Source organism: Cibotium barometz, chromosome 4 (genome assembly GCF_041138505.1).
Source record: "Cibotium barometz isolate CiBa-2024 chromosome 4, ASM4113850v1, whole genome shotgun sequence".
Taxonomy (NCBI): domain Eukaryota; kingdom Viridiplantae; phylum Streptophyta; class Polypodiopsida; order Cyatheales; family Cibotiaceae; genus Cibotium; species Cibotium barometz.
Window position 1 is genome coordinate 41,088,081 of NC_141049.1, and position 144,179 is coordinate 41,232,259.

At 44.0% G+C, this 144,179-nt stretch overlaps 2 protein-coding genes across 5 annotated transcripts; one reads left to right on the forward strand and one right to left on the reverse strand.

Annotated features, from left to right (window-relative positions):
• Positions 1-688: 688 nt before the first annotated feature.
• LOC147639264 (WD repeat-containing protein slp1-like) lies at positions 689-24,923 on the reverse strand. 4 transcript variants are annotated; one of them, XM_086789075.1, is made up of 11 exons: positions 24,793-24,923; positions 24,602-24,672; positions 24,287-24,419; positions 24,030-24,169; positions 13,614-13,666; positions 13,372-13,477; positions 13,115-13,246; positions 12,945-13,013; positions 2,886-2,996; positions 1,436-1,466; positions 689-1,227 (listed from the first exon to the last, which is right to left on the reverse strand). In XM_086789075.1, the coding sequence occupies exons 2-11, from the start codon at positions 24,668-24,670 to the stop codon at positions 1,115-1,117; spliced, it is 957 nt and encodes a 318-aa protein (XP_086645201.1). In that variant the 5' UTR covers positions 24,671-24,672; positions 24,793-24,923; the 3' UTR covers positions 689-1,114. The 4 variants fall into 4 exon arrangements, with proteins under 4 accessions (XP_086645201.1, XP_086645186.1, XP_086645193.1 ...); XM_086789060.1 differs by having other exon boundaries at positions 690-1,227; positions 24,591-24,672; XM_086789067.1 differs by lacking the exon at positions 1,436-1,466 and having other exon boundaries at positions 690-1,227; positions 24,591-24,672.
• Positions 24,924-39,097: 14,174 nt separating this feature from the next.
• Positions 39,098-118,661, forward strand: LOC147639265 (FAD/NAD(P)-binding oxidoreductase). Its single transcript, XM_086789090.1, has 13 exons — positions 39,098-39,419; positions 53,590-53,638; positions 53,785-53,860; positions 54,049-54,108; positions 54,382-54,432; positions 79,194-79,248; positions 79,831-79,901; positions 80,011-80,062; positions 80,176-80,253; positions 80,350-80,439; positions 89,601-89,714; positions 95,443-95,511; positions 118,295-118,661. The coding sequence occupies exons 1-13, from the start codon at positions 39,210-39,212 to the stop codon at positions 118,349-118,351; spliced, it is 1,032 nt and encodes a 343-aa protein (XP_086645216.1). The 5' UTR covers positions 39,098-39,209; the 3' UTR covers positions 118,352-118,661.
• The last annotated feature ends 25,518 nt before the right edge of the window (positions 118,662-144,179 follow it).

Here is a 144,179-nt window from a genome sequence, read left to right on the forward strand (position 1 = left end):
TGAGAAGGTTTACAATCAAGCTCAATAAAATGTATTAGACTCGAGCAAGAGAGATGACTTAGGTCGGTTACACACGTGCCCTTGCCCACACCAATTTTCCAACTCACAGTCTTGTAAAAGGGGGGAGATCTCCCCCGCCCATGCCTTATGGATGGGGAGTCTCACTTGTCCCATCTCTTGCCCACCCTCAAAAGTCTCCCTTATCCCATCTCTACCCACCCTCATTTTCAGTTGACACACACTATGGGCCTATGAGCACCGTATATGATATTTTTTTAAAAAGTTTTTGGAGTCAAAGTCTAGCTTGGCTTTAGAGTGCAGCACTGCGACCCATAGACCAAGGTTTGGGAAAAGATAGGTTCGAGAACTTGTTCAAATTTGTGGACGGGGAGAAGATTCCTCTTCAAAATTTTCAATTTTTAGTTTTATTATGCAAAATTTATAGAGAAATGCATGCTCAAAACGGTCAATTTCCTCTTCAAATTACAATGAGAAGGTTTACAATCAAGCTCAATAAAATGTATTAGACTCGAGCAAGAGAGACTCTTTTGCCATTCTTGGTTTTAGGTTAAGGAACCTTAGTAAAAAACATTGTCTTCTGGGTTAGCCATTGCGAAGTCACTGGATGAATTGGCGACCAATTTAGTTCTTGCACGAACACTCACACACACACTCTCTCTCTCTCTCTTTTCCTTTTAAAGAGAAAATAATCTCTTGTTTGCTTAGAAAGTTTCGAAAGGAATTAAATGGCACTATCAATCTGTGTAGCATTGGCATGGCTCCAAATAACAACCACTAAAACATCCTTGATCTAGACAGGTTACTGAATCAAAACAGTCCTTTCATAAACATACAACAATAATAGCTTTGTTTAGCCCTGGCAAGGCTGCAAAATTTAGGAACCAGCATCATAAATGTAAGCAATCCATGTCTTAAGTGTAGGAATACCTCAAAACAACAAGAATTGCCCCATTTTAATTAGGAGTTAAGGCTGTTTTTTTGGAACGGAAAACAAGTAGCTTGAGAGTATGGTGAATACACTGCATATTGCTATCCTCTTTGGTTTTTCAATGACAGATTTTGAACTCACACACATGAAGGGAGACTGCATTCACTATCCTCTATACATATTTCTGATATTTTCTTGCATGTTGACCATGAATACTTGATTTGTGGTAACAATGCACATTTGTGAGCCAGCATGGTTGAATGATATGGACACAACGCCTACAAGCAAGCAGATGGGGAGTAAAAACTATGTGAGTTATGGTCTCTATATGATACCACCAAAGCATGTGCTTTATTTCTTAAACACAATGATTCCAAAATGTGATTTATTTTTTTGTTGTGTGTTATATTATAGGTGTTGGGGCTCATGCCCTCTTTTGGGTAGTGTGGTACAATGATAAACATGACAAATTAGATTGGAGCACACCTTTTCCTAGTTGGTGTAGGCCTCCTAAATACTTTAGAAAACATACAAAAAGGGCTAGGTTAGTGTCTTTGATAAGTTTGCCTTTCAACATTTTGCTTTCTAAAACATTAGGAGTATGAAAAGCACCTTCAAAGTGAAACTTTCCTAACCATTTAGATCATTGTAAGATTATGCCAAACACGAGTTATCTTTTCAAGTGCTTGTGTGTAAATTTATCTCTCTCTCACACACACACACTCATAATTATAATACTACATATAGGAACATGGGTTGGATGGCAGAGACTGCCTGTCTGCGTTTGACACCCCCACCCATCGTCCAATTTGTCAAAGGCTGATGGGCATGTGATGATGTCTTTACATGAAACCACAAAGCATGGCACAAAGATGATAATACTTCAATATACTCCGTAGGGAGAGGATGGAGGATGATCTTGCAGGAGTCCCCCTTCACACATAACATTCAGTCTATCTTGGAGACTTTGGATGTGTGCTGAATGCCCTATTGCAGATTTGCAATTGGATTCAGGTGACTGGGGACGACTCAATAATCAAAGACCTTTACAGAGCACCCCCTTTGTTGACTACACAGTCAAAACTGGTCAACACATAGAGCTTAATGCTTCCACTTGGATCCTTACAAGGAGACCCCATTGAGGAAATCACCATGGTCGATTCATGTAGGCTTTCTTTTGGAGGAGGCTTTGGAGTTCTGGTAGAAGGTGGAAGGTTACACTCTTTTTTTGGCTGGCAGCCGATGGTGGATTGCGTGTCAGCAGGGACCATTCAGCATTGTGCTTAGGGATGCATAGAGGCCCGAAGAGTATGGAAGAACCTAGAGAGCATTCACATTGTTCATTGATTCAAGACCTCAGCTGTACTACAAGGGCAACCTGGAATGTTGTGGCCTGTATGCTGTTCATGGAACAGTCCATCCCACAACCTTGGCAGAGATTTATAACTCTCCCCCCTATCGTGCCCATTTGGCATCTGGATCCACCTGTAGTGATTATATTTCTAGGAGTTTCTCTTATTCCTTTGTTGGCTCCTTCCTTTTGTATGTTCTGAAATAATAGGCCTCCTTTTTGAGCAGATTGATGATCTCCATTTATCTTTTTGACTTGGCTTTGGAGGACCTTTGTTGCATTTTATCCTCTTTTGGTCTTGTTTGCAGTTGCTCACATTGATGCTATGGGCGATTGGATTAAATCATCATTGCTGCATGTGGGTTGTGTCCAACGTCTCGTGACAGCAATCTCCCTCCCATTTGTCAGTGTACTAATGCATCCCGTTGTATACAGTCAATGTCCACAGTAGTTAGGTTGCCCATAGACTGGGCTGCAAACTATTTTCTTGTTTACGAATTAAGTGCAACTGGCCTTTCCATGTTATCTCCAAATGACACTTATGTTTGGCTAAAGAAGTACTCGACACAAATGCAAACTACATACTTGACCACTTTCAGTGTGGAAGAGAGATGCTTGATTTGAACCGCTTCCTCCTGCTGCTATTAAGTTCTGTGACATGTTTCTCCCATAGCATGCAGAATATATTTGGCATGGCTGCAGTCAAGTGCAAAATGTTAAAGAGTTGTACTACATTTTTATTTCAAATCCAACCCATATATTACTTAATAGAAGTCTCTTTTCTGAAAAAATAAATATAAAATCCAACCCATATACAACCGAGGTTTGAAGTCTATGCACCACCAGCTTCTCTGTTTCATACAACTATTTGGAATATTTGGCTCATTAATGAATCACAGAAAAAAATTTTTTTTGAAAACTAGAATATGTGACAAATCCAAGAGGTGCTAGCCAATGGTAATTATCATGCTTCAGCTGTCTTGGGACCATCAAGACACTTTCTAACAGAAGAAATGTATACAAATGTACTGGCTTGACAACACAAAAATGAGAGACTCAGTGATCTTATACACTACTATGGAGTGTATTGAGTTTTCAAAGCAAGGTCTGCAATTAAAATTTAAAAATTGCCTTTGTATGATTGTCCACAATTTGTAGGAGCACAAAAAGTTGAGGATTTTCTACGAGAATTCTAACAGAATTCATCTCTTGTTTTACATCTTCTCGTTTCATGCATTTGATTTTGAGTGCAAGTTATTACTGCTTTGAACTGCTGGGGATGGTGCCGGTCTAAAGAATAAATAGAACTTTTGTTTTATAAAACAAAGCAAATAATCTACTTACTTTTTTGGCAGGCATTCTTTCATGGGATGGTGCCGGTCTAAAGAATAAATAGAACTTTTGTTTTATAAAACAAAGCAAATAATCTACTTACTTTTTTGGCAGGCATTCTTTCATTAAGACTTGATGGACTTGGGACTATAATCGTAGCTGGGAGATTGAATAGATACTGAGAATCAAATAGATAGCCCCTAAGCCAAACTGTTTTTTTTGTGTGTGCACATGTGCGTGTGAGAGAGAGAGAGAGAGAGCCAACGGGTCCATGAAACCAAAAATTATTACTTATGTTCCATGTGAAAAAAAAAATGCTAACAGGGAAAGAGGCGAGCCTTACATGTTTACTGAAGCAGTGTCAAGAAAAAAAAACAATTTCACCACCTGTTATGTACCTAGACACTAATCTATGGATTAGGGACTAATCCGGTGGGGTTAGGGGAGGCCAGGATTAGGCATCATCAAGTTGATACTTGGCTAGGCTTCTTGGATTGATAAAACAAGCTTAATAGCCTTTTATAGCGAGTTAGCTATTTATGGCGTAGTTATCATTATATAAGTGAGGCTTGGGTTATTATTGAGACATAGTTGTGCGGATGCACCACTAACGGTCTAGCTTGGACCGAGAGAGAGAGAGAGAGAGAGAGAGAGAGAGAGAGAGAGAGAAATGAAATGATATATTAACGTCTTTAGAAGGCCAAAATGACCTATGAGACCAAAAAGGTTACAACAATTGGTGGATCTGATACAATGTCTGTGTAAGAAAAGCTAAAAACAACCAAAGCAGTGTCAAAAAAAAAACAATTTCACCACCTTTTAAGTACCTGGACACTAATCTATGGATTAGGGACTAACCCGGTGGGGTTAGGGGGGGTGGGGGGGGCAGGATTAGGGATCATCAGGTTGATACTTGGCTAGGGTTTTCCTGGATTGATAAAACAAGCTTAATGTCCTTTTATAGCGAGTTAGCTATTTATGGCGTAGTTATCACTATATAAGTGAGGCTTAGTTGTGCGGATGCACCCCTAATGGTCTAGCTTGGACTAGGAGAGCATACATGCTCATGCCACACACATGGCGAGTACGTAGGTTGGCATGTTGAAGGCCTATGGGTGGGCTTCGGTGGAGTTAGACACGGGCCTATGGGCTTGTGCCAAAGCCCTAACCTTGGCCCAGGGGTTGGTTTAAGACTGACCTTGGTTTTCAGCTGTGTTTAGGGATATTCAAGGAAGGACTTTACAGTTGGTATCATAGCCAGGTTAATGTAGAGGCTGAAGAGGTTATGCGTGTCTAGGCGGCGTTGATGTCGGATTTCCCAGGTATTCCTCTCATCGTTTCTCTTTCTATCAAATCGTTGCTCTACAGGAGTTGTACAAGGTTTTTTGTTGGCGTCAAGGTTGCAAACTTGCAAGTGTATTCGTGTGTCAAAAGGGATGCAAGGAGTAGATTTGCTGCTATTTGATATACGTGTGTATGGGCTGTAGCGGGTACCCAAGTTGGGCCTGAAGATAGCTAAAAGGCTTGTTGGCATGGGGTTGTGAAGCCAGCCTTAGGGCAGCCAAGTGCAGCTAACCTAGGCAGCGGCTGAGTGCAGCCAGCCAGCAATGCGGCCAAGAGCAGCCAGGCCAGGCTGCTCAGCCTGGGCAGCCTCTTATTGGTGCTTGCCATAGCAGAACATAGGCAGCAGAGGGGCAGCCGGCAGGCAGGTCACACAAGGGCAGGGCAGAAGTGTGCAGGCAGAAAAGCCAGGAAAAGCTGGCGCACACAAAAAAACAGCATCCTGGCAGTTCTAGCATAAAAAAGCAGCATCGTTTTTTTTTTTTTTGGAAAGAAAAAATAGTTCTCTTCTTATTTTTATAAGCAATGGCTTTTTTGCTAAAAAAGGGGGGATGATGTGACGGTCGATGATCTAGTCACTATGGTCGTGGACTCCGAGGTCAGGATAACCTTGTTAGAGCAGCAGATTACAAACCTGACTAACACCATGGTTGTTATGCAAGAAACTTTGGCAAGTCTGGTGACAGCAGGGGGGATCTAGAACAGCTTTCGTTGCACCTTCTTTTACTCTATAGCCCTACATGGGGGAAAAAAAACAGAGGACTCGGGAGATAGTTGACTCCTGGCTCCACAAGTGGGGTACACATTTTGAGTTCCACCCTTTCCCTGAGGATAAAAGGATACAGATGGTACAAGAATTCCTGACAAGAAAAGCCCTTACCTAGTGGAAAGAGTTGCGATAACATAGTTGTGCGGATGCACGGTGTGGCTTGGACCAGGAGAGCATACATGCTCATGCCATGCACATGGTGAGTACGTAGGTTGGCGTGTCGAAGGCCTACGGGTGGGCTTCAATGGTGGGCCTATGGGATTGTGCTGGAGCCCTCGGAGGTGGTTCAATGTACAGAACCTACAATTGGGAGGTGAGCTAGCCTATTACCTCATGATTTGGTTTAAGACTAACCTTGGTTTTCAACTGTGTTTAGGGAGATTCACGGAAGGACTCTACACCACCCAATCAAAATAAGGAGGGGTATTTACCTTTGCTGGTTTTTCTTTCAAAATTCTGCCAATCCATCAGTTTTTTAACTAAACTCAAAATCTTGGCCATAAATTTCAAGGCAAGCAAACAATTCAATCAGGTTTTCCCAATGGCAGGTAGATGCAACAAACACTTCTTTGCTATTCAGGGTCCATCTCATAGCAGAGAAAGGGTGAAGCAGTTGTAGGGAACTCTCGGTGTGATCCACTCACCACCTCCTCTCAGCAGAGGACCATTCCCGAGAGAGAGAGAGAAATGAAATGAAATGAAATGATTTATTAACATCTCTCATAGGCCATGATGGCCTATGAGACCAAAACTGAGAGTACACCGGAAGTTGGTGTCTCATCAAAGAGAACAATCAAATTGCAGAAGGTCCCTGCCTCGGTTGACGTCGGATGATGTGTGCCTCACTCGATGCCCCCTTTTCCATTGAGGAGAGTTCCAGCTAGCACTCTTGGCATAACCTCATGGTAAATGCCTAGATGATCTTTCCCCAACCTTCTTTCTGAGGTTTTGGAATGACTTCGGGGAAGAGATTACACTGACTTCACAGGAGATGTGGAGGACATTACTATGCCATCTTTCCGTACTGAGGGTCTTATCTACCTTATTCCTAAAGGTGGTGGTGATAAGATGAATATTGCACAATGGAGACCTATCGCATTGCTTGGGACAGCCTACAATAGGCAGTGCGCATGAGGTTGCAGCCTGTTTTGCAGACTGCGATTCATGTTACACAATGCGTTCGTTCAAGGATGAAGTATTTTTGATAACATCATATCTTTCTGGGAAGGCGGTTGAATGGTATAAGACAAGCAATCAGCCCCTCGCCATATTATAGCTAAATTTTGAGAATTTTTAAAATAGCTTCTCCTATCCTGTGAGAAGAGATTTCGTATTCAGAACTAGATTCTATTCCATTGCCCATATAAGTAACAATTGAATGTTGTCTATGTGAAGCTAATCCAATTGCATCACTACATACAATATTTTTCCTTTTGGAAGTACCGATTAATAACGGCTTAAGAGTGGATTGGGACTTCCTTGAAGGTACCCTTGCACACATGAGATTTTTGCAGGATTGGATGAGAGAGGTGTCATGCCTTTATCAGGATACCCACAATATTGTGCTTGCTTGTGGTGGTAGAGGTGAGCGATTACAAATTTCTCGTTCACTACGGCAAGGATGCCCCTTAGCCCCCCCTGCTATGTCTCGGAGTTTCTGGATTAAGGTTGCCTTTGTGTAGGGAGGAGGAGCTCTTAGACTCTGAGTTGGCTGATGATATTGCTAAGTTCCTAGAGGCCTCCTATTCATGTTTGTGCTCATTTTGGACTGCCTTGGATGAATTTTGTCTAGCAGCACAGGCCCTCATATTGCTATGTTCCTAGAGACCTCCTATTCATGTTTGTGCTCGTTTCAGACTGCCTTCGATGAATTTTGCCTAGCAGCATGGGCCCTCAAAAATTGGCTGATGATATTGCTATGTTCCTAGAGGCCTCCTATTCATGTTTGTGACTGCCTGGGATGAATTTTTTCTAGCAGCACGGGCCCTCATAAACTGGCACAAATCTATTGGAGTCTGGGTTAGTAATTCTCAAAGAGTTCATTGGAGGTGCAGAGGTTGGCTTTCCTTGGATTGAGAGAGGCTACCGTCCAGATATCTTGGATGCCAGGTCGGGATTGACATTTTGCCTATGCAACAATTTGCTCCTGTGCTCATGAGCATAAGGAAGAAGCTTCTTCATGGGAGTTTGAGGAAGCTGTGGATTTGGCCTCCAAGGCTTTGGTGGTAAACCAAGTGTTGCTTGTGAACAGCTTGGTTTATTGCTTCATGCTGGTGCTTCAACCGTGGATGTATTGAGCAGCTGTGAAGGTTGGTCTGCAACGTTTTACGGTTGGGATTGGATGGCAACTCTGACACTAGGGCCAAGTTGCTTGGGAGACTATTATTCTTCCCAAGCAAGAAGGGGGGCTGGATATTATAGACCCAGGGAAATCCAGTGCAAAGCATTGCTTTGCAAGTTGATTGTCAGAGGGTTCCTTCCTGGTACTGAGCCTTGGGAGGACTTCCTCATGTATCATATATCCATATGGGTTCTTGAGCATGGTGGAGACTGGATGCATAGCGCACACTTCAGCAGGGAACAACCTCTCATCCTCCCCACTGGCAGGAAGTTCCAGTGGATGAGGCTGAGACAGGCAGCCAATTATGTGGAATATGTTTATTTAAGATGACTTTGGCAAACCTTTGGGTGCAGCAGGATATATGCAGTGGCCGGTTTGGGAGAGACATGACACTTCTTGATTGGAAGTCTTTCAAAAGTCTCCCAGATGATCGGGGATTGACATCCCAGCTTCTCAGAGGGAGTCGTGGACCTATCCGGCAGATTGATGCAGCCATATCTAACCATTGGATCACCAGTATATTTTCTCGGTGAGCACCGTCATTCATGGCTGGGTGTCTTTTCTAGGACAGGTGTGCCCCTCCAGGTGCCTGGCTTGTTGGATCCAGAAGACAAAGGGGCTTGTGCTTTCTACTCTCTTCAGCTAGGGTGGCGACTGAATAGAGGTAACATGCAAGAGATTATACCTGGCTTTGTGCTTCATCTGGTCACTTAGGGAAGTACTCGTATATTGATCCCTCCCCCCCCACACGCGATGGTGATTCAAGCTCCTTGGTGTTTATGGTTGTATGATGGCTGTCCCATTAGGTATCTTCATTGGGACCCTGGTGAATGGGAGTGGATTGATGCTACCAACCCCATGAAGAGCTCGCCTTTTTTCAACTACACTGTGCCTAATACTCGGCTGCTCTTATGTAAGATCTTTCTAAGATCTCCCTAAACACAAGGGACAAGAATAGTACCAAAAAGAAGGGGTACAAGCTAGCTCATGGACTACAAACCACCCCCGAGCCAAAGGCTAAGGCTCACTCCCATCTACCAAGTCCATGTCGAGAGTCTATGGTCTAGGCTCAGACCCACCATCAACAAATGTTACCTATATCAATAATCAACCCACAAGTCACTTATATAGTGATTACTACTGCTATAAATAACCAACTAGTCATAAATAGCCAGTAACTAGAATCTTGGAGTGAGCATCATATTCATCAAGAAATCTCTAACTGCATAAATCGGAATACCTTGAAGTCCTACCATTACTAGGGACCTTAGGCAAACTCGACCATTGGGATGTACCTCTCCTAATCATATGGTTGCCTGAAGACCTATGCACGAAGCTTATCCTCCAAAACTTGATTCACACCCTCTTCTTGCCCATCAAACTAGACTGAGGATGATGAGTGAACTCCTTCCCTATCTAAGAATCATATAACTATCAGGTATCTCAACGCTCTCATCATGAGTAACATCACAAAATGCCCTTATCAAGACCATGTTCAAAAAAGAACACCTCACGAAACATATGAGGCCTGTGTCCTAGCATCCCATACCACTAGAATATACCCCATATACATCTTACAAATCTATCACTACTCAACTTGCAGTCTTCCAAAAGATTACCAGAGGTTGCTAGCAATCTCTTCCAACATACAAACCAAATCTTTTTGAGAGAATAAATCAATCCAAGAAACCTATTGTTCTCAGTATCATCAAAATCTGCTCTGAATCTGGATCTCAAAATATATATCCACAAGTGAAGATCCTCAAAACTCTCTCTCAAGCAAAGAAACTTCACCTAGCATCTAGCAAAGCATAACCGCTTTACCCAAAATATAGACCCAATCATAGTCGCAAATACCAAGCAACTACATGGTACTTTTTTTGATCACCTGCAATCCACAATCTCATTCTTTCTCCCTTACTATAATTGATTTCTCAAATCAACTATCGCTTGCCCTCAGTCCAGACATCCACCAAATGGGAATACAGATGTATCGAGAAATCTGTATGTAGCAGATCTTCGCATCCCATACCACCAAGATACACTCCATACAAGACCCCCTTTAGACATAAGATTAAGTTGGAGTAATAAGTCCCTTCCCAATCCCGCCTTGACACAACCAGCCTATCATCTGAAGGACACTGACTTTCAGGTTAGCAGACCACATCAATTTGTCCCGTATAATCTTCCTTGTTATTTCCTCCCATAATCTTGGGGCTACCCTAAGTGTAGAACACTCGTGCTCGGCAATCCAACCTCGCGCAAAACTATGACTGTAGCAACTCACTAGCGCAAATCACACTTGCATAAAGTTGACCAGATCCTAACTATAGCTACCACAGCTCAATCCTATGAGGAACCCCCGTTCAAATTCAGGAGGATAGTCTCAGGAAATGCTACGTTGACCTAGAATATACCATTTCTCGAAAGAAACAATGAATCCCATTCAGAGTTGCTCTCTCCAAAAAATCGACTATACACGCACTTCCACCTTGGTATATGTGCACTTCCACCTTTGTACCGTTTCTCGAAAGGAACAATAAATCCCATTCAAAGTTGCTATCTCTCGACTATACACACACTTCCACCTTTGTATATGTGCACTAGAAGTCAAACCCCATCCGACACATAAAATCCCCGAGTTCTATGAAGAAATCCATCTCACATACAATAAGTGATTGCATCTCTCATCTCAAAATCTGAGATGAAACAAAGATGCATCTGAAAGACGCCCCAAGGAAAACCTCTATATAGCATCACAACATGCAAAAAAACTCTACATCAAATGCCATCCAACATTTGCTATGATTCTGGGCTAGAAGACATAGATGAGCCAATGGCATATAGAAAATCAAGTATAGGTCATACCATTATGCTGTGTACATTACACATCCTAGGCTAGAGAACATAGATGAGCCAAAAACATAAGGAAAATCAAGTATAGGTCATACCATTATGCTATGTATATTACACATGTACATAACACATCCCCCTCGGTTAACATCTCTAGTACTACTAAAGCCTAGTACCCATCAAACTCTGTAAGATAAACCAAAACTTAGATCATCCTCTATCATCCAATCTCAGAAGGAGATACGTATTCTACATAATCAAAAATCTACACATTCTATAATTACCAGTATAATCACCACTAAACCTAGTGCACCTCAACAAAAAAACACCTAATACTACCGCCCATTCTCACCATGATGACAACAATACAATTATCCATGGTCACAGAGAACCCTCGTCAGTGTAATTTTCGACAAAAGTCAAGACATGCTTCCCTCATGGGTCATCAGAGTCTCTAAAAGAATAACTACCCACATGAAGCCATACTGAACTCCCAGCCTAAAACCGGAAACTCTCTGTGAGAAGATGATAATAAAACAACCCTCAAGATCTTGTGCACTAAATGTGCTGGATCAAATACATGATCTAAAGTTACTATAGGTAAACTCTAAATAGGCAAGATCAATGATCGTCCCGGAAAGTAATAAGCAACTACAAGTAATCACATATATAGTCACTAACACTCGGTTGTGACATACACAGACACATATTGCAATCGAGGCAATTGCCTTGACAAAATTCCTTCGTTGAGGCTTCCTAATTGGAATCTATCTGCCCCGGACTAACCAATGATATTCCTGGAAGCACGAAGAAACTAAATGAAACAAGGAAAGTTCACAGCTCTGTCCAAGTCATGCTATCGATCCTTCACATTAACTCCTGGTATATACCAGGTAACCTGTAATCACAAGGATCCACACAATAAAAATATGTGTCACCCCTCTTTACCATACACGTCACGGAATAAGTATCGAAAGATACATCCATGCTCAAATCTGCAAATATTGTCATCTGCAAATCTGGTCATTTGCAAGTCTAGCCATCACATCAAACTCATCGTCCCACTGAAGAAATTCAGCCCGGAACTAAGCCTCAAATTCAGCCCCTGAGATCGAGTAATCCATAATCTCCCTCCACCTAATCATGGCCTTCCCTCAGCCCTATGAGGAACCCTTGTATAATCTTTACTTTCTTGTTACTTGAGAAATGTGGACGTCAAAGCGGATAATTCCTCAGTTCAGCCAAGGATCCTTAAGCTCATGAGTTGCTCCCTCTTGTCACCCGCATAAAGCTCTAGCGTGAAAGAAGGGCCACTAAACTAGGTGGAAGTCCAAGCAGATAATCCCTCAGTTCAGCCAAGGATCCTTAAGCTCATGAGTTGCTCCCTCTTGTCACCTGCATAAAGCTCTAGCATGAAAGAATGGCCAATAAACTAGGTATCACGAAAAAACACGGGTTCAAATCTACTCTCGAAGTCCAAGTGGATAATCCCTCAGTTCAGCCAAGGATCCTTAAGCTCATCAGTTGCTCCCTCCTGTCACCTGCATAAAGCTCTACCATGAAAGAAGGGCCAATAAACTAGGTATCACGAAAGAACATGGGTTCAAAACTACTCGCTCTGCAAGAGAACCAACTGCTCATGTAAGCATCGTCTCCCGAAGTTTTGCCATCTCAATATCAAAGTATGTTATTTTCTCTACCTCCTATCTCCCCAGTCCCCTCAAACCCGGGTATAACCATACCGAGTTGCCCCTGGTGCTTCGCATGTTAATAAAGACCATCAAGGAAGGTAACCTTATGGCATGGCATGATGAGATGCCGTTGGGAATTGGGATCTGTTTTCTTTTTTGCAGTTTTCAAGACGTTTTGTGGGTTGATGTTTTCACTCTATTTGGACCTTTTGACCTGATGCATTTTTTAGAGTTGAACTGAGTGCAAGATTCTACCTATCATCATGTCTAAACAAGTCATAGCTAAAGTTAAAGGAAAGTGGAAAAGCAGGATTTACCTTCTCCAAGTTCATACTTTGGGGCCAGACAAACGTGCGAACAAGACTTCCACTTCCATAATCCCATTCCTTCATGAACAAAAAAGATGAGACATTTTTCTTCATCAGAAGCTACACAAGGCTTTAGCATATTTCAAAAACAGCTGACAAAATAGGCACTCTACTTCAACCTGTAACTGCTCAAAAGCTCGCCATGATCCTGTCAGGATTCTACTTGTACTATCATCAAAGTCAAGTGAGTCTCCACAAAGGTATGGTCCAAAAATACTTCTCACTGACTTCCCAACCCTCAAGTCCCATACCTATTGACAAAAATGCATGTTGAGCCATCTCAAAGTATACTTAAGAGTTCCAAAAGCATTGGAATTAATAAAGGACAGATATCAATGTGTTACATTCATTTCTTGAGAAACTATGGCGGCTTCACCTGAATAGTCTTGTCCCAGCCACCACTCAAAATGACATGGATATCTAATGGAGTCCATTTTATGGCAAAAATCCGGTTGGTGTGGCCTGTAGTAGAAGACCCATCACTGGCCTCACAGGAAACAGAAACTTACACTCAATGTTCAAGCTCCTAAGATCTGTCGTATGACTTTCTTAGTTGACTAAAGAAGCTGTAAAAAGTTATTAAAGAATCGAGAAAAAATAAATATTTTGGGTCCATACCCTTCTTCCAGAACCTTACACAGCTTCCTTGTTAGCCCATCATAGACCCGTACCTAAAATTATAAGATAAATTGTCGATTAAGAACCTGTTTAGAGTTTAAGTTTGATTATTTTTCGACAGAACAAGAAATTTTCCCGTACCTAAAATTATAAGATAAATTGTCGATTAAGAACCTGTTTAGAGTTTAAGTTTGATTATTTTTCGACAGAACAAGAAATTTTTTCTGATATTGCATTTGTACATAGCATTTAGCACTGAAGGGGGGGGGGGGGGGGGGGGAAGGAGAGAGCACTCAGAAAAATTCATGAAAAGAGTCTCCCTGTTCTGTTGGAAGGTACTAGGAAACAAGATGCTTCATTAAGAACTGACCAAAAGGGTACACATGGGCGTACTCAAAACACTGGATACAGGTTATTTTAAGACAGCAACTCTCTGGAAAGGATCCACCCATGAGTGGCTTATCAATCCAACCTCACTCACCCCGGATCCAATTACACATCTCTAGTTGAGTATCTATCAAACATTCAAAGTCGCCAAGATAGACTGCAGACCATGTGTGGAGCAGGGTATCCAAACCAATGTTTGCCTTGCTGTACTGAAACTGTGAAGAGGAGCTCTACATCTACCAGTTGCTCCTGTAAGGTCATCCTCTGCATTCTCCAGCTTTTCTTTATGCAGTGCAGTGAGTAATCTAAATCATCAAATCACTACCTTTTGGTTTGTGCTGCATGTGGTTTCAGCTTCAAGTGTATCCATTTAGCTTAACATTGGCGCCATTGAAGCGTGTAACATTGCCGAGTGACAATGGTGGGAGCTACAATAGCAAGCTTGCTGCAAAGTTGGAGAACCCCCCTTGGGAAGCTCTAAATGGGTCACAATTGTCATCCCCACGTCAAGGTATGCTACCATCAAAGAGACATGGATGCCTAGCCTTGCCCCTCTAGAGGTGAAGGGGATGGCTAAAATTTAATTTGTGCTATTCTTGTTGGTCCCAGTAGGGAGAGGGCAAGAGTTGATCCCAGTGCAGAGAGAACAAGAGTACGATTGATGGGGGAGAGAGAGACAGTAATGTTGACCAGCAAGATAATCAACACATTAAACAAGGGTTTAATTGGGGATTAAGGGTAAGCCACGAGTCGTGGAAAGCATATTTGTATTATGATATTTGGTTCTTTTTATAGGAGAGGCCCCTCTTTGCAAGGTGTGTGCATATGCATATGCTGCCACCACACATGCCACATGTCCAGGCATGATGCCAAGTGTAGAGGTGTCACCTTTATGCATCATTGCTTACATAAGATCCTTCTAAGAGGTTGCTCCCGCACACAAAAGAACCCACACACTAGCGGCTGTTCACACACACTAGAACCACTTTATTTAAACCTAGAATACTAAGTAAATAGGTGCCAGTTTACACAACCACCTAGCACATTTCATTCCCACATTAATCACTATTAATATTTAACATCCCCCCTCTATAGTGATAATGTGGCTCGAAAGCCCAATCATCATTGACTAAGTTTGCTTTTGCTTTTGGTTGCTACTTTTTGTCGTCAGAGGTAGAAGTAGCAGAGTTTGTAGAGTCTTCATCAACTTTCAGCTTTGCAAGTCTCTTTCCACATTCTTTGATGTAGTGCCCATGCTTGTGCCAGTAATGACACTTACCTTTCTTCTTCTTGGTGTCACCCTGACGAGTCCACTTTGCCTTTGTCTCTAGAGAAGAAGGCTTGATCTCCTCTACTTGCATCACCCACGGATCTATTCTTCCTTGTCTGCTCCTCACGGAAGTAATCCAAGCAGCTCCTCAAAGGATATAGGATTGCCGCCTCCTCTCATAGAGAGATTCAGAGAAGTATGAAAACTCTGATAAGACTCAGCTAAGGAATTAAGAATGGTGGTGACCAATTCCTTGTTATAAACTACATCACCTATAATCAACAACTGTTCGTTGAGATCTGCTACCTTGGTAAGTTGATATGCCATGGAATCACCCTCATTCATGTTCAAGTTTTCCAGCTCCCGCATCAAGTACATGACTCGTGCTTCATTACGGGATTGGAGCATGGTCTAGAGGACCAACCAACCAGCCCCTATAGAGCTGCACGATCGGATGTGAGGAAGGCCATTGCTTGATTACAGAGGCATCCCATCATCTTTGATCTTGAGTGGGTCTAGGTGGTGGTGCTAAAATGCCTAACACTGCTTGTGCCATGGTTTGAGTCCCCCTTGGTGTTGCAAGGGAGGTGCCAAGAGTTGGTGATGCAAGACGAGGCTCTTGTCTCGTGACAATCTCCCATAGCCCCTTGGCTATTAACTGACTCTTCATCATGAAGCTCCATAGTGAGTGGTTGGAACCATCAAGTTGATCTTCAGTTGTCATGAAACCACCAAACCTAGAAAGGTCAGTGGCAAGTGCTCTTTGCGACATCCTCACAAAACGGGATTTCCCAAAGCTGGACAAAGTGCAAGGAACACAAAAGCCCCCCCTGGATGTGAGCTCTTGGGAAAGTAAGAGAAGCTGGGAGATACGAGAGTGTGCACACAAGGCACCGGGATATAACGGGATGTGAGGTGCGATTGCCAAAGTATACGACGAGAAACATTGTGTATACTTGGAGTGAACAGAAAAAAAGCTCCGAGATATGTGCACAAGAACGGGAGTGCCTAGAGTTTGCAAAGGTTCAGGAGTGCCTATGGATGCTTCCACTACACTAATTCACCCCTCCTAGCACAAAAGACTTTGATTTTGCCCCAGAACTAATGTATGCAAAAAAAGCGCAAATCTGTTTACCTCTTGATAGGATGTTGAATTGGATTTGGTTCGATGGTAATGCCCCTTTCTCCTTTCTCCTAGTGAGCTGGTTGTGCCTTGCTAAGAAGCTGGGAGGCTCGGACGCCGGAAGACCAAGTGGAGGAGGCTGGTGGACTAACGGGCGGGGCTCAATGCTAGATGAGTAAGTGGAGGTGGTCCTCTCTGCACTACCGCCATCTTGACACGGGGTGGCGGTGGCGCTGGTTCACGACATTGGGCGATGACGGGCTCTCAATGGGAGGAGCAACAACGGCCCACACGTGGAGTGGGGCTCCTAGGCGGAGGAAGCAGGCAACGAAGCAGAGCCTAGAACAGGTGGCGAGAGCTCTAATACCAAAGTAATGTTGACCAAGAAAATGATCAGCACATTAAACAAGGGTTTAATTGGAGATTAAGGGTAATAACACAAGAGTCATGGATGGAAAGCATATTTGTGTTATGATATTTGGTCCTTTTTATAGAAGAGGTCCCCCTTTACAAGGTATGTGCATATGCTACCACCACACATGCCACATGCAAGGCATGATGCCAAGTGTCCCTACGAGGTGTCTCAAGGCATGATGCCGACTGTCCCTAAGATGTGTCACCTTTACGCATCAGTGCTTACATAAGATCCTTCTAAGAGGTTGTTCCCACACACTAGCGGCTGTTCACACACACTAGAACCGCTTTATTTAAAGCTAGAATACTAAGTAAATAGGTGTCACTTTACACAACCACCTAGAACCTGTTTATTTCCACATTAATCACTATTAATATTTAGCAATTCTCCTCTTGACCCCACATGCAGTCAATGCATAAAGCCTGATGTTGTGGTATTATCTAGATAAGAGGAAACAAGAAAGGGAGCAACCTTGTCTAGCCAAGACATCTGAAAACTTCCTTTTTGATCCACCACTCAAAAATTCCAAAATGCCTAAGAGTGCTTCCAATATATCGCAATGTGCTTTGGTCATTAGCCTTCCAAAAATCAAGCACTAGAATGACCAAGGGTCAGCCCATTTCACAGCCTCCCAAATAGTGCAGATGACTCCTTGTAGAGGCGCCGGTTGCCCATTGGTCATTAAATGTGAAAGGTGAGACAAGATAGTCTCATAAATTAAATATAACTGAAAGAATCCATGTCCCAAATAAATAGCGAGACTAAATCAGTCCCTATAATACCAATATCAAAATCATGTCCCAACTAAATGGACGAGACAAATAAATGCCATAAGTCTAGATATCATAACCATGGCCAAATAAATGGGTGAGACAAATCAGTCCCATAAGTCCAAATATCATAACCATGGCCCAAATAAATGGGCAAGATAAATCAGCCCCATAAGTCAAGATATCATAATCATGTCCAAAATAAATGGGTGACACAAAACACTCCCGTAACTCAAGATATCATAACCATGGCCCAAATAAATGGGCAAGACTAAAGAGTCTCCATAATACAAATATCCAAAGCATATCTCTTTATCCATACTCCAAGAGTATATCCAAACAACTAAGTGTTGGGTCGAATCCACCAACTCCAAGAAGTAGTCTCTCGTTCCCCAATCCCCAGTGTCACATCAAATGAAGTGTGTAACATAAGATAAGAATATAGGCATATCTTGGTGCTCCATAAACATTTTTGCTACATATAAATTATAGACATTTTAGTCACCAATAGCTTTACAGACATTTCGGCCCCGCCAAAACAAAAGTCCATATAAAAAATCCTCAATCCATGAGTTGTCGTGCGCTCCATGAATTAAATAGAAAGCCATAGATCCATATGATAATCATGTATACCATAGATACCACACTATTTCAACGATTGACAATGTTTCCCTGAAACAACTCAAGGCAAACAATCCACCCTTCTCCTTGTATACACATCATATTTGCTAAACACAAAACAAACAGCAATGAAAAAGTACTTATCTCTTGTTTGTCAAGTTCGTCCTTGAGTCCATAAGAAATTGCTATGGGTAACCCAAATACCAATAAACTGGTCCAAGAACAAAAGCAAAGTCTGTGCTTCCAAAATAGATTACACAAACTCATATATCCATAACAGCCTATCACATGCATCCCACACTTCGCTGCCACATGGACAATATCTGTTCAACAAGTGTAATTGGCCCTTTGTGAGCCCTTCTCCCCGAAAAGTTAGCCAGGGATCCACTATCGAGGGTCATGGTCAAGTAGGTGTGCATGTCTCGCACATGAAGTCAATGCATGTCCCGCACGTCTGTGTAACCCTCTGGAATGACGTAGTGGTCTACTAAGAATTAGGCCTCCAGCCGGATGCACGGGCACCAGTCCAGATAGGCTTTGAAGAAGTATGTCTCGTGGACAGCCATGTAGGGCTTGTCCAAGAGCCACCAAACAGCCCATGGCTATTGCGGCTAGCCATTGGCCAAGCCCTAGGCCATAGGTGTAACTATTTGGCTGTCCTAGCCCTATTTCACATGATGAAACCCATGCCCGGACATCAGATAGGTGGAAGAAGACATGGGGACAAGGTCCATAAGATTTGATTAAGAAAAAGCACCATTTTTGGTCAAAAAAGTAGGAAAAACCAAAAAGTCAAACAGGTTGACTGCGAGCCTAGGGCACCATTGGATAGAGGAGACTGAGCTGGACCAAAAAGCTAAAAGGCGCTTTCTCAAAAAGCATCTCTGAGGCCTTAAAGCCAGAAAAGCAAAGCATCAAAAGTTGAGTAATATTTTATTAATAAAAGTAAAAAGAGCAAAAGCAAAGGCAAAAAGGAAAAAGCTAAGCATAAAAAAAAAGGCAAAGCGAAAGCATGGACAAGCTTTTTGCAACAAGCAGAGCCCTTTTCAAGTATAAAAAGGCTTGAACCTCTCTTGTAGAATCATGAAGGAGATCGTGGAGTGTGTGTGGGCATCATTATGATCATAGAGAGCTTCGTCTTCGCCATCAACACCTTCTCCAACTTGCTTTTTAGATGTACGGTCAGCCCTAGACTTGTATGGGCATATGCATGGGCGATATGGACGCGTGTACAGAACTGTACAGACAGAAATCTCAAAAATCCTAAAAATTTCAAAAACCCTAAAATTGCTCCAAAAACCCTAAAAATTGCTTTTTGGATATTTTTATCGCCCAAAAAACCATTAAAACAAGTTTTATATCAGTTTTCTTGCCAAAAAGAGCTTTTCCATGGTTTTCTTCATCGACAAGGTTGAAGGAGCTGTGGAGATTACTCATGGGAACTTTGGACTAGTTGAACTTGGATTTGAACTTGGACATAGAGCTTGGATATGGAACATAGAGCTTGGACATGGTGCATAGACATGGAAAACTTGGACATAGACCTTGGGCATGGAACTTAGACATATAGCTTGGACATGGATCTGGACTTGGACTTGATCTGGACTTGGTTTTGGACTTGATCTGGACTTAGAACTTGGACTCGGATTCATTGGATTTGGATTTGGGAATTGGATTTGGTACTAGCCCGGTGAGAGATACTTGTGGGTCATCCCCATGGTGTGCACAGCATCAGAGATCTTGTGCCTCGACATCGACATTGACTTGGATATCCAATATCTGTCTGTTTTGTATTCGTTGATTGTATTGATCCTAGCCAGCATGCCCGTTGATTGTTTCTCAATAAATTCCTGAAAGGGGGCGGGGCCTATTCCCCCGTTCAATGTGGTGTACTGTGCAAGATCCCTATTCCCTTCTCTCTCTCCCCTCTCTCTCTATATCTTTATCTCTTGGACATGTGGTTGAGTCTATCATGCAGCTTTCTCAGGACAAGCTAGGGAAAGGAAAGCAAAGACACCAGAGAGATCTGAAGATCATCAGATTGGCATCATGCCAGGAAGTTCGACGGAGTGGTTTACAGTGGTGTTTAGCCCATTGCATATTTCAACAAATAAAGCCATGGAAGTGACCAGATGGCCTTGAGGATAGTTTGAGCAGTAAAAAGCAAGGCCTTAAAAGCCAGAAAAGCAAAGCACCAAAAGTTGAGTAATATTTTATTAATAAAAGTAAAAAGAGAAAAAGCAAAGGCAAAAAGAAAAAAGCAAGGCATAAATAGGCAAAGCAAAAGCATGGACAAGCTTTTGGCAAAAAGCAGAGCCCTTTTCAAGTATCAATAGGCTTGAACCTCCCTTGTAGAATCATGAAGGAGATCGTGGAGTGTATGTGGGCATCATTATGATCATGGAGAGCTTCTTCTTCGCCATCAACACCTTCTCCAACTTACTTTTCAAATGTATAGTCAACCCTAGACTTGTATGGGCATATGCATGGGCGATATGGACACGTGTACCTCCCTGTACGGACAAATTTCAAAAACCCTAAAAATTTCAAAAACCCTATAATTGCTCCAAAAACCCTAAAAATTGCTTTTTGGATATTTTTATCGCCCAAAAACCATTAAAACAAGTTTTATACCAATTTTCTTGCCAGAAATAGCTTTTCCATGGTTTTCTTCATCGACAAGGTTGAAGGAGTTGTGGAGATTACTCATGGGAACTTGGACTAGTTGAACTTGGATTTAAACTTGGACATAGAGCTTGGATATGGAACATAGAGCTTGGACATGGAGCAGAGACATGGAGAACTTGGACATAGACCTTGGGCATGGAACTTAGACATATAGCTTGGACATGGATCTAGACTTGGACTTGATCTGGACTTAGTTTTGGATTTGATTTGGACTTGGATTCATTGGATTTGGATATTGGATATTGGATTTGGTACTAGGCCGGTGAGAGATACTTGTGGGTCATCCCCGTGGTGTGCACGGCATCAAAGAGCCTCAACATCGACATCGACTTGGATATCCTACATCGGCATATCTATCTGTTTTGTATTCTTTGATTGTATTGATCCCGGCCAGCATGCCTATGGATTGTTCCTCAATAAATTCCTCAAAGGGGGCGGGGCCTGTTCCCCACTGAATGTGGTGTCCTGTGCAAGATCCCTATTCCCTTCTCTCTCTCCCCTCTCTCTCTATATCTTTATCTTTTGGACATGTGGTTGAGTCTATCACGGCACGCCCCGCGGCGCTTACAATAGGACAATCTTGTAAAGGCCATGGAACCCTATCGTACACCAAGGGATTCTGTCAGCCAGCAGCAAGGGCTGCCCAAGTTCACACGTGTGAAACAAAAGCATTATATGTTGTTTTCCCCCATCCAAAACACCAGTGAAATACGAAGTCAAACAGCTATAAAATCGGTGTAGAACAATCCAAACACCTTTCGGCACCATCCGAGGCACTATGAACAAGTCGGGCAGTAGCACCACGGGCAACCAAAAGAGGTCGGAGCAGTACCAATAGAGCTGGTACAGCAGGTACAAAATCTGGAGCCATCTCTCAGATTCTTGATCAAGCCCAAACACACATAAAAAACAGCACTTCTTTCCATCTCTTCCTTGACACATCACACATGCCTTGACATCACCAAATCCTTGTAAATACGAACTTCAATAGAGCAATTCCTTTTAGGGAAAGAGAAGCAATGAGAGATATACCTCGCCTAGACAAGCATACCTCTTCAGCCTCTGTGTAAGGGTGGCTTTGAAACCATTTGTAAAGTCCTTCCCAAGATCTGCCCTAATCATAGCTAAAACACCGGTTAGTACTAAACCAAATCATGAGGTGGCAAGCTAGTTCACCTCCTAATCACGACCGGCATCCATCGATCTCCCTGAGCCAAGGCCAGGGCTCCTGCACAATCCCATATGGCATAGGCCCATGTCTAACTCTGGCATCCCATACCACAGAGGCCTTCAACATGTCAACCTATGTACTCGCCATGTGTGCAGGGCATGAGCATGTTTGCTCTCCTGGTCCAAGCCATGCCTTTAGTGGTGCAAGCACACAACTGTGTCTCATAATAACCTAGGCTCTCACCTATGACTGATAACTATGCCATAAATAGCTAACCTCCTATAAACAGCCATTAAGCCAATTTTATCAATCTAGGAATCCTAGCCAAGTATCTGCCTGGTAATCCCTAATCCTAGGCCCCCCTAAACCCACTAGATTAGGTCCTCATCCGTAAATTAGCATCCACGTACATAACAGTCATGTCACTAAGAAATTGAAGTTCTACCAAGCAAGAGTCACATTTACTGGTTTCCACATTTTGGCACTCAGGGTACAAGGCTAAAGTTTCAATCCTGTCAAACAGAGCAGACTTGTTTAGGAACGAACTGCCTGGGTAACATCGATGTCCCCAATGGTGACAAAGCTCTTTTGGATTGATAAACAGAACTTCACACAAGGCACCCCAGCAGGAGCATTCTGGTCAGGGCTTCCTTTTCCCCTTATGACAGGGATTTCAACATGCAAAGCAGCACCCCTAAACCATTGTGAAGGGGTTCTGCTTTCTATCAAACAGGGTATACCCGATCATCACTTTAACATTTAGCACCAAGAACAGTTCCAAAGGCTTCTTTACATCCTGCTCTTCTCACGCGGTATCAGCACCTTCCTACAGGAGGAGGCTACTGCAGACAATTCAGAAGTGATTGAACCTTCCCCCTCCAAAGACAATGACTGCCATTTGATCAATTTCACACCTTGGGGGGAAGATAGAATCAACTAAATGGTGAGTGCCACAGCATTAACGACCAAGGTCAGCCCTATAAGGAGTTAGGGCCCTGTAGAATTCTGTTATGTACCTGATGCTAACCATAGGGTTAGTCGGCCTAATCTTGGGTTAAAGGACCCTAAAGATTAGTATTACATGGGCTAAGGTGTCAATTAGTGTTATAATAGCTATTTAGAGGTTTATAGTGGCTATATAAGTGGGGTGAGCCTATTGAGTGGAGTATTGTATTTTATCGTGATGTTGGATGACAGAGGCTTGTGCCTAGGCCTGGGACATGGTCCACTCGGAGCCTTAGCTATTGTGCTCGGGGTGGTCTATCCATGTAGACCTACGGTTGGGTGGTGAGCTAGCCTGCACCCGTTTAATTTGGTTGCTAATCATGCTTGTCCTATGTTTAGGTGATCTATGGGCGTAACAAGTTCTCCGGCATTGGCAAGGGTTGACATAACTACATCAATGGAGATTCGCAAACTCTGATGCAGGAACTATGAGTGCTATTTTGATGGATCAAATTTACATCTTGGGGGGAAAACTAAATGGTGAGTCCCACGGAATGAGGGACCAGGGCCCGCCCTAAAAGGAGTTACTGCCCAGTAAACTTTTCAGGCATTAGCAAGGATTGGCATAACTGCATCAATCGAGATTCACAGAAGAGTCTGATGCAGATGCCACCAACTGCCCAGTGCTGGTAGAAGAATTAATTTCCACAGTTATTGTACTGGCATGAGCACAAATGCATACTTGTATCTATTACTGTAACTATGTAAGTACGTATGTAAATATCTATGTATGTGTGTGTATGCATGGATGGATGTTATGTATGCACGAGGTGTAATTTGCACTTTTATGTATGTATCATCATTTACAGTTGTATACATTCATATCTCCAACCACATGTGTGTATGAGATTGTATGCATGCATAAAAGAGCACATTTGTTGGAGACATGCATACATGCATGTCTCCAACCACAAGTATGTACAAACTTGTATAAGATGAATTGCTGAATCGGTACTACAGACTCACCTTGGCATCTAGTCCGGCTGTTGCGAATAGTGCACCAGTTTCTTGGTGGGCCACATAAAAAATCTCGTTCCCGGGCTCTTTGATGGTGCTGATAAGTTTGCCAGTAGTGGCATGCCAGTGATGAACTTGCCCGCCCACATCTTCACAACAGAAGATAGTGTGAGTTGAACATGCAGAAGCTTGTAGGTTGGTTCAATGACATCATCATGTACACAACAGTAAATACGCAAGGGGAAAAGGATGTGAAGCTTTTGTACCGCCTGAGATTAGCACATTCCTTGTAGAGAAAAGGCCTTCCGTGGGTCTAAAACAGAGAGATAAACAAGGATACTTGTGGACACCACTTTTGTTCAAAGTGAAAGAAAGCCCTCCATCTTCTACTCTGTAAATCTGTGCTATTAGAAAACAAATGATTAGAAAATATGATCAATCAGATGTTGAGTTCTCACCTGCACATGGGTTGTATGTGATTAAACATAATGATCGATAATAGAACACAAAATAAAAGCAGGTTTTGTTTAGATCTGCAATATGGTCTTCAAGTGATTAAACATAATTGACCTCTATTATACCACTGGTGTAAGCAACTGCAAGCCAGCTTCCGTCTTCGGAAAAGCATGAGCAAGTAGCTTCTTTACCATCTCTGCCTCCCAAAAAAAAAAAAAAAAAAAAAAAGATAGGGCAAAATGCGGAGAGCTAGAAGTGAATTTCTTCATGTATGTATATCCAGGAAAAGAGAACACAGACAGCGGGAAAAGCTTACAAAGGGATGATAATATTGGGCTGGATGATTGCGCGAGCAGCATTCTCGTCGGAGGTGGCCATACTTCGATATCAAAGCCAAGATTTTCTTTTAACAACTAAAAGTCCATCTCTCTCTCTCTCTCTCTCTCTAGACTCAATACTAAGGACTTCTCTTGCGCAAGCCACGTGTACATATATACCACACCTTGATGATTCAATATCAAAGCCAAGATTTCTACATTAGGGGGTTTACACCAAGGTGACGTTTCCGGATTATCCTGAGCCCGCTCAACTTTTGAAAAATCTATCTCACCTTGAGAGGATGAAAAATCTATCTCACCTTGAGAGGAGAAGGAAAAATGCCTCCTCCAATTTTTCGAAAATGGTAATAATTGGATGAAATTATGAAGAAAATGTTGGTTCAAATTTTTCCTGGCTCATGGTGAGAAGGATTCATGTCAGGTTCACGCAAAATGTTTCCTGAACACTGCCCGAGTGGGCTAAAGGAAACTCCCAGTCCATGAGTAAGGGCAAGGGAGATCTCCCCCTTTTTTGGGATTGGATGTCCTTTCTACCGAAAAACATGAGTGTGGGGAAAGTATGTAGATCCCCTTTAAATTCTCTCTCTCTCTCTCTCTCTCTCTCTCTCTCTCTCTCTCTCTCTCTCTCTCTCTCTCTCTCTCCACTTCACACATGATGGAAAAACTTTGAGGACCAAAATTAAGGTGTTTACATTTGGATGCTCACCGCACCAATGCAACACTGCTCGCTAGTCCTCGTCGCCCACCCCAACATGTGATCGTATAACCTTGAGCCTACTACTATATGGCTCCCTAAGAAAAAGTCAGAAAGCAAGTTGTCAAAGAAAATGTTAATTGAGCAATATCATGTTGTATGGTTTGCAGGCCCATGGGGGAGAGAGAGAGAGAGAGAGAGAGAGAGAGAGAGAGAGAGATGAAATGATATATTAACATCTCTAAGAGGCCATAATGGCCTATGAGACCAAAACTGAGGGTACATCTGAAGTTGGTGTCTCATCAAAGAGAACAACTAAATGAGACTAAAAAGTACAATAAACTAATTGTCTTGCAGTTATAAGAACAGAATTATAAGACTCCGAGATGATACTGAGTAGAAAATACTGGAAAATGTAGATCAGGTAGATCCATGTATGCTGATGATCAGTTGAAGTGTTGCCCTCTCCTTAGATCAAGTATCTCCGCCATGGGGGGGCTGGGTTGCTGGTGCTGGTCCCAAAGAAATCTATCAGGCCTCTGTCTAGGTACATCATGGCTCGGTCTCCTGTCTGCCAAGAGGGTCTCTCTATGTCTCCTGAGCTCAAGTAGGAATAATCCCAGGCATCTCTGATCCTCAAACTCTATGACCCTGCGTAACGGCCCAAAACCCTCTCGAAAGAGGTAGTGATATCTCCCTCGGATCTCATAATAGATTGTACATCGGCAAATGTAGTGTTCCTCTGTCTCTGCCTCCTGGTAGCATAGCTAACAAATGCAATCATCCAAGATTTAAAGCACATATCTTCCTCTCTCAATCCGTAGCTGGTGTGATGAGGTCCGGATCTGTCCAATGTCACAGCGTATCCCATGCGATAGGTGTACATCCATGTACGTCGGGCAGGTGATAAAATCATCTGGTGAGAGGTGTAGAAAATGGCTCTTGTAATGAGCAATTTTCATGCCTAAGGGCTCAAGGGGGTTAGTCCATGTCCTCTCTGTGTCCACTCTGATGATATCCATCCTGATCATGCGATTTAGCGGGTGAGACCCAAAAATGGACAATCTGACTGTACTGAAAGGGTGGTAGTGCCTCTATCCGCAAACCATGTAGGTCAAACCATGATCTCATTTGAGCGTAACAGCAATGAGTATCTCCATCCTCTACCAACTGTATGGACGAGGTCGATGCCAATCGGGAGTACCTCTGCTGTGCTGAGGGAGCTCCCATAGCCGCTGTAAAAAGGTAACTGCCTGAAATAGGGCCTTGGTTACTACTAGTGCGGCACCCAGCTCAGCCCGAACAATCTCATGTGGTACTGATGATTTGCTCCAAATCATATGCGGGCAATCATCATAATCAGTGGTCTCTCCATTTGCCTCCATCCCTCATCTGTCCCTCTCTGAGATCTGTGATATATGTTGGGCCCCCAAATTGGAGCTCCGTACAGGAGGGTCGTGTGACAAGCATAAGAAATAGCCACAATTTAGTGCACGGCTCCTGAAATTGTATGTGTGCACACTGCCTCTCAAGTTCCCCCAAGGTTGCATGCCCTCGAGCTAATCTAGCTGTTGCTGCCTCCTTCAGGGAGAAACGTAGTCCTGTGAAAGTAACTCCCAAGTAGACATATGACCTGACGTACTCAACCGGCTCCCCTCGAAAAGTGAACTAAGGCTCTAATCTCGTCACGCATGCCTGTGTGGTGTTAAACACCATAACCTTGGTTTTCCCAAGGTTCACTTCTATCAGATCTCTATCCGCATAGAAAGCCTATAATGCATCCAGGTGTCTCTGTAATCCCTTCGGAGAGTCTGAGATTAGAACAATATCATCAGCATATAACAAGATGGCTATCAACACCCCTGCCGCCACCACAAGCATGCCCCTGGGCCTCCCAATCTGTCTACATAATCAGAGACCACATTAATGTACAGTCCAAAGAGGGTGGGCGACAGCGGGCATCCTTACTTCACCCCTATCGTGCTGGTCACCATATCATATATCCCCCACTGCATATCCTCGGGTACCTCAATGTCATGCAATCTGTGCATAAGCCTGGCACATGGTACGGTATCGAAGGCTTTGCGAAAGTCCACAAAGCAGCAGTATATCCTTCTCTTCTGTGCCCTACCCTCTTCAATAAGTGCTCAAAGTGTCAGTATGTGATCCAAGGTAGTAAATCCTTTCCTGAAACCGGCCCTGTCCATGTGCTTGATGACCATGCCTCTCTGCCCAACGGCTAGACTCTGACTCCAATATAGAGCCATATAGTTTGGCCAAGTAATGACCAATCATGATCGTCCTGTGGTTGCCTGGTACCATGGGGTCCCCACTCTTAAAGAGTGGTACAATGATATGCTCTGTCCATCTTACCGGGAAACCCTCACAAATGGCACGATTAAACACATGTACGATGAGTGGAGCCAAAGTGTCGTGCGCATATGAGAAGTGCCCTGTCTATCGCATCTAGCACCATCCACATAGTAAAAACGGTGCTGCTAGCCGGTCTAGCTCCCCGGTCTAGCTCCCAGTGGAGGCTGTCCTGGTGCATCATATAGCTCTCTAGCATAAGTATGCCATGCCTCAGGTGTAGTAATCGGAGTACCAGGCTGTCTCTCCTGAAACACTTCCATGCCCTCTTGCTATCCTTCCCCAGGAAGAGTTGGTAGATCTCCTCCTCTAGCTTAGCTAGATAGGCTCGTTTCTTCCTCCGCACAAGGCGCCGAAAGATCATCCTGGCCTGTCTGTGCGTGTGAGTCCCAATGGCAATCTCACGCTATAGCTGTGCTCATGTCTCACGACACTCATCATCATACCAACTGTTCTGTGGGGCAATGCTGCGGGGGGGGGTGGAAGGGATCATAGTGCAGGGAAACGCATATGAGGCGGATGCATGTAGTACACCAGTTAATCCTCTCGTGATCTCGTCCAGAGCACTGAAGCGAACAAGCCATCAGATACTGCATCTCGGTAAACCCCAACTGTCTCACGTGTAAACTGATATCTCGGGTACCTAGGTAGATGAGTGGCTGGCCCATCTCTCGGGGATCTACCTATGAAACTCAGGTATGCATGATCGGCTGCTATGCAAATGGGCCAACTGAAAATCGTGAAACCCCGCACATCAGGTATCAATAAGAGAGAGAGAGAGAGAGAGAGCATGCCCTTGGTGAGAGAGGAAGAAAGAGGGAGAGATCTTCCCTAGGCTAAGGGAGAACACGCCCTTAGTAAGAGAGAGGAAGAAAGAGGGAGAGGGAGAGAGCTTCCCTAGGCTAAGAACCTACCACGAGAGACAAGAGAGAAGGTGTTCAATATATTGCAGAGAGAGATGTAGTACTTGACGATCAAGAAGAAAGTAGGTAGAAGACACCGAGCATGACCGCATTAGTTTTACAAAGGTTCAACTTATATAAAAGATGTAACAGGTGCATTAATTATTTATTTTTCATGTGCATATTAGCCAAAAGGTGCAAAACAATGGATTTCCAAATTATGGGTTTTTGATGGTCAAAAGGTCCTTCACAACTAAATATTTTTTCACCTTGAGGGTAACGAATTTTGGGACTGCACAATCTCATCATACCACACCCATTCTAATTGTTAATGTTTACAAGCACATTTGAGTCAAGAGCATGAGCTTGCCTACCATGCAAGATCTTAGATCTCCTTCAGTTATGGAGTTAGAGGGTAATAACTAAAAATATCAAAAATTTATTATGGTAGCCTTATCTTCAAGGAGATTTATTATGGTAGCCTTATCTTCAAGGAGATTTGTGTAAAAAAGTGTGTATTTGGCTGATAGAAGATGCATGCCAATGGCCTAAATACATTTTTTTTGTATTGCATTTATAGTGTGCTTTAAAAAAAATATTTAATGTGTTTTAGAAAAGTGCATAAATGATGACCATAAAAGACTATGTTTTTGAAACCTACTTGGCACTTGTTTTTTTTTCTCTAGCTAATATCTTTAGCTGAATTATTTCTCTTGTATGAATTCCTTTAAAATAATTTACTTAAAAAGAAATGATTTTTTTTCAAAAGTCTTAAAAAGCCACAAAAGTGGTTTCTTTTTTACAAGACCGGTGTTAAAGCAATTTTCTTCGCTTTTTATTATATATCTTTAGTTTTTAAGCAATAATATGTTGTATATGTTGGATGTGAAAGGAGATGCTCTTCACATACTCACAGACAAGACATGGACACAAGCTCAAAGAGCAACACAATCGATGGCGATAGTTGAAATGTACTTGATCATAATGATCGTGTGGAGTACAACGTACCAATAGCCCTTAGAGGACTGATGTGATTGATAACACACTAAGGGTGTGTTCTCACGGGGGAAAAACCCCTGCCAGCACAGGGTAAAAAGTGTCAATTAGCTTTGCTCACACATGAACTTCCTAGAGGTAGAAGGCTAACAAACTCCCCTGAAGAAGTGAATGGTGTGAATTGATATAGGTTGTAGCAGACTACCCTAGTAGAGGTAATAAGTTTAGAGCTTGTCGGAAAGCTTCAAACTTCTCCCTAGAAAGGGGCTTGGTAAAACCATCTGCCACATTGGCATGTGTCAGCACGTAGGTCAAGGCTATCTCTCAAGCATGGAGCCGTTCCCTGACATAGTGATAATGCACCTCAATGTGCTATGTTTGGTGCATGGAATATTGGATTTCGTGCAACTGCTCTCATGCGCTCTCAATGTGCTATGTTTGGTGCATGGAATATTGGATTTCGTGCAACTGCTCTCATGCGCTCTCACTATCAATGTAAAGGGTAGTAGCAGACTGATGTTTGATACCAAGATGAGCCAAAAGACAACGGAGCCAAACACACTCCACAATAGCTATGAATGCTACGATGTACCTAGCTTCACAACCTAAAGTGGCTACTGTTGAAAATAGTTACCAATATTGTACACCTTAGTGTCCGAACATCATGCCCAATAGTTGTCTCAGTGGAGGTAATAAGTATAAATAAAATGCCCAATAGTTGTCTCAGTGGAGGTAATAAGTATAAATAAAATGCATTTCTGCTTCACTGTTTGCCAATGCCAAAGCTGGGGCAATGTTGAAATCTACCGAACTATGATACTGCATACTGAATTTCAAGATGGGTACTACATATGTAATAAGGCATCCGACAGTTCGTTAATAAACGGGCACCATCAAAAGCTTCATTGGAGCACGACACCCCCCCTCGATTGCTATGAACTAGATACTTAAATAGTACAGAAGCCCAATGTCCGAACATCAAATGCATGCTGTAATGTCACAAGCAAATCGTCAAGGCCGATTTCTGCTAAATCTACTAAACGCCAGCAGGGCAGCAAAAGGTTGAATGCATGAATGTAACCCAATAATCATCCTCCAATGCATCAAGAAGAGAAGGTGGCTCCTCATGTAATGTGAAAGCAACAAGGGCAGAATCAGTAAAATAAAATGCATGACGAGAGGTAGCGTGTGTCCGATTGTTGTCAACGGAGATCACAATGGCTTAATGTAAGCACTACGAACAACAGCAAGGGATAAGCTATCAATGTCCACCACTGAATGCCAATACATGTGAAAAATAACTTATGTCAATGAACAAGCCGACAAGTTGGAATCAGCAATAGAAGTGGACTGATATAACAATCTATCAAGGGGTAGCAAGGCTTACATCCACCCAGACCATGAGAGTATAAGGAAACCTCTAAACATGGCAAATGAAAGAAGATGTGTAATCCCACATAGATTGAGGTAGAGGAACCCTGAATTATACATAATGACAAGGCAACCAAGCTTAATAATGTAACAGTATGACTCCATTAGCATCCATGTCAATGAGCTACAAAGGTGAGGTGACTTCAAACAAGGAGTTGGTTTAGCATAAGTAATACATCTCAGGAAGTAAAACATCACTACATATAGGTATGTCTTCAAGACATAGCACAACTGAGGGGTCATATGCATACGTGACCACACACATCACCATCAGTAATACATATCATGTGTCCCCCCTCAAATCTAAAAGCCATAGAGACACTTTCGCTCACAACTACTAGAAAGCATAATCAGCTTGAAGACATATCATCACTAGGATCAATGGCACCAACTGACAATCCTGATTCAAAGTACGGATCATCTCCAGGATCAATGTCAGGCATAATAGCATCATGCAATTCTACATCAAATGAACCAACAACTGACAATCCTACATGTGACCAGTATTCCCTCCTTGATCAGTTTACAATGTCACGAGCTTGATCTAACACTATAACCGCATAAGAGAGGTGAAGTTAGGGTGACCAAAACGAGCGACACATAACCAAATCAAGAATCTACAAGTTGAAAGCTACATCGGCAGTCGCAAAATCTTCAGGTCAAAATCTACTGACGTGGAGTCAGCAGGTCGTCACAAGCTAACGTGGAGTTAGCAAGTTAGAAGCTAGCATGGCATCAACACGTCAAAGACTGACTTGGAATCAATAGGTCGGAAGCTAAAGGCAGAATCATCAGGTCAAAATCAACTAATTGATGAACACTGAACCATATGATGAATGAACCCTGAATCCGCTAACGGATGAAATCTAAATCAGCTATACGAAAGGTGAAGACCGAAGAGAAGAACGCTAAATGTCGTATGCCTGAATAAAAATGGTTGAATCAGGAAAGCCAAATGTTGAATGTCTTACTGGGCAAAGCTGACTGATACAACTGATGGACAAGGAAGTTTGATGCCGTGAGCTGAAAGCCGAAGATTCGCTTGGCTGACAAGGTAAAACCGACGGATGCAGTTGAATAGTTGATCAATGATCAAGTACAACTGAAGCTCAATGTTGAATTCTGAATGTGCAAGTGCTGATTTAGGAAAGCCAAGGCTGATCTAATAACCGGGCCAAGCTGATGGACATAGCTAAATGGTTGACCAGGTAGAATCGACAGACACATAAATCCAATGCCAAAAGGAGTGCTGAATGGATGATTGAGCTAAATTGATGGAGATAGAAGTCCAATGTCAAAAACTGAAAGCCACTACTCAAATAGTAGCAACAACCACAGAAACAACAAAAACTCGATAGATACTAAACTCCAATGCCGAAAGGTTCTGAAATCTTGAGCTGAGTGTAGTGCTAGTGTATGGGGTTGGGCAGAATGTACGACAGCATAGAGAAAAGCTAACCAATGTACATAGTAGGTAGAAACCCTAGATTTGTAGAAAGTGAGAAGTGCAAGAGCTTACCCAGGCTTGTAGGGGCAAAGATGAATGGATGTACAACGACATAGATGTAAAACACCAACAATGTACACCAAGCTTCACAGCTTCAGAGACTAATGGCAAAGAGCTAATGCCTCTGAAGCCAAGCTCTAAAACCAGCTCTAAGAGCACAAGTGGCTATGCCAACGAGGAGAGCATCAAGGCCAATGGTGGCAAGACGTCAAGGCAGGGGAGGCGCGAATGTCGATGTGTCAGGTGCCAATAGTCAAATGCACGGAGGCTCCAAAACCAAAACACTAAAACCGAGGCTATAAACCTTAGCTCTTATACCAATGCTGGATGTGAAAGGAGATGCTCTGTACAGACTCACAGACAAGACATGTACACAAGCTCAGAGAGGAACAGAGTTGATGGCGATAGTTAGAATGTACTCAAGGAATCTTCAAAGGAGGAGGAAGAGAATGCCATGGGGGAATGGGGCATCGGGTGTTAGAGCTAAAAATAAACGAACATCATAAGAGAATCTGGGTGAACACAAAAGGGTCAAATCGACACCTTGTAATCATAAACAAACTCCATATTAGGCTCCTTAATTATGATTAACTGTATTTAGATTCATATCTAATACATATTGCATAGAGTCTAGAGAGAGTCCCAAAATATAAATATTTAAAAAATCTCATATTTACACATTGGAATAATTAAATTAGGAATATTTTTTCCTTTTTTTAATTTGCAAGCATATTAATAAACCAATTAGTCTCGTATTTCTATTCAGACAAAAAACAAACATGTACAATAGAAATACAAGACTAATAGGCCCATGTTTTTTCAAGGTCAATACTATTGGAGTTGAGACTAAGGCAGCAAGCAACACACACACACAAATGCAATAAGCAACGAGAGATGGAGAGAAGCATAACACTAAAAGCAGATTGATGAGAATGAGTGAAGTACAAGTGAAGTGATATGATAAGATTACTTACACGCACTTGGGGGAAAAAACCTCCTAAAGAGGGAAAAAGTGTCAAGGCCCATTGTTAGCCTACTCCCACACATCACTACCATATATTGGTTGCAAATCTCCCCGTGAAGTAATGATGTGAACATGTACAGGAAAACATGTTGATAAATTGATGTATCAAATGGTTCACCTACATCCTGGAGACTATGCCTAGCACTTGTCTCTACTGGTGTAGCAACAGACTTATAAATGATTCACCTGCATACTAGAGATTGAACCTAGCACCTATCTCTATTGGTGCAGCAATAGCCTTAAAGTCTTCAAGACTAAACTGTGTAAAGAGTCTCTGTATGTACTTTGATTATACCATCATCACACTGTATAAACTGTATGCCCATCATCATGTTGCATAAACTGTATGATCAAATAATAATGCAATGAGCCTAAATCTATTATCTTAAGTGACATGTAATTCCAACTTGAAGGCTAAAATCTTCTCCTCCTTAGGGCTTGTTTAGGGCTTGTGTAATGAGTAGCATGTTATCAACGTATAAAACGATGACTAAAAAACAATCTTTAATCCTCTTTACATAGAGATTACTCTCAGTTGGACTGTTACAAAAACCATTTGTAACCAAGTATGTATTTATCTTCTCATACCATGCTTTGGGAGCCTATTTAAGACTATATAAAGCTTTTTTGAACGTGTATACTTAAGACTCCTATCCCTTCTCAACAAAACCATGAGGGTAGGATATATAAACCTTCTCATACAAATCAGTGTTTAAAAAGGTAGTCTTGATATCTAATTGATGTACATTCCAACCATGATGCACTACTAAAGCAATAATACACCTGATTGTAGTCATACGAGAAGTGGATGCAAAGGTCTCATTATAATCTATGCCCTTCTCTTGAGCATAATTCTTTACAACAAGCCTTGCTGCCTTGTAGCAATGCTACCACCACCTTTATGCTTAAGCTTATAAACCCACTTTACCAATGGCCTTTTTACCATAAGGTAAATCTGCCAAATACCAAGTATCATTTTTTCGGATTGAGTCTACTCTTATCTTGCATGGTTTCATCCCAATGATCACTCTTATGTGCATCCTTAAAGGAAACATGTTCCTTTGCATTGCATATAATGAGGGCATAAACACACTTCATACCAATGGTCTTTTTACCATAAGGCAAATCTGCCAAATACAACATTTTTGAGGATTGAGTCGTACTCATCCTACCTAATGATCATTTTCCTATGCTTCCTCAAAGGAAACAGGTTCCTCTTCATTACATATACTGGTAATGAGAGCATGATTTACAAAAGAATAAGATGCATGGTGTCTTACTAGGCAAAGAAGTAGCTAATTTGCTATCCCATAATGTTTGCACAAGCCATTCTTGGCATACACTTGGATGCTTATATGGTTTCCCTTTCCTCATCCACAATTGCCTCATCAATAGGCTGATCAAGCTGATTTTCAACCAATATGCATTGATTTTGAAGCACATCTTCTAAGCATTCATTTGCTCCACATATGGTTGCTCAACACTATACATAGGTAGGAGTTTATCAAAGATGTTGCTATTTTTTGCATAAAAGCATGGGCTAAGCTGAGTTCTTAACAAACATAACATCTCTACTCACCAAATTCACTTTGTGGCTAGATGGTAGAGTCTATACCCTTGCTTTCTGAGCTGGATTGAACTGTGTTCTCAACAAAGATAACATCTCTACTCACCAAAATCCACTTTGTGTCTAGATGGTAGAGTTTATACCCTTTGCTTTCTGAGATGTATTCCACAATTGCATTTTACCGCCTTATCATCCAGCTTATTGCGCTGTTGCTCAGGAACAAAAGCGTAAGTAAGACAATCCAAAACACACAAATGAGCCACATAGGGATTCTTACCATTCCAAGGGATAATTACTTGCAAAGCCTTGGTGGGGCATCTGTTTAGCACATGAGTTGCACACATAACTGCCTCCAATTAAAAAACACATACATCACTATGTATATAAGCTATATTTTCTAGACATCCCTAATTGATTCATCTTTTGGGAATGATGCATATGGCATCTTGCCCAAAATACACCCCTCACATATATGTTTTATAGGGGCATCAAGCTTTGGCAAATTTGACACTAACTCTTGCCTTTTAAGTCACAATAAACTACCAAAATTCAAGTGACCAAAGTAGGCATGCCATAGCTTCTTGTCACTCATAGCATGTGTGGTAGTATAACTGAACAAGCATTATGTGCTAATCTCTGGGACTATGCCTCGTCAAGGAGTAGACTCAAGGGAGGAAAATAAATCATGGAGAAGTAATTTGCTCGCTCTAGCACCATTATTAAAATACCAAGCATGTTGATCTATCATTGACACTCACACATACATCATAGATAGAAGGGTCATAAGTGTAGTGCGCATGACGAACACCCAATCATCATGTGCATAGGTCGCTAACTCCTTCTTTTGAATTATATAGAAACATAATGGGGTAGTTGGTCTTGTTAAGCTTATCCTCAGTGTGGCGGGTGGAAAGCATCCCAAATACATCATTGCTGCCTGCTGTTTCAACCTATAATGGGGTAGTTGGTCTTGTTAAGCTTATCCTCAGTGTGGCGGGTGGAAAGCATCCCAAATACATCATTGCTGCCTGCTGTTTCAACCTATAAATAAAAAATCTCTAACATAAAATGTAAATATCCCAACTACCTGCAGGTAGTGTCAATGCTCACTAAATGCAACCGAGATGGCCACTAGATCACAGATGACTAAGGAAACCTGCAAAGTGTATGAAAATTGGCAGTGTAGTGGAGAGAAGCACAACACTCAAAGTAAAATGATGAGAATGAGTGAAGTGACATGATAAGGTCACTTACACACACTCATAAGAGTGTGTACACATGCTTGAAGGAAAAAACCTCATAAAGAGAGAAAAAGTACCCCAACCCATTATTAGCCTACGTCCACACATCACTACCATATAATACAAATATAATTTTAAAAAATAACCAAAAAAATACAAATTTAAAAGCTTCACCAAACTTCTCCAAAAAAACTAAGCACTAGAACATGTAAGGAAAAACACAATTTAAATGTTTAAAAAAATCAAATTCAAAGCCTCACCAAAATTTTCTTAAAATTTTGAATCATGCAACGTGTAAGGGAAAACATTATAATATGGAAACTAGACTGTATTTACTAACATAAGCTATCAACATCACTCTCACACATATAAGATGTAGTAAGCAACTCACTATCTCGACTACTTGTTATAGGTGTGAGAGAGAGAGAGAGAGAGAGAGAGAGAGAGAGAGAGAGATACAAAAGACCAAAGGGTTTATGACATTATCAAAATATGTTGATGAATTGATTGAATCATGGGAAATCATAAAAACAAAATCGTAACTACAGTGAAAAGAAAAAACAAAAAGTTAAATTATAAAAGCAAAAGCAACCAACATGTGATGCATCCATCCTATTTGTGCAAGGCCTATTTGTGCAAGGTATAATAAACCTAATGGTCCACAAAGAAAACAAATTTAAGCACATGAGATTCGGTCTAAACACAGCCCAAAGTCCACTCACCACATTATGTTACTGCTTTATCAACTCTCTACTTTTCATTCCTTTTGAGTTTTTCAAGAGTGTGAAAAATTGCCTGGTTTTTCATAGGTGCAAAAAACTGGCTAGTTTTTCACGGGCATGTAACCTATGAGATTTTCATGGTGCAAACTCAACCTTACAAATTATGTTTCCTTAAGTTTAAAATTGTACACTATACTCCTCTATGGATGTATATTAATGTAAATTTTACAATTTTGTTATCAATCTCAATTGAACACCATTTTTTATTTTATGATTTAAAAAAAACATTAAGAATCCTAAAACCTACAATTTCATGGCGTAAAAAAGCAAGGATCTAAAAAGCAAAAATGCTCATAAATGTTTGGTTTGAGGGTGGAGCATTGATATCCAACATGGATTTCCTAATAATATGTGTAGACTTAATAACCATACAAGAAAAATACACATACCTATTGCAACATGGATTTCCTAAAGAATATGTGTAGACTTAACAACCATACAAGACAAATACATATACCTATTGTAGACCAATATAATTGTACTCCATGATAAGGAGAAGATTCGATTAGATTCTAGAGATGAGTAAGTCTACCTAGATATTAATAAGGATTCAAAAAGTTTCGAAAACTAAAACTAAAGTGAATTTCAACTACATGTTACTGATGGTTTGTGAGATAGGTTTGCTTAACTACCCAACAAATCACTACCTAGTGTGGCCAAACTTTTGATCATAAAACAACTTACGTTAAGATGACAATAAGGATGTTAGTATAATTATCAAATTAACCACGACCTGATATGCAGCCATACTTAGATGTGTGTAGGAAGAGTTTATATTACATAACAACTTTTTTTTTTTGCGAGATCGTTACGAACACCATAGCAACTCAAGAGAGTATACTAAGAAGGAATCGAACCTAAGTCTTGGCTGGGAAATTTAAAATCACTATATCTTGCACTAATGTGTAGGTGATATTAATTAGCATGGGCATTAAAAATAGCACCTAAGGTCCAACCTTACTTTGAATCTTACCACACATGGCAACTCCAGGCATTAAAAGTAACACCTAAGGTCCAACCTTGCTACCTGTGGAAACTCTTAGCCCACATGAAATCTGAGAGAGAGAGTAAACATTGACCAAACCTACTTGCTGCCTATGATGACCTATGGTGTGAGGGAAGGATTTTTTGGATTTATTTATAAAAAAACAAGCATAGAAATCCTTAGAAATACATTTTTAAAACTTGGAATAATCCTGGAAACTATTTAGAAAACCAAAAAGCATCACTAGACATATTCGGGCGCTGCCTGTATTAATTAATTAATACAGGCTATTGTCTATATTAATTAATAGCTTAGGTTACGACCTTATTAAATCAACATTATTAAAAAATTCTCTCTCAGCGCATCATCACTCTCCCTCTCAGCGCATCATCTCACATATCGTCTCTCTCACTACAGTCGTGCGTATCGTCTCTCTCCCTCTCCCTCTCATCGCATCGTCCTCTCTCACACGCGGGCTTTCACGTAGAACAAAAAACTAGCCCAGCACCTTTTATACCCAGTATGAGGCGGTTACGGAACATTCGAGAGGTTAATAAGGTTAGTAAAAAAATTTACCTTCACCTTAACAAAAATTTGGCCTAAGGTTGCTCTTGCCTTGTCTAATTAATTAATGTGAAAGAAAATTTGAGTACCATTATTTATTTGAGACTCCAACAAGAAGGATGTGGAGTAGAGTTTGAAAAGATTAAGGTGCTTTTCTTCACAAAATGTTGAAACTTCAAAGTTGAAACTTCCAACAAAAAGCCACTTGTTGTCCGCATTAAACGCCTCGTGGATATTTTCTGCGAAAACACCTTAGAAGTCCAAAGTCAAAACCAGCAAAACTAAACTTGTGCCAAAGGCGTGTGAGACTTTGCCTGTTTGTGTGCGCCGCCATGGCAGCTTTGATCCAGCGCTCCTCCCGAGCTCTAGAGCACTCTCTTCGCAGTGTGCTGCGCCCTGCTGCATGCACCCCCAACAATGTGGCCCGCCCTCGGCTACCAAACCCCTCCACAGGGGCTTCCTCTTCTCGCGGATCATCCACATTTGGTCCCCTTGGCACACTGTGTGGCGCAGCCGCCCTCGTCGCTGCTTGGCAATCCCAGGTATTTTATTGTTTCATCATCTTTTTTTTACATGGCTCTACAGTATTGTGAATTGATAAATGCTTGGCCTTTCCTCCTTGCTAGAAAGGAGATGAAGCAACCACTCCCATTAAATCAGAAAAATATACACATGTCCACATAGCAAAGCACCAATATACATTGTTTGTGTGTAGATATATATGCAAATATGACTGTATGTATGCGTGCATGCATTCTTTCAATCATATTGCTGTATTACGGCAAAGTTCCATGCATATAATCAGCAGTTTCATGTTTTATGCTGGCCAAACTTATTGAACGGCATTCGTTCTCCTTCAAGAACATGTGGGATGTCCTCAGACTAACTGGAGTTAGTGGCTAACTTATGTTAGTGGGATGCACAGTAAGATACAAGATTCAACGAAATTATCCTAAGGGTGTACCTCTAGGTTCAAGGGTTTATATTAATCTAAGAAAGATAGGTTAAGTGACATGAATTAACTAAGGTCAGATGAAAGCTTTAAAAATAGCTGGTAAGCCAGGAAAAGCAGGGGGCCACTTTTATTGGCTTGGCTTTGTCTATATAAGTGGATGATAGGCTTTAGATACACACTTCTACACCGGTAGTGTCTCTTGCTCATAAGCTCCACAGTAGTAGCGGTAGATTCAATGTCACCCTTAGGTGGGATCGTCACTTGACCTATCCCTTTAGGATTAATTCAAACCCTAGAGCCTAGGCATTCACCCTTAGGATACTCTCCCATCCTAGTGTGCATAGTCCGGGGATGTAACATGTTAGAGAAGCAAAAAAACTGTTCTGTATGAGCATTTGAAACCTTTACATACAGCCATGGATAAGTCTTGCTTCGATTCTTTTCGTTGTTCTTTAGTAGAATACATAGAGGGCCAATGTGCAAACTCAAAGAAGCTTTATGAAGCAAGTTTTTAAAAACAGCATGAGTGTTCTGGATGAGAACTCTACATACTTCTTTTCGTAATGGTCAATTTGGAAGGAAAGTCAGCTCATTGCAAGATTGAAAGAGCATCTGAAACAAGGCCTATATTTTGGAGATGCAGTATCTATTCTTATAACCCATCTATTGTGTGGAAACCTAAAGTTTCTAGCTTCTTTCATACCCAACCTAAATCCCTTCTCAAAACTCTTCAGAGAGCAAAGTAAGTAAGCTATTTTTAGAAGACCTTGTCATTACAGAGATGATTCAGGACATATAGTTAGTGTCGATACCTTTATTCTTCTTTGTGGTCATCTTAGAAAGCTTTTTGCGAGTCAAAAGTATTCTATGCCAATGGAAAACGACAATTTTTAGAAAAAAAGTGAAAATGAAGCTGAGAGAAGCCCTCACTCGTTTTATATAAGCCTTTTGGGAGCAGCCAAGAGAGAAGAAGAAGAAGAAGAAGAAATATTAACGTCTTGCAAAAGACCCAATGGGTCTATGAGACAAAAGGTGTACAATGTGTCCATGGAATCTCATCATGGAAAAAAAGACATCATAACAATAAAAAAACTAACACTAATCTCTAGGTAAATGTAGATATGTATGGATCATCATGGTCATCCTCATCATGGAGGATCACCATTGTCATCATTGTGAATGCAAAGTGGGTGTAGAGGATATGGGGGTGTGAGAGGTATCCATTTCTCCAAGGCGTGTACAGAATTGGTGCATTTCTCCATTTGTTTCCCTTGTCACACGATGACGTGCGTAAATTCTTATAACATGGTGTTTGTGTCATCAGCGATGACCTGGCTTTTGGAAGTAGTCGCTATCGAGGAAATAGTTCCAGGTGGGATCTAGTGCTCTCTCTCATCATCAGAATTTGCCATAGTGGGAGTGGTCAGGATTTTCTGGGACCGCAACAATACCATCCATTGTGTGTGGGAGACGCCCCCAATTGCTTCCGGAGGCTATAAACCAACTGTCCTTTGGGGGACAGGAGTCACACTAGAATGGGCTTGCAACCTAAACCAACCACACAAGTGAGAAATAGCGAGAAAAAAAAAATCTTTTTTTTCTTGGATGAATCTCTTTACCGAAAGTCAAAGCTTTGAGACCACTGTAACATGCAGAAGCTTATAGACAGGATTATACCTCGGATAACGAATATTCAGCACCTTGGTTTCTGACGATTTGCACAATGTAGCGGAAGAGAGAGAGAGAGAGAGAAAAGAAAGAAAGATATATTAAGCATCTACTAAAGACCCAATGGGCCTATGAGACCAAAGTGATACAATAATGTCCAAGGCATATCTCATCATGGAATGGAAAATAAAACAAAAAGAAAACATAAACATAGCTATCTCAATTGGGTGATACAAAACTGTCCATGGAAACTCATCATGGAAATATTAAGAACATAGAAACATGAGAGCAGCATCAGCTCCGAGTAGAAGGTATACCACTCTCCAAAATATCAAGCATGGGGCTATGTCACATGGAAAGGTAGCTCGATAGCGGTGGAGCATGTCTTGGATCTGGAGCTGATGAGATGATCGTGGTCGACGAGGAGGCCGGGGGCGTTGGGCATGCTGGAGTGTGGAGGCTCGGTCCGAGGTAACTCCTCTCGGGCGAGGTAGGTCCGGAGCAGTTCGTGGAGGGTCCAGAAGATCCGCTATATCGGTGTCCTCTACCTCCTGGGTCCGGAAGAAACTAGTGATGGTTGGCTGGCGAGAGAGGGGGCAGGGTGGTTGGGGTTGAAGCTCTCTCAAGAAGGTGTCCTTGTGTCTGTGGAGCTCAAGCAGGAAGAGGCCTAGGCACGTTGGTCCTGGAAGTCAATGATCCTAGAGAGGACCAAATCCCTCACGAAATAGGCACTGAAACTTGGAGAGTAGACCAAATCCCTCACGAAATAGGCACTGAAACCTCCCGCGGATCTCATAGTATACTGGGCAGCGGCATATGTAATGCTCCTCCGTCTCAACCTTTGTGTGGCATAATCGGCAGATCCTCTCCTCTTTGGGTCTCCGTATGAGCTTCCTGGCTCTAAAGATGTGCTAAGCTCTACTTGTCTCCACTCCGAGGCGGTGGGATGAAACCCGTATCTGGCCAATCGCAATCCGCATGGCATGGGACATGTGAACACTCAAGTAGCCCGGTTGTTGGATGAATCCATCCTCAGTGAGTGTGAGGAAGTTCTAACCGGATAACCCGGTTGGTATCCTTGTGAGAGAGCCGGAGAAAAGGGGAGTCCAAACTGTACTGAAGGGAGGGCAGGTGGTCATGCGGAGCCCATATACTAAGAACCAAGTGGAAAATAGTGCATACCATACTCCAAAGTGGCCCTCAAGTGTTGGCTGTCTTGAGGACTGAAATCGGCCTCTGGTAGAAACCAAAGTGCGGTAGACTAGCAGCCACCCAAACACAGTTGTAATCCAGCAAATAAGACAGAAAAAAGGGAGCTAGAGTGCCCCTACACAAAAAGAAGAACAACACCTGTTGGCCCCAAATCTTGGCGCCCCTTTCGGTATTTCTTTATTCACATTCAATGGAAGAGTTTAATTGAATACATCATGGCCATTCATGGCTTATACATATGTATGTCCAAACTGCAAGTCCTCTAGACCTCTTAGCATAGAGGTTTCACACAGCCCTGTGCCCCAAAACACCACACTGTTATTCACCTCTAATCAGCCAAGATAGTATATCCACGAGGCCTTGAATACGCATCTAACTAGCCCATGAACATAGCCAAAAACACAGCCATACATCAGTTCGTAATCTCTTCCAAATCGATCCAAAAACTTGCCCTGTTTCCACCCTCCAAACTGCCAAACCCTTCCTCTCACAAAGGGCCAGAAGAGCACCTCTGAAATAGTCTCGAACTAATGGAAAGAGGGACTCGGTTGTGCACCTTCTGCAGTCCCACCTGCTCGCAAAGAGAGAGAAAGAAAGAAAGAAAGAAATATATATTAACGTCTGCAAAAGGCCAAAATTGGCCTATGAGACAAACAAGTATTACAATGATGTTCCTCCAGTCATCAAGAGGAAAATGTGGAGTGAGAATAAAATGTACAAGTATGACAACACGACCATAGGGGACTCAATGGTGGTGTACAAACGAGAGGGTGTGGATGGAGTACTAGGGCTACTAATGCATCTCTATATGCTGAAGGGGTGATACAAGTATGATATGTTATCTACTCCTAACTCCATCCAGTCCCATAGTCTGGGTACAATATGTCATACATCCGATCTGAGGATGCCGTAAATGTCTGGAACATGCGTCCTGGATCAGAGCGAAAATGTGCCAGCTGCTCCTTGATCTCCTGCTGGTGTCGAGACCGGATGGCCGCGATCTCTCTGTGGTGTAGCTGTGGTGTTTGGTAGCCGGCTAGTCTGGGTCGTCGCCTAGCTCGAATCTCCTACGCTCGCTGAGATGTCGCTCCCAATATATGTGGCTGGGCTACTGGTGCCAATCTCTGGAAGAAGTCAGTCAATTGGGACTGTCTTCCTCCGCTATGATGTGCGGGTGTTTGAAGTAAGATCTCCCTGTGTCTCTGTAGTGCTAGTAGTAGTCTGCCTAGCTGTCTCTGGTCCGATCTCTCCCAGATGTGTCTAAGTGATGTGGTCCCTCTAAAAACCTCAGGATATCATGCCCTGATCTCCTGCAAAGCACCACACTGGCAAACAAAATGCTCCTCTGTCTCTACCCTCGTTTGGCATAATCTGCAAATGCGCTCTGCTCGAGGGATGCGTGCTGCTCTCCCAGTCTCGATCTCTAGTTGGTGTGATGAGACCCTTAGTCGCCCAATGGCTACTCTGGCTCCATGTGATAAGTGGACCTCCAAGTATCGTGGTGCCGTATGTGGAGGTGCTCAAGAAGTGGTCTCTGTAGTAGAGCGTCTTCGTCGGGAGTGGCTGACTGGGAGATAGCCAAGTCTCCTATATGTGGCCCTGCCAAATGTCATGTCTCATGACTTTGTTCCTCTCTGTCTGAGAGAGGCGTCTGTGTGGTGCAGCTAGGTCATACTGTAAGGGTGGTAATATGTCAATATCAATCCTGTGTGATGATATCCACTGTACCACTTGGGAGTACCATGACCAGGTATGTCCCTCCTCAGCAAGTTGTCTGGATGCCTCAAAAGCAGCCCGAGATACCCGATTTAGTGGGAGCTCCCGCATCCTGTGTTTAAAAGATATAGTCTGGAACATGGCCTCTACTAACATAGGTGGTACAGCAAACTCCGCTCGAAGGATATCATGTGGTACTGAAGGTTTGCTGCGGATCATCCGTGAGAGCATCAAAATCTGAGGGCGCTCTATCTATGTCCATGAGGATGTAGCCAAACCTGGTGCCCATACTGTTGCTGCATACATCAATGCTGGAGTAACTAGTGTATCAAATAGCCACCCCTTAGTACGGGGCTTCTGGAAGTGTGCCTGGTGACACTGGCGTTCCAAAATTGCTAGTGCTGCGTACCCTCGTGTCACTCTGTCTCTGGCTGCCTGTGCCATAGAGAATCTCCATGATGAGCTGGTTAATGTGACCCCAAGGTATACATATGAGCCCACCACCTCTACCTGTCCCCGGGCTAGTGTAAGGATAGTCTGGCATCTGACTGCTGCTGATGTATGAAAGACCATAACCTTGGTTTTCCCAAGGTTCACTGTGAGTCCTCGCTCCGCACAGAAAGTATCCAGAGCTTGTAGATGCCTTTGTAGCCCTGTCCGAGTATCCGACACAAGAATGATATCATCAGCATATAATAGAATGTGTACAATCGTACCTGAGATGTCAATCCTAGAGCCTCCTCCGTGTATGATGTAGTCTGCTACCTCGTCGATGTATAAGCCAAAGAGTGTCGGGGAGAGAGGGCAGCCCTGCTTCACACCAATGGTGCTGGCAATCATATCTGATAGTCCCCCTGGGCATCTAACTCGTCCAAACACTTGCTCATATAATCTGTAAATCCCCCACATCATGTCGGGGGGTATGCCCAGTGTCTGTAAGCGGTGGAAGAGGCGCTCTCTCGGGACTGTGTCGAAGGCTTTGCGGAAGTCCACAAAACAGCAATAGAGTCTCTGTCTCTGTGCCCGAGTTTGGCCAATCAGGCATCTCAGGGTGAAAATGTGATCAATAGTAGAGAAGGCTCGCCGAAAACCTGCCTGACCAGGGGCACGAAGCCCCTCCCTCTCAGCGTGTGTGCTCAATTCTGCCTCCAGGATAGCCCCATAGAGTTTGGCCAAGGTATGACCAATCATGATAGTCCTGTAATTACCGGGGTCCAACATGTCCCCAGCTTCGTGGATCGGTACAATAGTGTGCATTGTCCACTCAGCCGGGAAACCTTCTACCAGAGCCCTGTTAAAGAGGTAAGCAATAAAAGGAGAGAGTGTGTCAGTTGCATAAATGAAATGCTCACCCTGTAAGCCGGTGTGATCCTCAGCTCTCCCATGTTGGAATCTATGTATAGCTCGAGATACCATATCGGTAGTAAAGAAAACCGATGAGGTCGGTGGAGTCTCGGTGGGGCGAGGGATGAGTGGCTGGTGCGGAACATCATAAAGCCCTTTTGCATAACTCTGCCAGCGTTGAGGATCAGTAATCGGGGTGGTGGCTCTCTGAGTCGTCGCCAAGCAGTGGCTGCATCTTTGCTCATGAGCATGTGGTAGATGTCCCAGTATTGAGCCTCCTCATATGTGCGTCGCTTACGGCGTGTAAGAGACCGCATCTGTCTACTGGCCTGCTGCTGTGTTATTTCCCCTTTCGCTATCTGGGCTCGGAGATGTCGATGAAGCTCTCTGCACTCATTATCATACCATCTATTCTGGGGCATGTCCCTGGATCTAGGTGGCTTCCCTGTCTGGAGATGGTGTGGAAAGCTGTGGCTAGCTGCTGTGTGGAGAGAGAGAGAGAGAGAGAGAGAGAGAGAGAGAAAGCCCTGTAGACCTTGTGTCACATTCCCCCAAATAGAGAGGAGAGAGAAAACAGAGAAACCTGTTGTCCTGCAGTCCTGGTGCCGGCCTACTCACTAAGGGAGAGCTGTTCGCCTGCAGACTGCCCGCCCACATGCAGTCCAGACCTGCCAGTTCTCCACAGCCCAGCCCACGTGTAGTCCAGCCGTCGCCAAAGAGAGATCATTTCTTTCCTGTGTGTCCTCAGCGTGCAGCCCAGCCAGTCGCCAGTTTTACCATGAACCAAATCTCTTGCGTGTAGCTGCAGTCCAGCCGCCCACCCTTTCCAAGAGTAAAACACGTGTGTATTGTGCAGTTGACTTTTAGCAAGAGAGAGAGAGCCTACGTGATGTTTGGCCCCACACTTCCTTGCAAGAGAGAGAAGGCGTGAGAAAGACTTGCACCAGCTCTGTCCGCCTCCTGCAGTCCTGTGTGTGCCTGCGCACGAAAAGACACGACAGCCTGCACCAGCTCTCTCTCTCTCTCTCTCTCTCTCTCTCTCTCCACGACCAGCCTCTTCCACGTGCAGCATGCAACCCGATTCCTCCAAAAAAAAGAGTTCTCCAAAAATAACGTGGGCTTCCCCTAAAAAGGGCCACGATTCTCAAAAGGAGATATTCCTTTGGTTGAAAGGTTTTTAAAACCTTTTTCCCCTTGTCCCCTCCACACATGGAGTTGTATTAGTTTTTAACACCTTTGTCCCCTTGTTCCAAGTATGAACATTAAAAATATGTCTTGCTCATCACTGACCACCATGCTCATACTAATGCTGCACAAATTCACAGGGTCGTGACATACGCCCCTCTTGAAAAATGGCAAGCATCCTCCATCGCATTTTGATGATACAGCAAGACATCCAAAGCGGAACCACACTGATAACAAAGGCTGTCCAATACAGTAAGATATCAGCCATGTGATCCAACTAAAAGTGAAAAGTACAATATGGCAAGATCAGCGTCCCAATCTCTCTGAGCCATGCATATGTAGCAAGTTGATTCACTGCAAGCCAATGGTGTAGCAATAGTCCAAGTTGTATACCACTGTGAACCATACATAACCACAACATCCAATGTGACTAGAAGTCCCATAAGCAGATGTACTGTCAACTGTCAGTACCTTAGGGTGAGACAAAAGCTGCACCAAGCGACCTCTAGATGACATCGGTGCCTGTCTGTATCAAGGGAGCGGAGGTGCTACCCCCCTCTTGAGCATCAAGCAATGCTCTAGACCTATGCTCTGTTGAACCTGAATGAGCCGTAGCAAGAGTCGGCTCCAACTCAAAGGCATCGAGATAAAGGTGCAATACCTGAGGTGAATCTGCCAAGTCGCCCTCCTCCATCCACTTTGCATCCATTGTTGAATAGTTCTTGAACTTCACACGATAGCGACTGGAAACTTTACCTCGTACCTTTCTTTCCTTATGTGCCAGTATGCTCGGGAAAAATAACCTCATCAAGTTCCTCCACTTCCGGTTGAGCCTCATCTGATACATCCTTAGGCACATCCCCACGGAAAGGTCTAAGTAGACTCACATGAAATGCATTGTGAATCCTCCAGTGATCTGGTAGCTTCAAACAATAGGCCACATCACCGATCTTTTCCAATACCTGAAAAGGTCCATAGTAGCGCATGCTCAACTTAGGGAACAAGCGCTCGTTACGCTTCATCTTCTTGAGCCTAGCTTTCTCAAATTGGAACCCAGTCACCCAATGCAAACTCTAATGCATGCTTGTGACGATCAATTGCCTTCTTTTGCTTTTGTTGAGTTTTTTGGAGTGCCAACTTAACTCTCCTATAAGCTTCATCCATGGTCTCTAGTGTCCACATACTGGTCAGCCTAAAAGATCTTATCCTTTGTGTGCAAAATGGGTGGTACCTTCTTTCCTCCTTTCACAATCTCAAAAGGTGCCTTGCCCATCGAGGTATGGACGGTGTTGTTATAAGCGAACTTCACCAAAGGAAGACACTTTTCCCATTGTTGCTTGTGCTCTGACTGTCTGACACATAGCACTTGAGAAGATCTAACATTGTGGAATTAGCTGCTTCCGATTGCCCATCAGTCTGTGGATTTAACGATGATGAAAACTTGAGAGTTGTGCCATGTTGTCAAACAACCCTCTCCAAAAATAAACTCGTCATATGTGGATCACGGTCACTAATGATAAACGAAGGCATTCCATGATACTTGAAGATGTTCGCCATGTACAACTTCACCATGTGATCAACTTTGATCTTGTTACGCACGGGCATGAAATGAGTCTGCTTATTGAACCTGCATATGAAAGTCCAAATGCCATCATTCCCCGGTTGTGTCCTCGGAAGATCAAATATAAAATCCATGGCAATGCTCTCCCATGGTCTCTAGGATAGGTAAAGGCTGAAGTAACCCTGGGGTCTTCTAATGGTCAAACTTCACCTTCTGACATACGATGCATTGCCTAACAAAAGCATCAACATCCCTTCTCAAGGTTGGCCAATAAAAGAAAGCCACAACTGCCTTTACCGTGGCCTCAATACCCCTATGACTTGCATATGGTGGAGCATGACTTTCAATCATAACCTTGAGTCGTAACTGGCTATCAACTCACAGTCTATCATGCATTAACAAGAAACCATTCCTCAGAGTATAATGATCATGCCGTTGACTCTCAGACATTTGATCATAGACCTTGCCAGAAAACCTCATCCTGCGCATACTGCTCTTTTATCTCATCAAGCTCATGATGATAAGCAAGTGAAACTGCTGAGACCTGTGGCTTGCGTGACAAAGCATTTGCCACAACATTCTTTTTGCCTTCCACATGTACGATCTGGAGGTGGAACATAGACAATTGGCCCATCTCATACGCTTCTCAGAAAGCTTAGTTTGCGTGAGGAAATAATGCAAGGTCTGATGATCTGTCTGCACAGTGAAATCAGCCCCAAGCAAATAGTGTTTCCATGTAAAAAGAGCATGAATTACAACCAACATCTCTTTCTCATAGACCTATAAACGCTTCTTGGCATTCTGCAATATACGACTCTCATAGACTATCACATGTCCTTCCTGCATGAGAACTGCCCCAAATGCTGTTCCCACATGCATCACACTGGACAACAAAAGCCTTTCGGAGAACTGGTAGTACCAATACGGGATCCGAAGTAAGCTTTTCTTGAAGCTTGTTAAAGGTTGCAATTTCCCGATCAGCCCATCAAAACGGAGTTCCCTTCTTTGTCAAAGCATGAAGGGGCGAAGCAATCTCAGCAAAATACCATATGTACCGCTTGTAATAGGAACACAATCCCAAAAAGTTGCGTACATCATGCACGGTCCTCAAATCTAGCCAATTGAGAATTGCTTCTACAATTCACTTACTTATTAAGAGAAATTCGTGTTTTCTCTTCATGAGGATTTTTGGAGGCTAAAAACTCTGTTTTTCCACCATTTCTCTCCATTTCCAAGCTCTCCATAGCCATACCCAACTTGCTAGGGTGTTTTTCAAGCTTCCAAGAGTGTTTCCAAGTGCTAATCACTCTCCTACTCACTCCCAATGACTGAAATTCAGCAAAACAGCTCTCATTTTTGCTGTAATTTCTGGTCTTTTTGCTGAAAACCCTAATTTCAGCCTTCCTTTCTCAAGTTGAACCATAGGGGAAGCTTTCCCAAGGTTCCCTTCATCCTCTTGAAGACTTTTGTCGCGAAGGATTGCGGCAAATCGAAGATATCAACACTTCTAAAGCTTCCAACGCGAAGGCTTCCGCTTGCAACAACTTCTATGAAGACTGGTAAGGTAATTGGACAATGTATTGTCATTACTTACTCAGTAGAAGGGCAGGACTCCTTGTTTAGCCGCCCTGTGTAGTATTTCTCTTGTCCTATGTGCTCTTGAAGATGTTGCTACCTTGCTTGGTAGAACATAGAGCCAATGGTAGAGAATATGGGCACTGAAGTCGGGCCGAGCATCAAGGCAGCTCCTTGGTGATCTACATCGACATACAATTGTTTTCTAAATGCTGAATTTCATATGCATTGGCATGGAGGATTTGGCAATGGATGCCCGTGAAACTATGTATTGAATTTCTCCAATAGTAATACAATTTACTCGAGGGAGGGGTCGGCCATTCCGGCTCATTGTGTGCCTCTTGTCAATTCAGCAATTTACTTCTTGTATTTGAGCAAGTGTCCTTCAAATCTTAGTGTATTTAAGTGTATTGATTAGCATTGTGTTCAACCAAGTTACAGCCCCCATGCATGTTTCCTTGCATTCTGGGCTGCATGCCCCCATACATGTTTCCTTGCATTCCGGGCTGCATGCCCCCATACATGTTGCCTTGCATACCAGGCTGAAAACTAGCTTCAAAATTCCCTTGCATTCCCATGCCTCCTTGAGGGTAACCCCCGTCATAGATTGGAACACGGAACCACTGCCAAAATAGCCTGGATACATCGATTGCTGCAGAATAGGTGGCTGCCCGGAAAAGGAACTCTGTGGGTTTGCACCATAAGTCTTCTGCATGTTGGAAAACTGTCCAAAAGCAGGATCCTGTGGGAAGGCACTACTATTGCCCTGAGGTTGGTTCCTAGAACGCACCTTCTTCTTCTTCCTAGGCTTAGAAGGGACCCTCAAATTTAGCAAACTTCTCACTTTGCGTGAGCTGCATGAGCACATTCACTGCCCCTGCCAACCGGGCTTTGAATTGGGCATCATCTTCCTCTTTACTTGGCATATCTTCTGGCTGCGTTACATCCTCATAACGTGCATCTTTTGCAGCCTGTTCTCTTGCAAGTCCATCCTCAGATTCAGTCCTCTTAGGAGTGGTCTCCTGCTCTTCCTCATCCTCATAGTCATAGTCATCCTCATAGTTTGACATCTTGCTGAAATTTTCAGCAACGACTTTCCTTGAGACAACCACGAGCTCACCCCCTTAGAAAAGTTGGTGATGGTCCCGGCAACGGAACCTTGAAACCGGCTCTGGTAGAAACCAAAGTGTGGTAGATTAGCAGTCACCCAAACACAGTTGTAATCCAGCAAATAAGACAAAAAAGGGAGCTAGAGTGCTCCTACAAAAAAAGAACAGCGACACCTGTTGGTCCCAAAGCTTGGCGCCCCTTTCGGTATTTCTTTATTCACATTCAATGGAAGAGTTTAACTGAATACATCATGGCCATTCATGGCTTATACATATGCATGCCCAAACAGGCAGTCCTCTGGACCTCTTAGCATAGAGGTTTCACACAGCCCTGTGCCCCAAAACACCACATTGTTATTCACCTCTAATTAGCCAAGATATTACATCCACGAGGCCTTGAATACGCATCTAACTGGCCCATGCACATAGCCAAAAACACAGCTATACATCAGTTCGTAATCTCTTCCAAATCAATCCAAAAACTTGCCCAGTTTCCACCCTCCGAACTGCCAAACCCTTCCTCTCACAAAGGGCTAGAAGAGCACCTCCGAAACAGTCTCGAACTAATGGAAAGAGGGACTCGGTTGTGCACCTTCTTCTGTCCCACCTGCTCGCAAAGAGAGAGAGAGAAAGCCCTGCAGACCTTGTGTCACCTTCCCCCAAAGAGAGAGAAGAGAGAAAACAGAGAAACCTGCTGTCCTGCAGTCCTGGCTGCTGGCCTACTCACAAAGGGAGAGCTGTTTGTCTGCAGACTGCCTGCCCACGCGCAGTCCAGACCGGCCAGTTCTCCACAGCCCAGCCCACGTGTAGTCCAGCCGTCGCCAAAGAGAGAGAGAGATCGTTTCTGTCCTGTGTGTTCTCAGCGTGCAGCCCAGCCAGTCGCTAGCTTTACCATGAACCAAATCTCCTGCGTGTAGCTGCAGTCCAGCTGCCCACCCTTTCCAAGAGAAAAACACGTGTGTGCTGCAGTCCACTCTTAGCAAGAGAGAGAGCCTACGTGATGTTCAGCCCCACCCTGCCTTGCAAGAGAGAGAAGGTGTGAGAAAGACCTGCACCAGCTCTGTCCGCCTCCTGCAGCCCTGTGTGTTTGGGCCTTGCGCACGAAAAGACCCTGCAGCCTGCACCAACTCTCTCTCTCTCCACGACCAGCCTCGTCCGCGTGCAGCATGCAGCCCGGTTCCTCCAAAAAAAATAGTTCTCCAAAAATAGGACATATTCCTTTGGTTAAAAGGTTTTTAAAACCTTTTTGCCCTTGTCCCCTCCACACATGGGTTTTTATTAGTTTTTAAAACCTTTAGTCCCCTTGTATGAACATTAAAAAGATGTCTTGCTCACCGACCACCATTCTCATACTTATGCTGCTCAAATTCTTAGGGTCGTGACAAGGACTCCAAGGGAAGCCTCGAGTACCTGTGGGGATCCATGTGACTGATGCGATGGAGGTATGCGACTGACTAGAAGAGTGCATCAACCACTATTGGGGCTGCAACAAACTCTGCCTGGATAATCTGGTGTGGGACTGATGGTTTGTTGCGGATCATACGGGAGAACATCATGACCTGGGGCCTCTCAACTCGCTGCCAATCCTCATCGGATAAATCTGGCACCCAGAAGGCTGCTCCATACATCAAGGCTGGTGTGACGAGGCTGGTGTGACGAGAGAGAGAGAGAGAGAGAGAGAGAGAGAGAGAGAGAGAGAGAGAGATGAATTGAAATGATGTATTAACGTCTCTAAGAGGCCATAATGGCCTATGAGACCAAAATTGAGAGTACATTTGAAGTTGGTGTCTCATCAAAGAGAACAACTAAATGAGACTAAAAAGTACAATAAACTGATTGTCTTACAGTTATAATAACAGTATTGTAAGACTCCGACATGCTGCTGAGTAGAAAATGCTGGAAAATGTATATGAGGTAGATCCATGTATGCTGATCAATTGAAGTGTTGCCCTCTCCTTAGATCAAATATCTCCGCCATGGGGCTGTCTAGAATGGAGAGGTCGTAGAAGCGAGGTATGCGCCTCCGATGCCGAGCAATAATGGCTATGATCTGGCGATGGTGAGGATGCCATGGTCGGGATCCTGGTGGGCGTGGCCGACGAGCACGACATAAGATAACTGCTCTATCAGTGGTGATCGCTGGGAGCGTGGTCCCAAATAAGGCATAGTATACCCGATTGGGTCCCAAATACCCTATGCAAGGCCCCCACCAAGGATGGTGTATTTGCTTTATTGAATGATGAGAAAAAGACTCAAATCGGTAGATATTCTCATGGCTGTAGATATGCAACAGTTTGACGCTCCAGAATTGAACTAAGAATGGTTGTATTCAGCTCTATGAAAGCCTGATGCTGTGATTGTATTTGCTGTTTTTTTAATAATTGCAGATGGCCTCAGATGAAGCATACTCCGAAGCTGAGAGAATCGAGAAAGCAGGTACTTTAACCCAGTGTTGATGGTGGAGAATTCTGCCAATAAAGAAGTTGATTGTTTCAGTTACTCACCATATCAGTTTGAGATGAGGTGACTGATTTTCCTTTGGATTCCTGATCTATCTAATGTACAACTTTGAATCAAAGCAGCTCTCAAGCCAAATGAGTGGATCAGCTTCAAGCTGCAGGAAACGATAAAAGTCAGTCCTAATACGAATATATACAGGTGAGATGAGCTTTTTTCTGTTGTGTGCATGCCCAAGAGTGATGTATTTTAGAATATGTCATTACTTGATATGTATGAAATCAGATAGGACTAGTGTGTTTGCACTTTTACAGTAATGGAATGCATGGTATTTTCCAGTTGTATCATCTAATCTGCCTGTTCCCTCATTATCTATTATGTGCCTACAGGTTCACCTTTAGCGATGACGAGAAATTGGGATTGGAGGTTGCCTCCTGTCTGCTAACAAGGTTCCTTACACTATTGTTCATCCTATCTGGTCTAATTTATAGTCAGAAAGATTTAATTTTATAACATACTGCATTGGTTTTTTTCATCTTCTTTTACATAAGCTCCTATGTAGGTCTGCAAATTCATGTTGTGCACAGGAAATGCGCATTTTACATGGCAACAAGCAGTGCATGTGCAGATTGGATTTAGATTGAATAGCCATGAGAAAAGGAAGGAGTTTTGGGCTGTCTGATTCACACACAGATTTCTTACACGCTTTACTTTTTGTCCAGGGCTCAAATTGACACAAAAGCTGACGGGAAACCCAATTACGTTATCAGACCGTAAGTCTCCCTCCACCCTTCCCTGTGTGTGCACCCCTTGCAGACTACAAGAAACCTGTCTGTCTCTCCCCCCCTGCTGCCTGTGTAACAGCCCACCATGGCTATGTAACAGCCCGCTGCACCTTTGTCTGTCTTTGCTGCCCTGTTTCTCCCTCTTTGTTGCCTGCCATGCCTGTGCAGTAGTCCTCTGCTGTCAGCTCTCTCTCTCTCTCTCTCTCTCTCTCTCTCCCTCCTACACTATTTGGGCTATACATTGATGAGGTGGCTGACTTCATTGGTCACGGTGGTGGGGACGGGGTAGACATCTCAATTACCACAGTCCACATTATGCTATATGCAGATGATACTATTCTGGTCTCTGAGTCGCGGATGGGACTACAGCACCATCTCCATGCACTCGATGACTTCTGCACACAGAGGGGGCTTACAGTGAACCTTGGGAAAACCAAGGCCATGATTTTCCACACCTCAGGGCCAGTTCGACGACAGGCCATCTTCACACTAGTAGGAGGACAGGTAGAGGTGGTAGACTCGTATGTGTACCTGGGGATTACATTTACGACTCCGCCAGGAAGCATCCAGGGATAGACTCACACGAGGGTATGCAACTCTGGCCATGCTAGAGAGATAGTGTTACCAGGCACACTTCCGAGCCCCGCACGAAGGGGTGGTTGTTTGACACACTAGTCACCCCTGCTTTGATGTATGTTGCAGCAGTATGGGCACTTGGGCTCGCCACCTCCACATGGTCTCAAATAGAGAGGCCTCAAATTCTCATGCTCTCACGGATGATCCGCAGCAAACCCTCTGTCCACATGACATCATCCGGACGGAGTTTGCTGCACCTCCTATGCTAGTAGAGGCCCTCTTCCAGACGATCTGCTTCATACAGAGGATCAGAGATATGCCATCAGATCGACTCTCACATAGAGCTTTTGAGGCGTCCAGGCAGCTCGCAGAGAGTGGAGATAGGAGATCATGGTATTCACAGATGATACAGTGGCTCACTCAGCATGGTCTTGACATAGATCACCTGCCACCTTTCCAGTATTATATACACACATCCAGCTCTCTCACAGTGAGAGGAACAGAGTCCTTCGGCAGGATTTATGGCAGCGATACACTCAAGAGACTTGGATTACACCCAGTCAGCCTCTACCGCCGAAGATGCTATACTACAGAGATCAGTTTATCCGTATCGCAGCGGATGGATTCATATACAGACCTGGATACATGGATGTGTACATGCCTCACAGTGCTCGAGTGGTGATTGGCCAGCTCAGAGTGTCATCACACCAGCTTGAGATTGAGGCAGGTAGGGTAGCACGGATCCCCAGAGCAGAGAGCATATTCAGACTATGCCACGAGGAGGTTGAGAGTGAGGAACAGTATGTTTGTAGATGCAGAGCATATAGTGTTATTAGAGAGAGATATACCACCATCTTCAGTGGACATCCCTCACTCCGCTAGATCATGGAGTCTGTAGACCAGCGCAGATTTGGCCAGTTCTTGCTAGAGACAGTGCCACAGAGAGACACTGCTACGGACTCATACCACAGGGAGAGGTGGGCGACAGCTCCAGCTCACTGATTTCTTCCAGAGATCTATCCCAGTGCCTACCTTGACACAGGAGGGGGTTACACTTCAGCGCGCTGCGACCTCCGAGCCAGACGGAGACCGAGAGCACGAGGCTACTAGACTCCTAGACTACATCAGAGGGAGATCACAGAGATACGGGCTCGACATCAGCACCATATCCAGGAGCGGCTAGCTCACTTACACTCACACCCGGAGATCATGCTCCGAGGTATTTTTGCCTCGCCATCGCCTATGTATCACATATTACACCCCCATTATGGTACTGGTTGGAGCTAGATAGATCTGCATTGCATTCTTGTATACCCTGCGCATATAGGTTGCATACTGAGCCTCTAGCAGTAGTGCTCCATCCATCACACCCCCCCACTAGCTCAGTACTTTCAGGGTTTATTTCATGTTCATTTTGTCCTTTTTTTTTTCTGGACATCCACAAGACATTGACAGTTGTACATTGATTTGTCTCATAGGTCGAGTTGGGCCTCTAGTAGATGTTAATACAGCTCTCTCTCTCTCTCTCTCTCTCTCTCTCTCTCTTTTTATATCTCTCCATGGGCATCTCCCTCATCCTGTATATAAAGGAGAGAGAGAGAAAGAAAGAAAGAAAGAAAGATATATTAACGTCTACGAGAGAGATTATCCCGCCGAGCTTTTGAGGCATCCAGACAGCTGGCCGAGGCTGGACACACTGGATCTTGGTATGCACAGATGCTACAGTGGTTCTCACATCATGGTATAGACCTTGAGCGGTTGCCACCTTTTCAGTATGATCAGTCTGCTCCACGGGGTTACCTCTCTCTCAATGAGAGGAACAGAGTGATGAGACAGGACATATGGCAGCACTACATACAGGAGACATGGATAGCACCAGAGAGCCCACTACCACCGAAGATGTTGTACTACAGAGACCACTTTATGAGCATCTCAGGGGATGGGTTTATACATCGACCGCGGTACATGGATGTATATATGCCCCACAGCTCTCGCGTTGCTATTGGACAGCTACGAGTCTCATCACATCAGCTAGAGATAGAGGCTGGGAGAGCGGCACGGGTTCCTAGAGCTGAGCGGATATGCAGATTGTGCCGCGAGGAGGTGGAGACTGAGGATCACTTTGTATGTAGATGTAGAGCCCACCAGGGGGTCAGAGATAGATATGCAGGATTGTTTGAGGAGCTCTCTTCACTACATCAGTTGATGGAGGCCTCGGACCAGCGACAGCTTGGCAGACTACTACTAGAGCTTCATAGTTCTCGAGAGAGACTCCTCCAGACACCCGCACCCACTAGGGGTGGGAGACAGTCCCAGCTCACAGATTTCTTCCAGAGAGCTATGCCAGTGCCAGCTGATGTACCACGTGGGGTGACCGCACAGAGAGCAGAGGAATCGAGAGCCAGGAGGAGACCTAGACAGACTAGATATAGAGCACCCCGACTCCGTCACCGAGAGATAGCAGCTATCCGAATGAGACACCAGATGGAGACACAGGAGAGGCTAGCTCGCTTTCATTCAGACTCAGGGTACATGTTCATGCCATTCACAGCCTCAGCATCGGCGATGTATGATATCTTATATCCCTCTTATGGCACTGGATGGAGTTAGACATAGATCTGCATAGCATGCTTGTACTACCCCTTCAGCATATAGAGATGCATCTTGCCTTAGCACTCCATCCACATCCCCACCCCCCTTATATTGTTTGTATATGGGCTCCACCGATCCATGATGATTCACAGTTGTATCCAGACACATGCACACTTTTTCTTTTGTTTATTTTCTTCCGATGACCGGAAGAACACAGTTGTATTATTATTTTTTGTCTCATAGGCCGACTTTGGCCTCTCGTAGACGTTAATATATCTTTCTTTCTTTCTTTCTTTCTCTCTCTCTCTTTTTATACCCCCAGTATGGTACAGGATGGAGCTAGCTAGGTTGCATATCATGATTGTATACTCCATGCATATAGCTTTGCATTCTCCTAGTAGTAGAGCTCCATCCCCTCCCCCACTCATTGTACTTATTGCACACCAAGATTCAGCTTTTTAGTTCAGTACTTTTTCATTTTGCTGGGATGACAGAGGATACCCCACACAGGAACACTGATTTGTCTCATAGGCCGAGTTCGGTCTTTTGGAAGACGTTAATAAAATCTTTCTTTCTTTCTCTTGGCTAGCATGCTGCCTTGCTAGAGATGGCCGTCATCTGTGCACAGCTTAATCACCTCTGCAAACTTGCCCGTCACCTTTGCATACCTTAAGCTCTCTCTCTCTCTCTCTCTCTCTCTCTCTTCTTTCTTTTTCTTTTCTTCCGATGACCGGAAGAACACAGTTGTATCTCTCTCTCTCTCTCTCTCTCTCTCTCTCTATGGTGCAGTGTTGGAGCAAGAGCTTAGCTTATATGCTGAGCGAGCAGGTTTACGCTCATCAAGGCAGGCAGGCTTCAGGAGAGCTTTCTCTACCACTGACCATGTATTCACTTTGAGATGTATGATTGATCAGGCCAGAGTGAGGAAGAGAAAGCTCTATTGCTGCTTTGTGGATTTCCGCAAGGCATTTGACACAGTACCACGAGAGAGGCTCTTTCAGCGCCTGCAGTCTCTTGGCATACCAGCAGATATGACATGGGGCATCTATGCATTATATGAGCAGGTTTTTGGGCGAGTCAGATGCCTAGGAAGTATGTCTAGTCAGAATACGCAGCGGAGATGATGACCAGATCTGGGACACGAGCAAAAATGCATGCAGAAAAAATACAGCACAAGAGAGAGAAATAGGCGTGAAACTTTGCTTTATATACACAAGAAAATCCCGGGTATGATACACAAGTGGCAAGGGGGCTGGGGGCCTATTTATATGCCCCCACATCAGCAGTCGGCCTGCTGTAGGGAAGCCGATTGGCCTTGAAAACTCCACGACCAGCACACCATCGAGTCGGCCAGATCATCAGCAGTCGGCCACCTCAGACATGGGGTCGTGGACCAGTTTAGCAGTCGGCCAGCACATGGGTTGCCTCCCAAGCCACAAAAAAAATAGGAAAAATAGGGGAAAAATGCGAAGAGCGGGAAAAAATGATAAAACACCTCATAAGGGCGGGCACACCCACAACAAAGGCCCTGGTGTATAAAACTAGACAAGAGATGACTTCTAACATGTCCGAGACTATTGCTAGCACCATTGGTGTGAAGCAAGGATGCCCACTTTCCCCCACTCTATTTGAGTTATACATTGATGAGGTGGCTGACTTCATTACACGGGGAGGCGGAGATGGAGTTGATTTAGCAGGTACCTCAGTACATATTATGCTTTATGTTGATGATATTGTATTAGTGTCTGAGTCTCCAGGAGGTCTACAGCAGCATCTACATGCACTCGATGAGTTCTGCACACAGAGGGGTCTTACTGTGAACCTTGGGAAAACCAAGGTTATGGTCTTTCATACATCGAGACAGGGCAGGAGTCAGCTGACATTCACTCTCGCAGGACGCTAGGTGGAGGTGGTGACATCATACGTGTACCTAGGTGTTACCTTCTCTGCAGGCAGCCACACGCTTCACCATGGATTCAGTAGCCAGAGCTAGATTGACACGGGGATATGCAACATTGGCTATGCTAGAGAGACAGTGCCACCAGGTGCATTTTCAGGAGCCCCGGACGAAGGGGTGGCTATTTGACACATTAGTCACACCGGCATTGATGAATGGAGCAGTGGTATGGGCGCCAGGCCTTGCTACCCATTGGTGGACACAGATAGAGAGACCACAGGCCCTCATGATGGCACGCATGATACGCAGCAAACCGTGAGTACCTCATGACATTATCCGAGTAGAGTTTGCTGCGCCTCCTATGATGGTAGAGGCCATATTCCAGACTATATGCCTGCTAGACAGATTCAGAGAGATGCGATTGTCATACAGAGCTTTTGAGGCATCTAGACAGCTGGCTGAGGCAGGAGACAGAGGATCATGGTATGCACAGGTCACACATTGGTTCTCACAGCATGGCCTAGACATGGATCATCTACCACCATTCCAGTATGACAGGGATGCACCACATATCCGTCTCTCTCATAGTGAGAGGAACAGAGTATTGAGACAGGACCTATGGCAGCTCTATACACGAGAGACATGGATATCGCCTACACAGCCTCTTCCACTGATTTATAGAGAGGCCTAGATACATGTAGGGCTTTTTACCACACGGCTCCCGAGTGGCTATTGGTCAGCTTAGAGTTTCATCACATCGATTGGAGAACGAGACTGGCAGAGCAGCACGGATCCCCCGAGAGGAGAGGGTATGCAGATTGTGTAGAGAGGAGGTGGAGAGTGAGGAGCATTATGTATGCAGATGCAGAGCATATACAGCCATCAGAGAGAGATGTCCCATTTTATTCAGAGAGCCACATTCCCCACGCCAGTTCTTCTAGACATACAGCGTCAGAGAGAGACATCATTACAGGCTCAGACAGCTCCAGAGGGGGAACAACAGACACATATTACTACATTTTTTCAGAGATCCATCCCACTCCCAGCCCCTACACAGCAGGGAATTACTCTCCAGAGAGCAGAGACACTCAGAGCCCGCAGGAGACAAAGGACACCTGGCTTTCGGACACCACGCCTATACCAGAGAGAGATGACAGAGATCAGAGCTCAGATTCACAGAGAGGGTGCAGAGCGACTGGCTCGCTTCAGAGCAGACCCAGGCATGTTCTTCAGGGAGCTGTGGACACCCCCTTCATTGATGTATACCATTTTATATCCCCAGTATGGTACAGGATGGAGCTAGCTAGGTTGCATATCATGATTGTATACTCCATGCATATAGCTTTGCATTCTCCTAGTAGTAGAGCTCCATCCCCTCCCCCACTCATTGTACTTATTGCACACCCAGATTCATCTTTTTAGTTTAGTACTTTTTCATTTTGTTGGGATGACAGAGGATACCCCATACAGGTACATTGATTTGTCTCATAGGCCGAGTTCGGTCTTTTGGAAGACTCTAATAAAATCTTTCTTTCTTTCTTTCTCTCTCTCTCTCTCTCTCTCCTCAAGCTAGTGATGGTAGCTTTTGTGGCCGTCCACAACCCTTCCCTTGCACGCTTTTTTCACATTTGCAATGGCCCTGAAAACCAAATTGGAACACGATTCTTTTTCAATTGACCTTGATCAATTTGGGGGAAAATTGAGATCAAAACAAATTTTTTTTGCCCCTTACTCTTCTCCTATTTTTCTCTGTAGCAACAGAAAGCAAAAAAGAAAAAACAACAAAAATCCGTACAGCAGACATTTTTTTCCCCTTCTCCTTTGTCCCTTTTCTTCTGCAGCAACAGAAAAATCCAAGATTTAATGCTATTATATGGTATTTTCCCTTGTCCACACCAGGCTGATAGCCTTTGTAGTAGCAGATTGACCAGCAGCAAACCTCATATGTAAATAAGCGCCTAGTCCATGGCATAAATCATTCATCAAGCAGTCAAGAGAAGCTATGTGTGCCTAGAGCCTCCGGCCTTGTGCATACATCCAGCAATCAGCACTAGATTGTCCATTTTTGGATCTCACCCGCTCAGAGCAAAACCGCGTGATCAGGATGGATATCATCAGAGTGGACACAGAGAGGACATGGACTAGCCCCCTTGAGCCCTTGGGCACGAAAATGGCTCACTACAAGAGCCATTTTCTACACCTCTCACCGGATGATTTTATCACCCGCCCGACGTACATGGATGTACACCTATCACATGGGATACGTTGTGCCATTGGACAGATCCGGACCTCATCACACCAGCCCTGCAGATTGAGACAGGGCAATGCCATATCGAAGAGGACAATGAATTGTTGTCCCTTCGCTCTGACATAAGTATGAATGAGGGCTTTCTTTTGCCCCTCAACCTCACCCTCCTGCTTATCGTCAAATACCAGTGTGGGTACCGAGTTTAAGGTGGGTAAGAGTTCGACGGCGTTAGTGGCTGATGTTGGGGGTGTGGATGTAGCTGTGGCAGTGGGTACTGTGGAGGCAAAGGTCTTGGAGGCTCGTGCAACTTACCACTTGGTACAATCTTTCTTACCACGCCCCATGGTGTGGCAGAAGAAACATTTGTTCTCCCCCTTGTACCATGTTTGCTCTTGTGGTTGGATATATCCACTAGTAATGCCCTCCTGGGCCTTTTTCTCAAGTGTTTTCTTAGGCTTGAATTCCTTATCTTTCTTGCCTCCTGAGGTGCTCTGGGAATCTTTCTTTGTATCTTTGCTATTTTGAACTCCCTTCCTTGATTGTGATAATGATTGTTGGGTGGTGGATGACTGCTGCTAGGGTTTGGAGCTCTACTTGGTTTTGCTTGGGTTTACCTCTGTTCAACATCATTTCTTGATTCTGAGTGAGACTAAGAGCCTTGTCATATGACCTTGGCTCAAAATTACACACACTAAACCTAATGTGAGTATCCAACCCTTTAATGAATTGTTTCAATTTATTCTCCTCCGATATCCTCAAGTGTTGTGCTGACGTGATACCTCTGTTAGAGTATGTTAGTACTCGAGACCCATTTTGGGAGAGTCTGTAGAACTCATCCTCAAGGTTGGTCATGTATTGGGGAGGTAGAAACCGTTTTTTGAGGTTCGACACGAAGGTGTCCCATACATATTGAGGAGCCCCTGTGATTAGGTCTACATATAGACTGGACCAATGTTGCCACCAGGTAACCGCTTTGTCGCAGATGTGAGGTACTACAAGGTGGACTCGGCCTTGAGAATCTGAAAGCTTAGCCAAAGGAAAATATGCCACAAATTCATAAATAAATTGCATAACTCTAGCATGATCACACTTGCCATCATACTTAATAAAATTTGGTTGAGCTTGTATGACGGTGGTGGTTGCAATAGCTTTACCAGTTACTCCAAGCTGGAATTATCTGGCTCTCATCCTTGCCCTTTGCTGCACCTATCTTATTTGTGCAAAAGAAAGATAAGTCCGCATGTTTAGGTGTGAACTACAATGCACTCAATAAGCTCACATTGAAAAAGAGGTTCCCAATGGCCAGGATTGAGTATATCCTTGAGCCACTCAATGGTGCAAAGTTCTTTTCGAAGATAGATCTTAAGAGTGGCTATTATCGAGTACGGATCTTTATGGTTGACATTCTAAAAACAGCCTTTAGGACTGAACATGGCTGCCATTCGGCCTTACCAATGCACCGGCGATGTTTAACAAGATATCTTAGTTTTTTGTGGAGCTCATAGGAAAGTGTGTGTTTATCTTTTTAGATGAAATACTCATCTTTTCTGTTACTGGAGAGCAGCATGAGCAGGATGTTGAAAAGGTCTTGCAACTATTGCGAGATAATGAGCTCTACATCAATGCAAAAAAGAGCGAATTTGGAGTAGAAGAATAAATTCACTATTTGGGATATGTCATCGGTGCAGATGGGATTAGCCTCGACTCTGAAAAGGTAAGGGCAGTTCTCGAATGGGATGTTCCCAAAAATTCTTAGAAGGTTTGCTTTTTTGTAGGTCTCTGTCAGCCATATAGTTCACGTGGACGCATTTTTCGATCTTGCAGCAACTCTTACAGATTTTCTCAAGGGCGTGAAGACGCGTTGGCAGAAAGTGTGTTATGGGCAAGGCACTGAGACACTCCATGCAATGACGAAAGTTGCCTGTGAGTCTCTGGTTCTCAAGCTGGCTTCATGGGATGATCCTTTTGAGGTGATTACCAATGCCAACAATTTAGCCATAGGAGCTGAACTCTGGCAGGAAGGGTGCCTAGTGGCTTATTATAGCCGGAAATTAAATGATGCAGTAACGAATTATTATGTGTATGACAGAGTTATTGGGTGTGATGATGACTCTTAAGCTTTGGAAACCTTCCTTTACTTATTATTAGCATTCATCTCCTGTTTGTACCATACTATATTGTAGGGAGGGAGCTTGTGATGGGGGTGAGCCCGCCCGTGGGAGGAGTCCCCGGTTTTGTCCATGTTTATCCTAGTTTTGTAGGTGTGTAGGTTTGGGGGGGGGGGGGGGGGTGTTTTTCTTTCTCTGGCTGGCCTATAGGAGGTTGTTGGCCATGGGGGCCCGCCTAGAGGTTAGCCGACCAGGGCAAGCCTAGTCGTGGGCCAGCTGACCAAGTTAGGGACTGTCGGCCTCTTTAGATAGGGCCGATTGGCTGCCCTTATCCATATATATATGAGCACCTTGCCCCCCCACCCCCCCCCCCCCCCCCCCCCCCCCTCCTCCCCTATTGTATCGGATTCAGTGTGTATATATGAGGGTTTCAGCGCACATCTCTTCTCCAACATTTTTGCATATTCTGATCTCAATTTTTAGTCTCATTTTCGCTGCACATTCCGACATGGTATCGGAGCTCAAGGTTGCTCGAAGCTTTGGAGACGGTGAGAGCTTGTGGGATGGTGCTGATTGGAGAGTGATTGAGCCGTATGGGACGTGGAGAAGTGGGTAGAAGGCGGGCGTCACTCCTGGATAGCTACCTAGTAAGAAAGCGCAGCCTCTTCTTCAATTTTTTTTTCCACCCACCCTCCCTTCACAAGACCACCCTCCCTTAATAAGATGGTAGATTTGCCTGAGATGGTGGTTAAACCTGTGAAGATCCCCACCCTCCCGACGTTCGTGGTGGACCGACAGTTGGATGGAAACAACTATGGTATTAGGAAGGTGATGATGGAGTCTGTTTTGGAATCTTATGATTTGGCTGACTTCGTCACGGCTGGAGTTTTAAGGCCAGATTCGGAGGAGGACACTTCACTGTCAGTCAAGAAAGAGCGGGAGGCCCAGGCACAGTCGTGGGATGGTGTCAATGCGTGTGTGCGTTCTTTCATCTTCCTCAACTACACACCCCAAGTGATCAATCATATCAAACACATGACACTGGCTCGAGGGATTTGGCAGCACTTGGCCTCTCTGTACAATCGGGTATCACCCATGAAGAGAGTTTCCTTGGAAGTGCAGATGCGAGTGATGAATCCTGCAAAGTCTTCGACGATGCGGGAGCACATCAACAAACTCCGGGCTCTTCAGCTGGAGGTTCTTCAGGCTGGGAAGGAGATATCATCAGAGGACATGGCCATCGCCTTGCTGTCTCATATGTCCTCTCAGTACTCAGCTTTCTATTTTTCTTTGATCACCACCGGAAGGCTTAGCACCATTACTTGGGAGGAGCTTGTGTCAATGATTTTGGACCAGGAGGAGCGGTTTTTGAACCCTCCATAGGGAGGAGGTTTTGAGGCTTTTACTGGCCAGCGGCGCAACAACAACAACAAGGACAAACGGAAGTCTTCACAGTCGAAGTCTTCTGAGAAGAAGCCTAACTTGTATCGTGATGCCTTGAAGGCCGACCGGACTTGTAACCATTGTGGCCAGAAGGGTCACTACGGGAGGAAATGTCCTCAACAGAGCACCGAGAAAGGTGTAGATTCCTCAGTTGCGGCTGCGAAGAAACTAGCTTTTGTGCACTTGGAGATTATGGACACCGGAGCTTCATCTTCTTCGAGTAGGGAGGTGGTTGGTCTCACCGTTGGGGATACTCGGGAGTATCTAGATTCTAGACAGTGGTGCTTCTAGGCACATGACTCCTTCTCGAGAGTTGTTACAGGACCTTCGGAGGCAAACATGTCACATCTTTATTGGTGACAAGTTCACTATCCCGATTCACAGTGAGGGCAGGTTGGAGATAGTTCTCGATGGCAGAGGGGGGAAGCATTTCTCTCGAGTTTTTTATGCCCCATCTCTTGGCTTTCATCTTTTGTCAGTGCATTAGGTTTGCCGGACTGGCATGCGGGTGGAGTTTGATGAGCATTCAGATGCTATCCGGGACAAAGCAACAGGCTAGGTTGTTTGGGAAGGCGGAGTGGAGAATGTGATTTACAAACTCTCAGCACTCTCTTCTCTTACAGGTACTCAGCTTGGTGATTTGTGGAATTTTTGTTTTGGCCACTTGAATGTGTACGTGCTGCGGTGGACTTTCCGAGACTAGATGGTGGATGGCTTGCCAGATGTTGGCAGCACGCAGGGACATTGCAGTTCCTGCATTCGTGGTGGGAAGCAGCATAGGGAGTCTTTTCCCAAGCAAGCTACCATGTGGGCTTTGAAACCACTAGAGTTGGTTCACATTGACTTGTGTGGGCCTATGCAGGCCCCATCTTTACTCGGTTCAAGGACTGGTATGCTTTGGTGGAAAAGAAGTCTGGATTGCAGGTGAAGACTGTTCGGGCTGACAAAGGAGGGGAGTTCTCTTCCAATGCTTTGTGTGGTTTTGTGTGGAGAATGGCATCAAGCGGGAGCTGGCCAATATTGGGTCTCCTTCAAAGAATGGAGTGGTTGAGTGAAAGAACCGGACTGTGGTGGAGATGGCGAAGACAATGTTGGGGCATCGTGACCTTCCTCGTCCACTTTGGGGAGAGGCTATGGCTACGATTGTCCATATCCTCAACTGATCTCTGACGACTGTAGTGTCAAAGGTGATTTCATTCGAGGCTTATTTTGGCAAGAAACCAAATGTGTCCCATTTCCGTGTTTTTGGGAGTGATGCCTATGTTCACATTCCAAAGAAGCAGAGGGGAAGCTTGACTCCGAGTCCAAAAGCTTGTTTTTGTGGGATATAACTCTCTTTCCAAAGGCTACAGGTTATATCACCCGGAGCGGAATGAGGTTGTTGTTAGCAGAGATGTTGTCTTTGATGAGCATGTTTCAGCTTCCACTGTTGAGGAGCCACCGCTTCTTGGAGAGCCAAATGAGTATGAGGATGAGTCTCGGGCTATTGTTCCAACTAGCAAGCCTGAGTCAATAGGAGTGTTGATCGCAAGGTTGGGGTTCTCCCCGAGCAGACGTAGGCGGCTCCGCATTCTGTTCGGGTATCGAAGTGGTTGTTGGATACCATTCGGGAGTTTGGTGTGACAGAGATCGCCCCGAGTGGACCACGACGGATGGACCTCGAAGATCGCATAGAGTTTGTGACAAAAGTCAGTCAGAGGAGCATTTACAGGTAAATTATGCCTTGATGTCTCGTATCATTTGGGACAAAGAGCCTACTTCAGTTAAGTAAGCTCTTTTCGAGGAGAATTGGAGGAAAGCCATGCAAGTGGAACTTGAGGCCATAGAGAAGAATGGGACTTGGGAGTTGGTTCCGAGGCTGTCGAAATGGTCTGTCATTGGTGAGAAGTGGGTCTACAAAACCAAGTATAAGTCCGATGGGTCTGTGGACAAGCACAAGGCCAGACTTGTGGGTAAGAGCTATGCTCAACGGACAGGCATCGACTATGAGGACACTTTTGCACTGACAGCTAGGATGGCCACGATTCGGACAGTTCTTACGCTTGCCTTTCATCAGCAGTGGCCGGTGTATCAGATGGAAGTTAAATCTGCGTTCTTGAATGGTGACTTGCAAGAGGAGGTGTATGTTGAGCAACCTCCAGGCTTTGAGGTTCCGGGTTCAAAAGGTATGGTTTACAGGTTGTGGAAGGCCTTGTATGGTCTTAAACAGGCTCCTAGGGCTTGGAACCAGAAGATTGATGCTTTCTTTCAGAGACAGGGTTTCTAGAGATCAGTTGTAGATCCGAACTTGTATCTCTTTCGGAAACGTGGTATGGTCACATTGATTATCCTGTGTGGATGATCTTATCCTTATTGGTAGTCATGTGGAGCACATAGCCGTGATGAAGGCTGCCTTGTCCGAGGAGTTTGAGATGACGGATTTAGGCTTACTCTATTTTTTTTTGGGATTGGAGATTTGGCAGACCCAAAGGGGGTTCTCTGTTTCTTAGCAACGGTATGTTCATGAGTTGCTGGAGGCCTTTGGGATGGAGAATTGCAAGCCTATTTCATCTGGTGGACCTGAATACCAAACTTACTGTACAGGATTCTTGTGAACAGGTTGATGCCTCTTTATATTGGAAACTTGACGGTTCAGTGATTTGGTTGCTGAACACCAGAATGGACTTGAGTTTTCCAGTGGAGCTGTTGAGCTCATTTATGTAGATACCTTTGAAGACTCATTGGGACGCAGGATTGTGGGTCTTGTGGTATCTGCAGGGTACGAAGGATCTTGGACTCTTTTATGACATTGGAGAGGGATTGAAGGACCGAGTCAGTCTCCAAGGTTGGAGTGTAACTATTTGGCTCTCCTAGCTCTATTTCACATGATGAAACCCATGCTCGAACACCAGATAGGTGGAATAAGACATGGGGACAAGGTCCATAAGGTTTGATTAGGAAAAAGCACCATTCTTGGTCAAAAAGCAAGAAAAAGCAAAAAGTCAAATAGGGTTGACCGCGAGCCAAGGGCACCATTGGAAAGAAGAGATTGAGCCGGACGAAAAAGCTAAAAGGCGCTTTCTCAAAAAGCAAGGCCTTAAAGCCAAAAAAGCAAACCACCAAAAGTTGAGTCATATTTTATTAATAAAAGTAAAAGAGCAAAAGCAAACGCAAAAAGGGAAAAGCAAAGCATAAAAAGGCAAAGCAAAAGCATGATGGCTTTCTGGCAAAAAGCAAGGCCTTCCCCAAGTATAAAAGAAGCATGAGCCTCTCTTTTGAGCATCGAGTTGAAGAAGAACCTCTTCATCGCGTTGCCATCTTTGTTGAAGTGTGGAGATCCTCTTCTCCATCATCATCTACTTGATCATGAACCAAATCATGGAGTTTTTCTTCGCTGCTCATTGATTTAGAGTGCCTTTATCAACTACAGCGCCATTTCATCATCTGTCCATACGATTATACGGATCCGTACAGCCGCACGGATCCGTACGGACATGTACGGACTGAAATTCCCAAAACCCTAAAAATATTAGAAACCCTAAAACTGCTCAAAAAATCCTAAAAACTATTTTTTGGAGGTTTTTATCGCCCAAAAACCATTAAAATAGGTTTTATATCAGTTTTCTTGCCAGAAAGAGCTTTTCTAAGGTTCTCATCACATCGACAAGGCTATAGGAGTTGTGGGGATTATTCATGGGATGAGCGAGTGGATTTAGAACTTGGACATGAGTTTGGACATAGAGCTTGGATTTTGGACTTGGATCTAGATTTGGATATGGAACTAGATTTTGGATATGAACTTGGATTCATTAGATTTGGATATTGGATCTAGTATTAGCTCGGTGAGAGATTCTTGTGGGTTATCCTCGTGGTGTGCTCGACAACATAGATCTTGTGCCATGACATCGACATCGACTTGGATATCCTACATTGATATATGTGTTTGTTTTGTATTCATTGATCCTAAGCGTGCCCATGGATTGTTCTTGAATAAATTCTTGAAAGGGGGTAGGGCCTGTTCCCTACTCAATGTGGTGTACTGTGCAATATCCCTATTCCCTTCTCTCTCTCCTCTCTCTCTATATCTTTATCTCTTGGACACATGGTTGAGTCTGTCATTGTACGCCCCGCTGGGCTTATATGGAGTGACTCTGATTGGGGAGGAGATCTAGAAACAAGGAGATCTACTTCAGGACACAGCTTTACCCTTGGCTCGGGAGCGATTTCTTGGAGTAGCAAGCAGCAGCCAAGTGTTGTCTTCCATTGAGGCAGAGTATTGGGCTGCTTGTGGTGGTGCTTGCGAGGTGGTGTGGTTGAGGAGATTGGGTTTCCGCAGAAGCAACCCACTGTTAGCAGTCATCTCTTGTATGCATATTTACACCAGGGCCTCTGTTGTGGGTGTGCCCGCCTGATTTAGGTGTTTTCTCATTTTTCCCCACTCTCCATATTTTTTCATATTTTTTTTCCTATTTTTACCAGGTGTGGGAGGCTGTTCTTTGGCTCCTGGCTGATCTAGATGGTGGTCAACTGAGTCTGCTGCCCCCAGGTAGTCTTCTGTTGTTGCAGGCCGACTTGGTCCAGATGCTGGCCGACTCCACACGTGTGAGGGCTGACTCACTGGGGCTGGCCGACTGTGGTGCAGGTTGTGGGCCATCAGTAGGTTGTCGGCTGTCCTAGTGGTGGCCGACTGCTCATGTGGGGCCATATAAAATGGCCCCTTGGCCCCCCCACTCATTGTATTCAGTATTCGGGATTTTCTTGTGTATATAGAGTAGAGTTACATGCCTCTCTCACTCCTTCCCTATTGCTGCATTTTTTTGCAGTGCACTTGCTCTTGTGTTCTCAGATTTTGTCTTCATCTCCGCTGCATATTCTGACATGGTATCAGGGCTCTAGGCTCTTGATAAATCTTGGGAACTGTGTGAGCAAGAGGGGGGCTGTTTTGTTGCTGATTGGTGGACTGTTTTGGACTGTTCGAGAAGAGGAGAAGCAAGAGGAAGGCAGGCTGATATGCTAGACAACCACTTGCAGGTTTAAGTTCTTCTTTTTTCCCACCCACCCACCCACGCTTTTCAGTTACATCCCCGCAATGGCAGATCTACTTGGGATGGCTGAGAGGCATGTGAAGATCCTGACACTCCCCACGTTCCCAGTGGACCGTCAGTTGGATGGGAACAACCGGCATATGGAAGGTAATGATGGAATCTGTGCTGGAGTCTTACGACCTTGTTGATTTCATTGTTGTTGGGGTTCCACGGCCGGAGTTAGAGGAAGGGGAGTCACCCTCGATTCGGAAGGAACACGAGGCACAGGCACAATTGTGGGAACGTGTCAATGCTAGGGTCCGTTCTTTCATCTTCCTCAGCTGCACTTGTAGGTTTAAGTTCTTCTTTTTTCCCACCCACCCACCCACGCTTTTCAGTTACATCCCCGCAATGGCAGATCTACTTGGGATGGCTGAGAGGCATGTGAAGATCCTGACACTCCCCACGTTCCCAGTGGACCGTCAGTTGGATGGGAACAACCGGCATATGGAAGGTAATGATGGAATCTGTGCTGGAGTCTTACGACCTTGTTGATTTCATTGTTGTTGGGGTTCCACGGCCGGAGTTAGAGGAAGGGGAGTCACCCTCGATTCGGAAGGAACACGAGGCACAGGCACAATTGTGGGAACGTGTCAATGCTAGGGTCCGTTCTTTCATCTTCCTCAGCTGCACACCGCAGGTAATCAATCATATCAAGCATATGACGCTGGCCAGAGGTATATGGTAGCATTTGGCTTCTCTCTATAACAGGGTATCGCCCATGAAGAGGATTTCCTTGGGAGTACAGATGCGGGTTATGAATCCTGCAAAGTCATGACGATGCGGGAGCACATTAACAAGCTGCAGGCTCTTCAGCAGGAAGTTCTCCAGGCTGGGAAAGAGATCATCGGAGGATATGGCCATAACGTTGCTGTCGCATTTGCCGTCTCAGTACTCAGCATTCTACTCTTCTTTGATTACTAGTGGTAGGCTTAGCACCATCACATGGGAGGAGCTTGTGCCCATGGTCTTGGACCAGGAGGAAAGATTCTCGAACCCTCCACAGAGCGGAGGTTCAGAGGTCTTAACTGGCCAACGGTTGAAAGGCGGAAACAACAAGGGCAAAGGGAAGGCTTCACCGGAGAAGTCTTCTGAAAGATGTCCGACGCAGATCGCGAGTAACTGAAGGCAGAAAGGACTTGTAATGATTGTGGCGAGAAAGGCCACTATTGGAGGCAGTGTGTCAAGCGGAGCACCGAGACGGGTGCCGAATCCTCAGCCACAACCGTGAAGACTCCAGCTTTTGTGCACATGAAGGTTATGGACACCGATGTTTCATTTTCCTTGTGCAGGGAGGTGGTTGGAGGACTCTGGAGTCTCCGCTACTACGGATACCGGGAGTGGATTCTAGACAGTGGTGCTTCCAGGCACATGACTTCTTCCCGTTCAGATTTATAGGATCTCTGCAGGTATTCTGGTCACATTCTTACTGGGGATACATCCACTATCCCAGTTCACAGTGAGGGTAGATTGGAGATAGTTCCCGATGGCAGAGGGGGGAAACATTCCTCCCAAGTGTTGTATGTTCCATCACTTGGTTTTCATCTGTTGTCAGTGCATCAGGTTTGCAAGACTGGCGTACGGGTGGAGTTTGATGAGCATTTTGTTGCTCTCCGGGACAAGGCAACAGGCTAGGTAGTTTGGCAAGGCGGAGTGGAGAATGGAGTTTACAAACTTTCAGCACTCTCTCTCCCAGGTCCTCAGTTTTGTGATGAGTGGCAGATTGGTAATGGCCACTTAAGTGTGGATACGCTGTAGGTATGGGCTTTCTGGGACCAGATGGTGGATAGCTTACTAGATGATGGCAATAGTTGGCAGGAACTTTCCAGTACAGATGTTGGTAGTTCTTGTGTTCGTCAGTCAGAGGAAACTTTCCAGGTAACTTATGCTCTGATGTCTCGTAGTATTCGGGACAAAGAAATTCCTGTAGTTGAGGAAGTTCTTTCCACGGGGACCTATTGGAAAGCCAGGCAAGGGACAGTTGATTACTTGCAGGTGGAGGTGGATGTTGCACATTCTCCAGGCTTTGTGCTTTCGGATTCAGAGGGGGTTGGTTACAAGTTTTTGAAGGCCTTGAGTGGTCTTCAGCAGGTTTCCATCCCACCGTAATAGGTGTTGATCCTTGTGAGCAGTATGATGCTTCCCTTACTCGGAAGCAGAGTGGTTCAATAATTTGGTTGATGGATACCAGATTGAACGGGAGCTTCCTGATAAGGCTGTCGAGCTCATGTTTGGAGAGGACTCTTTGGGAGGCAAGATTGTGTATCTTGTGGTTTCTGCAGCATGCGAAGGATCTTGGACTCTTTTACACAGGAGAGGGATTGATGGATAGAGTCAGGCTCCACGGATGGAGTGACTTAGATTGGGGAGGAGATCCAGACACGAGGACCTTGACATCAGGCTACAATTTTTCTCTTGGCTGAGGAGCAGTTTTATGGAGCAGTAAGAGGCAACCATCTATTGCCTTGTCGTTGACAGAGGCAGAGTACCGGGATGCTTGTGGTGCTGCTTGTGAGGTGGTGAGGTTGCAGAGGCTACTTGGCAGGATTGGGTTTCCACTGGAGGAACCCATGGTCATCCAAAGGCATTTTGTTCGTGAAAAGATTGTTGTTGATGACATCTTGCTAGAGTTCTGTTCGACGGAGGACAGTGCGGTGGACCTCTTCACGAAGTCTCTATCTCAGGCTTTGCTCTGGCGGCACTCTTGCTTCCTGGGGTTGGTTCCACATCCAGGAGCTGAGAGGGGGTGTTAGTAGTCATCTCCTGTTTGTATATTTACACCAGGCCCTCTGTTGTGGGTGTGCCTGCCCGATTTAGGTGTTTTCTCATTTTTCCCCACTCTCCATATTTTTTCCTATTTTTTTCCTATTTTTACCAGTTGTGGGAGGCTGTTCTTTGGCTCCTGGCTGATCTAGATTGTGGCCGACTGAGTCTGCTACCTCGAGGTAGTCTTCTGTTGCAGGTTGACTTGGTCCAGATGCTGGCCGACTCCACACGTGTGAGGGCCGACTCATTGGGGCTCGCCGATTGGAGCTGGTGCAGGTCATGGGGCATCGGTCCGCTGTCGACTGTCCTATTGCTGGTCGACTGCTCATGTAGGGCCATATAAAATAGCCCCTCTGGCCCCCCCCCAACTCATTGTATTCGTCGGTATTCGGGATTTTCTTGTGTATATAGAGCAGAGTTACACGCCTCTCTCTCTCTCCTTCTCTATTGCTGTATTTTTCTGCAGTGCACTTGCTCGTGTTCTCAGATTTTGTCTTCATCTCCATTGCATATTGTGACACCCACGGTCATCCAGTGCGACAATCAGAGCTGCATAGCTATTGCTCGGACTCGGTCTTCCATGCACGGACCAAGCATATATAGAGATACAATATCACTTTGTTCTAGGGAAGACTTTGAATGGTGACATCTTGCTAGCCTTTTGTTCGATGGAGGACAATGCGGCGGACCTCTTCATGAAGCCTCTTCCTTAGCAAATACTTTTTCAGCACTCCAGCTCAGTGGGATTTGTTCCACATCTAGGAGCTGAGGGGATGTTAGCATTCATCTCCTATCTGTACCATACTATACCGTAGGGAGTGAGGGCCTGTGATGTGGGTGTGCCCGCCCACGGGAGGAGTCCCCGGTTTTGTCCATGTTTATCCCAGTTTTGTAGGCGTGTAGGTGGGGGGGGGGGGGGTAAGCTGTGTGTTGTTGCATTGAGACACAAGGCCTTGTTAAATAGGGTGTGAAGAGGTACAAATGAAGAGGCACATCCTTGATGAAAGGGTGTGACTCTTGAATGAATAGTTGTCCTTGGGACGTACAGATGTGTCCCTTTGAAGAGACGTGTCCTTTGGTGATGACCCATGTGATAGGGTTTGTCCTTTCAATGACTAAGAGTAATTAAGGGAAATTAAGAGAGATTAAGTCACAATCGTGACATTCCCTCCCACTGAAAATAAGATCCAAGGTTATATAAGTGACTGTTGTTGATGAAAGAACTCTTGAAGTAATTCTGGGTATTGTTGTAGATGTCTGAGGAGAATAATCGGGTGAGGCAGTGCGTACAATAAACAGGGAAGGTGGTGCCTCTGGATAGAGACCAAGCTCGTGGATGTGGATTTGGCACACCGGAATGGAGAGGCCCACGTATGGATACCGCCAGAAAAAAGGAAATAATGGTGCAGGTATTCCTCGGGAGTTGTAACTGCAAAGATCCACACCTCATATTGGCGAGGCTTTGAAGTAGGTGTAGCTACTTGTACTCAAAAGATGCGAGGTGGAGCTTCAGGTACGGGAGAAGGCAATGGAGGTGTTGCCGGAGAAGGTGCCCGAGGAGGAGAGTCCTGAATGTAACTGAACTCATAAGCTACTGCAATAGAAGGAGATTTACTGGAAAATGGTGAGGTGTGTCCAATAAATGTGAGTGGGTGTCTTCAGCCTGTAGAAGGTAATGTTGTGTCACCATTTGGCCACCCAATTGGTCCACCCGTATTTTTTGATTATGTATGTATATTGGATTGACGTCCATGGTAGTTGCATATGCCGGGGATTGATGCCACTCATGTGATACTGTGGACTTGGCTTTTCACTGGGACTTGTGCCTGTGTGTACATGCCCGGAAATGCCTGGAAGATTGGTGTTCCATTGGGTCTGGTACCTTGTGTACTTGCCTGGAGCATGTCTATTTTGGTATAGTTTTGAAACTCGTGGTGCCCGGGGGACTAGGGCCTTTGACACACTTGTTGATACCATCAATGCATATTAAAACACTTAATCATGGCCACAACCTTAACACATATCCATCATCACTTTGCATAAAACATAAAAGCTGGACAAAACATCCACAAATGCTGAAAAATGGAGCTTGCACATGTGACACCGCATAGAGGCCGGAATGGGCGACCCCCTCTTTTGAAGTGTTTTATTACCCAAGGAGAATAATATCATGTACAAGCTTTGAGGGCCTTACTCTCCTCACGGGAGATGTCAGATTATCTATATACAAATGCCATAACATAGCCCAACACAAGGCAACATAAAATTCAGCCGTCACATAGCTGTAGAAATGCCGAGCCAACAATATAAACCATATACCTCCATGTGGGTATTGATTCTTCCCCAAAAACCATGGGTCTTCATGCAATAGAGCTGGTACACCAAGTACAACTCTCCATTCAATCGGTACAACAAGTACAATGGTTGGAACTTGGTACAGCAGGTACAGTGGTTGGTACAGTAGGTACATCAAGTACAAGGGCTGGTACAGCCAGTACAGTCCTTGGTACAGTAAGTACAAGGGCTGGTACAGCAGGTAGAAGGGGTGGTACAGCCAGTACAGTGGCTGGTACAGCAAGTGCAAGGTTGGTACAACAAGTACAATGGCTAGAAATTATAATAAAATGATTAAATACCCCTACCTTCAGTATTTCTTCACAATGGAAGCCTTCAAAACAGTCCCCAACAGCTGGTGTTCTTCATGGGCAGCCTTCAAGAGAGAGAAAGAGAGTAGCCATCATTAGGGCAGCCTCTAACGGTGGTAGAGGCTAGTGTGCAGCAAGAGAGCCTCTATTAATGAAGTGAGAGGGCTCCAATTTATTGATTTGGGCCTCCCATGAGCTAAAATGGCAAGAGAAGGGTGCAATGACAAGTGGAGAGCCGCACAATAGCTGAAGTGAGAAGTGTGAGGCCGCTTGTCTCACTTTGGTCCACTTTCTTGCCACATGTCCCAATCTAAGAGATGGGTCCTTCCATAAACTTTATCTCTAAAAATATCCCAACTGGTAGAAGTTTTATCATAGGCACTTTGCCATCTCTTGGTATCTGCTCAATTCCAAATGTAATGACGCGAACAGAATTTCCATCGAAGTTAGGCCAAAAATAGTAGTGTGGACAGCTTTTGATACATTGTATCTACTTGTCGACAATTAGCACAATTGGTTGACGAGCCGATCCTAGCAATCAACCAGTTCTCTGTCCAACTATATAAGGGCTCATGGATTATGTAGAATAGCATATAAGTGTGTCTCCTTGGTCACTTTTACACAAGCACAATTTGCGATGTAAGCACACAAAATGTAATGCTATTTTCGAGCACTACTTAATAAAAAAGCATGGATGTATAGTGAAGCCACGTGGTACTAGATTTCTCGTTCTCTTTGATAACACATTCACTGAAATCTTGTGATAAGTAAGCTCCGTTAAGCCCTTATTTTTTTTTGCATAATCCACAGATATTTTGATTGGTGAACGAAACCCTTTACTAATGATAGCTTTATGCTATGTAGTGACCCCATAAACCTTTCCATCGGTTCCTATGGTCATGTTAGTATACATAGGAAATGTTCTCAGCATGTCAAATACTGGCTTTGATGCTTATGAATTCTCCACACCATTATTTCCTTGAGACTCTGTATTTTCTTTGGGTTTAACATCTCCAACATTTGCTACTAGTCTCCCCATGGCAATATTCAGCTCCTATTATATCTGTTTTTAAGGTTTTTAGGCTTTGTGGCTTCACATATAGTGTTTTTTTTTTCTTGTAATGATTCACCCGGAGGATAGAAACTTATTTGGTAAACATTTTCCTCTGCATGTTGAAGATGGGCTTGGAGAGCATTGGTTGATAGAGGTAGTGCATAGAGTTTCGCTATTCTAGCCCAAAAGCTTCAAATAACTAGAGATCATGCCCTGTTTATGTTCTTGAATGCCATCATTGACTCCCATTTTCCCTGGTAAACCAGTCCTCGCCATCGGATGGCCACCCGTCGTCGCCTCTCGCGATTGTGCTCGGGCTTGTCCTCCTTCGATCCCACTACCTAGGCTTCATGTTAACCACTCCGTCATTCATGGTAAAGGAGCAGAGGAAGACATCAGCATTGACCTCTGGAAGGAAGTTCTCATGAGAGTTAGTGCATGCTCACATGGAGAATAGCATAACTAACCTCAGTAACCTTTTGTATGCATATAGCTAGGGTTGTACATCATGAATGACTCACATCTGAATAAAGATTTGTGAGAATCATTGTATGTATTCGTATTTTGGCAATATAGAGTGCAATTTTGATTAGATATTCTTAATATTTATTAATTTAGCATTAATCATGATTTTGCATGTTATAGTGGTATCAGAGCATTCAAGTGAGCCTATTTGCTAGTTTGCATTAGGTCTTCTTGGTGGCATTAGATCCAATGGGTTACAAGGCAACCGAGTTGCATTTAGTATTTGCTTAGGGTTTGGTGCAGCTTGGTCTTGCACAATTGGCCAAGATTGCATGAGTCTTGCATGCAGCGTTGGTTTGCATGTTGTTAGATCCAATGGGTTACAAGGCAACCAAGCTGCATTTAGTATTTGCTTAGGGTTTGGTGCAGCTTGGTCTTGAACAATTGGCCAAGATTGCACAAGTCTTGCATGCAGCGTTAGTTTGCATGTTGTTAGGTCAATCCTAGGTAGGCAAGTTCCTCTATGCATATCTTCCGACATGTCATAAAAACAAGAGTTTTAATGGAAACACGAGGTACTCAAAGGGTGATACTGTTGGAAGGATGAATAATTTCAAGCCTGAATTAGATGGGCACAGGAAGAGTGTGAACTCCATTATCGTGAGGAAGGGCAACACAATGAGGAAGCAACCCAACTCATGGGAAAAGCTTTCAAGGGCATAAAGCTCATGTTGAGCCAACTGGTGGTAGATTGGTAGATTGGCATGCTTATTAATAATTATAGTTAAATATAGGCTTTCACATTAGCCCACACCAATAAGCGCTCATAAGTTGCTTATTAACACGTGTGCTTGTCCTTATTCACGCTTGCAACGGCTCACCGAATGTAGGTCACCATGCTTGGTGTCTTTGTATTTGCACTGTGTGTAACTAGGCAGCTAATGGTGTCCATCAACTTCCCGAGATGTCTGTTCCATTTGTTGGATCTAGTGATTATGTTGCTGGTATTGTTGTTGTTTGAGAGGGGAGTTACCACATGATTATATAAAATGATGCCCTCCCCCCCCCCCCCCCCCCCCCCCCCCCCCCCAAAAAGAAAAAAAGAAAAAAAGAAAAAAAGAAAAAAGAAAAAAGAAAAAAAAGAGGTAGAGGCCAGGGCCCTGAAAGACTATCCCGTGCCCCCGCCCCACGGCCGGGGAAGATCCAATGGGTCAAGGAGACCAAAATTATGGTACATATGATCATGTGTAAAATGTGTCCATAAAACATGGAAGTCATATAAAAAGCGAAGTTGCAAACTGAGATGAAGAGGGAGCTGAGATGCCCAATAGAGAGTGAAATTGTGAACGGATTGAGGAATCGTGATAAAGATTTGAAGTGGACTGCACAGCGACACCGCTCCAGGCACAAATGACTTGCACCCCAAAATGACTTTTTGGGCCAGATTGAGGTCACGCATGGTGGCATCCTGAAAGGGGTTTGAAGTTGTCTAGAAACGCCTGGCTGAGATGTTTTGTCCTCATCTGAAACACGTGAAATGGGCTGTTTTCATACGATGGAAATATTTTTCCCTCAGAAACACACTTCCGTACCATGGCACCCGTGAAACGTATGCTTGGGCCTGAAGACATCCCATTTCTTACTAACTATGACTGTCTTTCGACCCCGTTTCCTCATGTACTACTACTTGTCCTGATACCTTTCTCTATTTGTGCTTCTGAAAGGTTTTTTGTTGAGAGCTCATTTGTTGCTTTTTAAATTTAAACTTTTTATGGTTACATGCAAAGTAGCTGCAAAACACTACTTTGCATAACTGCAAAGTAGCTGCAAAACACTACTTTGCATAACTGAGAAAATGAATCTTATCTTCCATTTTCTTTTAAAATTTTCAGGTACACTCCAATCTCACCACCAGACTCAAAAGGCTATTTTGACTTGATGGTAAAGGTAAGTTAGCTGCCAAAGTTTGCAGTGCTTAGCATATATATTGTCCAAGATGTAAAAAAGCTTCTGCATATCACACCAGGCTACTCAATGTGATTTGACCTTCGCAAGGTACTGTGTGTAGTGTTTCAAATCAGGCATAATTCCAGATACTAGTGTGACATGGAAAATTGTTAGCAGTTTTGCACTTGCTACCATTGATCAAGATGGGCAAAGACCGTGGGGTTCGTGAGATCAGTCAAGGGATTTCATAAGATGATGTTTATTTCCTAAGGAAACCATAAATCACTTTCATGTTTCTATTAAAAACTCTTTGAATCTTGGTACTAGTTATCATATACCATGTCACATGAGTAGATACAACTTTACATCCACTTGATTGCAAGGTTGCACAATCACTTAACTGTGTGACTTAGGAGCATAAGGTAATTCACACGAAGACAAGGCATATTACCTAAGGTTGTGAACCTCTTGTATGTTTTGTTGATATTTAGCAGTTCTATCAATTTCCAAATGTGCATTGCTGCTTATACCTTGTAGTTCAGTAAAACTATGAGCTAGAGTTGCTTGTCTGTCATTTTGCAGATCTACCCTCAAGGTAAAATGAGTCAGCATATAGGAAGCCTTAAGCCTGGTGATACTTTGGATGTCAAAGGGTAGGGTAATCTCTTGGTACTTTTCCGATACTATTTTTAAGCAAAAACTTGAAGCATACTCTTAAAGTGAAGGCTGCAAGATCATGATTTCGCCCATTGCACTGTGCAGACCAATTCCAAAGATCCCCTATCAGCCAAATATGAAGAAAAACATTGGTATGGTACGTGCTTCCTTGTCTATGGTTTGCCATGAGCAATGCTCTACCATGTATATAGTCATCTGCATATATTAAATTTGTCTTTACTAGGTTGCTAATTGAGTTTGGTGTTGAAGATTGCTGGAGGAACTGGCATTACTCCCATGTTACAGGTTATCGATGCCATTTTGAGCAATAAAGATGATAATACAAAAGTAAGTTGTATGGTTTGTCATATTGTTTGTCCATTTTTAGCTGCACGGCATGTTTTTTTTTTTGTCTATCCTCTTCTGAAGGTGATTCTGTGGCAGGTCTCTTTGATCTATGGAAATATATCTCCAGAAGATATCCTTCTCAAGGAGAAGCTGGATGCTCTGGCTGCGAACCATCCAAACTTTAAGGTATGTATTGCATAGTATAAACTCATGGCATGACTGGGGATGCTGCATAAAGCAATTGATAACTTGATTGCAAAACTTTTGATCTGACTATTGCAATCCCAACCTGGCACTCTTTGTTTTGTACTTTTGTTAAAATATGCTCAAGTTTTTAAAGATATCCTTAGTTACATTCTTAGAAACCCAGGCTACTTGAGCCTGTACTAAACATGACCTTGTTGTCGCCACCAGGAGTCATACACTCAGCATAATCATAGGCAATCCGACCAACCAAATGGTCTCTTGGTGTTCAAATGCATATAACATTTTCACCAAGATTTGATGCGTCTGCTCTGCTGCCTGACAGGCTGAGGACAATCAACAAGAGCAGAAACTCAACCTAGTCAATTAATGACTATTGAAGTCCTGAAAACTTAGGTATTTGTCGTGCTCAATTGGGACTGTGTAAATCTAGAATAACCCCACCAGTCAACAGATTACCACATAGTCCTAGATATATGTCACATCAGAGGCTAAATAACTGCCTCATCAAGTAAGTATATATATATATATATATATAGAAGACTGAGAAATCAGATGGTCTCAATATCAGTGATACATGTTCTGAATACAAATAAATGTACGCACCCATCCAGATCCGATGGCTAACTGGAACAATGTGTTTATTGGTTTCCGCCAATATTATTTAGAACTGGCAAAACATAACAGTTTAGATCCAATCATAGTTGCAATAACAAGCAACAACCCTCCAATCATCCCTAATCCTTAAATCTATTTCTTTTCCCTTTCGTGTTGATTCACAATCAACGCTTCTCGCCTTTGGTCAACTAATATCCAACCTGAAGTATAGATGCATCGAGAAACCCTACATGCAACATATCTAGTGTCCCATACACCAGGATATAGTCCATATAAGATCTCCTTTAGATCCATAAGACTAGGTTAGAGTGATCAATTCCTTCCTGGACCCGGTCTTGACACAACCAGACTGCTACTTGAATGTTGGCCACTTTCAGGTTAGACCCACATCAATTTGCCAAATACAACATTTCCTATAACCTTCTCCATCAATCCTGTGGCTAGCATAAGTGCATAGCACTAAAAAAAGACAAACCATGTTAGCACCACAAATGACACTGTGCTCATTGACAAATCACAACCACATATGGCTAGTTGGTCTCTGAGTACCACTACCACAACAAAGTCCTACATAGGAATCTTGTGAAGAGCATCAACACTTCCTCATTCCAATCAAAGGACCCATGGACAAATATCCAAAAAAACAAGAGAAGAATCCTAGGAAATCTCAAATACTGCCTAGAATGAAGAGAGAATAAATCCCAACGCAACGAAGTTCCCAATCGTACGGAGAAAACTCACCACCTTTGCACTGTTTGTATCTGCCCACCCCAATGTGCATGCCCACCCCAATGTACATGCCCCATCCAAGGGATCCAAAATCCCGTGATGATCAGATCCTATCAAAAAAACCTCTTCACTAGTATCTCTTGTCCAAAATCCCGTGATGATCAGGTCCTATCAAAAAAACCTCTTCACTAGTATCTCTTGTCCAAAAACACTGAGATGAGGCCAAGCAAAGAATGTCCTGTGAGAAGACATACAACAAATTTATTGATCCGTCAAGTGAAAGATCATTCAACATGTGCTATAAACCTAGGCTAAAACATGCACCTCTGAGCCAAAGGCATCTTGGAGATTAGGTAATGGTCACTCTGTCATAAAGATGTGGTTGAGACTCAGCCGAGTCACAAGAACCTCCATGCAACTGGGAGGAGCCCCATTAAATACCGAGCGTAAATCTGTAAACTCTATCAGAGAATGCTTCAAAAAATATACCTCCAAGACAACCATGCACTACAATAAAAAAACGTGCCCAATCTCCTCCATGGCCCCTTTGTCACTTTCCACTAGTCAGTACCACTCGGCTATGACACCAATTGTAAGATCCCCTCAAGATCTCCCAAAACACAAGCAACAAAATTAGTACCAAATAGAAGGGGTGTAGGATGTCTCACCTCCCAACCGTAGGTCCATGTCCACCCTCCTTACATGATCTAGGACTTATTCATGTAGATTATAAGGCATCGTTTGAGGTCTGGGACTTTGTAAGTGGGTATGTTATTAGGGAATTATAATGACTACATAATAGATGTCTTACTTAAGGGATAACTACGGTATGTTATTATTCCGAATTGATAAACTAAAGTATACCTCAGTTATAACGTATTATACATGTAACATATGAAGTATACATAGGGAATTGTTATTTAATAGTTGACATAATTATACATAAAACTTGTAATATATATCTATTACAAATTGATAGCAAATATCATCCAGTCCTAAGAGTTAGATTAGAAGATTATTGAGAGAGATTTAAGTTCTTTTCATAGCCCCCTTTAGGAGTCGTGTCAATGGTGCAGCCACCTTGGCATAATTTCAGATAGACTTCCGAAAGAATCGTGTAAAGGATTTTACTTGCCATACACTCCATGGCATTGGCCACTCAAGAACCTGTCTCACTTTGTCTGAGTCATGTGCATGCACATGGACATGCCTAATCCAAGGCTAATCGTGATAGGCAATGGATAAACATCTAGGTCAGGGTCCAAGTGTGCACAAAAGACAGCCAAGTGGACAAAGACCCTGTCGGCCAGATTGGTGAAAGCTTATGGAGCAAATTGGCATCATATTTAATTATACGGATTTGTCTTCTGCCCGACTGCTGGTCGGCCAGCTTTTTGGCCATGCTTTGGGCCTATAAAAGGCTAGGCGATGAGTTATTCTGAGTATCACACTCCCCTATGGAGTGGGGTCCTAGATTAGGTTTTTGTTACCCCTTTTGGGAAGGCCAAGGGCCACATATATTGTACCCTTTCTGGAATATACTGAAAATACAACCATCTCTCTTTGTCTATGCTGATTGTTCTTGCATCAAGTGTTCCTATGCAGTGCTTAGGGCTGAAAGAAGAGTACCCAGAGCTTCCGCATGTCACAGTGGTATCAGAGCTTCCGGCTGATTCTGAGATAGTGTTGCTACCGATGTCCCACCCACCCTTAGTGCATCACACATGGATGAAACCATCACCCGTGTCTTGATCTATCGTTGGTGTGGTGACGAGGCAACATTGTATGAGCATCAAGCTCAGCTATGCTAAGTGTTGTTGGTGTCCTAGAAGAAGTGCATAGGTCCAAGGAGAGTAACTCAAGTATGTGCAAGACCGCCATAAGCTGGTTGGTATCAGGCAAAACCCAAGGGGAGGGTTTCATGAGAGTTGGTAGCCAGCTGGGGCTGGCCAAGAAGATTTCATGGAGTACTCCAAGGGATGAAGTTCATCCAAGGGGTGGAGCCAAGGGTACCATGAGCAATTTGAAGAACAAGGATTCATATTTGTGTTCAAGGACAGGGCAAAAAGGAAAGGGGACAAAGTGGAACAGATGCACAGATCTTTACATCTGATTGGGAGTGGATTTAGAGGCTTAAGGTAAGGTTTTCAGTGAAGAGGTTGCCATGAAGGAAAGGATGACAGGTATGGGAGACCATATGTGGAGACAACGGATGGTGACAGTCATCCAGGGTCAGAAGTTGGAATCCCGTCATGTGCATTCACATGGACATGCCTAATCCAGGGTCAAAAGTTTAGGGACGTCATGTGCATTCACATGGACATGTCTAATCCAAGGCTAAACCTGATAGGCAACAGATACACATCTAGGTTAGGGCTCTAGTAGTGGTCCAACTGTGCACAGAAGACAGCCAAGTGGACAAAGACCCTGTTGGCCAGATTGGTGAAAGCTTATGGAGCAGGTTGGCAACATATATGGATTTGTCTCCTTGCCGATTGCTGGTCGGCCAGCTTTTTGGGCATGCTTTGGCCTATAAAAGGCTAGGCCATGAGTTATCTTAGTATCACACTCCCCTATGGATTGGGGTCCTAGATTAGGGTTTTGTTAGCCCTTTTGGGAAGGCCAAAGGCCATAGATCCTTTTTGTACTCTATGAATATACTGAAAATACAGTCATACCTCTACTTTTTTCACTTCGCGTATGGTCGAGAAAGCTCTCAAGAGGCTATCATGGGAGATTTGTAGATCATACAGGGATACGAGGTAAGCACTTCTCTTATGCCTCTACTCCAAGTTGCGGCTAGTTGATATTGTGCTTATTCTTTCTTTCTTTAGCGGTGCATTTGCCCTATCAACTACATACATAGCACTATGGGGGTGAAGCAGGGCTGCCCACTCTCCCCGACACTCTTTGGCCTGTACATAGACGAGGTCACGGACTTCATAGATAGAGGAGGAGGGAGTGGTGCATCACTCATAGGGGTTTTGGTCACTCTATTACTCTGTGCGGATGACATCATTCTGATATCTCACTTACAGGAGGGATTGCAGCGCCACATGGACGCCTTAGATGATTTTTGTACAAAGAGAGGCCTTTGAGTGAACCTTGGGAAAGCCAAGGCTATGATCTTTCACACTACCAGATGGGTTATGAAAGATACAATGATCACATATAGAGGCAGCTAGGTGGAGGTGTTAGAATCATATGTATACTTGGGTATTGGCTTCACTGGTAATGGGAGCCGTTTCTCCATGAGACAGGCATCACAGGATAGGCTCACCTGAGGCTATGCTGCCCTTGCATTGATGGAGTGACAGTGTCATCAGGCTCGCTTCCAGGAGCCTTGCACCAAAGGATGGCTATTTGACACCTTAGTCACCCTAGCTATGATGTATGTAGCACCGGTATGGGCCCCTAACCTCTCGACATATGATTGGCGTCAGATGGAGAGACTGCAGATCCTCATGATCTCTAGGACGATTCCTAGCAAACCATCAGTACCACATGAGATCGTCAGAGCAAAGCTTGCAGTGCCCCCCCTGATGGTAGAGGCTCTATTTCAGACCATAGCCTACATCAGATGCATCGAAGGCATTTGTCTAGAGAGACTACCCCGCTTGGCCTTGGAGTCCTTACAAAGTATAATCACTGAGGGCCATCACCCATCATGGTATGCTGCAGTAGATGAGTGGTTCTGAGCACATGGGCTCGACATGGATAGATTACCACCCTTCCAGTATGATGATGACTCCCCATACTTTACACTCTCCCGAGAGGAGAGGAATGTAGTTCTGAGATAGGATTTGATCCAGATGCACACCAGGGAGACTTGGTCGGGTCCCCTTCCCACCAAGATGCAGTACTACAGAGATCATTTCCTTAGATTCACAGAGGATGGATTTGTCAGACGCCCGGATGTACACATGTCTCATGCTATGAGGGTGACTATTGGTCAGATCATAGTTTCCTCTCACTCTCTGGATATTGAGGCAGAGAGAGCAGCACGTACCCCTAGAGAGGACAGAGTATGCAGATTATGCCACCGAGAGGTAGAGACAGAGGAGCATTACATATGCAAATGCCTTGTATATTATGAGATCAGAGGGAGATGCCATTGCTTGTTCATAGAGGGTTTTGGCCCACTTAGCTAGGTGATGGAGTATCTTGATCAGAGATGCTTAGGCCTTTTCCTCCCTGAGCTACACCAACATAGGGAGAGGCCTCTACAGGTGCAAAGCCAAAGATCCGAGCCACAGATCACCAGCTTCTTCAGGCCTATGAGCAAGCCACATCCCCCTCCCCTTGTATCATCTACCTCCCGCTGAGGGCTCACACTACAGAGAGCCTCGGAGATTAGAGCTGCCAGGAGACCGCGACTACCCGGTAGCAGACCACCACTACTCCATCAAGCCCAGTCTACCCAGATCTAGGCACGATACCGTAGAGCTATGGAGGAGAGTCCAGAGGCTACACTAGGGCACAACAAATGTGAGTGTCCTCCTCGCCCCATGCCCCATGTATGATTTACTACACCCCACCATCTTCACTGGGTGGAATTAGTAGTATAGCACCTATCATGATTGTACATCTATAGCATGCTAGACAGTGCCTGCAATATATCTTTTCTTCCTTTTCTTTTTCTTTCTTTTCTCTCTCTATTCTTTGTCTATGTTGATTGTTCTTGCATCAGGTGTTCCTATGCAGTGCTTAGGGCTAAGAGAAGATTACTTAGAGCTTTTGCATGTCACAGTTTGGGTCTACACATACACCATCTTGAGTGATGATATGACCTAAATAAAGGAGCTCCGTTTCAAAAAAGTCGCACTTGTATTCCTTTGCGTAGAGCTTCTCCAGTCTCAATATCTGCAAGATAGTCCTGAGATGCAACGCATGCTCATGCAATGACTTACAATAAATAAATATGTCATCCCAAGAATATCACAATAAGCTTTTCAGATATGGATAAAGTAAATCATTCATCATCTGCTCTGCTGGAAAGTAGCTGCAACATTGGTTAAGCCGAATTGCAAGACCAAAAACTCACAGTGACCGTATGGAGTACGAAAACTAGTCTTCAGTACATCCTCAGGTTGAATCGTGATCTGATGATACCTCGACCTCAAATCGATTTTCATGAAGTACTTGAAACTTCGCTCCCCAAAGTTGATCCATGAGATCATCCATGAGTGGTAATGGATATCCATTCTTAATTGTGAGTTTGTTAAGCCCCTTGTAATCTACACATAAGTGCATTGTGGTCTCCTTTTTCCTAGACAAGGGCACCGGTGCCCCCCATGGAGACTTGGCCACACAATCCCCCGCTTGAGATATTCTTGTAGTTGCCTTTGAACCTCATACTCCTTGGTTTGACTAAACCGATAGGGTTGTTTTGTATAAGGCCTTACACAAAACAACCCTATCGGTTTGACTAAACCGATAGGGTTGTTTTGTATAAGGCCGACTACTAGGCAATAACTTGATAGCGTGATCGATGTTTCTCTCAGTGGTAAACCCTCAGGCAAATTGATTGGGAATACGTCTGCAAACTCACGTTTAATATCCTTTAATGCACGAGGTTCATCTGACTCTATGATGGTATCATCCATGTAACAAAACATGTCACATTCACAAGAGCCCATCCGCGGAAATCGGGAATCACGTAAAGATACACATCATACTCAGAAGATGTTAACTATTGATTCATATCAATAGCTGATACAATGTAATATCCTTTCTCCGATGAGGTACACAATGGGGATTCTTGATTACAATGGGGTGATCATTATGTAAAAATTAATAATATGGTTTTCAATTTGCAAAGTAGGGTTTTATCCTTGAACCATATTCCCAAAATTACATCAACCCAATCCAGAGTCATGAGGTGGAAGTCAAGGTTCTTGTGATACTCACCCATGCGTAACTCTAGGTTCGGAACTGTCTTGTCCCAAATCTCTTGCGCCATGCCAGGTGTGAAGTTCACTTGGTACATGTGGTTACTTGCCATCGTTGGCAACCATTGTTTCTGCACCAAGTCACAAAGTTTTGATTGTTGTCATTATCAAAAAGTGCAGATTACCTTCCGGCCCTTGATCAAACCTAATCCTAAGGAGATCATGCTGCTGAAGGCCAAAGTACCCAAAGAGCATCCCAGCTCCAGGTGGTGAATTTCAATAGTAGAGATACGAGGATTACATGAAATTTCGTGAACAGAGACCGACTTTCCCTTATTCTTCTTGTTCGCACAAGCCTTTGGCTATATACCTTGGTTGCGCCATATAAGTACGGAAGTCGTTCAAATAATGCTCGAACGGTTTTCCCAACATGCTTAAGTCTTGTAGTTTCCAATTGGCCACTATTGGGTCTGTTGTGGAAAACTTCTTACGAAAAGCATCCATAAATCCTTGCCATGTCGTGGGGATATAAGCCTTGTTCTTTAAGAACATCTGGGCTTGAGAAATCCTTCGATCATGGGCGCACCAATTGCATCAAAGTAAGTCGTCCTTTGGTCAACCATAGGTTCCTCACACTCTTTTTTCTCTCCGGAAAAAGGCTGTAACATAGTTTCAAGGGCAGTGAGACGACTCGTCATGGTGGTCATAATAGCTTGCAAAGTGTTGAGACTTTGCTCCATCCATACTTGGTGCCCGACCGTAAAGGGAATCTGCGTGGGATCGTTACCTTGAGCATTAATTTGTGGGCTTCCGCCGGTGGTAGTGGCTGGTTGGTCCTCCGTGGTAAGGAAATGAAAGGGTGAAGAGAGGATATAAGGGTGGATGAAAGGGCTGAGGTGAGGTATCCAGCTTCTAGAGACCCAAGGCATGGATATGGCACATGCCGAGCACGCACAAGTTGCAGGTATGAGCCACTAAAAAAGGTGAGGTTGAATTCATAGGGCAAGGGAGTTAAAAAGCTTGCTTGCTTTAGTTTTGTGCTTTCCCCAAAAAAGCCCCCCACTCTTAGCACAAGAAAAAGCTAGCCATGCTTTTTTATAAAAACTCCACACCTTCCAGTTTAGTCTCGATGCCAATTTCAACCCCTTTTTTTTCAACTCGACCTATCCCCAAGTTAGACTTGTGCTCCTTTTTTTTCTTAGTCCGCCAACTGCCCGATCTGCCCACTGCCCTGTTACTGGCCTGTTTCTCTGCCCGTGTGCTGCTTGCTCCCCAGCTTGCGCAACCCACAGCGCTTTCTTGCGCTTGCGCATCTGTGCGCCAACTTCCCTTTCCCACGCTGCCATGTATTGTATGCACTGCCTATTTAACTGTAGGCACAGCCGATTTCCCTTTTCCCATGCTGCCATGTATGGTATGCGCTTGTATCTCTGTGTGCCAATTTTCCCACACTTCTGTCTATGGTATGTGCTTTCAAAATCTTACCTCTGTTATGTCCAAAATTAGGGTTTATCCACCCCCGCCCAAAGGAACAAGGTTTCGGCCGAAACGTTTCAGGCTCAAAACATGTTTCAGTCAAAACATTGCTAAACCTAATTAAACACATTTCAGTGCCACTATGCCACTAATTAGCATTAGTCTAACCTCATCAGTATTGCTAGTTGATGAGCTCTTTGATTACCTTGAGGAAGGTAAGGATTTTTCTATGCTAGATCTAAGGAGGAGAAAATTTATTGGTTGTCATTTTTATCTTCCATCCTGTACTTAAACAACATAAAAGTCTCAATGGATTTCTGTCCGTTCTTTCTGTGAATGATATGGCTATTTGACAGTTTGGATTTGCACTCGTAAGAATTTGTGCATGCTTTTGTGCTTCTAAAAATACTCGCTTTTTAAATTGTGCAGGTTTATTATGTTGTCGATAAGCCATCTTCCAATTGGAGGGGCGGGGCTGGTTACATCACAAAGGACATGGTGGTGAAGGGAATGCCTGTGCCGTCAGATGAAACACTTATTCTTGTAAGTTTTTCGTTCTATTGGTCTCATGATTTTTGTGGACTTTTGCAGCTAAGGGGAGAGCATCATGGGACTCTGGAAAAGGGAACCACCTGTGAAGCTCTCGCTGGACCCCTCCCTGCTGCCAGAGCCGCCGCCCCCTTCTCCCTTTCATTCCCTCGCCACCATCACCAGCGCTTCTCCCGTCTTTTCCTGCTTCCCTTCTCCTTCACCCGCCTTTGCCTGTCTCAGGCCCTCATCTGCTTCGCCTCCCTCCTCAGCCTCAGCCGCCGCTTCAGCTCTGCCTCCGCCTCCCTTTCACTGCCTGTTCCCCTTTCTCCGTCCTGTGCTTCCTCCAGTCCATGCGCCTCTCTGTCCCCTCCTTTGTGCCTCTTCAGCCTCCTTTTCCTGTTTGGGGGTTTTTGCTCTCCCCTCCTCTTGCCTTGCCTGCATGCTGTCTTCTCGCCATCCCTCCCGCTTCAGTCCCCCCCACCCCCACCCCCCGGGGTCTTTTTCCTGAGCTTTGGTGTTTCGCTTCTGGGTAGTTCTTCATTGGCAACTGGGCACCTCTGGTCTTCACCTTCTAGGACTCCATGGCATTCACCCGTCATCCCCGACTGATGCCGCCATCCCTTGCCTTTTTTCAGAGGTAGGCCTTAAGTTATTAGTTTTGATAGTTGCCTCCCTGATGGCCTCTTCTCTGGTTTGCAAGATCGTAGGGAGAAATCCCGCGGGCAGGGATATCCAGGCAGCCCATGTTGGCAAGCTTGGAAAAATCACTGGCATTCATTTTCTTGGGTTTGGCTACTCTCAGGTAGAGTTTGATTCATGCGCAGGCAGCTGATCGTGTGATGCAACAGTGTCCCGTTGTGGGATAGGCAGCGCTTAGGCATTCTTCGCGAGATGGCACCATGGCTTCGACCCTACATCCGACTCCCTGGCAGGTGTATCTGGCTTCCCCGTGACGGTCTACGTCCCCAGCCATGGAAAGGAGTATCACCCTCTGATTCGATCGATTAGTTGGTCGATCGGGCAAGTTTTGAAGCAACGGGAGACAGCTGCTTCAGTGGTGGCCAGAACAATGGGCTCCCATCCATTAGAGTTTGCATTGCTTCTCTGGAGGATTTCGCACGGGTCATAGTGCTCACAGCTCCACATTCTCCAGGGTGATGTGATTCTTCAGCAAACAACACCCCCCCCCCCCCCCCCCCCCTCGCCCGAGGCCTCAGCAAGAGCGGTCGGCAAGAACCAGAGGTGCAGGACTTGAGCCTCAGGTAGAGTTTGATCAGCTGATCGTGTGATGCAGCAGTGTCCCGTCATGATACGCAGCACTCAGGTGTTCTTCGTGAGAAGGCACCATGGCTTCGACCTTGCATCCGACTCCTTGGCAGGTGTATCCGACTTCCCTATGACGGCCTGCTTCCCTGGCCTCGGAAAGGAGTATCACCCTCTGATTTGATCCATTGGTCGATTGATAGGGCTGGTTTTGGAGCCACGGCAGACGGCCGCTTCAGTGTTGGCCAAGACAACGGGCATCCTGTCCATTAGAGTTTGCACTACTTCTCCGGAGGATCTTGCACAGGTCATAGCGCTCCCTAGCCTCCAGGGTGGTGCGACACACCCCCCTCCCCCCCCTTTGGGAATCCTCACCCGAGGCCTCAGCAAGAGCGCTAGGCGAGAGCCAAAGGTGCAGGACCTGAGTCCACGGTGGAGGTTCCTAACTAGCCGAGCAGTCCCGCCTCCCTCCCAGGCTTAGTGTGAGGTGGGCACTAGCTGTTGGCAGATAGTCTGTCGCCCTAGGCGGCAGCGACACCTGCCTCCCCAAGAGCGCCACTAGCCAGAATGCAGGCAGGTGGCCCCCTTGAGGCAATGGTGCATACTGCCAACCATTATGAGCATTTAGTTCGTGATGAGATGGACGATGTGGCGACCCCCGCATATTTTAGGACTCTTGCAGATTTTGGCTTGTCCTCCGAGTTTCTGGAGCTAGTGCCACCCCCTCGCCCTCTGAGAGCCCCCGGTTCATTCGTGCTGCCCGCGCACCCCCTCCCCCCCCCCCCCGCGGGCGGGCGGCCGCGTCTGATCCCCTCCGGAGCCAACAGCCCAGCCCAGCCAGGCGACAGATTTATCAGTTTTCAGATCCTATTGAGATGACCATTGCAGCCTCCCTGATGATGGCCCTTTCCCTCGAGACTCCAAGCCCCCCCCCCCCCCCCCCCCCCATCATGGGGGTGCCTGTGGACTATGGTCTTCTCGGATGCCTGCTGTTGAGGCGCGAGAGTTAGCAGAGATTGCGGCGCCTCTCCGCGTTTGTGTGGTCTTCCATCACACTCGGGGTAGTGGAGCGGTGGTTCTCTCTTTCCCTCTCAACATTGCTCCGGATGTGGAATGGGACTGTGAGTTGGGAGATAGCCGTCTTGTCAACATTGTCACTCATTTTGGGGCCCTGGCCCGCATGCTAGTAGGATCCTGCATCCGATATTAGGATGGAGATATTGACGCCCTGAGCTTGGAGATGATTCTGTGTGTTTCTCCACGTGGCTGTCACTGTTCCTTTGACGCCCTTCTTTCATTTCCTTTATTGTGAGACAGATGGAGCACAGGGCAAGGCTAGAGTGGAGTGTAGGTTTATGGAGGGCAGTTTTGGAGGACACATGGAGACCAGAGTGTCAGCAGGGCGTTCGCATCCCTGATTACTTGGTCCAGGACCCAGAAATCGTCAAAAGAGTTGAGGAGACTTGGGAGTTCCTTGCTTTTAGGTCGGCAGAGGCAGGCACAATGCCCGACTATGGACTACAGGAGATCAGCACACTTTTACAGGGTGCAACGCAAGAAAGGCTCACCATGTTAAGAGAGCAGAAGAGGACTCTCCACAGGGGCTTAGCCTCCCTCCAGCGTCATCAGGAGAAGACCCCATACAGCCCGTGGGTGGAGTCCGAGTTGGAGGCCACCCACTCAGAGATCCGTGCGATTGAGGAGAGGAGGGTAGAATATCGATACCATGCGAGGGCCTCCTTTTAGACACAGTCAGGGGACAGGGCCACTGGTGATTTCTTTGAGACTGCAGGCCCTCACCATCGCAGAGTCAGGATTCAGAGATTGAGGAGCCGAGATGGTAACATTGAGGCAGACCCCCCCTTCCCCCAAAACTCCCAAAAGGTTCGGCCATAATGACATGCTTTTTTAGAGATCTGCTATCAGCGAATGCCCTCACTCCACAGGTGGAGGCGGCGAGGGAGAGAGTTTGGCAGCATATGCGGGAGGTGGTATCCCCTACCCTCCAAGCCCTCTTGCGCTCTCCTTCTTTCTCATCGAGCTGCAAGACTCACTTTGCGCCCTTCCACAGGCGAGGATGACTTATAGGTGTCTCTCTTTTTGCCCCATTGGGATATCATGGAAGGCGGTTTTAGGGCCACCTTCAATGAGATCATGGCCATAGGACACATGTCCGAGAGTCCCTATGAGGGGCTGATTCACTTGATTCCAAAGCAGGGTGGGGACCGTTTGGAGTTTCATTAGTGGCGCCCCATCAACCTTTCTAGGCAATGTTTACAAAATCCTCACCAAAGCCATCAGCCGACGCCTGCAATCTGAGGTGTCTCCCCCCTTTATTCGGCAGCTCATAGCTAGGTCCTAATCCAAGGAGCCAAAGGAGATAGTTTTCTCTCCGCACAAGAGACAAGACTCTAGGGTCTACATCTCCCCATCAAATCCCAGGAGCTTCTAAACTCGGAGTTTGCAGATGACAGATCTGCCTACCTCTTAGGAGAGGAACCTTCAGAGATTTGCCCTCACCATCGAGATTTTCTGCTTAGCCTTCGGAGCTCAGATCAATTGGCACAAGTCGTGTGGTTTTTGGGTGGGATCTTCACCCACCTCGGCTTGGCATCCAGCTGAGTCCTTCCAGTGGATACCCAGGGCCACAACATCCTTTGGCGGTTCTTGGATCAGACAGAGGTCTAGCTCTCATTTTCTCGGTCGGATTCCATGGGCGTCCGACCCTCTCCCCTGCAGACGACTTTAGTTGTGGCTCACTTTAGCAGGTCGGATCATCGGCTTCCATGAGCACCGCTGACACATCGATCCCCCTCCGTCGCAGCCTGCATGTAGCCTGAGATAGGTCCTAGAGACTCTGGCTATGGAGCCGACCCTTGACGCAGAGTGAGTGGGACCCCGGTGAGTGCGAGTGGACAGACCCTATTAGCCCTGAGAGGCCCACCACCCCCTTTTTTCACTCCTCAGCGAGGTTAGGCTGATGGATGTAGATTCATGAGATTGACGGTACTCCTTTTCAGCAGATCATTGGTCCTTAGAGGACATCTCGCCTAGCTTCCTCACAAACTATTGGAAGCGACTATTGGACAGCTTCTGTCCTCGAAAGGTCACTATGTTCCTTTGGCAGGTGGCTCATAGGAGTTCCGTAGTTCGTACGTGGCTGGCCATTGGTGATCCTCCAACACAATGCATGAGATGCAGCAACCCACAGGAGTTGCAGCGACATTGCCCTTGGGACTGCCCCAAAGCAAAGCAGGTATGGCAGAGGATTTTTCAACTATTCATCACCTCTGGGGTTGCCTCCGGTCGCATGGGTGACACAGTCAGGACCCGCCCTGCACTACTGATGGCCAGGCCTTGAGGCTCACACATTGCAGGATAGAGCCTATCCCCACCCCTGACACTCCGGTAGAGGCGTGGTCCCTTGGTACTTGTCAGAGATGGGAGATCATCAACAGCATAGGGGAATGGCACATTTGGCAGGCATGATGCAGCGAGACCAGTGAACATCATCCCCCCCCCTCCCCGCCCAAAAAAAAAAAAAAAAAACAGAGTCCATCCGCTATATGGACATATATCATACATACCCTCTACGGGTAAAGTTAGGACCACATGCGGAAACATCGAGAGGCCTTCCTGCGCATACGGCAGCAGGGTCCCTTCCTCTCGGTTAGTGCCTGCGTCCGTCCATCCCTCTTGTATGAGGTAGTTCCTCCGAGAACGGCCAGTCATGGAGGGGACTATCCTTCCCTGAGCTTTGTTCTCTTTTAGCGGAGCTTTGCTTGTATTTCATCCTATTGGCTGGTTTTTCATATAACTAATAGAAGGATCTGTTTCCCGGGAAAGAAAGGAAAAGAAAAAGGGGAGAGCATACTCAATGGTTTTACTAGGGCTGGAAGGGGTCCTTTAATCTTTTATATATGGCTGCGAGGTGTACTAGGGAGAAAGAAAGGAGGGCCTTTGTTGAACTTGAAAGCATTATCATGTTAGGGGACCAAGACTAGGGCTGATGGCACAGTATGTCTACTAAGTAATGCCTCAGCTGCTGGCTTCATGCAAAACGATGCACGCTGTCAATTGATCGCCTAACTGTCAAGGAATTTGTTGATATTTACTACTTTTGAAGTTTTTTTTTTTTCCAAATAAAGCTTGACCTTCAGCTCTCAAGTCGTTTTAGTGACCAAGATCGCATAAGCTTTACTGCCTGATTGTGTGCCATGTTTTCTGTTCATAAATAGTTTTTTTCCTAACAATTAGCTGCAATCAATTTCTCAAGTAGCCAAGTTTATAACATAATGATTTCTGTAACTAAGGACAATCCAAGAGAGCTTTACACATACATACTTGCATACATGCATATGCATCCATGCACACATGCATCCACGCACACATGCATGCAAAAGCATGAGCTTCTATAATGTCCATCACTCTAGTCTGCATCCAGCTAACCCCTTGACATGCCTTTCTCGTTTGTTAGGTTTGTGGGCCACCAGGCATGATGAAGCACATATCCGGTGACAAGGCACCTGACAAGTCACAAGGAGAGGTACTCAAACTCTTCTAAAAATTTTAATACTAGAAAAAGTGTTGCTTTATCAATTAACTTTTTTTTTTCCCCTTCCTATAAGATGTAATGACTGTCTGCTCTGGTGTTGCTATGAAGGCATGGCTTACACAATGCTGCTTTCCTTATGTGTGTAATTCTTTGGCATGCCATATGCTTTGCTTATAGATTCATTTGGTTTGGAAAAGGACTTAGAACTGCTTTTGTCAAAGCCAATATTCTACATGCTTGAAATTGAGGACACATAATTGTTTTTTAGAAATGCCATTAAGCACAAGTAAACTGAACACAGGAAGAAAATTTATTGAGAGTTGGAGTTCTTTGCATCTATAAATTTAAAAGAGCAGGCCTCAAGATCCTTTTGGACATAGCTTTCTAAATGGGGGGGGGGGGACATTTTTGGGCTGCAATGTACATGGTCCCATTGGGTTTTGGGTAAAAAGATTGGTCCAGTAGAGGAGAGTAATAGCCTTTTTGGATTTGCAAGATTTACATTCCTGTGGGAGGTATGGTCTACGAGGAACACTCTGGTCTTTGTTAATGATGGCTTTGCAAAGTGTAGATCCTAAGAGAGTTATTTGATTAGTGAAAGCTAACATTGCTAGTCTGGTGAGTATAAACAGACCGGAGTCAGATGCAATGAAACTACTCACTAAGAGGATTTTGGATTGAGTAGTTTCTGTGGGTAGTTCTTCTCTTGATTGTTTGAGAAGACAATCCCACAGTTTATATGTACTCTTTTCTTATTATTAATAAAAATACATCTTCACTATTTTTTTTTTAAAAAAAAGAGCAGGCCTCAAAAATTTCCGTGAGTAGAACATAATGCAAGATAAAAAAATGAAAAGTTTTTGGTGACATTCATTTAGATCTCAAGAGAGCAACGTTGTAAGTTTTTGGTGACATTCATTTAGATCTCAAGAGAGCAACGTTATGGGCAGAGATTTGTGACTACCCTTGGCTGCACAATGATTTCTTGTGTGTGGATTTTAATGATGCTCCTCATCAAGGGGATAACTCGTTTGGACATTTGCATATGCTAGCCTCTGAGAGGTTCCGTTGGAATGCTATGATAAATACTTTACAGGTTGTTGATTTGTGGACTCAAATGTGCCATGGGGTGTCTGGCTTCCCTTTCCACCACAGGGCTTTTTCTCAATACCGAGCTTGCATGGATAGATGGTATTTATTACATGCGGATCAGTATGATGATTTTATATGCAAAATTTCGGTGGATCACTCACAAGTGTTATTTGATCATGTATCACTGTGGATGGGGCCATACTTCGGACTGCAATTAGATGATCATCCTTTATAACGCCGTTGTCCGCTTCTCATCAATAACTGTTACCTCTCGCATGACATTTTCCATAATTTGGTCAAAGAGGTCATTACACCGCTTAAGTTGCAAATGCTGGAAAGTATGGATGTGGCTTGGTATCGTTTTGTTCAAAGGATCCAACTGATCATTAGACACTATGGTCACTGGTATATGCATGAACAAAAACAGAGAGTCCATACTTGTCAAGCTCTGGTGGAGCTTGCTTACATGAGGAATCTTTCGGTGTCTGAAGAGGAGGATTTATACAATGCAAAACATGTTCAGCGTAAGCTTGAAAAATGGCAAGTCAATGCTAGGCAATGGCCATTCAAGGATAAGGGATGCTCTTCAAAGGATTTCTTCAAAAGCTTACATTCTGAATGCCAAAAAGACACCATTAAACGCATCAAGACCTTGACGCAAACTTTAACATGTTGCAAACAACAATTGACTGATGAGTGTGTCCCACTATGCACATGTCTTTGCTACTACAGGTCCTACTAATGCGCAAGTTCAGGCCGTTAGGGATCAGTTGCTCTCTCATGTTTCATGCATAGTATCCTAGGAAGAGGCGCTCTCTATGGAACAATGCTTCACGGAGGAAGAATTGCAAGAGGCAATAAAACAATTAGGAACTTGGAAATCTCCAAGTTGGGATGGTTTAATTGTGGAATTCTTCTTGCATTTCTGGGATGATCTCAAACATGCGTTGCTTCTCATGATAAATGATGCTTTGTGTACTTGGAAAATGCCCAAATCATGGAAAGAAGGGCTTGTAAATCTTCTCCCAAAATAAAAGCATGTGCGATGATTGGCAGCCAATAACTCTAATGCCGGTAGTATACAAATTGGTCGCCAAAATGTTGGTCAACAGGGTAAACGGGGTACTTCATATATGGAGGCTTACATGAGGCGCAATATGGTTGTCTTGTGCAGACATATAATGGATAACATTGCAAATGCCTACATTGGGGTTGAATATGCAAAACAAGATGTGCTTATTTTGTAAGTGGACATACAGAAGGCCTTTGACATAGTGCAATGGGATTTTATTGCGGTGACCATGTGCAAGATGGGCTTTGGAATTAAGATGTCCAATCTTGTGTATTGGTTGTATCAAGGCAGTGAGGCATCATGTATTCTTGATAGTGAACTCTCTGACTCGTGGTCTTTGGGTAAGTCCGTGCGTCAAGGATGCCCTTTGAGTGCCTTATTATATGCCATAGCAACTCATCCTCAGCTTCTATATGCAGATCATCTGTCACCAACCTAGATATTTCCAGGTGTGGAAGGGGTCTAGTGGACTCCAAGAGGTCTAAATATTTGGAAAGTACAAGCTTTGGGAATGGGGAATTATCCTTGAATACAAAGGATCACACTCCTAAAATTTAGGAGGTTACTATTTTTGGCTCGACTCTGATGGAAATTTTGTTCATGTCATTACGTTGCAAATTGAGCAAATACCAAGAGTTGCCAAAGTACCTATGACAAATGGGCTACCAGTTGGGATATTTTTAGAGATAAAGTTTATGGAAGGATCCATCTCTTAGATTGGGACATGTAGCAAGAAAGTGGACCAAAGTGAGACAAGTGGCCTCTTACTTGTCACTTCAGCTATTGTGTGCCTCTCTACTTGTCATTGTAGCCTTCTCTTGCCATTTTAGCTCATGGGAGGCCTAAATCTATAAATTGGAGTCCTCTATCTTCATTAAAGGAGGCTCTCTTGCTGCACACGAGCCTCTACCACCGTTACAGGCTGCCCTTATGATGGCTACTCTCTCTCTCTCTCTTCTCGTGCTAGCTCAGTTTTACCACCTTGAGCACCATGTCACAGCGGCTCGTGAGGGATGTATTAGGGTAATATGAGAGCTCTCTGCTCATGTACCTAGATCAGATTTTAAAGTTCTAGATTTTTGTTATCTTTCTTTATTACTATTTTGTACCCAGGATTATGTTCCTCATGGATATGATGTAACCTTTTGGTCTCATAGGTCATTTTGGCCTTTTGAAGACGTTAATACAACTTTCTTTCTTTCTTCTTTCTCTCTCTCTGTCTCTTGAGCCTCATGGATATGATGTAACCTTTTGGTCTCATAGGTCATTTTGGCCTTTTGAAGACGTTAATACAACTTTCTTTCTTTCTTCTTTCTCTCTCTATCAGAGATGCCTGGGATTGTTTCTACTTGAGCTCAAGAGACATAGAGAGACCCTCTTGGCAGATAGGAGGCCGAGCCATGATGCACCGAGACAGAGGACCCCGACAGGTTTCTTCGGCACCAGCACCAGCACTATTCCATTAGGCCATTAGGGCACCGACCACGCTCCCAGGGAGTCACCACTGATAGAGCAGTTATCTTATGTCGTGCTCGTCGGCCATGCTTACCAGGATCCTGACCACGGCATCCTCACCATCGCCAAACCAGAGCCATTATTGCTCGGCATCGGAGGCGCCTACCTCACTTCTACGACCTCTCCATTCTAGACAGCCCCATGGCGGAGATACTTGATCTAAGGAGAGGGCAACTATTCAACTGATCAGCATACATGGATCTACCTGATATACATTTTTCAGTATTTTCCAGTATTTTCTACTCAATATCATCTCGGAGTCTTACAGTTCTGTTCTTATAACTGGAGGACAATCAGTTTATTATACTTTTTAGTCTCATTTAGTTGTTCTCTTGATGAGACACCAACTTCAGATGTACTCTTAGTTTTGGTCTCATAGTCCACTATGGTCTCTTAGAGACGTTAATATATCATTTCATTTCTCTCTCTCTCTCTCTCTCTCTCTCTCTCTCTCTCTCTCTCTCTCAGGTTGCCCATGAAGTATACCAGCTGTTGGGGACTGATTTGGAGGCTTCTATCGCGAAGAAATACTGAAGACAAGCCATTGTACGTGCTGTACCAATCCTTGTACCGGGTGTACCAGCGACTATACCTATTGTACCAGCCACTGTACTTCTTGTACCGGCTGAATGGAGAGCTGAACCTATTGTACCAGCTCTATTGCATGAAGACCCGTGGTTTTTGGAAGAGAGTCAGCACCCACAAAGAGGTTATGGATTATATTGTTGGCTCAGCATTTCTACATCCTATGTTCCGGCTTGGTTGCCTCGTGTTGGGCTGTGTTATGGCATTTGTATATGGATAATCCGGCATCTCGTGTGGCGAGAGTAAGGCCCTCAAAGCTTGTACATGATAGTATTCTCCTTGGGTAATAAAATACTCCAAGGGGGTGTCGACCCATTCCGGCCTCTATGCGGTGTCACATGTGCAAGCTCCATTTTTCAGCATTTGTGGATATTTTGTCCAGCTTTTATGTTTTGCAAAGTGATAATGGATATGTGGTAAGGCTGTGGTCATGTTTAAATGTTTTAATATGCTTTGATGGTATCGACAAGTGTGTCAAAGGCCCTAGTCCCCTGGGCATCACGAGTTACATCATCTTACTCGGCAAGGTGCTCTTTGTGGTCTTCAATTGTTATATGGCAAGTAGTTTGTGGCACAAGCTTATGCAGATGATTCCTTCTTCATGCCATGAGATGATTCTCATGATCTCCACGTTGTGATGGATGCCTTGGATCTGTTTGGTGCAGGTCTCCGAATTATTTTGCAAAAATCCAAGCTTATTCCTCTCAAGCCACAAGCTTTGCACAATGTCTTGTGGCCAGGGACTCTTGTTCCCTCTCCAATCAGCTAGTGACATTTGGGTTACCCACTTGCATGGCACATGTCGTTCAAACTCAAGGGTGATTGGGTTTTGCAAAGAATAAATGCTAAATTACAGTACTGGAAGTTGGCCACATGGCCCTTACATGTTAGACTCTGTATAGTGCAGTCCATTCTCATTGCATATATGCGGGCAGTTGGATGAGTACATGTCTGCTATACTAAAGATACTTTGGAAAACAAAGCAGAATACTAAAGGCCTCAGACTTCTACTAAAGAACAAGCTATGTATGTCAAGAAATCATGGGGGCGTCAACATTCTCGACCTTCATACTCATGTCATTGCAAGAAAAGCCACTTTGCTCACTGATTTTGCAAACAGCCTTGGGCACAGATGTTAGCAGCCATGTGCACCACTTTAAAGTCCGCCACATTTGGTGCATGGACCCCCGACTACTGGGAGGTGGTCTTTGGGCACTTCACAGGGAAAATCCCAGGTTGCCTCTTCAGCTCTATTTTTTTTTCCCGGGAAAAAGATCCTTCTATCAGTTAATCGAAAAAACAGCCACAATGGACTAGATACAACCCCATAGGGCTAGATACAAACTCACTTCATGGATAGGGCGGGAATCAAATGATCATAAGGGAAGAGACACTGTCAGAATGCACAGCGGAAATGAAGACAATTGCTGCAGAGAGCAATACACAGATGAAAGAGAGAGAGAAGCTTTTGTAACTCTGCTATATACACCAATAAAATCCTGGAAAAATACAAGGAGTGTGGGAGAAAGGGGCCATTTTATATGGTCCCTGGCTGGTGGTCGGCCAACCCAGAATCAACCGATAGCAGCTCTGGCAGCCCACGACCAGCAGATGTCCATCACAGATACAATCGACCAGTCATCTAGGGGTAGCCGACAGCCCATACATAGCTCCAAAAAAATAGGAAAAAATATGAAGAGTGAGGAAAAATGGAAAGACACTAAATACGGGCGGGCACACCCACAACAGAGGCCTTGACATAGTGTACAGACAGGAGATGACTGCTAACACCCCCTCTCAGCTTTTGGATGTGGAACCAACCCCAATGAATTGGAGTGCCAGTGGAGCATATCCTGAGGTAGAGACTTCGTGAAGAGGTCCACCGCATTGTCCTCCATCGAACAATAAAGAAGCAAGATGTCACCAGCCAAGATCTTCTCACGAACAAAGTGATATTGTATCTCTATGTGCTTGGTCCGCCGAGCATGGAAGACCGGGTTCCGAGCAATAGCGATACAGCTCTAGTTGTCGCACTGGATGACCATGGGCTTCTTCTGTGGAAAGCCAATCTCGCCAAGCAACCTCCGCAGCCACACAACCTCGGAAGCAGCACCACAAGCAGCCCGGTACTCTGCCTCTGTAGACGACAAGGCAATAGTTGGCTGCCTCTTGTTGCTGCTCCATGAAACAGCTCCTGAGCCAAGGGTAAAACTATAGCTTGATGTAGATCTCCTCGTGTCTGGATCTCCTCCCCAATCTGAGTCACTTCAACCTTGGAGTCGAATTCGTTCCTTTGTTTCACCTCGAGTGGTGTAGAAGAGTCCAAGATCCTTCGTACCCTGCAGATACTGCAAGATCCGCAATCTTGCGTCCCAATGAGACTTCAACGACGTCTGCATAAACGAGCTCAATAGCCCCACAAGAAAGCTTAAGTCCAATCTGGTGTTAAGCAACTAGATCAATGAACCAACCAGCTTCTGGTACAGAGAGGCATCAACTGACTCACAAGGATCATTAACTATAAGTTTCGTGTTTGGGTCTATCGATGACGTGATAGGCTTGCAGTTCTCCATCCCAAAGGTCTCAAGCAACTCATGGACATACCGTTGCTGAGAGACAAAGAACCCCCTCTGGGTCTGCCAGATCTCCAATCCCAAGACGAAGTGGAGTAAGCCTAAATCGGTCATCTCAAACTCCTTTGACAAGGTAGCCTTCATCACTGCAATGTGCTCCATATGACCGCCGGTGAGAATGAGGTCATCCACATAAAGGATGATCAACGTGCCATGCCGCATTCTCGAAAGAGATATAGGTTAGGATCTGCAACCGATCTCTGAAATCCAGTCCGTAGAAAGAAGGAATGGGAATGGGGATTGTAACTGGCGGCGGTGCCTGGGGGATTAGGCCCTTTGACACACTTGTTGATACCATCGATGCATATTAAAACATTTAAGCATGGCCACAGCCTTAACACATATCCATCATCACTTTGCATGAAACAAAGTTGGACAAAACATCCACAAATGCTGAAAATGGAGCTTGCACATGTGACACCGCATAGAGGCCGGAATGGGCCGACCCCCCCACCCCCTCCCCACCCTTGGAGTATTTTATTACCCAAGGAGAATAATTTCATGTACAAGCTTCGAGGGCCTTACTCTCCCCACAGAGATGCCGAATTATCCATATACAAATGCCATAACACAGCCCAACACGAGGCTACCAAGCCGGAACACAGGTTGTAGAAATGCCGAACCAACAATATAATCCATATACCTACCAACAAGGTGTCAATCCACATGATCCTTGGCATAGATAGACATGAGCCCCTTGCCAATTAGGTGTCATGTCCACATGGCCCTTGTTGTAGATGTAAGCCCCTTGCCAACCAAGCGTCATGTCCACATGACCCTTGGCGTAGAGGTAAATTTCTTGCTAAACAAGTGTCTTGTGAACATGACCCCTGGCGTTGACACAAGTCTCCTGCCAACCAGGTGTCATGTCCACTTTGCCCACCATTTCGCCTCTGCCCACCATTTCGCCTCTGGTCTGCCCAGTTCGCCTCTCTGCCCACCAGTTCGCCATTTCGCCTCTGCCCACCATTCCACCTCTGGTCTGCCCAGTTCACCTCTGCCCGCCAGTTCGCCATTTCGCCTCTCTGCCCATCAGTTCGCCTTAGGTTTGGCCCCCTTTCCCCACCCACCCTTGCTCAGGCCCCCAAGGCAGCAACATAACTCTCTCTCTCTCTCTCTCTCTCCTCCCTGCCTGTGGGAAGGACTGCAGAGTGATTTGGAGGAATGGCCCCGAGTCTCCAAGAGAAACTCGAGGCCCTCGAGATGGCAATGAAGACACTAATCAAGGAGAACAAGAAGACATCCGATTCCAACCTCAATGAGGTGGAAAACAAACTACACAGGCACATCATAGCTCTCGAAGCACGGATCACGAACCTCGAACAAGAGAACACGGCACTCGAGGAGGAGGTGAGTGCATTGAAAGTGGAAATGGTAGCCATCAAGAATGCTGAGAAGGAAGAAGGGGAGATCAATGACAACACTCTCACGGCCATCAAAGAAGAGATCTCCAAGGAGATCACAAAGGACATGGAGGGAAAGCTCGAAGTCAAGCAGTCAGGATGGGTCGAGGTGGTGAAGAAGAACATCCGTAAAGAAGTGAGGGAGGAGACTCAAAGGGAAGAAAACCAAATCATTCACACCACCATTGAGGAGGAGAAGATGAGGCATGCCCGCCGCCTCAACATTCGAGTCACAGGTATAGCCGAGACACCCGACTCCACTCCCGAGAAAGATGGACAGCTTCTATGCATGAAGCTCGGCTACAAGGAAGAGCACCCTCTCCCCTTCACCAAAGCATGGAGAGCCGGGAAAGACTCAACACGCAAGCGAGCCCTCATCCTACAGTTTGCAAGAGAGACGGAGAGGGTCACCTTCATGAGGAAGAGGGTCATACTACGTGGTTTAGAGGGAGCTCCTATTTTCTTGGATGATGATCTCACGAGGATGCAGCTTGAGCATAGGAGAACTTGCATGCCACGAGTCTTACACGCGAGGAGAGAAGGCAAGAAGGCCTTCTATCGAGATGGTCGGGTCATCATTGATGGCCGGCCCATGGATTAGCGGTTTGGGGCCTATGGGACACAGACCAGGCCACTGACAGAGATACACATAGCAGTATGGAATTGTAATGGTTCACTATGGGTGCAGCCTGGACGACTGGAGCATGTTATGGTGGGGAGAGACATCATACTTCTGACAGAGACACATCAGAGCCCAGAGAGAGGGCTACTTCGAGTAGAGGGATTCCAGTGGGAGTCAGCATACAGGAGGACCACACGCCAGGGTACCTCGAGAGGGTCGGGGGGAGTAGCAGTCCTATTCAGACGGGAGCTACAGGGGAGACTGAGAGTGGTAGCACAGGATCCAGAGGCTAGATACATGTGGATCAACTTACAGCTCTCACAGGACAGGGTTATATACATAGCTCTATGTTACTTTTCTCCATCAGGATCCTCCTATGTCATTACAGAGGACATGCCACAGGAGGAGGAGACAGGAGCCTCGCCATACACTTGTCTGTCAGAGGAGATTATGCATTATTCTACACTAGGGGAAGTATTTCTTACGGGCGACTTCAATGCCCACACACAGAGCAGACAGTGTGAGGTGTACGACTATGATGACATGGAGATCCTCCACCGTGTGGATCCAGAGGAGATAGGGGCTAGTCGGGCATCAGAGGACAATGGACCAGACAGAGGACATTATGGGGACCACTTACTAGAGTTGGGAGCCAGGCATCGTCTCGTTATTTATAACGGGATGCTACAGTGGCCAGGATCAGGAGGGCTGACATGCTTCCCACATGGGGGTCATACACGGACCGGAAGCGCGGTGGTAGACTACATTATGGGGTCTTTGGAGGCACCTCATTCTCCATTCCACCTCGTCCTATTGGGGCAGATCATACATACATGGCATTTTCACTAGCCGGATCACCAGTATCACCAGCCCCCCACATACCAACGCCACACACTACCATCTACTTCACACATGACATGGCAGACATATACACTGCCAGAGTAGAGGATGGGCTCCTACTCATGGATCCCCTGGCATCTATGGATACCATTACAGCCCAGCTCGCATCACTCCTACACACGGCTGCATTACAGAGCTTCCCACATCGTGTACACTCAGGAGAGCCTGCGAGACCTGGGACTATGCCCCAGAACAGATGGTATGATGACGAGTGCAGAGCTCTATACGCACGGCTCCGCATACAGAGAGCCTTGGGAGCCATCACAGAGCAGGAGTCGAGGAGAGAGATGAGGAGACTTACTCGCCGCAAAAGGCGGGCCTTCGCAGAGATACAGGAGCTAGAGATCTTTCATTTCTTCATGAGTAGAGATAGCCCTGTCTCATGGCGGCACTTCAGAGAGCCCCGGACCCCGACACCTATTGCAGACCCACAGACATGGCACACATATGCAGAGGGTCTATACCATGCCCCACAGCAGCCACCTATACCTCAGCCACAGGAGCCTCGACCTACCACAGCTAGCTTCTTTACCCACTCGATGGTACAGGAAGCTATCCGCCGCCTACAGCATGGACGGGCCGCCGACCATATGGGCCTGCAGGGTGAGCGTCTCATATATAGCTCCTTTTCTTGCACACCTGTTTAACAGGGCACTAGCAGAGGGTTTGCCTGCGGAGTGGACGATGCACACCATTGTGCCGATTCACAAAACAGGGGATATGCTCGATCCAAGCAACTACAGGACGGTTATGGTTGGCCACGTGCTGGCCAAACTCTATGGTGCAGTGCTGGAGCAAGAGCTTAGCTTATATGCTGAGCGAGCAGGTTTACGCTCATCAGGGCAGGCAGGCTTCAGGAGAGCTTTCTCTACCACTGACCATGTATTCACTTTGAGATGTATGATTGATCAGGCCAGAGTGAGGAAGAGAAAGCTCTATTGCTGCTTTGTGGATTTTCGCAAGGCATTTGACACAGTACCACGAGAGAGGCTCTTTCAGCGCCTGCAGTCTCTTGGCATACCAGCAGATATGACATGGGACATCTATGCATTATATGAGCAGGTTTTTGGGCGAGTCAGATGTCCAGGAGGTATGTCCGAGACTATTGCTAGCACCATTGGTGTGAAGCAAGGATGCCCACTTTCCCCCATGCTATTTGGGTTATACATTGATGAGGTGGCTGACTTCATTAAGCGGGGAGGCGGAGATGGAGTTGATTTAGCAGGTACCTCAGTACATATTATGCTCTATGCTGATGATATTGTATTAGTGTCTGAGTCCCCAGGTGGTCTACAGCAGCATCTACATGCACTCGATGATTTCTGCACACAGAGGGGTCTTACTGTGAACCTTGGGAAAACCAAGGTTATGGTCTTTCATACATCGAGACATGGCAGGAGTCAGTTGACATTCACTCTCGCAGGATGCCAGGTGGAGGTGGTGACATCATACGTGTACCTAGGGGTTACCTTCTCTGCAGCAGCCACACGCTTTACCATGGGTTCAGCAGCCAGAGCTAGATTGACACGGGGATATGCAGCATTGGCTATGCTAGAGAGACAGTGCCACCAGGCGCATTTTCAGGAGCCCCGGACGAAGGGGTGGCTATTTGACACATTAGTCACACCGGCATTGATGTATGGAGCAGCAGTATGGGCGCCAGGCCTTGCTACCCATTGGTGGACACAGATAGAGAGACCACAGGCCCTCATGATGGCACGCATGATACGCAGCAAACCGTCAGTACCTCATGACATTATTCGAGCAGAGTTTGCTGCGCCTCCTATGATGGTAGAGGCCATATTCCAGACTATATGCCTGCTAGACAGATTCAGAGAGATGCCACAAGACAGATTGTCATACAGAGCTTTTGAGGCATCTAGACAACTGGCTGAGGCAGGAGACAGAGGATCATGGTATGCACAGGTCACACATTGGTTCTCACAGCATGGCCTAGACATGGATCATCTACCACCATTCCAGTATGACAGGGATGCACCACACATCCGTCTCTCATAGTGAGAGGAACAGAGTATTGAGACAGGATCTATGGCAGCTCTATACACGAGAGACATGGATATCGCCTACACAGCCTCTTCCACCGAAGATGCTATACTACAGAGATCACTTCATGAGTATCACTGATGATGGATTTATAGAGAGGCCTAGATACATGGAGGGCTTTTTACCACACACGGCTCTCGAGTGGCTATTGGTCAGCTCAGAGTTTCATCACACCGATTGGAGATTGAGACTGGCAGAGCAGCACGTATCCCCCGAGAGGAGAGGGTATGCAGATTGTGCAGAGAGGAGGTGGAGAGTGAGGAGCATTATGTATGCAGATGCAGAGCATATACAGCCATCAGAGAGAGATATCCCATTTTATTCAGAGAGCCACATTCCCTACGCCAGATCTTTGAGGCAGCAGACCAGCGCATACTGGGGAGATACATTCTAGACGTACAGCGCCACAGAGAGACATTATTACAGGCTCAGACAGCTCCAGAGGGGGGGCGACAGACACAGATTACTACATTTTTTCAGAGATCCATACCCCTCCCTGCCCCTACACGGCAGGGAATTACTCTCCAGAGAGCAGAGACACTTAGAGCCCGCAGGAGACAGAGGACACCTGGCTTTCGGACACCACGCCTATACCAGAGAGAGATGACAGAGATCAGAGCTCAGTTTCACAGAGAGGGTGCGGAGCGACTGGCTCGCTTCAGAGCACACCTAGGCATGTTCTTCAGGGAGCTGTGGACACCCCCTTCACTGATGTATACCATTTTATACCCCCAGTATGGTACAGGATGGAGCTAGCTAGGTTGCATATCATGATTGTCTACTCCATGCATATAGCTTTGCATTCTCCTAGTAGTAGAGCTCCATCCCCTGCACACCCAGATTCAGCTTTTTCATTCAGTACTTTTTCATTTTGTTGGGATGACAGAGGATACCTCATACAGGTACTCCGATTTGTCTCATAGGCCGAGTTCGGTCTTTTGGAAGACGTTAATAAAATCTTTCTTTCTTTCTTTCTTTCTAGCACTTGCACTCCGTGTTGGTACTTTGACCACATAGCTCGGAAGAGAGGTGGACTTAAGTGTGTAACATAAGATAAGAGTTACTCATAGGCACAGGTATCCTGGTTTTCCATTAACATTTTTGCTACACATAGTTTATAGGCATTTTGGGCACCAATAGTTTTACAGGCGTTTCAGCCACCAATAGAAATCCATAGAAAGATCCTTGATCCATGAGTTGTCATGTGCTCCATGAATACATCCCAGTGAAGGGAGCCATAAATCCATATGATAATCATATATACCATAGATACGAGGCTTCTCAACCATTGATAATGTTTCCCTCAATCTCAAGGCAAACAATTTACCCTTCTCATTGTATACACATACAATGGTAAGCACTTATCCAAAATGCATATTTGCTAAACACAAAACAAATAACAATGGAAAAGTACTTATCTCTTGTTGGTCAAGTTCATCATGAGTGCGGAAGAGATTGCTATGGGCTTCGTGAATAGAATAACCAAATACTAATAAATTGGTCCAAGCACAAGAGCGAAGTCTATGCTTCCAAAATAGATTACACAAACTCATATATCCATAAGCCAAACATTCTACTCTTGTTGCTCATGATGCATGCCTGCTTCCATAAGTGGATAGGCTCGTAGTGTTTAACTACACCAATAGCCAGTGTTTATACCCCCACCAACTAGTGGAGATCAGTTGTCGGTGTCAACCTAGCACGCCCGCGATGTGAAAGAGCTTCATAGAGTCTACTATTACTTCTGGGAGTGCAAGGATGTAACATGCAACTGGTATGATCATGTAATGCACAACAAGACCACCTTTATACCTTTATTTTAGTGAGCATGAAGCAATCCTTTTTTATCTTTATTCATAGGAATACTAAAGAGAGAGAATGCAAAGACGACATCAAATTGGGTCCCAATCTACCCACTCAAGGGCTCCCTCCCCAAGTAGGAGTATTTTCTTTATTACTTTGGAGAACTTTTGTTACAATGCAGAAAACTTACTGAAGATGATTGACAAAGGAATGCCAAACATAAGGACGATGTAGACCAAATGTTCGCTGAACCATCAAATGGGTTGAACACAACTGTGCAACGGCTTCTGAAAGCCTTATGCACACCCAGATCTGATGAGGGAGATGCACTATTGAAGGCTGAATGCTGAAGAGAACTTTGTGCTGCATTGGGACTGAAGGACAAGAGTGCTTGGTTGGGATAGATGCATGCCTCTGCACTTTTCTACTGCTAAATACTTTGAAGAATAAGATGATTTTAGGCAATGGCTGAGGGCTGCTTATATTTTTCTGCTGGTCAATCCATGCAAATTGCTGTCGGCCTGTTTATAAGTGCTGACAACTTGCTGTTTTAGCATTAAATGCTGTCAACAACCATCATTGCTTTCACACGTGTGATGTGCCTGCACCAACTATTGGCTGATTGCTGCCCAGGCCAGCCAACTGGCTGTCCAGCACCTGGAGGGTTGATTGGATTGGCTATTAGCCCCTTTGTATGCCCTCTCTGTGTGGCCTATGGCAGCCCACAAGGAAAAGGTTAATAGGCTGTCCCCCAAGGGTTGCCTAGAGCCTTAATTCCTCTGCTAAACCCAAATGCTTCTAAATGCATGCTATGTTAGGGTGACTTATATGCTTGATTGTTCTCCAAGTGGGTTAAGTGATAAACTCAGACACCTAAGGCATGGAATGACCTACGTAGCTCGTGCTTGACATGTCCTCGGACTAGGGCTCACAATGGGGTCATGGCATACGACAAATATTCCTAAAAAAGGACTACTAAGCCTCAAGCTACACTCTATGAGTGTATCTACTCTCTCTAGTCTCTCTCCCTCAAGCTTCTTCTAACTTAGTAACTTCCAACTTCCAAGCCTCTCATACAAGTCTCTACTCTCTACTATCTAGACTCTCTCTCTCTCTCTCTCTCTCTCATAGGCCGAGTTCGGTCTTTTGGAAGACGTTAATAAAATCTTTCTTTCTTTCTTTCTTTCTCTCTCTCTCTCCCTCAAGCCTCTTGAGTCTTCCAACTTCCAAGCCTCTAGGACGCCAGGTGGAGGTGGTGACATCATACGTGTACCTAGGGGTTACCTTCTCTGCAGCAGCCACACGCTTCACCATGGGTTCAGCAGTCAGAGCTAGATTGACACGGGGATATGCAGCATTGGCTATGCTAGAGAGACAGTGCCACCAGGCGCATTTTCAGGAGCCTCGGACGAAGGGTGGCTATTTGACACATTAGTCACACCGGCATTGATGTATGGAGCAGCGGTATGGGCTCCAGGCCTTGCTACCCATTGGTGGACATAGATAGAGAGACCACAGGCCCTCATGATGGCACGCGTGATACGCAACAAACCGTCAGTATCTCATGACATTATCCGAGCAGAGTTTGCTGCGTCTCATATGATGGTAGAGGCCATATTCCAGACTATATGCCTGCTAGACAGATTCAGAGAGATGCCACAAGACAGATTGTCATACAGAGCTTTTGAGGCATCTAGACAACTGGCTGAGGCAGGAGACAGAGGATCATGGTATGCACAGGTCACACATTGGTTCTCACAGCATGGCCTAGACATGGATCATCTACCACCATTCCAGTATGACATGGATCATCTACCACCATTCCAGTATGACATGGATGCACCACATATCCATCTCTCTCATAGTGAGAGGAACAGAGTATTGAGACAGGATCTATGGCAGCTCTATACACGAGAAACATGGATATCGCCTACACAGCCTCTTCCACCGAAGATGCTATACTACAGAGATCACTTCATGAGTATCACTGATGATGGATTTATAGAGAGGCCTAGATACATGGAGGGCTTTTTGCCACACGGCTCCCGAGTGGCTATTGGTCAGCTTAGAGTTTTATCACACCAATTGGAGATTGAGACTGGCAGAGCAGCACGGATCCCCCGAGAGGAGAGGGTATGCAGATTGTGCAGAGAGGAGGTGGAGAGTGAGGAGCATTATGTATGCAGATGCAGAGCATATACAGCCATCAGAGAGAGATATCCCATTTTATTCAGAGAGCCACATTCCCTACGCCAGATCTTTGAGGCAACAGACCAGCGCATACTGGGGAGATTCATTCTAGACATACAACGCCACAGAGAGACATCATTACAGGCTCAGACAGCTCCAGAGGGGGGATGATAGACACAGATTACTACATTTTTTCAGAGATCCATCCCACTCCCAGCCCCTACACGGTAGGGAATTACTCTCCAGAGAGCAGAGACACTCAGAGTCCGCAGGAGACAGAGGACACCTGGCTTTCAGACACCACGCCTATACCAGAGAGAGATGACAGAGATCAGAGCTCAGTTTCACAGAGAGGGTGCGGAGCGATTGGCTCGCTTCAGAGCACACCTAGGCATGTTCTTCAGGGAGCTGTGGACACCCCCTTTCATTGATGTATACCATTTTATACCCCTAGTATGGTACACGATGGAGCTAGCTAGGTTGCATATCATGATTGTATACTCCATGCATATAGCTTTGCATTCTCCTAGTAGTAGAGCTCCATCCCCTTCACCACTCACTGTACTTATTGCACACCCAGATTCAGCTTTTTAGTTCAGTACTTTTTCATTTTGTTGGGATGACAGAGGATACCCCATACAGGTACACCGATTTGTCTCATAGGCCGAGTTCGGTCTTTTGGAAGACGTTAATAAAATCTTTCTTTCTTTCTCTCTCTCTCTCTCTCTCTCTCTCTCTCTCTCTCTCTCATTGCTCAAGGCTCAAGCCATCTTCAACCATAGCATCCTCCTCAACCGTCAATGCCTTCACTCTTTGATTGGCGTATTTTGTTAATATGACTCAAAAGCTTACCATTTTAGTGTAAATTTGTGCTCATTTTGATGTACTTCCAAAGTAGAATAAGTGTGGAGTAAAAAAACTTTTTTAAAAAAGTATTTTTTGAGTGCGTTCCCTCCCTCGTCCCCGTTCCCCGTTACCGTCCCCCGTCCCTTGTGACTATGACCTCAGTGCATGGGTGCATGTGACATATCCTCTTGCTTAGCTTGGTCGTAGTTGCAAGGCCTCGAAGTAGTCTGCCAATGTGTGTGGGAACGCTTGGAAGAATTCCTTGTCTAGCCAAACGGCTTTGTGAATGCCTTGGTCTTTGAACGTGGTGTAGAATTGTCTAAGTCTTCCACGGGAACCATGCTTCCACTTATGGAGGAGAATCTGTTCATGCTCGATGATTTTTTATTTGTCGACCACTTCAGGTTGCTGCTCATTTGGATCCTCTTGTAAGGATGGTCCAACATACGGCTTTAACCATGAGATGTAGAAGACATTATGCATAGTCCAACTATTTGGCAACTTCAATCTCATGGAGACATCACTGAGCTTCTTTACAATGAGAAACATGCCAAAGCTTTAGAAAGATAGCTTGGGACAACGCTTGTCCACTTGCTTGAACCGTTTCTTCATGATTCCGAGAAATATCAAATCTCCCTTCTTGTAGTTGACATCTAGTCTAGACTTGTTGGCTTGCCTGTGCATGCTTCGTGTGCTTTGGTTAGGTGCTTCTTCACGGACTCAATAATCTCTGAGAATGTTCATGTGGTCTTGTTAGCCTCCAATGATGGGAACACCATTCTCGTAAGAAGAGACGAGAAATGGCGACCATTTGTTGCCTCATATGGAGTCTTGCTAGAGGAATGAGTATCATTGAGGATTGCATGCACCAAAGGAAGATATTGTTCCCATTTTGACTACTTGTCATGGCAATACGATTTGAGAATGTTAGGTGAGTTGATTGTTTATCTCTTTATGACCATCTATCTGTGGGATGAAATGCACTATACAACTGTAACTCAGTCCCAAAGTCCTCAAATAATGCTCTCCAAAATTGGGAATTAAACTTGGGATCTCTATCTAAAGTAATTGTTCGTGGTAAACCACAAACTGGGTACCAAAGCAAGCGAGCAATATCTTCTACTATGGCGGTCTGCTTGCACGGAATGAGCATGCAAAACTTATTGAAGTCAATAATGGTCAAACACTATATTTGCGGTTGCCATAGCTGCTGGAAGAGGACCGATGAAGTCCATGCTGATGTCCTAAAAAGGTCCCTTGGTAATAGGAAAAGGTTGTAGAAATCCGGTTCACTTTTTGGCAAATTTGGCATGCCTAGACATCTCTTCTCATCTTTGGCCAATAGAATAACTGCTCCAACTTCTCCAGGGTAATGTGGTACCTTGATGACCCCCAACAAGAGAATCATGGGCATCATGAAGAAGTGCTTGTCTTTTCCTCCTTGTAGAATAGCTAGTCATCTACAATTATATAATGACCTTTAACTAAGAGCCAAAATGTATGGAGTCCCCAATTCTACCGAATCCACATGCTGTGCCTTCATACTATCCAAATCTTTTCCTTGAATTTCTAGCACAGTCGACCCCTATAATGTCTGGTGGACTTCTGACTAAGAGCATGGGCAGCAACATGGCTATTCTTGCCAAGGACATATTCAATCATCAATGCAAATTGTTGGAAGATTTGAGTCCACGTGGCTTGCCTATCACTCCATTGGGCACTAGGCATGGTTTTCAACCATTTAAGTGCCTGATGATCAACCTTCACCTCTCGTAAAGGAAAGGTTTCCAATGCTTGAAAGCTGTGATCACCCCTAAAACTCTGTTATACACCGAATAATTCTTCTCGTCGCATTTAACTTGCAATTGTAATAAGCCATTGGTTTGTCCTCTTGCTATAAAACCGCGCCGCGATGGCAAGGTTGCTAGCATCAGTGATAACCTCAAATGGGTCGTTCCACGATGCCAGCTTGAGAAGTGGTGCTTTTGAGGCCACTTTCTGTAATGCATGGAAGGCCTCAAGAGCCTTACCCATAACAGACACTTTTCGGCGACGCGTCTTCATGCCCTTGAGTAGAAACTGTAAGAGGTATTGCAAGGTCGGAAAATTTGTCCATGTGGGTGTTATAGACCTGGTAAAGACCCACAAACAATCTGATTTCTTGAGCAGTCTTGGGTACATCCCAATCTAGTATAGCTTTTACCTTGTTTGGGATAGGAGAACTTACTGGATGGCTTTGTCCCGGGGACCAACTCAATGTGATGATCCTCGGGACAAATGGGTGGGAGCTTGGGTGGGAGGTCATCTCTCAACATGATGTTTTGAAACTTTGGAAGGATACCAACCAACTTTTTTTCTAAGGGCGGGGTTGGTTGAACAACAGATTGTTGGGTGCGAACATTAATCAATGCTCACTCAGCTCCTTTTCTGAGAGCTTGCTGAGTGGGACTCCTGGAATGCTCCTGTCCCTGTGATTTATAATGTGCTCATGTAAACCGTCGACAATTGTGAAGGTGTCCTACCACCAATCAGGAATGTGTTCATGCTCTCAGAACCACTAGATGCTGAGAAGTAGAGTTATATTTATGTTGTCTACAGAAGACGCTAGGGTTAACTTACATTTGTAGCAATGGCCAAAGCTTTGCGGAAGCGTTTCTTCTTTTGTTGCGTCTTCGTGGACACTTTCTTCTACAGGAGTCCCTTCATGGACACTTTCTTCTATAGTGATGCCTTCTTTGAAGCTTCTTTCTTCTTCTCTTGACATGGTGAATGGCTGGGTGGTTTTTCCCGACCTCATTTTTACCAATCACGGACTTGCACTCAGTTTATGTAGTGAAGTCGGGTCACAACTAGAAGCTCTGTTACCAATGTGATATGCAATTGGTATGATCGTGTAATGCACATCAAGACCTTCTTTATACCCTTTTTTTAAAAACTGGCCTTAGGCCCAAGAGCCTCCTATAGTTACCGATTTTTCACCGCCCATACGTAGGTGCCCGCCCGTGTAGGGCTGACCGACTAGTATTATCCCCTTTATATGCCCTCTTTGTGTAGCCTATGGCGGCCCATAAGGCAAAGGCACATAGGTTGGCCCCCAAAGGCTGGCCTAGAGCCTTAATCCCTCTGCTAAACCTAAATGCTTCTAAATGCATGCTATGCTAGGTTGACTTATATACTTGATTATTCTCCAAGTGGGTTAAGTGATAGACTTTGATACATAGGCTTGTAATGACCTACGTAGCTCATGCTTGACATGTCCCTAGACTAGGGCTCACAATAGGGTCACAACATACGGCAAATATTCCTAAAAAGGTACTACTTCTGTACAAGTATGGCATTGATGATGAGCCAATGTGTTACACTTCACCTCAGTGCATGGGTGCATGTGACATTCCATCCTACTTAGCTTGGTGGTAGTTGCATTGTCTCCAAGGAGTCCGCCAATATTTATGGGTACTCTTGGAAGAATTCCTCGTCTAGCCAAATGGCTTCATGAGTGCCTTGGTCTTTGAACTTGGTGTAGAACTATCGGAGCCTTCGATCGGAACCATGCTCTAGTGGACTCAATGTACAGATGGTGGACGATACCCATAGCTGGCCAATGACAATCCGCATGTTACAAGCATGGGGGTAGCTTGTAGAAGGCTCTGTAGATCCACTGGGCGTGGGAAGGTGGCTCTGTGCCTCTCCAAGATCTCATCAAGTTGGGGATGATGTCTGTGGTGTTGGCGAGGTCCAGAGAGTTTGGGACGTCGGGCTTGCTGTAGTTCGTGGCCCGATCTAGAGTCACACGAGAGTGGGGGTCTGGTGGATGGTCGGACACTCCAGAATGTGTTTCTCAATGAGGCTGTGGGTATGTCATCCATGGCTGGTGTGGCATCCTCTTGTGGTCAAAAGAACTAAGTGATGGTCTCTTGGGGCCGAGGTGGATGTCTCCCACGAGGTCTCAGCTCTCTAATCAGTGAGTCTCTATGGCGATAAAGTCCTGGATGATGGTCCAAACCCTGCTCTGAAGAGAGTGGAACCCCCCCTTGGATCTCATAATATACAATGCACCTACATATGAAGTGCTCCTCTGACTCGACATCCCTCTGGCATATAGTGCATATCCTCTCCTCACAAGGTATCTCCATGGCTCTCCCCATCTCTATCCTTAGGCGGTGCGATGACACCCGCAACTGGCCCAGTGCAATCCGCATAGCATGTGACATGTATATGTCAAGATATCTGGCCCTCAGTATGAAACCCTCTGTAAGCCTCATGAAAGTATCCGTGTAGTACTGCCGTTTGTGTGAGAGTGGCTCGTGTTGTGATCTAGGTATCCTGTATGTTTAGTCCCAATAAATCATATCTGATCACCCGATTTCTGTCATCCTGAGACAGCTGATGAATGGGGAGTCCAGGTCATACTGGGCGATCCATCCTGAGTCCCTGCCTCGTAATAATGTCATGTCTGTATGAAGCCGGGTCAAATCTAGGTGGACGATGCAGTTGCGAGAGAACAAGAAAGGGGGACTCTGTGCTAAACTCAAAGGGGTAGGTGGTTCCTTTTTTTTTGGGAAGTAAATCTTGATGCAACCTTTCTAGCATAGTAAATGTTGAAGTGCAGCATATCCTCTTGCTAGCCATGACTGGACAGCCAGACACGTGGTAAAGAGTGTTCCAGTCAGGGAGATCTCCTAGTATTACACATATGATCTGATTACCTCAACAATGTCACTTCTGTCTGTATGTGAAAGATTGTCTTGATGCCAGTTGATAAGAGGTGTTAAAGAGCTCAATCTTGGTTTTACCAAGATTCACTGTGAGGTCCTCATGACAAAATGCCTGCCATGCATCCAAGTGTCGTTGCAATCCCTTGACTGAGTCCAAGATGAGGACACTAGGTCATCTGCATACAAGAGGATGGGTATTATAGTCTGGCCTAAGTGCTTCATATCCAGTGAATGAAGCACAAGATCTCATCAATGTTGAGTCCAAAAATTGTTGGAGATAGTGGGCAGCTCTGTTTGACCCCAATCGTGCTACTAATCTCTCCTGAAAGCCCCCTTTATGCCCTGACCGTGCCAGTTAGAGACTCATGTAATATCATCGCTCCCTCTAACTGTGATGGAAAATGGGGCTCCTGTTAGCGGCTGAGTCGTCGTGCTCTTGGGAGGGAGTCGTCTACAAAACAACAAGAGACCTGTTGCTGGTGAGCACTAGCATCCTCAATCATGGTCCCAATGGTGAAGATATGGTCTAATGTCACATTGTCAAGTAGTTCCTCCTGAAGCCCGCCTGGCATGTTGATCTCTATCCTTGTCAGTGATTGTTTGGTAGTTGTTTAGGTCCATGGGCTCTCCTACTTTATGGATGGGAACAATGGTGTGTGCGCTCCAAGAGGGGGAAAGCCTTCATACAAGGGTCTGCTGAAGATGTGCACAAGGATAGGAACCAAGATGGTGGATCCATGTGTGAAATGCTCCATGTGGATATTCTCATGTTCCTTGGCTCTACCATCATGCGGCTTCAAGAAGGCCTTGGTGGCATTGCTCATGGTAAATAGATTGGCGGAAATAGGGCTGGGGATGTGAGAATAGATATGATTCAATGTGTGGTTCCTTGCATGCCAGTGGTCAAATGTCACACTCAGCAGCTAATTGCATAAAAGAAGCTAAGGTCAACTATGGTAGTCTTTCCATGGTATCCTTCCATGCCCTCCACTCTCTCCCATGTGATGACTCCTCTGAATGTATGCAACCAACTGAAATGATGCATGTATGTGCTGCAAACTCTGCTGTGCAATAGAGGGCTTATTGCGGATAAGGGTTGAGAGCATCATTATCTGTACTCTCTCTCTGACTCTACTCCAATTGGGGGATAGAATACAACTCCATGTATGTGTATGCTCTAACAATCTCCACTAGCTCTCCATAAATCTGTCCTGACAAACTTTTGAAAGGCATCTAAGTGCTGTTGCAGCACACACACACACACACACACACACACACACACAGAGAGAGAGAGAGAGAGAGAGAGAGAGAGAGAGATTTTATTTGATTTACAGGTATCTGGCCTTCTCAAGGATTCTGGTTATTCCAAAGAAATGGTCTACAAGTTTTAAATTAAGTGGTTATATAAGGGAGAAGATGTGGTGGGTGGACGGCATTGCATAAACTAGGAGAGATTCTGCGGACATGTTAATTCGTGAGAGTGCATGGTATCCAGCTTGAAGGAAAATGAGCTTATGCTTTAAAAAAACATTTTTGAGGGTTGGTGAGGAGTGAATTTTTATACACAATGTTGAAATAAAAAAATGCTCCCGCTCCCAAAGCCTCCTACCTCTTCAAGACTCACTCCCTCTCTTTATTATGAATTGCATTTATGTACTTTGTGAAATCTTGGGAAAACATAATTTCAATCATATTGCAACCTCTAAACAGAGTCTTCTTTGCAGGCTTTGATGGTGGTGTAGCTTTATAGATTGTGCTATAAATTAGAAGTATCTAGATAATTAATCATTTCCACCCCTCCCCGGAATTAAATATCTAAGATTAACATTCTTTCAACTATTTGATCTTGGTGCATCCCAACTGATTCATGTCTGTTAACATCTCTGGAAATCATTACCAGAGTGTCTGTAGCATTGAGGAACTTGGTGTCTTACATTTGAGTCGATGAGGAGGTACTTATCAATATCTTCTGACTCGACAAAATTTTCAAGATTTTGTGCAATAATTGTGAGGCAGTAGTCTTCCCTAGCATTGAGGAACTTGGTGTCTAACATTTGAGTCGATGAGGAGGTACTTATCAATATCTTCTGACTCGACAAAATTTTCAAGATTTTGTGCAATAATTGTGAGGCAGTATTTGATAAAAACACATATTGGGAATTACCAATAGTGAAGGTGGGAAGCGTTGGCATTGGAAGGTCGGAATCCTCTGCCACGTTGCTCTCCTCCTCTAGCATGACCAATGTTTCTTCTTTGAGTCTCTTAATATTCTTCTACATAACTAGGTCTATTGCTTCTTGTTTTTCTGGTTCTTTCGATTCCTCGTCTTCTACTTTGGACCGAATCTCATTAGAATCTGTATGCGCATCTTCTACTACGTCTTGCATCTCACCCTCCTCAGGTGAAACTGTTAGTAGCACACCAATCCATTGTCCTTTCGGACAAGATCACATTTTTTATTGTGGATGGGGCACTTGTTTTTAGAAAATTTCATTGCGGTTGGAACCTTGAGAAGACTCTTCAATTTCTGTGTGATATTCCTCTTTTGCTTATGGGAGACACTACTAGAAGGGTATACTTTTTAGTCCTTGACATGAACAAATTGATCACCCCCCATAGTAATAGAACCCCTTGTGGATATTCTTGAGAACTCTTCTTCTTGCTCTTGAATATATGGACGGATAGATTTGAGAATTTCACCAATGTGAAATTCACTGTTGAACATCTTGTACATCTCCGTATAGCGATCGTGTTGCTTCACCTTGTGTAGAAAATCATGAAAAATCTCCGATGGAGGAAGCTAGGAGTCATCATCCTCCTCTTCAAACACGAGGGGCATTGGATCCATCTGCACATGCAAAAATGTTTAATACAATAAGAGCGATTAGCTTTATACAAAGCAAAAACATAGATGTGAGGCCAAGAGACTATACGTGTTGTGGTGAACCAATCCAATGTGTAAGGAGTTAATTCACCATAAGGTGAAAACAACATAGCCGAGCCACCAAGAGAGGCTATTTGTTTTGTGGTGAACCAATCTAACATAAGCGAGATCAACTCACCACACAACGCAAAAACAACACAACCGAGTGGCCAAGAGAGGCTATTCGCATTTTGGTGAACCAATCCAATGCAAGTGAAATCAACTCACCTCAACGCAAAAGCACCTAAGTGGTGCGGCCAAGAGAGGCTATTCACATTGTGGTGAAACAATCCAATGCAAGTGAGATCAACTCACCACAATGTGAAAGGACCAACACATTTTTGCAAATTAAAAGAGATATACAATGGCATAACGACAATATAACAAGAGATTGTGGAACACGTTGAAACAAGGATGAGTGATGCAACGACAAAACTATGTTGAGAGAGCAAGCGAGACGTATTAAACAATTGCACAAAAAATGGGAGGTCAGTGTGGTCTATACAATTGATGAGTCAAGCCCTCTACCAGGAGCCACGTGTGCATCATCTCGAAAAGGCAATACTCTTCCTCTTGCTCTCTTTCATTGTGGCTCTCTTTCACTATCACTCCTTGTTTTCACTCTCGTTCTCTAGTGAGTCATTATCCTCAAGCAACCTTTCAAACTGCCAAGTACATATAGGTACAACTATCTGGTGCTCCATCGCCTGTGTTATTAAGTTTTGTTATGTTCAGTTTCGCCAACTATTTTGCTGAAACGCTCCGCAAGTTTCGCACACGGTTCAATCTCGCATTGTGGTGAAACTTATCAAGTCGGGGTGGTTTTTGCACCACAATGCGAGAGGGACTCCACACCCTCGTTGGGGGGCACCCCTTTGCTGGTGAAGCCAATCCTTTTGTTTCACCACAATGTAAAAAAGGACTCTGCACCCCCCTTGTGGGGGACCAATTACGTTGTGGTGAAACTTGTCAAGCCAGTTCGTTTGTTTCACAACAACGTGGGAGAGACTTTGCACGCTCTTTGGGGAGCCCTTTTTATGGTGTGTTGAAATATCTCAAGTTGTTTCGTTTGTTTTACCACAACGCGAGAGATACTCCGCACATCGCTTGTTGGAGGGCATCTCTTGCATTGTGGTGAAACCCTACATGTGAAAACAACATAGCCGTGCGGCCAAGAGAGGCTTCTCGCATTGTGGTAAACCAATCCAATGCAAGTGAAATAACCTCACCACAATGCAAAAATAACTAAACAATGCAACTAAGAGAGGCTATTCATGTTGTGTGAAACAATCAATGCAAGTGAGATCAACTCACCACAAATTGAAAGGAACAACACATTTTTGTAAATTGAGAAAGGTATAGAACAGCATACCTATGCTAGTGAGATACCGTGGAACACGTTGAAACAAGGACGAGCGATGCAGTGGCAAAACTATGTCGAGAGAGTAAGGGGGGCGTGTCGAGCAACTATGCAAAAAACCAAAAACAGGAGGTCATAGTGGTCTATATAGTTGCTGAGTCAAGCCCTCTGCCACATGTTAGAAAGCAGTTTATCCATACATGCATCATTGTATGCATGCGTTGTGCCACGTGTGCAGTAAATGGATTGATCATACAAGTAGCACCAACACTATATATAGTCACCGACCATGTCTACACCATCAATACATTCGGGAGCTAGCCACTTGTGCACCGTCTCAAAAAGGAAATACTCTTCCTCTCGCTCTCTTTCATTCTCTCTCTCTTTCTCTATCGCTCCTTGTTTTCACTGTCGCGTCTCCCTATTTTCACTCTTGTTCTCCACCGACAAGTAGCGGTTCATTATCCTTAAGCACAGTGGTTCATTATCCTCAAGTAGCAATTCATTATCCTCAAGAAACCTTTCAAGCCGCTAAGTACATACTTGTACAACTATCTGGTGCTCCATTGCCTATGTTGTTAAGTTTTGTTATGTTCAGTTTCGTTGACTCTTTTGCCGAAATGCTCCACAAGCCTCACACACGGGCCAATCTTGTGTTGTGGTGAAACTTATCAAGCCTCACACATGGGCCAATCTTGTGTTGTAGTGAAACTTATCAAGCCGGTTTGTTTGTTTTACCACAATGTGAGAGGGACTCTGCACCCCCCCTTGAGGGGCACCCCTCGCATTGTGGTGGAACTTATCAAACCACTCTGTGTGTTTCACCACAATGTGAAAGGGACTCCGCATCCCCTTGAGGGGCACCCCTCGTCGTGTTGTGGTGAAATTTGTCAAGCCAGTTCTTTTCACCACAACGTGAGAGGGACTCTTTGGGGGGCCCTTTTTGCGTTGTGCTGAAACATCTCAATTTGTTCCATTTGTTTCACCACAATGCGAGGGGGACTCCACACACTGCTTTTTGGAGGGGCCTCTCTTGTGTTTTGGTGAAACCCCACATAGGCCAATCTTACATTTTCTTTCCATGTTTACTGTTGGGCTATTTGTGTCCGTTGGCATGCACAAAGAAAATGGCAAGAAGAGCTTACAAGAATTCGAATCCATAGTTGGTGGTAAAGGTGTGTTCAAAGCCTTCAAAACTACAAGGGTCCTCCAAAAGAAGGGTTGAGCAGTACATCTATGTGCTCAAGGAGTTGTACTTTGGCTCAAGGAGTTGTGCAAAGTACAAAAGTGCATGCAGATGGCGATTACAAAGCTTCCTTTCTAAGAGGCTTATCAGACAGATATGTGAGTTGTAGCCTTGGAGTATGCTGGTAAGCATCCACCCTTGCTTGCTTGTTGCAAGAGGCAGCAAAAGACTTCCTCATCAAGTTCTTTCAAGATAGCTACATCGTTGCTGCTCATGCTTATAGGGTCACTGTGATGACCAAAGATATGGACTCCCTCCGCCAGGTCTGCTTCAGATATGACCAGCTCTTATCACCTGGTGGTGGCCATGTTTGATAGAAAGATGCGAAAAATTCTGGAGATTCTTTCTCATAAGGACCAGGGATGAGGTAAAACTAGAAGAGGTCAATCACGATTGGCACACAAGGCTGAGTGACTGGATAAAGGGTGAGAGATAAGCTCAGGAAAGAAAGGAGGAAGATCTAAGGAGACATTAGCAGAGGCAGAGGCACCAGAGGAGGCACTCCAATGGTCTAAAGATGGAGGCCTATAGGAAGACAACGTGAGAAAACAAAGGGGCGATGGAGTATCTAGGGCCCAGCTTCATGGTCAGGTTGATGATCAAAGGAAACAGGGCATGGTTCCCATTTCATGAGGACAAAATCAATATTCTCAAGAACGACCTGAGGGAGGTCAGGTCAATGATGTTGTCCTTTTATCTATTTTGAAGTAAGCATTTTTTCACCATTTCATCACAAATTCAACATGGCTGCATGACATGTCACCACTTCGTGCAGTTTCCATTGGAGCCTACTACTAGGTAAATTCAGCTATGGGTATTCATGGTTGTGTTAAACAGTAAGTGATTTTGTTGCATGGTTAATATTCTCATCCATTTGGCTACCCATTAGGTATTCTAAAGGACCTCTATTGCTACAAGAGTGAACTTAAAATTACAACTCCCAAGGAAGCGATTACCCAGGATGATTTTAGCAGCATTAGTTGATTAAGACCAAAGTCGCACTATAATTTGATGGCCACACTTGTGGATGGAGGGTTGCCCTAAATGCCAAGATCACCCTAAATATGATTTTCGACCTTCCAAATTACGGGATGTGTAGAAATCAACAGGAAATTGTGACTAAATTTGTAATCATTTTTTCTTATTTGGATAAATAGGTTACGTAGATATTGCCTATTAAGCAAATTTTCTTCATGGTTAGCACATGTAAGTTTAATTTATTTATTTTTTGGTAGTGCCCATTGTTGATAATGTACACTGCGTTGGATGTTTCTATCTTTCGGGCCGAGAATATTACAAAATTAATAGAGAACACCGCGAGACCTCTAGTTGCACCTCCAGCTCCAATTCCACTTGTTGCACCTCCAACTACTTCACCTGCACCTCCTTAGGCTTCTCCATTAAAGCCCATGTCATCTACTCTCTTGGAATCTCGATTAGCCACCACTGAGATTCATCTTTGTATGGCTAGTTTTGGGTCCACTCAATTGCATATATTATTGGAATATAAGGAGATTGATTTTGTTAATCTTTTAAAGCAGTCTTGAAGTGCACTTGTTTTTCTAAACATAAAGTATAGTATGCTTTTTTGTAAGAAAAAGGTACTAATTTTATATTAATCCAAGAACACTATGTAAAAGTAAATCTCTCCATCTTGCTTCAACTGTTCGTGTGTCAAAGCTCTTTTCAGCACAACCCTTGCCCCATCATGCTCACCCTTGCAATGCCCAGAATCGAAGAAGTTCCAAGTCATTTAGAGGCTTGTGAGACCTTTATACCTAGCCACAAAGTAGAATGGTCTTTTGGCTTTGAACTGCGATGCTGCTCTATCGAACCAAACCCAGTGTTATTGTAGTGATAGTCCTTACTCTCGTAACCACCCATGGTGTAACATATAACAATGATGTACAAAAAGCATGTTGTGTTGCTGATCATCTGAGATATGAGAGTGGACGGTCTTCTTTTGAACCTCACCCGCAACATGAGCATATGTTATATGCATAAAAATGGTAACCTGACTGGATTGCCAATGCATTGATTGTATTTTGTTTTGCTCTTGGAATGTATAGTTCTCAACAAAATCCACTCAGACACACGACATTGAAAGATCCCTGCCCCCTCCATGGAATCGGATTCAGGGGGTGCTAGTAGCGGAAGTAGCACTTCTTGCGCGGGCAGGGCCTCTCACTCAGGGCCTTGCCCACGGATATCCGAACAAGAGACTAATCCCTCGGTTCTTCCAAAACCAAACCCGAAAAAACTTCCCTCGCCCAGAAAGCACGGACGATTCCTCCAGGGTATTTTTACTCTAACGTAGACCAAACTGATCCAACCGAACCTGTAAGTCACTTGGTCAGATCAAGGAAGAAACTTGCACTTGGATCATAGAGACCAACGCTTTTTTCCTCATTGAGAGGCGCAACCATTGATTCTTTTCCATAGAACAATTACTATCCGAGATTTACTTCATCTATCGTACCATAACAGAATTGAGTCTCATTTTAGGGATCCATGAGTCCAGCCTAACCCCATCCAGTCCCATGGGTTAGCCAACCGCCCAACCATTGTAGTGATGGGATCCAATTAGGAATTTGGTTAGGTTTTGTCCCAGGTACCAGAGAAAAGAGCTCCCAGGTCCCCTAGCCAAATATTCATGCAAACTTAAACTAGTCACACCACTTACACACCCAATATGAAATTACCTTTTTCACAGATTCAGCTGACTTTAAAACAATCTTTTTAATGAAACCATAGTATCACTGATCATAATCCTCCAGAATATCCGGTTGAATTCTAATTTCCAATCATTCCTTCACATCGGTGTACCTATGGCATCATTGGCAAACCAGAACGCTCACCACATGTCCACTCAGGGACCTTTTCATCAATAGTTCCTAGCTCATAGTACCCAGAAATATATTCACTTATAAAAACCCAAGTGGAATCTCCGTTGAAGATTAGCAAGATCAACCAACAGATCCATATAAAAGAGCCATGGACTCAACCGTTTGAGGACCAGCAAGGTCAATCAACCAGATCCATGCCCGGTTTCAAAAAACAACTCTTACTCCTTGTTCCAATATCTTCCACGACGCACGTGTGGGTATCTTCGGCGACCCAGAGCCCGAGCACTGTATGGTCAACACCCTCTAGGATCCTTCGTAGGTCACCTAGCGCTTCACTCATACCCCGCTTCCTTGGTCCCTCATCCACCATACCGGAAGCTCACCATTTAAATCGAACCGAGGTTGATTAAGACCTCGGCCGACCTTGCTACACGAGATGCTCCGTTGAGTCTCCGTCAGCTATTACAACTTTATCAGTTAGGTCTCTATACGACCTCATTCACAAGACGGTCGAAATGCTTCCCCGGCATTCTTGACATAAAACAGTTATTTAAAAATAGGTCATAAATATATTTTCTATAACGAACTCTAGACTTTCCACATTGTTTCACATCAATCCACATTCATTTCATATGTATTCCCATTCTCATCACATCATTTTTCATCTCATCATATCTTTCTTCATTTATCCTCATCAGATCTCATCCACTCGCATCTACCCATATATCCACATCTCATCACATCATATTTATTCACATCACATATCATCCATTCACATATATCCCAATTTAGATCACATCCATTTCACATCACATCTCATTCATTCACATCCTGATTCACATCACATCACATCTCATCCATTCACATATATCTCAATTTAGATCACATCCATTTCACATCACATCTCATTCATTCACATCCTGATTTACATCACATCACATCTCATCCATTCTCATCCCATATTATTCATTCACATCTCGATTCACATGTCATCACATCTCATTCATTCACATCCTGATTCACATGACATCACATCTTATTCATTCACATCCTGATTCACATCACATCACATCACATCACATCTATTCACATCCATCACACATTCCATTAATTTCAATATACTAGGAATTTTCTTTTCTCGTCTAATTGATTGAATTTTAAATGTCATAGGAATTTCTCTTTTATCATTTAAATATGATTATCATAATTTTCTCTTTTCTTGATTATTTAATTACACATAAACTTAAAAATTAGTTTTTCATTGAATGTGACAAAAAGCATTCTTTTTGCCTAGGATATTCAATCCTAGAATATGGTAGGAAGTCCTCTTTTCACGTTATGCATAAGAATGAATTATACATCAATTTCTCAAAAAATTTACCATAGCTCCGTTGGTATTATTATGAAAAGAATAAGACATAGTAAAATAATTATGATGGTGTAACTATCTATTAGCATTAAATCTAATTTATAGATTTATCCCATAATATTATCATTATTTTCAAGCATATAAGTATAAAAATCATTTTCTTAAACCTCTAGCTTCACAAGTCTAGAGTTTGATTTGTGATTAGAGAATTTCTCCATGAGAAGCATTAATTGAATAGAGAATTAGTCATAGTAATGACCATTCTTTGGGGGAGAGAGAGATAAACATAAAAGCATTCTAATTTAAGCATAAATGTAAAATTTATGTGAGTAATCACTAAAATTCATTAAAGAGCTTCATTTGCATTAAAGAACCATTCAATTGAATACTTCTCAAGCTTGAGAGAGGGGTTGAGAAGTGAAAAACATTTAGAAGAGTAAGAACAAGACCATAAAATCACACTTTACTTCTTATTTTGCTTGATTCTTTAGTCATTGGAGAGGCCCCCAACCAATCAATTGGTTAGTATGTTGAGGAAGGCTCCAAAGAAGGTTAGAGAGAGAGAGAGAAACTCCATTCTCTCCAAATTGTAGAGGATTTTTAGAGGATAATAGAAAATATCATTATTTTAGTATAATATTGGCATGGTATAGTTCACAGATTTTTTTACAAAGGACTAAGGATCTATTTATAGGTGGGGGAGGCCTCTAACCAAGTCCAACTAGGTTCTAGAATTTTCTAGGTTCAGTTTGGCTGAATTTGGACAAGATTTGGCTCCCTTTTGATTTGGTTTGATCAAGAGAGAGGAGAGATAAAAATATCTTATTATTTTTAGTTTAAAACTCCTCCACACATGTGAAATAGGCGCCTCCTTGAAGAGCCTCCTTCTCCTTATTTACCAAGGTGTCAAAAATGTATCATTATACCCAAAATATCTCATTTTTTTTCGTAATATTCATAGTTTTTTACTAATAAACCTTGTACTCAGTCAACTCTTCATCTTATGTGGGTATTTACTCATTTTTGGGTATTTTTCTTTTATAAATTGGATTTATCTCCTTCCCACACTTGGATTGATCCTATTGGCCCATAGGAACCTTAATTGGATCATAATCTAAAAATTTCTGAAAATCTAGACCCTTAGGCTAAGGTCCTTTATACCTATTTTCAATTAATTCCAATTGCACATTGGAAAGTTCTTTTTGAAATTTTGTTCAAGGGAAACCATTTTAGACACTAGGAGGATTTTTATATCCAAAAATATCTCAATTTTTTATTACCTCCCTCTAGACATTTTCACTCTCCATGCCAAAACAGGGTAAAATAGGATCTTTCTTTTATTTCAGAGAGGGGAATAATTATAAGATCAGAAGGGGAGATTCTTACACATGTACACCTCAAAAGCTGGAGGGAGGAATCTACAGACATTCTCAAGGAAAGATTTTATGCATTATCAAAATTGCTAGGCCTGCCATTTTTTAAACAAAATTATGTTTGATGAAGGCCTCAAGGCAAACTTGAAAGAGTCCAATTAGTTCACTCTATAGCTCATATCCTTGACCAACAAAATTTTCCTTCTCTTGATCTTCCCTTTGGTATTAAGACCAACATCCACATTCTCAAAAACCTTCATTGATACACTCTCAATGGTGGTTTCAGAAACCTCACGGGGACAAAATTTCTTTCTTTTGGCACCACATTTATCACATTCCCCATGCAAGCATTTCAAATCATGATACATGGACCCCTCTAGTTTGGGACATTGGTCTGGGACACAATACATCTTCTGATAATGTAGTGATGCTAACCTTTATGCTTTGAATGGCATGACAACCAAGGCTACCAACCTCTTTGCTACATGTTTGACAATAGCATACACACACCAGTCCATGAATACGACGACAGATTTGGCATATCGTGTCTCGTAAGAATATCATTTGAACATATTGAATGCAACAACTTGTATGCTTGTCTTTGAGTTTTTGGATAAAAAACAGGTTCAAGTGCTCAAAGGAGCGTTGTTGTATCTTGACATCTGGGTGCTCTAATAACTGAAAGGGAGGAAGAGCTCAGCCTACATTTTGCAACATGTCTCGTGTGAGTAGTTCATTAAACATACATAGCTACTATCTCACATCTAGTTCAAAAGATAGCTACTATAGCCTACTAGCTCTAATATTAACTACTACTTTCAAAGATAGCTACTATGGCCTACTAGCTCTACTATTATCTACTGCTTTACCACTACTTTAATAGATAGTTCACAACTAAATCAGTAGACTTGATTCTAGTTCACACAAGCTCAGATGTATAAGCTACTAGCTCACAACTATTATAGGAGATAGTACTAGTTCACAGCTAGTTTCATGAACTAGCCACTATGAGGTCTAGCTCACAACTATTTCAGGAGATAGGTACTGGCTCAAAACTATTTTGGAAGATAGCTATTAGTTCACAACTAGTTCCTGAGATAGGTACTACTAGGTACTAGCTTACAACTATTTTGGGAGATAGGTACTAGTTCCTGAGATAGCTAAGGAAAATTCGTGAGAGTGCATGGTATATCCAGCTTGAAGGAAAATTAGCTTATGCTTTAAAAAAACATTTTTGAGGGTTGGTGAGGAGTGAATTTTTATACACAATGTTGGAATAAAAACATGCTCCCCCTCCCCAAAGCCTCCTACCTCTTCAAGACTCACTCCCTCTCTTTATTATGAATTGCATTTATGTACTTTGTTAAATCTTGGGAAAACATAATTTCAATCATATTGCAACCTCTAAACAAAGTCTTTTTTGCAGGCTTTGATGGTAGTGTAGCTCTATAGATTGTGCTATAAATTAGAAGTATCTGGATAATTAATCATTTCCACCCCTCCCCGGAATTGAATATCTAAGATTAACATTCTTTCAACTATTTGATCTTGGTGCTAAGAAGCTTATGCTTGTTAATATGGCAATAAGATAATTGCAATAAACTTCCCTTCTCAATAACTGCAATCAAAATGAATGTAAACTCTCCCCATAATATGATAAGATCTATGCTTTAGTGCTATTGTAGAGAGTAAGATGGTGAGAGCCAAAGGGATTTTGTAGTTACTCCCCTTTGGATCATATAGGGTGATTATTGAAAAGGCATATAGCAGATCTAGAAATTTTATGGATTTTTTACAAGAAGGCTTCTGATATGGTTTCATGCAGAAGGATCTTTGATTAGCATTTTGAACTCAACTTTCCATGTGAACTGATTTGGAAAGCTTCTATGAGCATATTAGAGGGGGGGGCGTCAAAATGTATGGAGTTGATATGGTGCTAACTTTCTCCTTAGCGAGGGCTTCATGAGCAATAGGGTGTACTGGAGACCTTTGTGAGCAGAGGATTTAGCAGGTAAACCTTAAGAAGGCAAAGGTAATGATCTTTCATACCACTCGTTTGGGATTGAGCAAAAGTATGAAGGCAACGAACTCATAAAGAGAGAGCACGAGCGCTTACTTCCATGATTATGCTTTGCTTAATTTGAGGCTCAAACTCTCTTTCAACCCACTTGGTGGTACACATGGCTAGTGGACACGTGGCATTATGGGTGGTATGGCAACAAGAGGGAGTAGACACATCGACAAATGTTGCCAAAGTGGATTTGAGGTTGTACACATTGAGAGTCCAAGTGGACCCAAGTTTGGACGCGTACCAGCAGTGCGATAGAGCAATTGGTGAAGCGTGTGTGTGTTTGGGGTAAGGTCTCGTGATAGTGTCTTTCAACCCACTTGGTGGTACACATGGCTAGGACATGTGGCATTATGGGTGGTATGACAATAGGAGGGAGTAGACACATTGACAAATGTTGCCAAAGTGGATTTGAGGTTTTACACATTGATTGCCCAAGTGGACCCAAGTTTGGATGCGTACCAGCAGTGCGGTAGAGAAATTGGTGAAGCGTGTGTGTGTTTGGGGTAAGGTCTCGTGATAGAGTCTTACTTCCAGCTCCTTTCATCCGTAATAAGGACATTGTTTTGGTACAAATAAAAATCTCGCATTGCAAAATAAGAAAGTTTGCACGAGTGAGAATGGGTGAGAATTTACGGCATTTGAATTAAGAGTGGAGAATAACTCAATAAAAAGGTTGAGTTTTGATGAGAGTAATTAGCTTATAATTAGTAAGAATAAAAAGATGATTAAGAGAACAATTGAGCACATTCAAATTAGCACATGGGTTGTAATTTATATATATCCACCTATAATTTACAATTATTAGAGATTAATAAATGAGTATATTGAAAAAATTTTAATGTAATACTTATTTTCAATTACTTAAGTAAATTAAACAATCTATTGATCTTATGTATAGCTAATAGTCATTAAGTACTAATTTGGCTATAATACTCTCCTAATAACCACCCAAAATTATGAGATTAAAAATGTAGTTTTCTACACTTAAATTTACTTGCATAATCTCTTCTTAATCATAATTGTTCATCAAAATGGGAACTCTAGTGCCTTGCATGAGTGAATCGAAGGGAGAAATTCCAAGGTCATAGTTGGTCTGCCATTCAAGCTTGAACAATCCCATGTGGAGAAGCAAGCATCTCAACCTTGTCTCTATTGGTGTCACCCCAATGGACCTATCCAATTCAGTATGGAGAAAAGAGGGAGAGAGCTATGGAGAACTCTTATCTCTATCTCAATGCCAACATGAGTGCAAAGAATGGGGGGGAGATGGAGAAGCACATTGACTTAGCAAGGTAGAGGAGCAAGGGGATGAGAGCTAAAGGACCATTTTTTCATTGGAAAAAAATGACTTATATACAAGCCTCTTATGTACATACAAGTCTTTTATATACAATGCTTGGTTGCGCATGGAATGTTCGGGAATCCAAAAGCTAGAATAAGACTAATGTTCTAGGCTATTTATATTCATCGGCGTCATGCAAGTCGTAAGCTTGGTATAAAACGATCAACTAGCATTACACAAGCCATAAGCCTTGTGATATCCCAAATTTATTACATAATGCACATTGTGCAGCTACTAGAGATGTAGCAAAAAGGTGCTCTTTCATGTCAACAGTATTGTTGATTTTGATGTAGTTAACAATGATTAGAAAAATTTAAAGGTAAATCGGACCAATATGCATAAAATATCTTAGCAGTAAGTTAGCTGGTTCTATTACAATCAATCAAACTAATAATCCCTCAATTTGGTCCAAAATAAGATTATTTAAATCACTTTAATTAGTCATCAATTATCCTTATTCTCAATGTGAGTAGTCCTAATTCTCATAAAATTAGTCAAATTGGAATCAATCGTATGCTGTATTATCCAAGCCTATATTTAAGCCTTCTATGAATAGTTAGAAAAATAATTGTCCATGGAATATTTCTTGATCATAACTAGTAAAATTTAAAGATAAATAGATCCAAATTGCATGAAAGTAGCTTAGTGTAGGCTACATAGTTGAATTACAATCAAGTAAGTCATTTACTTGGATTAAAGTTAAGATAGTTAATCACTAACTAAGGCTTTTAGTGCTTTCAATAATCCTTGTACTTAATGATTAGCTTCACTTCTCACAAAATTAGCCAAATGGGAATTACAATGGTGTTAATGCTTATTCTTTTGTATTATCCAAGTCTTAATTTTTTCAAATAGTTTTTCATGAACAATTAGGAAAATATTGAGTGATTAATCATATATAATTCTTTAATAATTAGCCTCCTTCTACAAATGTTTTCCCATGAAATTGTTTATTCAAGTGTTAAATTGTAAGCTTATCAATAAATTGGAATTCTTACAAAACCAATAGAAAACTCATGGTTGATGTTCTAGTTTCCTCAACTCAATCAATCTTTATTTGTTTGACAAAGCCATCAACTTAAGGGGTTTCTCCTACAATTGATGTAGGGAAGAAGGGGCAGCCCACGAAGAAAAGAGACTTAAATTGTTATACTTTCCATAAAATGATTCAGCAGTTCTAAGTGATCCCATATACAACACAGAGTAGACTTATTCATATGTACCTTTTACTCTTCATTGGCAATAAGCAACTTCTCTGTCCAAAAATTTGTTGAGGAGGCACCCTCCCTTGACAATGGGGATTCACCCCGCTCAACATTCTTCCCCATGTCATAAATCTTGAGTCTTCTTTGTATATTTTGAAACTCCTCCTTAGTCAACATCCCAACTGATTCATGTCTGTTAACATCTCTGGAAATCATTACCAGAGTGTCTGTAGCATTGAGGAACTTGGTGTCTTTAACATTTAAGTCGATGAGGAGGTCCTTATCATTGAGGAACTTGGTGTCTTTAACATTTAAGTCGATGAGGAGGTCCTTATCAATATCTTTTGACTCGACAAAATTTTCAAGATTTTGTGCAATAATTGTGAGGCAATAGTCTTCCCTAATGTCCAAAACAGACTAAATATTTGATAAAAGCATATATTGGGAATTACCAATAGTAGGTGGGAAGCATTGGCATTGGAAGTTCGGAATCCTCTGCCACATTGCTCTCCTCCTCTCGCCTGACCAATGTTTCTTCTTTGAGTCTCTTAATATTCTTCTCCATAACCAGGTCTATTGCTTCTTATTTTTCTGGTTCTTTCGATTCCTCGTCTTCTGCTTTGGACCGAATGTCATTAGAATCTGTATACACATGTTCTACTACGTCTTGCATCTCACCCTCCTCAGGTGAAGCTGTTAGTAGCACACCAATCCATTGTCCTTTCGGACAAGATCACATTTTTTATTGTGGATGGGGCACTTGTTTTTAGAAAATTTCATTGCGGTTGGAACCTTGAGAAGACTCCTCTTCAATTTCTGTGTGATATTCCTCTTTTGCTTATGGGAGGCACTACTAGAAGGGTATACTTTTTAGTCATTGACATGAACAAATTGTACACCCCCCATTGTAATGAACCCCCTGTGGATATTCTTGAGAACTCTTCTTCTTGCTCTTGAATATATGGATGGATAGATTTGAGAATTTCACCAATGTGAAATTCACTGTTGAACATCTTGTACATCTCCGGATAGCGACCATGTTGCTTCACCTTGTGTAGAAAATCATGCAAGATCTCTGATGGAGGAAGCGAGGTGTCATCATCCTCCTCTTCAAACACGAGGGGCATTGGATCCATCTGCACATGCAAAAATGTTTAATACAATAAGAGCGATTAGCTTTATACAAAGCAAAAATATAGATGTCAGGCCAGGAGAATATACGTGTTGTGGTGAACCAATCCAATGTGTAAGGAGTTAATTCACCATGATGTGAAAACAACACAGCCGAGCAGCCAAGAGAGGCTATTTGTTTTGTGGTGAACCAATCTAACATAAGCGAGATCAACTCACCACACACAACGCAAAAACAACACAACCGAGTAGCCAAGAGAGGCTATTTGCATAATGGTGAACCAATCCAATGCAAGTGAAATCAACTCACGTCAATGTGAAATCAAATAAGTGGTGCGGCCAAGAGAGGCTATTCTCATTGTGGCAAAACAATCCAATGCAAGTGAGATCAACTCACCACAATGTGAAAGGACCAACACATTTTTGCAAATTAAGAAAGATATAGAATGGCATACCGACAATATAACAAGAGACCGTGGAACACGTCGAAACAAGCACAAGTGATGCAATGACAAAACTATATTGAGAGAGCAAGGGAGATGTATTAAACAATTGCACAAAAAACCAAAAATGGGAGGTCAGAGTGGTCTATAATACAGTTGATGAGTCAAGCCCTCTACCACCGGTCACATGTGCATCATCTCGAAAAGGCAATACTCTTCCTCTTGCTCTCTTTCATTGTGGCTCTCTTTCACTATCACTCCTTGTTTTCACTCTCGTTCTCCACTAGAGCAGTGATTCATTATCCTCAAGCAACCTTTCAAACTACCAAGTACATATAGGTACAACTATCTGGTGCTCCATCGCCTATGTTATTAAGTTTTGTTATGTTCAGTTTCACAAACTATTTTGCTGAAACGCTCTGCAAGCTTCACAGATGGTTCAATCTCGCATTGTGGTGAAACTTATCAAGCCGGGGTGGTTTTTTCACCACAATGCGAGGTTGAGGGGTACCAGCCAGACCTTTTGTTTTACCACAATGCAAAAGGGACTCCGCACCCCCCTTGGGGGGCACCACTTACGTTGTGGTGAAACTTGTCAAGCCAGACAAGAGATAACTTCTAACACCCCCTCTCAGCTCCTGGCTGTGAAATCAACCCTAGGGAGCTGGAGTGCCGCCTGAGCATAGCCTGAGGTAGAGGCTGCGTGAAGAGGTCCACCGCATTGTCCTCCGTCGAATAATAAAGTAGCAAGATGTCACCAGCCAAGATCTTCTCACGTACAAAGTGATACTGTATCTCTATGTATCTCTATGTGCTTGGTCCGGGCATGGAAGACCGAGTTTCGAGCAATAGCTATACAACTCTGGTTAATCACATTGGATGACTGTGGGCTCCTTTTGTGGAAACCCAATCTTGCCTAGCAACCTCCGCAACCACACAACCTTGTAAGCAGCACCACAAGCAGCCCGGTACTCTGCCTCTGTCAAAGATAGGGCAATAGTTGGCTGCCTCTTATTGCTCCAAGAAATTGCTCCTGAGCTGAGGGTAAAACTGTAACTTGAAGTAGATCTCCTCGTGTCTGGATCTCCTCCCCAATCTGAGTCACTCCAACCTTGGAGTCTGACTCCATCCCCTCATGTGTAAAAGAGTCCTAGATCCTTCGTACTCTGCAGATACCGCAAGATCCGTAATCCTGCGTCCCAATGAGACTTCAATGGCATCTGCATAAAAGAGCTCAACAGCCCCACGGAGAAGCTCAAGTCCAATCTGGTGTTCAGCAAACCAGATCAATGAACCAACCAACTTCTGATACTGCGAGGCATCAACCGGCTCACAAGGGTCATTAACGGTTAACTTTGTGTTTGGGTCCATCGACAAAGTAATAGGCTTGCAGTTCTCCATCCCAAAGGTCTCAAGCAACTCATGAACATACCGCTGTTGAAGGAGAGACTAGATAGCCTTGACCCAATCAACTTTACATGTCATCATGCCATGTGACAACACTCTTTTCCGCTAATTTCTCAAGGCCAAATAGGCAAGGGGCACCTAAACTTCAACCAGTCTGTCTATCGAGCCAAGATGTACCCCTCCCCTTCTTCTTAGTGTTTATCCCAACCTTAAAAACAAACCAAAAAAAAACCCCACCTTCCCAACTCTTTTCTCTCTCACCCTCTTGGTTATTTTTTATTTTTTTCTTTTATTTTATTCTTGTTAAGTGATCCATATACAACACAGAGTAGACTTATTCATATGTACCTTTTAATTTTCATTGGCAATAAGCAACTTCTCTGTCCAAAAATTTGTTGAGGAGGCACCCTCCCTTGACAATGAGGATTCACCCCGCTCAACATTCTTCCCCATGTCATAAATCTTGAGTCTTCTTTGTATATTTTGATACTCCTCCTTAACATCGCAACTGATTCATGTCTGTAAACATCTCTGGAAATCATTACCAGAGTGTCTGTAGCATTGAGGAACTTGGTGTCTTTAACATTTAAGTCGATGAGGAGGTCCTTATCAATATCTTCTGACTCGACAAAATTTTCAAGATTTTGTGCAATAATTGTGAGGCAATAGTCTTCCCTAATGTCCAAAACACACTAAATATTTGATAAAAGCATATATTGGGAATTACCAATAGTGAAGGTGGGAAGCATTGGCATTGGAAGTTCGGAATCCTCTGCCACGTTGCTCTCCTCCTCTCGCCTGACCAATGTTTCTTCTTTGAGTCTCTTAATATTCTTCTCCATAACCAGGTCTATTGCTTCTTATTTTTCTGGTTCTTTCGATTCCTCGTCTTCTGCTTTGGACCGAATGTCATTAGAATCTGTATACACATGTTCTACTATGTCTTACAATCTCACCCTCCTCAGGTGAAGCTGTTAGTAGCACACCAATCCATTGTCCTTTCGGACAAGATCATAAAATGTTTAATACAATAAGAGCGATTAGCTCTATACATAGATGTCAAGCCAGGAGACTATACAAAGCAAAAATGTTTAATACAATAAGAGTGATTAGCTCTATACAAAGCAAAAACATAGATGTCAGGCCAAGAGACTATACGTGTTGTGGTGAACCAATCCAATGTGTAAGGAGTTAATTCACCATAATGTGAAAACAACACAGCTGAGCAGCCACCAAGAGAGGCTATTTGTTTTGTGGTGAACCAATCTAACATAAGCGAGATCAACTCACCACACAACGCAAAAACAACACAACCGAGTAGCCAAGAGAGGCTATTTGCATAATGGTGAACCAATCCAATGCAAGTGAAATCAACTCACCTCAATGCAAAAACAACTAAGTGGTGCGGCCAAGAGAGGCTATTCGCATTGTGGCGAAACAATCCAATGCAAGTGAGATCAACTCACCACAATGTGAAAGGACCAACACATTTTTGCACATTACAAAAGATATAGAATGGCATACCGAAAATATAACAAGAGGCCGTGGAACACGTCGAAACAAGGACGAGTGATGCAACGACAAAACTATGTTGAGAGAGCAAGGGAGATGTAATAAACAATTGCACAAAAAACCAAAAATGGGAGGTCAGAGTGGTCTATACAGTTGCTGAGTCAAGCCCTTTACCACCAGCCACGTGTGCATCATCTCGAAAAGGAAATACTCTTCCTCTTGCTCTCTTTCATTGTGGCTCTCTTTCACTATCACTCCTTGTTTTCACTCTCATTCTCCACTGAGCAGTGAGTCATTATCCTCAAGCAACCTTTCAAACTACCAAGTACATATAGGTACAACTATCTGGTGCTCCATCGCCTGTGTTATTAAGTTTTGTTATGTTTAGTTTCACCAACTATTTCGTTGAAATGCTCCGCAAGCTTCACACACGGTTCAATCTCGCATTGTGGTGAAACTTATCAAGCAGGGGTTGTTTTTTCACCACAATGCGAGAGGGACTCTGCACCCCTGTTGAGGGGTACCCCTTGCCTTGTGGTGAAGCCAGTACTTTTGTTTCACCACAATGCAAAAGGGACTCCACACCCCCCTTGGGGGGCACCACTTATGTTGTGGTGAAACTTGTCAAGCTAGTTCGTTTGTTTCACCACAACGTGAGTGAGACTTTGCACGCCCTTTGGGGAGCCCTTTTTACGTTGTGTTGAAATATCTCAAGTTGTTTCGTTTGTTTTACCACAATGCGAGAGAGACTCCACACGTCGCTTGTTGGAGGGGCATCTCTTGCATTGTGGTGAAACCCTACATGTGAAAACAACATAGCCATGCGGCCAAGAGAGGCTTCTCGTATTGTGGTGAACCAATCCAATGCAAGTGAAATAACCTCACCCCACAATGCAAAAACTACTAAACAATGCAGCTAAGAGAGGCTATTCGTGTTGTGTGAAACAATCAATGCAAGTGAAATAACCTCACCACAATGCAAAAACAACTAAACAATGCAGCTAAGAGAGGCTATTCGTGTTGTGTGAAACAATCAATGCAAGTGAAATCAACTCACCACAAATTGAAAGGAGCAACATATTTTTGTAAACTCAGAAAGGTATAGAATAGCATACCTATGCTAGTGAGTTGCCATGGAACACGTTGAAACAAGGACGAGCGATGTAATGGCAAAGCTATGTCGAGAGAGTAAGGGGGGTGTGTCGAGCAACTATGCAAAAAACAAAAAATGGGAGGTCATAGTGGTCTATATAGTTGCTGAGTCAAGCCCTCTGCCACATGTTAGAAAGCAGTTCATTGATACATGCATCATTGTATGCATGCGTTGTGCCACGTGTGCAGTAAATGGATTGATCATACAAGTAGCACCAACACTACATGTAGCCACCAGCCATGTTTGCACCATCAATACATCCGGGAGCTAGCCACATGTGCACCATCTCAAAAAGGAAATACTCTTCCTCTCGCTCTCTTTCATTATCTATCTCTTTCTCTATCATTCCTTATTTTCACTATCGCTCCCTGTTTTCACTCTTGTTCTCCACCGACAAGTAGCGGTTCATTATCCTTAAGCAATGGTTCATTATCCTCAAGAAGCAGTTCATTATCCTCAAGAAACCTTTCAAGCCGCTGAGTACATACATGTACAACTATCTGGTGCTCCATTGCCTATGTTGTTAAGTTTCGTTATGTTCAGTTTCGTTGACTATTTTGCCAAAATGCTCCACAAGCCTCACACACGGCCAATCTTGTGTTGTGGTGAAACATATCAAGCCGGTTTGTTTGTTTTACCACAATGCGAGAGGGACTCTACACCCCCACTTGAGGGGCACCCCTTGCGTTGTGGTGGAACTTAGCAAACCACTCCGTCTATTTCACCACAATGTGAAAGGGACTCCGCATCCCCTTGAGGGGCACCCCTCGTGTTGTGGTGAAACTTGTCAAGCCAGTTCTTTTCACCACAACGTGAGAGGGACTCTTTTGGGGGGCCTTTTTGCGTTGTGCTGAAACATCTCAAGTTGTTTCACCACCATGCGAGAGGGACTCCACGCGCTGCTCGAAGGGGCCTCTCTTGTGTTTTGGTGAAACCCCACATAGGCCAATCTTACATTTTCTTTCCATGTTTACTGTTGGGCTATTTGTGTCCAGATGGCATGCACAAAGAAGATGGCAAGAAGAGCTTACAGGAATTCGAATCCATAGTTGGTGGTAAAGGTGTGCTCAAAGCCTTCGAAACTACAAGGGTCCTCCAAAAGAAGGGTGGATACTGGCAACCAATGCTGAAAAATGGCCCACGCCCCCAAACACCAATTGGGCATGGGCCATTTTCAGCGTGGGTCCAAGCCCAAGCTAAAATGGCACATGCGCAACTGGATTGTTGGGGTATGCTACCAATCTTGTGCCGTTAACGAGCTTCAAGTCAAGGTGTTCATTACTAAGTTGCACATTATTCCAAGGATTTGGAATACCATGAACACCTTGACTAGAAGCTCGTAAAAACAGATAAAATTGGTAGCATACCCCAACAATCTAGTTGGGCATGTGCCATTTCAGTTTAGAGGTTGGTTGCATTTGTAAAGCTTCTGATTTCATGGCAGATGTTGAATGGGGTTTTTGGGGTATGGTGTCAATATTGCAATGGTCAATATTGCAATGGGGTTTGGTAGGCTACAAGATTGACACCATATCCTAACCTCGTTTAGCATCTACCATGAAATCAAAAACTTCGGCACATATCATAGCTACCCCCTTAACACCACATCTCATTTAACACATGTACATGCATCACATTTCCAAAGGCATGCTATTATACACTGCCTTATACACATCAGCTGACATAGAATCCAACTTCTTTCTGGAGTCCACAAGATCTATTTTGAACTTAATAGACCGGACTAGATGCGAGTACAACACAACCTTTGGATTACTCTCTAAAGGCAATATAGGTGGCCATCATCGATCTCTTTGTGGAACAATCCCCTCACCACCACAAATGAATTCGCACATATCACATTACCCCACCCATCATTTCTGGATTTTTTGACATGCTACTTTTCTTGAGTGCACTGCACAACATAGAAGTCCACGGCCTCATCATTATCCTCTTCTGGATGTCATGGTGTCCTTCGAATGCTGGATCTAAGCATCACCATTAACATATGTCGTGCCTTGTGATGACAAAATAGTAGATTATTCCCAATTTCCATTGTATTTCTTGTTTTTACACCTTCTCCATTGTCCTTGCATACAAGCACTGTATTAACATGACAAGCTTCTTACTCTGAGGTCTGCGTTTCCTGAGACGCAATGTATAGCAAATGACCTTTCAATCTTCGTGAAATTCCACATGTATGTTCTGTCTACATCCCCTACCTTAATCTCCTAGAACACTCTTTCGATCTTCGTGAAATTCCACATGTATGTTCTGTCTACATCCCCTACCTTAATCTTCTAGAACACTCTTTCGATGTTCCTTTTTTTCTTGTACTATTGTAGCTAGTGTTTGCACCATTCATCAAGTTGAGCTATAGAAAATGCACCACTTTGATGCACATTTCAATTTCTGTCCATCTGGCTTCAACTGTTCGTGTGTCAAAGCTCTTTTCAACACAGCCCTTGCCCCATCATGCTCACCCTTGCAATGCCCAGAACCGAAGAAGTTCCAAGTCATTTAGAGGCTTGTGAGACCTTTATACCTAGCCACAAAGTAGAATAGTCTTTTGGCTTTGAACTGCGATGCTGCTCCATCGAACCAAACCCAGTGTTATTGTAGTGATAGTCCTTACTCTCGTAACCACCCATGGTGTAACATATAACAATGATGTACAAAAAGCATGTCGTGTTGCTGATCATCTGAGATATGAGAGTGGACGGTCTTTTGAACCTCACCCGTGACATGAGCGTATGTTATATGCATAAAGATGGTAACCTGACTGGATTGTCAATGCATTGATTGTATTTTGTTTTGCTCTTGGAATGTATAGTTCTCCACAAAATCCACTCAGACAAAACGACATTGAAAGATCCCTGCCCCCTCCACGCAACGGATTCGGAGGTGCTAGCAGCGGAAGTAGCACTTCTTGCGTGGGCAGGGCCTCTCACTCGGGGCCTTGCCCACGGATATCTGGACAAGAGACTAATCCCTCGGTTCTTCCAAAACTGAACCCGGAAAAACTTCCCTCGCCTAGAAAGCACGGGCGATTCCTCCAGGGTATTTTTACTCTAATGTAGTCAAGATCATTACTCACCAAACTGATCCAACCGAACCTGTAGGTCACTTGGTCAGATCAAGGAAGAAACTTGCACTTGATCATAGAGACCAACACTTTTTTTCTCATTGAGAGGCGCAGCCATTGATTCTTTTCCATAGAACAATTACTATCCGGGATTTACTTCATCTATCGTACTGTAACAGAATTGAGTCTCATTTTAGGGATCCATCAGTCCAGCCTAACCCCATCCAGTCCCATGGGTTAGCCAACCGCCCAACCACTGTAGTGATGGGATCCAGTTAGGAATTTGGTTAGGTTTTGTCCCAGGTACCAGGGAAAAGAGTTCCCAGGCCCCCTAGCCGGATATTCATGCAAACTTAAAGCTAGTCACACCACTTACACACCCAATATGAAATTGCCTTTTTCACATATTCAGCTCACTTTAAAATAATCTTTTAATGAAACCATAGTATCACTGATCATAATCCTCCAGAATATCCGGTTGAATTCTAATTTCCAATCATTCCTTCATCGGTGTACCTATGGCATCATTGGCAACCAAAACGCTCGCCACATGTCCACTCAAGGGCCTTTTCATCAATAGTTCCTAGCTCATAGTACCCGAAAATATATTCACTTATAAAAATCTAGATGGAATCTCCGTTGAAGATCAGCAAGATCAACCAACAGATCCATATAAAAGAGCCATGGACTCATCCGTTTGAGGACCAGCAAGGTCAATCAACCAGATCCATGCCCGGTTTCAGAAAACAACTCTTACTCCTTATTCTAATATCTTCCATGACGCACATGTGGGTATCTTCGGCGACCCAGAGCCCGAGCACCATATGGTTAGCACCCTCTAGGATCCTTCGCTTCGCAGGTCACCTAGCGCTTCACTCATACGCCGCTTCCTTGGTCCCTCATCCACCGTACTGGAAGCTCACCATTTAAATCAAACCGAGGCTGGTCAAGACCTCGGCCGACCTTGCTACGCGAGACATCCTCCGTTGTCGTCAGCTATTGCAACTTTATCAGAGTTAGGTCTCTACAACCTCATTCACAAGACGGTCAAAATGCTTCCCCAGCATTCTTGACATAAAACAGTCATTTAAAAATAGGTCATAAATACATTTTCTATAACGAACTCTAGTCTTTCCACATTGTTCCACATCAATTCACATTCATTTCATATGTATTCCCATTCTCATTACATCATTTTCCATCTCATCACATCTTTCTTCATTTATCCTCATCAAATCTCATCCACTCCCATCTACCTATATCCACATCAAATCTCATCCACTCGCATCAAATCTCATCCACTCACATCTACCCATATCCACATTTCATCACATCATATTTATTCACATCACATATCATCCATTCACATATATCCCAATTTACATCACATCCATTTCACATCACCTCATTCATTCACATATGATTCACATCACATCACATCTCATCCATTCTCATCCCATATTATTCATTCACATCCCGATTCACATGTCATCACATCTCATTCATTCACATCTTGATTCACATGACATCACATCTTATTCATTCACATCCTGATTCACATCACATCACATCTATTCACATCCATCACATTCATTTACATTTATATCCATCACATCACATTCATTCATATCCATCACATCCATTCTCATCACCATCCCATCCCATACATTCTATCCACATTACATCACATCACATCATGTCTCATTCATACACATCTCAACAAATCTCATCCACTCGCATCTACCCATATCCACATCTCATCACATCATATTTATTCACATCACATATCATCCATTCACATATATCCCAATTTACATCACATCCATTTCACATCACATCTCATTCATTCACATCCTGATTCACATCACATCACATCTCATCCATTCTCATCCCATATTATTCATTCACATCCCGATTCACATGTCATCACATCTCATTCATTCACATCCTGATTCACATCCATTTCACATCACATCTCATCCATTCTCATCCCATATTATTCATTCACATCCCGATTCACATGTCATCACATCTCATTCATTCACATCCTGATTCACATGACATCACAACTTATTCATTCACATCCTGATTCACATCACATCACATCTATTCACATCCATCACATTCATTTACATTTATATCCATCACATCACATTCATTCATATCCATCACATTCATTCTCATCACCATCCCATCCCATACATTCTATCCACATTACATCACATCACATCATGTCTCATTCATACACATCTCAACAAATCTCATCCACTCGCATCTACCCATATCCACATCTCATCACATCATATTTATTTACATCACATATCATCCATTCACATATATCCCAATTTACATCACATCCATTTCGCATCACATCTCATTCATTCACATCCTGATTCACATCACATCACATCTCATCCATTCTCATCCCATATTATTCATTCACATCCCGATTCACATGTCATCACATCTCATTCATTCACATCCTGATTCACATGACATCACATCTTATTCATTCGCATCCTGATTCATTCACATCCTGATTCACATCACATCACATCACATCTTATTCATTCACATCTTGATTCACATCACATCACATCACATCCATCACATTCATTTACATTTACATCCATCACATCACATTCATTCATATCCATCACATTCATTCTCATCACCATCCCATCCCATACATTCTATCCATATTACATCACATCACATCATGTCTCATTCATACACATCTCAACAAATCTCATCCA

Excerpts from the sequence above, each read along its gene's own strand:
- LOC147639265 (XM_086789090.1), top strand. The coding sequence starts at position 39,210 with ATGGCAGCTTTGATCCAGCGCTCCTCCCGAGCTCTAGAGCACTCTCTT. Across the intron at positions 39,420-53,589 it reads TCGCTGCTTGGCAATCCCAG|ATGGCCTCAGATGAAGCATA; the intron begins GTATTTTATTGT and ends TAATAATTGCAG. Across the intron at positions 80,254-80,349 it reads ATAAAGATGATAATACAAAA|GTCTCTTTGATCTATGGAAA; the intron begins GTAAGTTGTATG and ends ATTCTGTGGCAG.
- LOC147639264 (XM_086789060.1), bottom strand. The coding sequence starts at position 24,854 with ATGGCCACCTCCGACGAGAATGCTGCTCGCGCAATCATCCAGCCCAAT. Across the intron at positions 24,170-24,286 it reads GAATGTGCTAATCTCAGGCG|ATGTGGGCGGGCAAGTTCAT; the intron begins GTACAAAAGCTT and ends TCTGTTGTGAAG. Across the intron at positions 1,228-1,435 it reads CCTACACCAACTAGGAAAAG|GCGTTGTGTCCATATCATTC; the intron begins GTGTGCTCCAAT and ends GCTTGCTTGTAG.